At 47.3% G+C, this 138,332-nt stretch overlaps 10 protein-coding genes and 1 long non-coding RNA gene across 19 annotated transcripts; 5 read left to right on the top strand and 6 right to left on the bottom strand.

Moving 5' to 3' along the window:
• Nucleotides 1-1,332: 1,332 nt before the first annotated feature.
• On the bottom strand, nt 1,333-4,951 carry LOC115509748 (antimicrobial peptide NK-lysin-like). Its single transcript, XM_030309048.1, has 5 exons — nt 4,826-4,951; nt 4,216-4,319; nt 3,628-3,711; nt 2,316-2,484; nt 1,333-1,413 (listed from the first exon to the last, which is right to left on the bottom strand). Exons 1-5 carry the CDS (start codon nt 4,875-4,877, stop codon nt 1,406-1,408), a joined length of 417 nt encoding a protein of 138 aa, XP_030164908.1. The 5' UTR covers nt 4,878-4,951; the 3' UTR covers nt 1,333-1,405.
• Nucleotides 4,952-21,587: 16,636 nt separating this feature from the next.
• On the top strand, nt 21,588-30,193 carry SFTPB (surfactant protein B). 4 transcript variants are annotated; one of them, XM_030311024.1, is made up of 11 exons: nt 21,588-21,678; nt 22,004-22,131; nt 22,503-22,574; nt 22,964-23,089; nt 23,671-23,823; nt 24,071-24,160; nt 26,726-26,909; nt 27,067-27,227; nt 28,111-28,191; nt 28,707-28,791; nt 30,132-30,193. In XM_030311024.1, the coding sequence occupies exons 1-10, from the start codon at nt 21,615-21,617 to the stop codon at nt 28,767-28,769; spliced, it is 1,122 nt and encodes a 373-aa protein (XP_030166884.1). In that variant the 5' UTR covers nt 21,588-21,614; the 3' UTR covers nt 28,770-28,791; nt 30,132-30,193. The 4 variants fall into 4 exon arrangements, with proteins under 4 accessions (XP_030166884.1, XP_030166886.1, XP_030166883.1 ...); XM_030311026.1 differs by lacking the exon at nt 30,132-30,193 and adding an exon at nt 28,924-28,990 and having other exon boundaries at nt 26,795-26,909; XM_030311023.1 differs by lacking the exon at nt 30,132-30,193 and adding an exon at nt 28,924-28,990.
• An 8,131-nt stretch (nt 30,194-38,324) lies between these two features.
• USP39 (ubiquitin specific peptidase 39) lies at nt 38,325-72,595 on the bottom strand. Its single transcript, XM_030311021.1, has 13 exons — nt 72,303-72,595; nt 67,694-67,763; nt 65,838-65,932; nt 64,938-65,074; nt 63,554-63,706; nt 56,997-57,222; nt 55,131-55,208; nt 53,851-53,918; nt 52,953-53,141; nt 48,674-48,816; nt 42,420-42,555; nt 39,908-39,994; nt 38,325-38,832 (listed from the first exon to the last, which is right to left on the bottom strand). Exons 1-13 carry the CDS (start codon nt 72,568-72,570, stop codon nt 38,785-38,787), a joined length of 1,698 nt encoding a protein of 565 aa, XP_030166881.1. The 5' UTR covers nt 72,571-72,595; the 3' UTR covers nt 38,325-38,784.
• Nucleotides 72,596-73,625: 1,030 nt separating this feature from the next.
• Nucleotides 73,626-79,226, top strand: CA3H2orf68 (chromosome A3 C2orf68 homolog). The gene is made up of 4 exons (XM_030311022.1): nt 73,626-73,812; nt 73,891-74,009; nt 74,987-75,138; nt 75,504-79,226. Exons 1-4 carry the CDS (start codon nt 73,706-73,708, stop codon nt 75,624-75,626), a joined length of 501 nt encoding a protein of 166 aa, XP_030166882.1. The 5' UTR covers nt 73,626-73,705; the 3' UTR covers nt 75,627-79,226.
• A 2,075-nt stretch (nt 79,227-81,301) lies between these two features.
• On the top strand, nt 81,302-85,478 carry TMEM150A (transmembrane protein 150A). Of its 3 annotated transcripts, XM_030311014.1 has the most exons (9): nt 81,302-81,364; nt 81,864-82,044; nt 82,491-82,538; nt 82,876-82,962; nt 83,173-83,217; nt 83,571-83,638; nt 83,997-84,124; nt 84,309-84,486; nt 84,759-85,478. In XM_030311014.1, exons 2-9 carry the CDS (start codon nt 81,980-81,982, stop codon nt 84,998-85,000), a joined length of 861 nt encoding a protein of 286 aa, XP_030166874.1. In that variant the 5' UTR covers nt 81,302-81,364; nt 81,864-81,979; the 3' UTR covers nt 85,001-85,478. The 3 variants fall into 3 exon arrangements, with proteins under 3 accessions (XP_030166874.1, XP_030166876.1, XP_030166875.1); XM_030311016.1 differs by lacking the exon at nt 82,491-82,538; XM_030311015.1 differs by lacking the exon at nt 83,173-83,217.
• Nucleotides 85,479-85,934: 456 nt separating this feature from the next.
• RNF181 (ring finger protein 181) lies at nt 85,935-88,130 on the bottom strand. Its single transcript, XM_030311017.1, has 5 exons — nt 87,978-88,130; nt 87,224-87,354; nt 86,935-87,044; nt 86,675-86,749; nt 85,935-86,407 (listed from the first exon to the last, which is right to left on the bottom strand). The coding sequence occupies exons 1-5, from the start codon at nt 88,061-88,063 to the stop codon at nt 86,348-86,350; spliced, it is 462 nt and encodes a 153-aa protein (XP_030166877.1). The 5' UTR covers nt 88,064-88,130; the 3' UTR covers nt 85,935-86,347.
• A 1,013-nt stretch (nt 88,131-89,143) lies between these two features.
• On the top strand, nt 89,144-95,102 carry LOC115510791. Its single transcript, XR_003967840.1, has 3 exons — nt 89,144-89,178; nt 89,447-89,518; nt 94,877-95,102. It is a non-coding gene; the product is annotated as an uncharacterized LOC115510791 (long non-coding RNA).
• On the bottom strand, nt 90,293-96,949 carry VAMP5 (vesicle associated membrane protein 5). 2 transcript variants are annotated; one of them, XM_030311018.1, is made up of 3 exons: nt 96,868-96,949; nt 91,221-91,358; nt 90,293-90,754 (listed from the first exon to the last, which is right to left on the bottom strand). In XM_030311018.1, the coding sequence occupies exons 1-3, from the start codon at nt 96,868-96,870 to the stop codon at nt 90,545-90,547; spliced, it is 351 nt and encodes a 116-aa protein (XP_030166878.1). In that variant the 5' UTR covers nt 96,871-96,949; the 3' UTR covers nt 90,293-90,544. The 2 variants fall into 2 exon arrangements, with proteins under 2 accessions (XP_030166878.1, XP_030166879.1); XM_030311019.1 differs by lacking the exon at nt 96,868-96,949 and adding an exon at nt 96,402-96,479.
• A 1,968-nt stretch (nt 96,950-98,917) lies between these two features.
• Nucleotides 98,918-102,275, bottom strand: VAMP8 (vesicle associated membrane protein 8). Its single transcript, XM_030311020.1, has 3 exons — nt 102,119-102,275; nt 100,615-100,773; nt 98,918-99,363 (listed from the first exon to the last, which is right to left on the bottom strand). The coding sequence occupies exons 1-3, from the start codon at nt 102,119-102,121 to the stop codon at nt 99,220-99,222; spliced, it is 306 nt and encodes a 101-aa protein (XP_030166880.1). The 5' UTR covers nt 102,122-102,275; the 3' UTR covers nt 98,918-99,219.
• Nucleotides 102,276-111,936: 9,661 nt separating this feature from the next.
• Nucleotides 111,937-125,920, top strand: GGCX (gamma-glutamyl carboxylase). 3 transcript variants are annotated; one of them, XM_030311010.2, is made up of 15 exons: nt 111,937-112,121; nt 112,509-112,679; nt 113,795-113,953; nt 114,281-114,446; nt 116,086-116,164; nt 116,600-116,706; nt 118,510-118,673; nt 119,025-119,290; nt 119,420-119,551; nt 119,941-120,092; nt 120,555-120,724; nt 120,916-121,046; nt 121,329-121,476; nt 121,643-121,838; nt 122,273-125,920. In XM_030311010.2, exons 1-15 carry the CDS (start codon nt 112,079-112,081, stop codon nt 122,463-122,465), a joined length of 2,277 nt encoding a protein of 758 aa, XP_030166870.1. In that variant the 5' UTR covers nt 111,937-112,078; the 3' UTR covers nt 122,466-125,920. The 3 variants fall into 3 exon arrangements, with proteins under 3 accessions (XP_030166870.1, XP_030166872.1, XP_030166871.1); XM_030311012.1 differs by lacking the exons at nt 111,937-112,121; nt 112,509-112,679; nt 113,795-113,953 and adding an exon at nt 114,698-114,929 and having other exon boundaries at nt 114,339-114,446; XM_030311011.1 differs by lacking the exons at nt 111,937-112,121; nt 112,509-112,679; nt 113,795-113,953; nt 114,281-114,446 and adding an exon at nt 114,458-114,929.
• MAT2A (methionine adenosyltransferase 2A) lies at nt 125,590-132,189 on the bottom strand. Its single transcript, XM_030311013.1, has 9 exons — nt 131,968-132,189; nt 129,951-130,028; nt 129,731-129,853; nt 129,218-129,330; nt 128,987-129,130; nt 128,600-128,818; nt 128,193-128,375; nt 127,908-128,041; nt 125,590-127,222 (listed from the first exon to the last, which is right to left on the bottom strand). The coding sequence occupies exons 1-9, from the start codon at nt 132,056-132,058 to the stop codon at nt 127,120-127,122; spliced, it is 1,188 nt and encodes a 395-aa protein (XP_030166873.1). The 5' UTR covers nt 132,059-132,189; the 3' UTR covers nt 125,590-127,119.
• Between the last annotated feature and the right edge of the window lie 6,143 nt (nt 132,190-138,332).

The following is a 138,332-nucleotide window of genomic DNA, read 5'->3' as shown; positions in this document are numbered from 1 at the left end:
TCTTCAATTCTTTACTGCTAGCCCCTTAATAAAGCTGCCCGTACCTGCTAAGGTCACATATATCAAATCAATATGTGTTTTGTGGGAATAAATTTTGCAACTACGTCTACATGTATTAATTGGCATCTAGAATAAGGTAACATGTCCCCATTTCCCTTATTTGATTATTAATGTCCTATTTATATCTCTATGAATTCATTAATCCTCATTTAATCCATGGGTTATAATCCCATATATTCCTTATGTGTTTTAACACTCAAATGGCTTCAGATTTCACACTGGAAGTTCTGGAACTGCTTTTTGGATTGAGCCCTGCCTGATGCACCTTTGCGTCTAGTGATGTTGGTATCCCTTTCAACTCCCAGCAATGATTTCCCAGATTTTCATGTCCACTTTCACACGAGTGACTGGTTGGCCAGGGGTGTGCCCTGACTCAGCTCACGCTAATCTGAGTGTCCCATGCCCTCGGAACACAGTGATGGGTTCCAGATGACACGTGCCCTATTCGAGCCAATGAGAACACAGGAGATATCTGATGGGGCTTCTAGGAAAGAAGTTTCCATTCTCTTCCAAGGGCAGAGAGGCTACCAAAGAACTGTCTTCTCCTCTTGATGACATACTGGAGAATGTAAAGTTTGGACCAATGTGGCCATGGCTGCAGCCAGAAGGAAGCTGGCTGAGATCAGTCTCACTATACAGCCGTGAAAAGACCTGAGAGAATGGCAGGACTGGACCTCTGGGGACACCACTCATTTCTGGATCATTCTGTGCCTGAAGCTATCTATACACTGTTTAATTACTTGAGCCAATAAATTGACTTTTTTATTTGAACCAGAAAGAACTAAGATTTCTGTAGCTTACACAGAATAAATCCTAAGTAATATATCTCCCAAAACAAAAAGACAGCTCCCTGCAGAGAGAAGCAAAGGGTGGGTTTCTGTGCCCTATGACCAAGAACACTCTTACCTACAACCCTGCTACTCTTCCTCATGGTCTGGGAGCTTCTGGGGGTACATCCACTGTGTACCCCAGGCTCTCAGAGGAGTGTGTGTCTCTCTAGTGACTGTTCATATGTATTTCATGACCATCTTTGTAAGGGCTGCTAACATTGACCAGTTCATCATGAAATCCCTAGCGTCTAGAATAGTGTGGGACAACCAATAAACATTGATTGAACACATGAGTCACCCAAGCATGCCTCTGAGCCCCTCCCCTCAAGTCCACCAAAGGAAAAGAAGCTGTGGCTAAAAGTTTGCATGGCATATATTCTCTTGCAGGGGAAGGCAATGAGAAGTTAGCTGAGAGACACTGGAGGGTCGGCTCTGGATCTGAGAGGGCAGAAGCAGGTGGTGGTTGTGGGAGACTCTGTGCTTCTCCCCAGGGTGGCGTCAGAGACCCCAGAGGCTCAGAGACCTGGAGTGGAGACAAGAGCAGAGAAGTGGACAGGGGTGTGTGTTGTCCGGGGGATATGGGGACTAGAGCCACCTGTCCCTACTGAGCACACCTGGAGTCACATCCCGGAACCCAGTCAGGGGTTTGTGTGGGTTGTGGGGCTTCAGAGATGAAAACCGCAGACTCTAATCGCAGGAAATGGTGGGGACCTCAAAGTATGAGGTGACCCCCGATCTGCCGGCATCAAGTCCCACAGCCTCAGTCAGGGCTACACGAGCTGCCAGAGCCAATCAGGGGCCCCTCCCGGCCCATGTGCTGCAGCCGTGGCCTGATCTGCGCGCACAGCTGAGCAGCCCTGGAGGGAGAGACTGAGAGCCCTCCCTGCCAGCGGGGTTCCTGAGCTCAGCTCTCAGGTCCCTAGTGTCCTGGGCAAAGATGTGACCTGTCTCTCTGATGCCCAGGGATCCCATACTAGGCCGGGGGATGGGAGTTCAATCAGGGCTCTGATGTCTTTGAATATCCCAGTCTGAGGCCGCTTGCTTGGTCTTAACCTCTTTACACGTAATCATTTCATTCAATCCTTGTTGAAAATCAGAAATACGGGTTCCTAAATCTTCACAAGGAAGGAAACTCAAGCTCACAGAGGTTGAGCTACTTGCTCAAGTCCACAGCTGACCGGAGATGGGGACCTGATGGCACCCCAGGATGGCCTGGAGTATTTCTCAACCGGTTCCACCTGCAGCCCACCTACCCATCTTCACCCCACTTTCCACACAGTGGTGGGGGTAACATGTCACTGCAAGGAAGCTTGGTGGGATGTGTATGACAGCTGGATTTCTGTGGGTCGAAACTGTATTGTACATATGTGGGGACATGATGTGAGCCCTCCAGGAATGAGTCCCTGCTGTCACCTCTGCACTCACCTTTTGTAGGTTTGCACATCCTGAGTTTCACACACATTTCCTCAGGGCTTTTCCCATTCATGATACCATGGATGATCTTATCAAGAGATTTAGTGATTAATTCCTTGCAAACACCCTGCAGTGGAAATGTCTGCTTGCACACCAGGGACGCAGCGTGTTTGATGGCTTCCTAGGGTAACAGCACCATAGGAAGACAGAGAATTCAAGTGAGCTCCGCCCAGGACTGCCGCCCCCCTGCAGACCCCAGCAGCTCTAGGCCCTGGGCACCCTGACCAAGGGCATGCTGGGAGGAGGGCCTGGTGCCAGGCGGCCACGGAGCAGAGGCTAGAGAGGCAGGGATCAGAACTCATGCCCAGGCACCAAGGCCCTGGCCCAAGCCTGGCCAGGAGGGGCTCTTGAGAGAAGGACAGTTGACCCTGTAGTGTCCCAGTCCCCCGTACATCATTAACCTGCCCCCCTGCCTTCTGTGTGGAGAACGGCACCCACGGCTCTAGACCCACAGGAAGGGTTCTGCCTGCCAAGCTTCCTGGGTCCCAACCTGACGGGGCTTGTGCACAGGGCTGTGTGACGAAGGTTAGGAAAAGAAAGCACTTGGAGTCTTGGCACATTCTACTTGGACGTATCTTCTCCCACCATCCAATGGAGAAGGATAAAGCTGAGTTCCCAGGGCTGAGGGTGGGCCCTGCAGCACCAGGGAGCTGAGCAGGATCAGGGAAAAAAGCAGAGGGAGGGAGGGAGGCAGGGGGAAGAAGGGCTTCTTGGTAAAACACATCCCTCATTCAGCAGGTGCTCAGGGCCAGGCATGGAGCTAAGCTCGTCCACCCCTCAGCTCCTTTAAAGGGCTTCGATAACTTACAAGGGGCGATTATGATCCATCCCATTAAACAGAAAAGAAAACTGAGGCTCAGAAAGCATTAAGGGCTTGGCCAAGCCATGCTGCTAGGAATTGGGAGATCAGGGGCATATCAGTCTAGCCCAGGCCATCATGGAACCAATGTCACAAAATTCGTCCCTGGACACACGTGGAGGGGCCAAAGGGGAAAGATTCCTACCTGCTCTGGGAACAAATTTCCTTTGACAATGGGACAGAAACCACGCACGCTCCTCTTCCTACTTTCACACTCACAGAGCTTCATGATTTCAAGGGATTCTCTGAAGTCAGTCCCAGATACCAGGGGGCCCACAGATCCCCTGCTGAGAAGCCCTGGCCCAACCAGGGATCAGCCCCTTCCTCAGTGTCACCCCTAGCCCTACAAGCCCCACTCATGCCCTTGACCGCCCTGCAAATGGCTCCCCAAATCACAAGCCTCACCTGTGTGACATTATGTCCCACGGCTTTTCTCAGAGCTTGGATTATCATCTTACAAGTCTTGCATCTAAGAGCTAGCCGGTCACCCTGTCAGAAAACAATGCCTCCTGAGATGGTGTCTCAGACACCCCAACAGCCCTTGGCAGGGACCCAGGAGGAGCTCTCTGGTGTCTCCTAGGCCAGCAGGATCATCTAGATTCTTTCTGTGCTTTCAGGCCTGACGCAGGCTGGCTGGTCCCTGCCCACCTTCCTGCTAGTCTTGGTGGGGCTGACACACCCCAGACCCTGCCCCACACCCGCAGCACCTCACCCAGAGCAGCCCCTGACCCAGTTCTCTACTCTGGTCAGAACCCAGGGGACCCTCCTGGGGAGAGCTCAGCCAGACAGACCCAGGTAGCCCCCCGACCTTTGCCATGGGCACAACGACCTTTGCCACGGGCACAAGGTGCACAAAACCAGCATCTTCAGCCCACAGCCCTGCCTCCCCACCCCTCTGCCCAGTGAGATGTGCAGCCCTGCCTGCTGCTCCCGGGGAGGAGACAGTGCGTGAGGGGGTGGTTATGGGAAGTGAGCAGGGAACCAGCCACCAACCTGGGGGGACTCCAGGACCAAGCTCTCTAAGAGCTGCTTTTCCTGACTCAAGTCAGTGGTCATCAAGTCATTGTCCTCAGGGTTCAAGCCAGAAAAGGTCAGCCCTGGGGAAGAAACACCATCCGCACCCCTTCACAAGTGGAAGGAGACAGATCTCCCGGCTGGTGGGAGCCCAGGAGGTAGCTAGAAAACAGGCCAGGAGCAGGGATCTGTGAGGGGTCCAGGGGGCCTGTCCTCACACTCCGCCCTGGAGCTGCTCTGACCCAGTCTCTGTGCAACAGACATGCTCTCAATTCTTTCTGGAAAACAGGAGAAGATTATCTGCCCCCCACCCCCGCCCCCCCACCAACATCATCCATGAACCTCTTTTCTGTCTTTGTCTCTGTTTTTCTGTTCTCTCTCTCTCTCTCTCTCTCACACACACACACACACACACGGATTTGGAGCTGCTCTAAGAGAACACTACCCTCATCTCCTTTCAGAGGTCGTTCTTTCTCTCTTCCTTCCCCCAGGAGTTCAAATCTGGTGGCCCATCGAACCCAGTCTCCAGACTGTCCCTACCCTCTGCTAAGAAGTAGCTGCCAGGATGTGCATGGGGGAATGTCCTTACCCGGGGTGGCCAGGAGCACTGAGGCAAGGAGCAGGAGGGCCCAGGAGGTCATGGTGGGGCAGATGCTGAAGCACTCTTCACACCCCGCTTTATGTGGCTGGCCGCCTCGCAATCTGACCTTGCCGGGTCCTGCTCCTCTTATAGGCCTTGTCCCCGTGTCACTGGCTTTACCACAAACACAGACACCAGTTTGTGGAGAAGTGGGGGGAGGAGTGCTTCCTCAGAGACTCCACGCTGTCTTCCACCTCCCCCACCACACACACACACACACACACACACACACACATACAAACACACACACTGCTAGAGCTTTCCCAGTGTGGGGGGTGCTGGAGGGCAGCAGCTACCATGATGTCCCCCCACCCCCTGCCCTCAGATGAGTTAGTGGACAGAGCAATCCCTGCACCTGAGGGCTCAGGTAGGCCCTTGGCCCTGGAGCTTCCCACCCCTTCCCCCTTCCCTCCCCTCCTCTCCCAGGGGTCTATGCTGGTGTCCCTCCACCAACCACCTCCTGTATCCCTGCTCTCCCCCAACCATCTCAGCCAATGGAGCACCGCCAGACCCCGCCACATTTAGAGACAGGTCCCTCAGTGTAGATGCAAACAGCTCCTCCCAGTCCCGCTCTCGGGCTTGGTGATCCCCAAGCATGGGCACCACAGACACCCTGGGTCCCCAGCCCCTCACCAGCCTCCTGGCCACCATCATGGAGGCAGGCTTTTCCCTCAGAGCCAGGTTCAGCCCAGCCGTCGCTCACCTGGTCCATAGGGAAAGACAGCCCTTGAGAAGGAAGTGAGCCCCAGACAGGGATCTAGTCCCAACTCCCGGGTCTGACCCCTCATCTGTGCCATGAAGGTCACTGGCCTCATCTGCAATGAAAATACAGGCTGCGGAGGTCACATCCTCTATCAGATAGAAAATAAGTCATTGTTTAGTGTAAGTGTGTCCCAAAGATTGCATGGAATACGCTCACACTGAAATGTGTTTGCTGTTGAGCTGACACTCACATTAAACTGGGCATCCCACCTTTTGTCTGGCAACCTTCCCCCACCTCCTTCGCGGCTCAGAGGAGGAAACTGGGTGCGGAGAACAGGGGCCCTGACCTCAGCCACGGGGCCGGCTGGGGTCCTGCTTGGACTAGAACCTTCCCCCACCTCCAGCTGCTGAGATGGTAGAGGCACGCAGCCAGGACCAGCTGGCATGGCCCCCTCAGCACCTCCCAGCCCCCCGTCCCCCTTCAGTATCTGCTGGGACCACTCCAGGCCTTCCACCTGCCCGGGAATCCCATCATGGGCTAGTGCCGAGCCTCAGCCTGCCCTTTTTCTCTGAAATATTCTACTTCCTGAGCCCGTTCGGAGCCCTGCTCTCCGCTCAGCTTCTGCGTAGAAGGAAAGAGGGTGGAGTCCAGGCAAGCAGGCCTCCGACAAGCTGGGGGCACCGTGAGCTACATACTCCACCTCCTGGAGCCTCAGTTCCCTTACCTGTGAAATGGGTGTAGTGTCACCTGTTCACAGGGCCCCAGTGACGTGTGTGTGTGGGTGAGGAAGCTTTACAGCCTGCGATGTGCCAGGTAGGCTGGGTCAGCATTCCCCAACGTGGCTTCTGTGAGGCCTCCTCCCATGGAAGGTGAGCAGGTGCTGTCGAGGGGAGTAGAGGGGTTCCTGCTCTCAAGAGTGAATGCTAGTCTAGGAAGGTGCAACAGGCTTCCCTCCCAAGGTACTTCTCAGCACCCTTAACACGCCAGCGTCTCTTGTGGATCCCACAATTTCTCCGGGTTTCCTAACATCATTGGCCACAAAACCTTTTGCTCAAGGAGCTTTGGAGGGATTGAGAGGGAGTAGCTGACCTGGTCATCTTCTCAGGGTGTGTGACCAGGCGGATTGCCAACTTAGCAGCCAGTTAGAGCCTGGGGGTCAGCTGTCATGGAGAATAAAAACAGACAGACGGGCCCCTCCGCAGACAGACTGAGGCCCTCCTCATTGTCATTCCTTTTTGCTTCAAGGTGGGCAGAGTGGAGGGTGGGGAAGGCAGGCTTGCTGTACCCCATGATGGATCAGACTGGCTTGAGAAAGTTGGGGCTCCTGATTCCTTTCTGCCTGTTCTCTTTGAGCCCAGGAGGACAAATACACCCACCATCTCACCACACACACGCTCACTCACATCACACTCCTTACACACTCACAGTGACTCACACCCACACACTCTGCAAAGCACCCACACACTAAGTCACAGAGCACACACTCACACACACTCATTGACCCTAGATACACACATTTACATATACGCACACACTGACACTCACACTCTGAAGAACTCATAAGTGCTCACACTGGCGTACTTGTGGGCACTCACGTGCAGGCGTGCACACACACACACACACACACACACACACATACACACAGTGTCTTCATTCCTGTCCTTTGTGGAAGCCACAGAATGCCAGATTAAGGAGCATGGAATTTCCGCATTTTAAGTTCTTTTGTCCACTACTTCTATTTTTATTGAAAAATATTTTAATCAGATAAGAGAAAACAAATACAACCTAGAATTCATCAGGCAGATGTAATGACCCTGTTGAAGATTCACAGGAATATCCATTCACACTTTAAAATGCATATACTTCAGAATGAGTTTATGTTTATAATTATATACCAAAAAGGTTACTTTTAAGCAACCTTTTTAGTTTAACAAAATATCATGAATATGGTTCCACATCAGTCTATGTAGATTTCCTTCCTCATTTCCACAGGTTGCTTACTGTTCTACTTTAAGGATGAGCTATCTGGAGTCCTTTGATTTTGGCCTCGTGTGTCCACCACGATGCTTTCACAATGCTTTCTGGCAGAGCAGAAATTGGGAAAAGCCCTCTGATGGCTGATGCAAGAGTCTATGTGAGTGATACGATGCCTTCTTCGGATAAGGTCTTCAGAGAAGATCTCAAGATGGCTGCATAGGTCCTCCATCCCAGATGGGAAAATAGAAAGAATGAATCAGGAAGGGGTGGTACCTATTTAAGGGAAGCACATCTTTCCCAGAACCCATTAGCCTCCATCTCATGCATGGGTCTCAGAGCTACCCCCAGCTGCAAAGGCCTTTAAGGAAGAAAGCCTTTTGTTGGACTTTCATTGTCACTTCGAACAAAATTGGGATTCTGCCAGGAAGGAGGGCAAGCAACAGGAATCAGTAGGCAGTAGCAGTACGGGCTACAGGAGGACTTCTTGCTAAAAGGCATTTTGAAGGAAGACTTGATAGGATATACAGGAAATAGAGGAGACAGAAGGCCAAAGTCTTACAATATTTCAGGCCTAGGAGGCTGAGGGCTGGTTGGGAAGCAGGAAAAGCAGGAAAAGGAGCTTGTTTGTGAAAAGGTAAGTTTGAAGTGTTGCACTGTGTGCAGCTACAGTGGCCCACGCAAGGGCAGGTTCGCTCCTGCTGACAGCATCCCCCCCACCATGCCTAGGACAGCCCTCAGACCAAATGATCAAATGATGTTAGACTGGTTCACCTCAGGTATGGAAACCAGGACTCAGAGGGCCAATGAATTGCCCCAAGGGCACATAGCCTAACAGGATAAGGCTGGGGATGAGAACCTAGGTCTGGCCAACTCCACAGTCCAAGTTTTCCCCCATCTCACACTGTCCCTATCTAGGTGTCCAGTGTGGAGCTGCTACCCCTCTCACAGCCAGCCCAGGCGTTGCTTCCCGGCTGTCAGCAGGCTTCCTGTTCTCTAACCACATGTACAGACCTCGGTCTAATGTGTGAAGACCACATTAATGAAGGGGAAAAGCCTCTGGAGGGTGGCTCATTTCTATCTCTGTTGTGGGTATTTGGTAAGACCAGATAGTCCAGTAAGTTCTTGCCTGGGGAGTTGAGGGATACAGGATGAGGTTCAGTAGTCACAAGCCTCCACCCAAGTCTCTGGAGTCCCAGTGAAGAGCACCTAGACAGGTCCTATTTTCTTCCTACTCATGGGGTCCCCTGGATCGGCCCATTGCAAGTCAAGCCCAGACCCTTCAGGATTTCCTGTGTGAATGTCATTGCTTTGTGTACCCTCTTTAAGAAATCTTGGCTTTCTCCAAGGCCATGAAGGTATCCTCTTGTTTTCTTCTAGGTTTTATAGTTGTTTCTCTTTTTTTATAAAATATTTTTTAACATTTATTTATTTTTGAGAGACAGAGAGAGGCAGAGCATGAGCAGGGGAGGGGGAGAGAGAGAGAGGGAGACACAGAATCTGAAGCAGGCTCCAGGCTCCGAGTTGTCAGCACAGAGCCCGACGCGGGGCTCAAACCCACAAGCTGTGAGCTCACAGGTCACACCCCCTCTCTGTCCCAACCCCACTACCTCTCTCTCTCTCTCTTGCAAAAGAAAAAAGATGCTCAACATCACAAATCATCAAGGAAATACAAATCAAATGGCTAGAATCAAAAAGACAAGAAATAACAAGTGTTGCTGAGGGTGTGGAGAAAAGGGAGTCTTCACCCACTGTTGGCAGGCTTGTAAATTGGTGCAGCCACTTTGGAAACAGGATGGAGGTTCTTCAAAAAATTACAAATGGAAACACCATATGATCCAGTAATTCTTTTACTTGGTATGTACTCAAAGAAAACAAAAATACTATTCAAAAAGATACATGCACCCCTATGTTTACTGCAGCATTATTTACGATAGCCAAGATATGGAAGCAACCCAAGTGTCCATGGATAGATGAGTGGATGAAGAAGGTGTAGTATATACACACAGTGGAATTTGACTCAGCCAAAAACACAATGAGATCTTGCCATTTGCAACAACGTGGAATAGACCTATGGGTGTCATGCCAAGTGAAGTAAAACAGAGAAAGACAAATACCATATGAGCTCACTTATATGTGGAATCTTAAAAGCAAAACAAATGAAAAAACAAATAAAAGGCAGAACCAGATCTATAAAAACAGGGAACAAACTGATTGTTGCCTGAGGGGAGCATCTTGAGGAGATGGACACAATGGAAAAAGGGGAGTGGGAGATACAGTAATGGACCGAATCAGTCACAGGCACAAAACAGTCACAGGAATATACGTACAGCGTATGGAATATAGTCAATGGTATTGCAATAACATCGCATGGTGATGGCTGGTAGATTCCCCTGTGGTGACATACAGACTGTCAAATCTCTATGTTGTACACCTGAAACTAATGTAATACTGTGTGTCAACTATGTTGTTGTTGGGGGGGGGGGATAATTAATTAATTAAATAATTAATCAATTGAAAAATGAAATTACACTGCAGATATTTTAATTACTCTAATAATTTATATACCAAAAGTATATATAAAGCATACCTTATATACTAAATATATATGAACTACTAAAGACAATACTTAACTTTAGAAATTAAATCAATAAGTAAAATATCACATTGTAATTCTCATTTTAATTTTGTTAGAATGAAACATTGACATGAAGAACGTTTACGCCTTTCTAGTCACTTTTCCAACCATGAGCATAGCATGGCCTTTTGTTCTTCCAAGTCATCTTTTGTGTCTCTCAAAAGTGTCCTGGGAAGAATCTCAGGCACAGGAACCAAGCTCCAGCAGTGCGGCTGCCAAGGTGACCACAGGACCTTTCCTCAGCATCTCCCAGGCGCAGCCACGGGACAGACCTGCCTTCCCAGGAAGGTTGAGCTGCGAGGAATCGTTCCTCCTCCCACACTGTGCCAGGACCCTGAGCTTATTCGTGGGGCATGTGGCCACAACAAAATGAATGCAGGGAACCAGAAGTTCATGAAAGGCAGTAAAAAGGAAATGAAATCAGAAGACCATCACAGAAAGACCCAGCAAAGAAAGCACAGGAGAGAAAACAGGGAAGCAGGGTTTGAGTGTGTGTATTTCAGCAGACCGCCTGAAATTTAACTACACACGACTGCTTTCACTTTACAGAATGGCTCTGTTCACTGGACCGAACCAGCGCCTCCATGTTAACTGTGCTCTACTTGGTTATACTTGGGGAAACAGCACTAAATGTCCTCACAGTTGGAATGAGAATAAAAACGCCCTTCCAAATGTTATGGACTACGTGTACATTTCACTAGCATTCATCCATCTTTGATTTTCAGTGACCACTTCCACTGTGTTCTATTTCAGGGATGTGTAATTTTAGGCCTCAGGCTCTGGAGGCCTCTGTACTCCAATTATTTACATCTGCCTATTTACTCCAATGATTCCCTTTACTGCCAGCTTTTTGCATTATCCAGCTTTCCTGATAGTTTGTGCAGATTAGCACCTGCATTTCTCTAAAATCACCAACTCTCCACTCAGGTGTCAAAACCTATTTTTATTTCTTTACTGTAATTTCATTTTTTCTTTACAATAATTTTAATTTGGATTTTGGTCCTTGCTGATGTTTTGAGAGATCCAGCAACTGATCAAAGCCTGAGGCACAGAAGCTTTCTTCTTTCACGGTGCTCTCTATGTGAGCATTCAGGATTACCGCCGTTATTTTCCACAGTGATGATTCTATGTTTGGTTTCTGGAACCTCTGGTCAGAAGTTATGACCTCAATACAGGCTGCTGGGGTGACTTCCTCTGTGAGCGAGACTATCCTGTATTTTCCCTTTTCATCCCATCCAATTATAATGTGAGCTCTAGAAAATACTCTTCTCCAAACTGATCCTGTGTTCTCTTGGTACCTGCTTACCAACTCTGCTACTTCAAGCAATCATCCTTTTACTTAAAGTACACACTCCAGTGTATTTTGGGAAGACCAATCCCTGGTTGTACTTTGTCAATAGTTTTCTCGTTGCTACAGTTTTAAGAGACATCAAAATACTTGAGGTTGCATTTGTCAACTGGAAATGCTGCTTTGTTCCACTTACAGTTCATGATCAATAATAATATATGAATGATTTGGGGACACTGGGCGGTCCAGTTGGTTAAGCGTCCGACTTCGGCTCAGGTCATGATCTCCTGGTTCGTGGGTTCGAACACCATGTCTGGCTCTGTGCTGACAGTTCAGAGCCTGGAGTCTGTTTCAGATTCCGTGTCTCCCTCTCTTTCTTGCCCCTCCCCACTCTCACTCTGTGTGTGTCTCTCTCTCTCTCAAAAACTAAACATTTAAAAATTTTTAATAATTTGTGAATGACTTAACAAATCAGTTTTACCCTTAACACTGATCAAAACTTACAACTACAATAAGAATCCTTTTTAAAATGGGAAAGAATGATGAGCTGGGACGTATAAAAAAAGAACTGAACTGAAGGTTTCCCCCCTAAATTTTATACTTTTTCATAATGTATCTTTTGGGGATATAATTCTATTTATTACATAATGTTTTCTTTTACAAATAAAATAACTCTAGGAAGTGTGTTTACACTTGTTTGGGAACACTGTATATTACCAATATCACTTTGATTCAATCAGTGAAATGAGTTAACATTTGGCCATACTGATATTTGTGTTACCCGACGAAGTACTCTGTGCAAGCTTTCTGTAAACATGAGATTCACCGTTAACTCTAAATACAAACTTAAGTAAACATTTTTATCAAATAATAAAAAAAAAAAAAAAAAAGGAACTCCAAGCAGTAGCTCACCGCTCAAAATATAAACGAGAGAGAAGAAAGCAAGAACAAAGACCTTTGGGTGGCTACCCAAAGTCTATCTTTGGGTGGTTAGACTCACCCTTCGTGTTTCCCTCCTTCTTGCTGGAGAGGTTGAAAAGTTGCACTCACATTTCTCAGAACTCATTGCACCTTGGGTCTGGAGGAAATCAGGATCTACAGACAGATGCAACCCTGTGGGGTGTGGGAGGCTGACCCCAAGGGCCGCCTCTCCGGCTCTTTCTGACTGTTTTGGCTGGTACGCAATGTCCTGGAAATGTGAGGTTTGGGAGAAGGAGGCCTACCAGTACCCAAAGGCTTCTTAAGTTGGGCTTTGCAATCCCCAGACGGCAGCTTTGGATGTGTGTCCTTGAACTCTGAACTCAGGGGCAACCTCAGAGACACCTATTGCTCTAGGCCTATTCCTTGAGGCCCAATCCAGAACCAGCTCCTTAGTCCTACTTAGAGTTTGTAAGGACGTAATTCCTTCTTTCAAGTCCCTTCCTCTTGAGAGCCCTGGTGTTGTCCTGTTTTCTGCACTGAGCCCTGCCTGAGACAGCTTTCATTATCCCTGTAATCCTCCTGTAAAAGACAGAAGTGGCAGTGGACTAACATACTCTACCAGAGATGAGCATCTCCGTCACTGCACTGTGTCCTCTATATATTCAGGGTACCCTGGGAGTGTGGCGAGCGCTCATGCATGCGCACACATACACACATGCACATGCGTTTGTTCCTTCTGTTAACCCGATGATTGAAACTGCCAGGGCTGTGGTCAGCAGGATGCAGTCGTACCTTTGAAGAGTAGATCATGGTCAAGGTGACTCAGATTATGCTGGGAGGCTGAATGCCAGTCTTTCCCATCACTCCCCATGTCCAAGTGGAGTTGGGTCAATAATGCAGCCCCTTAGGGCAGGGCACCTGGGTGGCTTAGTTGGTTAAGCGTCCAACTTCGGCTCAGGCCATAATCTCACAGTTCGTGAGTTCGAGCCCCGTGTCGGGCTCTGTGCTGACAGCTCAGAGCCTGGAGCCTGTTTCAGATTCTGTGTCTCCCTCTCTCTGCTCCTCCCCTGCTCACACTCTGTCTCTCTCTCTCTCTCAAAAATAAAGACATTAAAAAAAATTTTTTTAAATGCAGCCTCTCAGTGTCCTTTATGAGTTTCTCTCCATTTTGTTTCCAGAAGCCCCTGACCCATACAGTGTTGTCTCCAAGGGCCCCCTCATGCAACATGGTGAGAAATCACTTCAATTGCCCTCGTCAGCCCATGGCTATATCAATTTTCTCTTGTCGCTGTAGCAATTACCATAAACATACTAGCTTAACACAACACCCGTTTAGGGCCTGACCATTCCTTCTTCTGAAATCTGGGTGGACTCAACCTGTTCCTCTGCTCTGGGTCTCCCAAGGCCAAATCAAGGTGTTGGCTGCTCAGGCTCTTATCTGGGAAGAATCTACTTCCAAGGTCATTCAGGTTGTTGGCAGAATTCAGTTTCCTGGGCTTGTAGGACTGAAGTTCCCATTTGCTTACCGTCTGTCAGCTGAGGGTCGTTCTCAGCTCCTAGAGCCTGCTGGCATTCCCTGGCTCATGACCCCCTCTGTCTTCAATGCCAGCAATAGCGGATCAAGTCCCTCTCTGCTTTGCATCTCTGCAAGTACCATCTTTCTGTGTACCACTGAACACACACATACTCACAAATGCCCACAGCCATCCTTCTGGTTCTTTCTTCTACTCTGCTTGGATCCCCATGCTACCACCTGCCACTGGAGAGCTCTTTCTCCCTTCTCTGTTCTACCATCAACGAGTTGCTGATTTAAAATTTTTCACTTCTATTTATGGATAGCATGAGGAAAATCTTTAAATTTTTTAGTTACAAAAAGCACAAGGAAATCAAATATAATCATTCCCCACCACCATACCCCACTATTCCATAGCCTCTTCCTCAGGGGAAACTACTGTTAAAACTTTCTTTTATCTTTCCATACAAGCATAGTACACATACATTGTTCCGTTCTTAATTTTGGAATGGAAAACATATTCAGGAATGTGCACAAAACAAAATGGGCAGCTCAATTGTTTCCTTTGAAGGAAACATCTCTGTAACCACCACTCTGGCCAAGAACCCTGCCAGCACCCCAGAAGTCCCTTCCATCTCTTCCCTTATGGCAATGCTACCCTGACCTTAATGGTACTCATGACCTTGCTTGACTCTGTAGTAATCATCTGAGCACATGCTCTTTAACACTATAGTCCTGTTTTCTCTAGTATTGTAATGTACGTAAATAGAATGAGACATAATGCATTCTCTTGTGTCTGACGTCTGATCAGCATTAATGTGTAAGAGATTCATGCATGCTATTGTGTGCGTGAGGAGTTTGTTCGTTTCTATTGCCAGGCACTATCCCACTGTGTAAATATTCCATAATTTATCTACTGTCCTGTTGATAGATATTTTGAGTTATTATCAATTTTGACCTTCCGGTACATACTAATTACCTTTCTTTTTCCAACTTTGAGATATAGTTAAAGTACACTCACCTGCATACATTTGTTGTATACAACTTTGTCAGTTTTGTTACATCTCTGCACCTATCAATCTGTTGAGACAGTCAAGAAGGTGGACATGTCCATTACTTCCTTGTGTTTTTTTGGATGGATGGATGGATGGATGGATGGATGGATGGATGGATGGAGTTGATCTGGAAGGAAGAAGTGACTGAAGGAAATCTGAATGATACATGGGTTGGATGCATGCATGGATGGATGGATGACTGGAAGGAGCTCCACATGGTATAGGTTCCTCTAATATTTTGGATGCATCTCTCTGGATACCTCTAAACTACATGTTCCAGACATACTTTATGTATCAACTGACTCTAAAAGCCCTTTCCAATGCTTGGGCAGCCTCCTGACCCTGGAAGCCTGACTGTTGGTTAGAAATGACCAGCATACCTGCTTTGTGTTTTGGATAGAAGCTCCTGAATGCACCACTCTGATCAACTAGGCACTGCAGATGGGGAGGGCTGATTCTTGAACCTCTCTGGTGTTCCTGATCAAAACTGAGCTCACACTCCAGACCACATGGTCCCCACCACCTGAGTGATAACTCAGAGTGTGACACAGAGGAGAGATCAAGGGTTTCTCATAGAGTTAGCAAACCTCATCGGAACTGCCCCTGACCAATTTCTCAAGTTCCCAGGCCACAAGAGGGGCCCAGCTTCACCCAGGCCTCTTTTCTCAGATTTTAATTCTTTTATCTCCTTTTCTGCCTCATGTCCATCTTCTATTCATAACTTCACAAACTTCTCATAATCTCCCATCCCAGCATCACCCCTACATGGGCCCCATCCTTTGAGAAGCTCCAAAGTCACTGGCAACTTGCATCTCTGGCTTCTAGGATTGGTGAGACCTTGGCTCCAGAGGCCTTCAAAGTGGGCTTCTTAGACCCCTTCTGAGTCCACCTCTCCCCCCTCACCACCCTCACCTACCAGCTCCATCCCAGAATCACTGACATGACTCTGGCTTCCCCTATGGCCTCACTTGGATATTGGCTTTTGTCAGTATGTACCCTGCTACCTGAATCTTGCCTCGTCCACTGCTCTGTTACAGTGCCTGACCCACTCTTTCCAGGAAAGCAACCTGACAGCAAAGAGCTGTCACAAATGACAGATGCTCAATGGGGACAAGAGGAGGGGAGATGGACTCCAGTGGGGGGAACTCAGAGACCCCCTTGGAGGATATGGAATTTAATCTGCGTAGAAAAGATGGAAAGATTTGGCTGACTTCCTTCTTCTCTTGCTTTCTCCCTTCTTCCTTCTTCCCTTCATTCTGTCTTTGGTTTAGGTTATTTGGGCTGCACACAAGAAATATCTCACTAGAAATTGTATGAGCAGTCAAAAAGCATTCAGAATTACTTAATTCTGACAGGTCAGGACTCCGAACTGTTTCTCTGGGCTTCTCCTGTCTCTCCTTCCTTGGGACAGTATGGTGGCTATCACTCCAACATCACATCTTTGCATGGGCATGTCCACAGGGAGAAAGAAGCATTTTGTTCCCAACTGTCTTTTAACCAGGAAGGACACATTGCTCAGAAATACACCCACGTTTGCAGCCCCCGGAGGACTTCTGCTGGACCAGAACGTGAACACATGTTTACCCCAAAGTAATTACTGGTAAAGGGGATGGGCTTAACCTAATCATGGAGCAGACACTAGGGCAGAGACTCAGCTCTCCTAATACCCAGAAACTGTGTTCTTCCCAAAAGCCTCTATAGAGACCGTTTTTAGGCAAACAGGCTTGAAAGATGGAATGAATGTATAAAGGGCCCACAGTGACCACCTGGCTGAATACAGAGAGGCCCATGGGGCAGCCCACGGGGCAACCCACCTCAAAATATCCATAGGCCCCACTGAACAATGGGCTACTTACAACCAGGCACAGTTACCAAATAACAGAAAATTCCAAATATTGCCATCCCTCCTCACCTTCCCTCTTTATTTATTTTTTTTTTAATTTTTTTTTCAACGTTTATTTATTTTTGGGACAGAGAGAGACAGAGCATGAATGGGGGAGGGGCAGAGAGAGAGGGAGACACAGAATCAGAAGCAGGCTCCAGGCTCTGAGCCATCAGCCCAGAGCCTGACGCGGGGCTCGAACTCATGGACCACGAGATCGTGACCTGGCTGAAGTCGGACGCTTAACCGACTGCGCCACCCAGGCGCCCCTCACCTTCCCTCTTTAAAAACAGCCTCCTTCCACTACCTCCTTGCAGGCAGCCTCTCCTCTGCTGTCCTGCACGCCACTCACATGCAGTACATTCGATAAACTTCTGTCTCCTTTGTTCTGCCTCTGGTGAATTCTTTCACCTCCCTTGCCACCAGCTTGGACTCACTCGTTGCCCCACATTTGGGGGGTGCCCATTCTATAGAGAGACACCCCCTTTAGACACCACAGCCTCTACCTGTATCAGACCCTTTGGTCACAGAAAACAAAAACATGCACAGCAACGCTGACCAGTAACCATGAGGCCCTGTACATGGCAGATGTTAATTCGGATTTGCAAGCGTAGGCAAAGGCTGTTGGTGTAGGAGACGGAGATGGACGGGCTGAGTATGGTGGGCAACTGTGTGCTTTCTGAGAGCTCCCTTGCAAATTACCAAACTGAATGAATTAAAACAAAAGAAATGTATTCCCACATGGGGCAGAGGCTAAAAGGCCAGCCATCACCACACACTGAGCCCCATATTCTGCAGTCACTATTTGCAAGGAGCCTCAGTTGCCTCCTCCATCGAATGAGAACAAAACAAGCCCCATACCAGCCCAGCGTGCTCCCTCCCAGGCCTTTGCAGGAGATGCTCCTTCTGCCCGGAGCGCTTCTCCGATCCCAACACCCATCTGACCAGCCCAACTCCTAGGCTTCCTGAAGTCTCTGCCCAGTGGTCCCGCCACCACCCCCCCCCCCGACCCTGCCAAGAGAGCCTCCCCTCTCTTCCCGGGCCTAGCAGCTGCCCCTACTCTAATCACTGCTCTGTGGCCCCCAAGGCACTTGAGGTCCACAAGGACAGTGACCACTGTGCTTCCAACTCCCAGACCATTAACCAGTATTTGGTCAAATGAATGAATCAGTGAGAATTCTGTTATACACTCCAAGCTTCCCTGCCCTCCCTCCCTCCCCAGGGAAATTCCATCATTGGAAAGAACTTAGAAGAAAGAAGCAATGCTATGAGGCCTCCCAAGGTAGTATTTCCAGGCATTCCCTGGGTTTTACCCCTAAACCATAAACTGCATGGGAATAAATCAAGTCCAGATGGGGATGGGGATGGTGAGGGACAACAGTCTTAAGCCCCTGGTGAGCAGCCCAGAGCCTGTGCTGAGCAGCGATGTCACATGGACGCAGCCCAGAGCCACAGAGGAGTGACAAGGAAGTGGGCTCTTGCCTGCATCTCCACACGGACACCCCAGAGATTTGGTCATAGAACCTGTAACAGCACATACCTGCTGTCCATGTCAGCCCCCAGTTCTCTCTAGCCCAGACTCCTCACGTTTTCCACAGAGAATCAAGCCTGGCAACTACACTGCACTAAAAATGAATTCATTTACTGGGGAGCCTGGGTGGTTCAGTCAGTTGAGCATCCAACTCTTCATTTTGGCTCAGGTCACGATCTCACAGTTCATGGGATCAAGCCCTGCCTCAGGGCCTGCTTGGGATTCTTGCTCTCCCTCTCTCTCTGACCATCCCCTGCTCATGTGCACGCATACTCTCTCTCTCTTTCAAAATAAGTAAACTTAAAAAAAAGAAAATGAAATCATTTACAAAAGAAAAGGAAAGAAAAAAGAAAAACAAACTTTGCTCCACCCCAGCTGGCTTTCTCCCTCTCTGTCTCTCTCTCTCTTCCTCCTATCATCAATTTTTCAGAATTGTTGTAAAATATACATAGATGAAATTTACCATTTTTACCATTTTTAGGTACATCATTCGGTGGCAGTTAAGTGCAGGGACAACTTTGCGAAGAACTGTTTTGCACAGTCTGCTTTTCCAGCAACTGTATCTCTTCACATTCCCGCCAGTAACACACTGGCTTTCCAGTTCTGCACATCCTCACCAACAATTTGTCCTTTCTGGCTTTTTAAGAACAGCCACCCTAGAGGGTGTGAAGGGAGGCTTCATTTGCTGCAGGCCACTGCGCCTTCAGTAGTTGAGTCCCCTCTCTGCAATGCACCATTAATTTGACTCTTTACACCTTTGCTGTCCCACCAGCAGCTGACACAGCTCTGATCTCCCAATTCAAACTCCAGTGGACTCCACGGAGCCTGTGGATTGATTCTCTTTGGGGCAGGTGTCTAGCTGGCTCTGGCCGGGGATGGAGTGAGATGATCCACGGGCCTTCTGCTTCCAGGAGGGTGCCGAAGCCACTTTCTTGCTGGGGGCAGGCAAGAAAAGACTGGTGGGTGCAATGGGGACCCAGACCAGTGTAGACATAGTGAGAGGCAGGAGGCAGGAGTGAAAACAGAGTGATCACCAGGAACTGGCCTTCAGAAATGTCAATTGTCTACATACCAAGAGGGGAGCCATCTCTTATCAAGAAACTCAAGTTCATGAGGGTCCCAGATCCTGGATGGCTAACAGTGTTTGGAGTTTTTTGTTTTTTTGTTTTGTTTTTTTTCCAGAATTTGGGCAGTGGACAGATCTGTGCAGGCTGCATCCACACCCCATGAAAAGCCAAACTTTAATCAGATATGGTGGTGACAGTGGTGTCAGAGCAAGGGGACCCGGATACCATCCTGGGGACCATGAGGCAGGGCACCCGCACTGCTGCCTGCTTCCCCCCGCCACCTCGCCACCTGGGCCAGGGTCTCTGCAATGGTTGGCTTTCTGGGTTTTCTCTAATTTATGCTCTTGGATGACAATTCTCAGCAGTGGGGAGAATCCAACCCCTCTTGGAGGATTCGATGGAAGCCACAGACCTGCTATCTACAAAACACAGTTTTGTATTCACTTGGGTGGATGTGAGACCATGCTGTGTGTCCAATGCCATTCCCCTTTCCCTTGGGCAAACAGGAACAGTGCACCTGCCAGCCTGCCGTGTGGTTAAAAGGAACCTCTGACTGAGTTCTGGACAATGAGCTGACAGCAGAAATGATGGGCACCCCTCCCAGGCCCAGCCCCCACACTGTCCTCATATCTTCCAGTCTTCCTCTCCCTGCCCTGCCGGCCAGAGGTAGAGGATCCCGGGGAGGACTTCCAGCCCTGCAGACAGGAAGACAGACAGAGGGAGGAGCCTGGGCTCCCAAATGACCTTGGGAAGCAGAGCCTCCCCACCCCAGACAACCTGCTCTGCCCAGGGACGTAAGTGAGAAACCACCATGGATGCCACTGGCCTTGAGGGCTCCTTGTTAGAGCTGTGAGACTCCCCTGAGCAGTGTCCCCTGGAGGCAGCCATCCGCAAAGCCCGCTTTGCTGCTCACTCAGTCCTGATTGCATCCGGCTTGGCTCCTTTGTTCCACACCTAGTAAACTACTAGCACATTCCAGTCCCACCTCCCTGGAGTGTACCCACGTCACCCTGTTCCCAATCTTTCATCACCCATTGACACACGCTCCCTGATGGCAACTGTGTTTCTCATATTGGCAGGGGCTTGAGGCCCACAGAAACCACACAAATGGCTGGGGGACCCCCAGCGTGTCACATGACCATCCTGTGCACAGTGGCACTAACTCCCGCCCCACTGGCACCATGAGTATCAGGGCGCTTCTTGGAACACAGGTGCCAAGAGCCTCCACTGCAGAGGGTGCCTCAGTCATCAGATAAACTGATCGCCAAGATGGTGACAAGGAGCTAATGCTCTCTACCCCTGCACTCGCAGTAGTGTCTGCCCCTTGGCAGGTGGTGAGCTTGTCCCCAGGGTGCGCGCCCCCCCCCCCCCCCCCGCCATGGGACCTGACCCTGGAGCCTGTGCCGCTGCAGAGGACACTTTCTTTCTCCTGAACCACCAGCTGTGCCCAGCCCCCACCCTGGAGGGGTCCCTAGGGGACATAGGCAGCATCACTGGACAGGGCTGCTCAGAGACACTCTGGAAATCTCATCCCCACAGCCTTGTCTCAGACTCTTGGGACCTTGGGGGGTTTTGTTTGTTTGTTTCATGTAAATGCTCTCTTGAGTAATGACAATCATGAGTCCCTAGAACCAGAGGAATTTTCTGGGAAAAGAGTAAGGAGAGGGTGGAGGTAGGTGGCCTAGGATGGTCCTGGGTTTGCTCCTTCAGTGCTTGCCCAGGGTCAAGAGCCAGGCAGGAAGCCCTTCAGAGCTTGCTCAAGAGTGGAGGAGGCTTGAGGGACGGGGGAAGAAATGGGAGGGGGCTCATTCTGGTTGCCCTGGCCCTGCCTCAGTCTCCTCCATAGCCCAGAGAGATGGGACCAGATGTGGACACTCAGAAGCCGCCAGTAGTCCAGGCTCATGGGACTCAGGGCAGGAGGACAGAAGAGTGGGAACTGGGCATCAAGCAGGAGTCGGTAGTGGAGAGACGGTGGCTGGCAGGAGTGTCACTGCTCAGAAGAGGCAGGGATCAAAGCACCTGGAGGGCTCTCCAGGGCAAAGGCAAACACTGAGGTCCCTGCTGCTCCCACAGAGCCCTGCCCCCACACCCCTCCCCCGCCACCCCCCCTCCCCGCCTACTATAAGGGCCCCCGCCCAAGCAGGGTATCCAGGCTGTGGAGGTGACATGGCCAAATCACACCTGCTGCCGTGGCTGCTGCTGCTCTCCACACTCTGTGGCCCAGGCGCTGGTGAGTCTCCCCAGCCTCTCCTCGCCTCCCTCTCACCTGGGGCCAGGTGAGACATCCTGGGCATCTCCACGCTTACTGAGCTCTGGCTCTGAAGCAGGCATATCCCTACTTTGTACAATAGCCTCATTTCAAGATGAGCTCGGAGAGGCTCCAGGACTTGTCCAAGGTTCCACAGCTGGTGGGCGCTAGAGCAGGAAAGCAGAGCTATCTGACTTCATCGTGTTTAATGGCCAAATGCTCCCAGTAAATTGGATTTGGAGATTGGGTGAAGTCAGAGTGCCAGATGTGGCCTAAATTCCAAGGTTGCTCTGGCCCCAAACTGCAGCTGACCGGACCGCCTCATCTCTGACTTGTGCCCGGGGCCCTGAGTTCTGGTGCCAAAGCCTGGAGCAAGCCTTGCAGTGTAGAGCGCTGGGGCACTGCCTACAGGAAGTCTGGGGTTACATAAGAGCTGTGAGTACCACCCATGGATGCACCGAGACTGGAAGTCTGGTATAAAGGGTGTTGGGTAACCTCTGGATGGACCTGAGGGGATTCAAGCCCCACTAGGGGAGGGATAGGATGGATGGGATGTGATGTATCAATAGGATGGGATGGGATGGGATAAGATGGGATGGATAGGATGGGATGAATGGGATGGGATGGGATGGGATGGGATGGGATGGGATGGGATGGGATGGGATGGGATGGGATGGAATAAGATGGGAGGCAGTTGCCTGTGCCTTAGAGTGTCCTGTCAGCCTCTACCTGCTCTGTTAGCCTAACACACCTGAGCTAGGGGCATGCCCCCCACTCAAGTGCCCCACCTGGGGCCCCCTCCCCAGGATGACCTGTGCCAGGAATGCGAGGACATCGTCCGCATCCTCACCAAGATGACCAAGGAGGTCATTTTACAGGTGATGAGGCCCAAATCCTGGATGAAGCTTATGGGCCAACAGCTGGGGGACAGAGCAGGGCACAGAGGTTAGCCCCCTATAGGAGCCATTTCCAGGCCAAAAGTGAGGCCCAGGTCTGCCTGGGGACTCCAGGATCCTCCTGGCCAGGAGAGGGCCCCGGGAGTGAGCTCAGCAGCACAGCCAGAAATCGTCTTTCCTAAGGGGGAAGGGCCCTCCCTATATCCAACTACTTAATTCCTTGGCACTCTCTGAACTCTAGAGCCCTGGGAGAGGGTGGCCAGTCCACCTGGTGGTGGTCCTGCATCCAGGGACTTGGGTGGGGACAGATCTCAGAGAGGCCAGCCTGACTGTCCCTTCTCCAACCTTGTTGGCCTCCCACTGCCTCCCAGGACTCAATACGGAAATTCTTGGAGCGTGAGTGTGACGTTCTCCCCTTGAAGCTGCTCGTGCCCCAGTGCCATCACATGCTCGACGCCTACTTCCCAGTGGTCATCGACTATTTCCAGAACCAGATTGTGAGAGCCCAGCAACCTCACCTCCAACCTGCCTCCCTGTACAGCCCCCATGCCCACCCATGCCAAGTTACCCACACATACAACACCCCAGCCCCCCCCCCCACATCCTACCCATGGCCTTTCCAGGAAATGCAGTGGTCCTCAGCCAGGTGCCCCAGATCACAGCCCTACCTGCTCCGCTATACCATACAGAGTGGGCCTGCACGATGGGCTTATAAAGACCCACCACACACCCTCACACCCTTCACACACACTCATACTACACACTCAGTCTCATGTAGAACCCACACCATCACTCATACATACAAACACACTCTCACACCCATGCTTGCACTCATCCATTCTCACAAACATACACCCTCGTGCTCATTCACACACGTTCCCGGACACCTGACCAAACACCCCACACGGTCCCACCTCTGCCTTTGGGCTCCCCCACCCTTGCCACAGAACCCTAAGCCACAGCTCCCAACCAGCCTGCTGGTCTCCACTCCAGGCTCAAAGCCAGTGGTCTTAGTACAAGTCCTTGAGCCAGGCTGGGCGGAAGTGGGCTCCCTCCCTCACCTTGCATTGTGCCCTAGAACCCAAAGGTCATCTGCAAGTACCTGGGCCTGTGCAGACCTGAGCGTCCGGAGCCAGGGCAAGAGCCGGAGCTGTCAGACCCCCTGCTGGACAAGCTGACCCTCCCCGTGCTGCCCAGAGCCCTCCAGGCGAGGCCTGGGCCTCATACACAGGTGAGGGAGGCCCCCTGCACTGCTGGCCCCTCATACCAGACAGATGGGAATCCAGAGAGCTGGGGCCACAGCCAAGGCCCATAAGTGTTTGCTCTGGGAAGGACAGAGCCAGAAAGGGAAAAGAAGCTCTAAGCAGGGCCTAAAGCAGGAAGGGGAAAGGAGGAAGCGGGGGAGGCGGAGCCCGGAGGATGCCTTCTCCTGGTGTCCAGCCCAGCAGGCCTCACCTGGAGGCGATTCTCTCCCCAAGGACCTCATGGAGCAGCGGTTCCCCATCCCCCTCCCCTTCTGCTGGCTCTGCAGGATGCTGATCAAGCGAATCCAAGCCGTGATTCCCAAGGTGAGGCATCCAGGAATACTCGGAGCTGCTCTGCTCTGCAGGCCCTTCCACAGCTCTACCCTCCCCCAACCTTCCTCATACCCATCAAGAGAAGTAGGCAGGGGGGAGACATCGGTGCATTGCCCCCTCACAAGGGACCCCAGAGCTCAGGCTCAGGCTCCGGGAGCTAGGGTTCATTCAACAATTGTAAAGCCCCCCATCTATGCCAGGCATTGTCCCTACTTTGAACAAAAATGAAAAAGACCCAGGTCTTGTCCTCCAGCAGCTCATCATCTGATAGCAAAGAATCCCAGTTGTCTCCGTAGAAAAGGTGCTTTAATTTGGCAAAAGGAGAATTTCTGCAGGTGCATTCCCCATCCTTACCCGTGCCAAACTTGGGAGTATCCCAGACCTGTAGTGACTATCACCCAGGGTCTCCTCGGCCCAGGGCTGCCCTGCCTTGGAATAGGGTACAAGGTAGCGAGGCCCTGCCCCCTGAGCTCTTCCCAGATGGCAGCTTGCAGGCTTCCTGGCACTGAGGGCTCATAGCAGCGGACAAGGTCCCCACTTTCCCAAGTTGGCACTGTGGGGGGAAAGGGTTTTTGCAGTTAGGTTCAGAGCAGAGAATCAAAACCGATGACGAGAGGGGCTGAACTGGTTGGTCAGGGAGAGTTTCTGGGGAGGTGGGGATTAAGAGGACAAGGCCCTGGCAGACGAAGGGTCACGGTCAAGAACAGGCATGGCAAGCCTGAGGAACAGAGAGCCAGTGTGGCCATGGCAGGTGGGCCCCGGCAGAGCAGTCAGAGAAGGGGACAGAGGGGCAGGCACTGCCAGGCCATGCGGAAATATCTAAGCCAAGTTAGGAAACACTGGCTTTTGTTGTGAATGCAATCTGCAGCTCTGGAAGGATTTCAAGCAGGGGGATGCCGTGATCTGATTCGCGCTTTAGAAAGATTGCTCTCCTACAGTTTGAAGAGCAGATTGGGCAGGTGGGAGGCAAGAATGAAAGGAGAACATTAAGGAGATGATTGCAGTCACCACGGTGAGAGAAGGCGGGCTCACTGGGACTGGGTGACGGAAGGGGCCTGGGGAGTGAGGATCTAGGATGGACGACTGGCTTGAGGAACGGGCCCTTTGGTGATGCCACCAGTTGAGATGCATAAACTTGAGAATATACAGGCTTGGCCAGAAAACTAAAACGCTCCTTAGCCATGAAGTCCAAGACGCCTCTGTGCCCTACAAAAGGAGATGTTAAGCAGGTAGCTGAATACCCCCAAGCCTCAGGGGAAAGCTCAGGTCCAGAGACATCCATCTGAGAGTTGCTGGCTGTGGACAAGATTTAAATCTGAGGGAAAGAGTAGGGACATCCAGGGACATGGTGTGGACAGGGTGGAGGAGAAGGCCTGGTTCAGCAAGGGGAAATGCCAGCACCAGAGCATAAGCAACAGCCAGGAAGGAGCGGGAGGGGAGGGGAGGGCACAGCATGGCGTGATGTCACAGAAGCAGAGAGAGAAGGAAGCATTTCAAGAAGGAGGGGCTGAGAGCTGCTGTGAGGTGGAGGCAGGCACGACCAGTGAGATGGGGACAGAGGCCTGAATGGAGTGGGCCCCAGGGAGAAGGGAGGGCAAGAAGTAGAATGGCAAATATCCACAATTCCTTCAAGAAGCTTCTCCGGGAAGGGAGGCAGAGACAAGTGAGTCATGTTTGTGTGCCGATGAGACTGGCCAGCAGGTGGGAGAAGCAGTGAGGTGGGGGGAGAGTGTAACATAGGGGTGAAGTACTTGAGAAGGTAGGGGCAGGTGTCCGGTGTGCCACAGGCTGGCCTTTGATAGAGCAGGACCACTCCTCTGTCACTAAAGTGGGGAGGTTCAGCCAAGTGTGGATTCTGACACAAGCAGGTGAGAGTATTTGGTGAAATGTATCCCTTCGGAAGGTCAGACACCCCAGAGACATGCAGTTCACTGTGTCCTGCTCCCAACTCCACCTTCCCAGCAATGGGGGCAGTGGGGCCGCGAGCAGGGGTAGACCCAAGGCCAGTCTGTGGCATCCAGCTTCTTTACGCGTATTGATTGAATGAATAAAGGATGAGCGAATGAGCCAGAGTGCTCGTCACCTCTGCCTCTCTCCTTGCCCTTCAGCTAGGAGGCTGAGTTCGGGATCCGCGTGGGCTGGGGAAACTCCTTGCTTCCCCCAGGGGCTCCTGAAACCAGGGACATGCTGGCTCCAGAAGCCACAAATGAGAGCTAATCCACCTTCAGGGAAACATAGCAAGCCCTGGGTCTGCAGGGAGAAGATACAGGTCTGATTGCACCTATGCCCCGGGCCACCATATGGCCTTGGTGACGCTCACCCATCTGGGCTGGCCATGATCCTATCAGCAATTCCAGGGCCATTGGACCCAGGGCTGGGTCTGCACCTTGGTCCTGCACTCACTTAGTGACTCTGGCCAAGCCCCTTGGACCCTCCAATGCCCGGCATAATCGTTCTCCCTCCCAGAAGAGAACAGGGCAGAACCACTAGCGCTAGGCACGGAGTAGATCCTGCCAGGGAAGGTCCCACCCTGCCCTCTCTCTGCCCCCACCCCAGGGTGTGCTGGCCATGACCGTGGGCCAGGTGTGTCACATTGTACCCCTGGTGGTGGGGGGCATCTGCCAGTGCCTGGCCGAGCGCTACACCGTCCTCCTGCTGGACGCACTGCTGGGCCGCGTGCTGCCCCAGCTGGTCTGTGGCCTCGTCCTCCGCTGCTCCAACGAGGACGCTGCTGGCCCAGGTGAGCCTGCTGCCTCAGCCCCCTCCCACTGCCCACTCTTCTCTTCCCCTGCCCCTGGCCTTGCACCGCCCTCCCCCTCCCCAGTCCCCCCACACTGCACCAAGCAGGACAGGAACTGAGTACCTCTGTGGAGCAGTCTTCACTGTGTCCTCTCTAGTCCTCACAGCTCTGGAGTCCCTGCCCGGAGAATGGCTACCTGAAGAGTCCACGTGCCACCTCTGCATGTTTGTAACCAGCCAGGCAGGGAACAGCAGTGGGCCGGCCATGCTGCAGGCAATACGCCAGGCCTGCCTCAGCTCCTGGCTAGACAGGCAAAAGGTGCGGGACAGGCACGTGGGGGACTTGGGACCCTGGGCCTGCCCACAGTAGCGGTTGAGCCCAGGAAAGTCTTCCCAGTCAGAGACACACAGAGTGGTCTGACCACTGCCCTTGGGGAACTCAGACAGACAGGCCAGGGACCAAAAAAACACGGAACAATAACTCAGGGCAAAACCTGCTACGGTCACAAGTTGCCTCTGGACGAAGGGCTCGGGCTCCAGAGGACCTGCAGGCCTCCCTCCTGGGCAAAGAATGAGGCCCAGTTATCTATGAGGAGCTGAATAACACCAGGGCCCACTGGAGCAGGAGGGGGCCTGGCCTTCTCTCCAGGGCCCCCGTCCTGTCTTCGCCCCATCCCTCCTCTCAATGTGACTCACTGGGGACAAACCCACCTATGGAGAGGGCTGGGCTTGAAGGTCCTAGAGTCCAGGACTCAGAGTCCATACAGTAAATTCCCTTCACAAAGTAAAACCCTGAGGGAAGCCTAATGACTACCTTCTCAGGAGGCAGGTTTCTGTATGGTACCGCCCTGCTCAATGATGTTTAGGGCTCCCCACTGCCTACCAACATCAGGTTGCCAAGACCAGAAGAGCTTTAAATTGGGGGGGATGGGGAGTTGGTGGCACAGGTCAGCCCCTGTGCCTGAGTTTCAAAGCCCTCATCTCCAGTGTCTCTGGCTTTCCCAACAGAAACCCTCCATTTCAGCCCATGCCGGCTCGTTCACAGCCAGAGCTGCTCAGTGGAGGCCGATGGCTGGATCTCCACTGGGTCAGGAGGGAGCCCTGGGGAGATCCAGATAAGGGGAGAGGCCAGGACGGTTAGGTGGGAGAGTCTTGCAATGGGCCCGGTTCTACCCCACGCCTGTTTCTGTCCCCTTCCTCAGTGTGAACAATTTGTGGAGCAGCACATGCCCCAGCTGCAGACCCTAGTGTCCAGGGGTGGGGATGCCCACACCACCTGCCAGGTATGCTCACCCTCCCAGCTGGTGCTGGGACTTTCCTCAGATCCCAGAGCCCCCACCCTCTCTCGTCCATGATCTTCAGAGGCCCTGCTCCTCTGGGCCCAGGGCAACCCCCGGAGGGTAGGCCCAGGACTGGGAGGTCCCCCCCATGCTGTTTTAACACAGAAAAGATAGTCTCGGATGGGTCAAGAAAAAGCCACAAAACAACAGAAAAGGAGACATATGGGAAGGGCAGCTTTAAGGAGTGTGGTCTGATGCACATTTGGGGACGGGGGTCGTTCACTGAGCAGTGTGTGCTCGGCAGGGGGTGCGAAGTGAGTGTTCTGGGGCAAGCACCCTACCTCTGCAGGCCCTAAACCCAGAAGGCCCATGGCTCAGGAGTGGCTCAAGAGGTCTCACACCAAGAGCACCCACCAGGTGGCTGGTGGCAAGCTGCCCCTTCCAGCTGGAGCTTCCTGTCCCCCTCGGAACTGGGAATGGGGAACAGGCCTCAGGCCCTCATGCTGTCCCTGTGGCAGGTCCTGGGGGCGTGTGGGACTACGTCCAGTCCTCTCCAGTGCATCCACGTTCCTCACTTCTGATGAGAACTCAAAGCCATGCCAGGTGAGTCCAGGCTTTCTAGTTGAGGGGAGGAAGAGGTGGGTGGGTCCTCACCCATCGGGACAGGGAGCCCCCTGCTCCCCAAGCAGGAAGAGGTACCCAGTGCTGCTGGTTGCCCTATGCTCCTCCTCACAGGCCACAGCTCAAGGCTTCTGAGGGTCGCTGACGACACCACTTCAAGAATGGCCTCTCTCACACCCTCTCCTCAGAATCCTTGCTGCTGGTGCCAAGCCCAGCTCCCACCTCCCCTGCCCTGTCCCAGGCCCTCAAGGGGAGCTGCAGCCACCCTCTGCACCCACTGATGCTCTGTATTTGATGTACCAAGCCCAACCTTTCCTGAGGTTCAGGGGAAATCAGACTTTGCCGCACAAAAATGTTGTCTCCTCCGACGCCAGGAGCCCCACCATCATCGGACCCCGCCTTCCGGAGACGCACTTCTCTCTCCCTATCATTGTCCAAGTCAGAGGTAGCACCTTGGAGTGTGAGGGGCGAGTCAGATGCAGCCTCTGTGACCAGGTGCCCCAGGACAGGGAAATGACCCTGAGAGCGACAGACATAGCAACCATGGGCTTGAAGTGTCACTGAGAACAAACCTGGCCCACTTTGCCAATATGCTCAGAGCCAGCCCCTAACATGACAGCCATTTATCCATTTGTTCACTCATTTTTTTTAAAAAAACGTGGGTGCCTTTGGCCAGGCCACATTCTAGGCACAAGGCCTACAGATGGGAATAAAACAATGAACCCCGTGCCCTCCTGGAGCTCAAGCCCCAGGTTCTGACTCTTCCTGCTCCTGAATCACAAGCCCCTGTGGGGGAGGGAGCGTCTGCCCCAACTCAGACCTATCCCACAGGGACCAGATTAATGTCTCCCTCCATCCTAATGACAGCTGGGGGGAACCCTGAGGGCCGGGGAGCTGCCCAGGGGACCAGGGCAGTGTCCTCTCCCCAGCAACCAGGGCTTCCAGGACCAGGAAGAGCTGGGTCTTCCAGCCTGTTGAAACAGGAAAAGCAACGGATTGACACAGAGGACCTGAGCTCTGATCCCAACTCTGCCATCAACTGGCCATGGATCCCCAGCCAAGATATGTTGCCCCCTCCCTGCCTCTCATTCTCCTCAGAGGCAAAGGAGGATCAAATAAGGTGGTCTCTAGGATTCTTGGGTTCTTGCATGTGACAAGGCTCCTCCTCAGGCTCCCTGCCCCCTGCCCACACTGAGAAACACCCTTCACTCCCACAGTCACCTTCCCCACCTCCTTTCCTCAGAAAGACGTTAAGCTGGTGCACCACAAACCTGCAGCTTGTAACCTCAGTCCTGTGTCAGTCTTACCTGTCCTGTCTCTAGCCACAGCCCAAGCCAGTGCGACTTCCATCCTCTCTGGGTGTGAGGTACAGCCAAGGCAGCATCTTCTGAAGGAGGTCTGCAAGAGGGGGCCTCCGGCCTGGGAACTTCCGGCCAGACTTCACACTGCGCTGGAGCCAGTCCAGTTCCTACAACACCCAGGAGCTGGGTCCAGGGGAACCCATCAGCCACACAGTCCCTCCCTGGCTCCCAGACGACAACGGGGTAGAAGCTGGGGCCTGCCTCACTTGATCTCCACGTGGGCAAGATACTGGCTTTTACAATTATTTTGCTAATACTTTCACAAAGTTCAAATTCAGAAAAATAAAAAAAATGGGAACATAAAGTACCATAAAAGATGGATAGATGAAGTCAAACTTTTTTTTAAAAAATCAGGTTGCTGAAGTGTCAAGAATGGACACAGCAGGGCTCAAGCATGGTGTGAAGCTGATTGGGGAAACTTTCATTATTTGAAATGTTCTGCAGCTTAAGAGCTGTCACTTTAAGATGTAAAAAGGGGTTTTCTTTTTATCTTTTTGTAAGTTGAGCTTCCAACTTTTGATTGAAATTCCAGCGTGATTCCATTTCTGCTAGGATTTCTCCCCTCAAAGTTCAGTTGGGGCGCGTGCTAAAAATCGGTTCCTCTGTACTACAATACCTGTAACAATTCTAATAACATCTATTGCTTCATACTAAAAGGAAAAAGACACAGTTGTTTAAGATGCCCACCCCCCCCCGAGGGTACCTAGTCATTCTCCTCCTTCACAGAGTAGATGCCCACAGTGCATCCTGTAATGGCTTCCAGCCTGCCCCCACCCCTTCTCCCAAAGAGTCCACTCACTGTGATGAGATGAGGTGGTTAGGGTACCAAAACTTCAAAATACACACCAAAACAAAAAACTGAATAAACCTTTACCATTAAAGATCTAGGTGCCTGGAAGTGCCTCTTTATTTATAAAAGAACTTTTGTCATGTGTCCTGTTATGAAAGAAATACATGTTTAGTATCGAAAACTCAGAAAGGAGTGGAAATCACCCACAATCCTACCAATCCCAGAAAAGGACTAGAGCGGGATGTATACTTTGACACTGAGCTATAGACAGGACATTTTCAACCCATTTTCCCCACATCTGTGCCATTCAAGCTCCAGGGAAAAGCTTTCTATACAATGTGCTCTTGGGGTAAGGATGTTGTACACAAATCCTTGGCCTTTGAATTTGAACTTTTAAGAGGATTTTTGCAAAACTATAGCAGTCTATTGTCTTGGAAGCCATTATTTCAATTACAAGACTAAGACTCTCTTCTATAAGAGAAGAGAGTTTCAAATTTTTTAAAAACTTGGCTGTGAAGACAGTGAGACAAAGCATGAAGGAGGTGAGGCATTGATAATTTACCACCAAAGGGGCATCTAGGTGGCTCAGTTGATTAAGTGTCCAACTTCGGCTCAGGTCATGATCTCACGGCTCGAGGGTTTGAGCCCCACATCGGGCTTTGTGCTGACAGTGCGGAGCCTGCTTGGGATTCTCTCTCTGCCCCTTCCCCTCTCTCTCTGTCTCTCAAAATAAATAAATAAACAGTTTAAAAAATAAACAAAATAATTTACCACTGAAGCCAGCGTGGGAACGAGCTCCTGATAATGGAAGAGGAGGCTTCATTCAACAGGAGGTCAGGAATCGAGCAGCTGATGGAAGGAGAGAACTGCAGGAAGTGGCTACAGCTGAGACTCAGAGGGTCCCTGAGACACACCCAGTATCCTGCACCCCCAGAGCAGGGTGGGAAAGGAGAAGCCCCAGGAGGTGTGGGGGCCTAAGAGCAGAGAGAACTTTCCAGGGTGCAGCATGAGGAGAACACAAGTCCTTTAGAGAAGGCTGCCTCCAACAGGAGATTAGAAAGAGTACAAAACACAGCCTTACAGAGGGACCTAGGCAGATAGGCCTGAGGACTGCCTCAGAGGGTGCTCCCTGCAGTGACACAGAAGAGCAACTCCACCCCCATAGCCCAAGAGGCCATCCAAATCAGCTCTGGACAAAATGGTGGGCCCACAAGAGCCCGTGACTGGGGACAAAGCACTGACAGATCTTGTGGACCTTGAGAAGAGCAGGCACATGGAGAGGGAGACCTAGAGGACCAGGGAGAGCACCATCACCAATACCTCTCCTCATGACCGGGCAGCTGGTAAATCATTCCCAGAGAAAAGGGAAGGAGGATCCAGTGGTTAGGAACCCAAGAGGAGCTGACTATTAAACAAGGAACTGAGTCACTTTCAAATGGAAATATTACATTTTGGGGGCTTAAGAGCCAAAATGAATTCAGTTATAAAGAAATAAAGACAATTACTTTTATGTCCCCCTGATTAATAACAGATTTAAAATCCACAACACAATCATTATAACATTTTACTATAGGCCATTCCAAACTTTTCTCTGCACATACACAAAAATAGACACAACAGATTTACAACAATGGAAACATCCTACACATGCTGCTTTGTAAACTGAACAACTGCTTTCTTCATTTAAAAATAATCTTTTTGGGGGCACCTGCCTCAGTCAGTGGAGAGTGTGATTCTTGATCTCAGGATTGTGAGTTTGAACCCCACTGGGTGTAGAGATTACTTAAAAATAGAATCTTAAGGAGCACCTGGGTGGCTTAGTCAGTTAAGTGTCCACCTTCAGCTCAGGTCATGATCTCACAGTTCATCAGTTCAAGCCCTCTGCTGGGCTCTGTGCTGACAGCTCAGAGCCTGGAGTCTGCTTCAGTCTCTGTGTCTCCCTCTCTCTCTGCTCCTCCCTCACTTGCACTCTTTCTCTCTCAAAAATAAATTTAAAAACCATTAAAAAAATTTTTTTAATCTTTAAAAGATAATAAAAATAATAAGTAAAATAAAATAAAATAAAATAAAATAAAATAAAATAAAAATCATCTTTCCAGGTCAAAATAGTCATCTGTCATCACTGGTAACTGCCACATGATATATTTTTTTCTGGATATAAACTCTTCCCTTTTTTAAACAACTACTGTCAACAGTGTGGTGGAAAATAAAAATCCTGGCTCTTACATCTTTATTTACTAGTCTATTTTCTTGAAGTCAATCCCAAGACATGAACTTTTGGGGACAAAAACTATGCACATCTTTACTTTTAATATAGGCTGCATTACCGAACTACCCCTCTGCACCAGCTGTACCAATTTCTATCCCAATAGCAAACGCGTACCCCTTCTCCACTCTCAACAAAGCTAAGTAGTAGCAATCTTTCAAATCTTTGTTAATCTAAAATATAAAAATGACCTCCCCGGTTGTTCTACTTTGCATTTCTTCAGTTACTAAGTGAACTTTTTTACATGTTCATTGGCCATTTACATTTTACCTTTTATGAAATGTCTATTTGGGGCTTTTCCCCAATTTTCCATGGAAATACTCTTTTTATTGTCTTGTCAGTAAAAAGATATCAGGTATATTCATTTATTTACTTCATGTTGCAAAATTTACCATCATGGCAGCTCTTTCTGCCCATGGGTCCTGTCCCTGTGCTTTCATAAATTAAACAACTTTTTGTACCCCTCCCCACCAAACTTTACCCTGTCATGTCTTTTATATTTAGGTTGTGTTTTCCACGTGTCTATCTTTTTTTTGTGACTTCTGGCTAAGAAAACATGAACTCCACTTCTTTCTCATGTATGGTTCAGACCAGCCAGAGCCTGAAGGCTCCAAAAGTGGAAGCAAATGTGGAGATCACAGTCATAAAAACATATGACTCTGGTTTAGACAGCAGTGGTGGAAGCCACGTGTCACCCACAAAGGACCTGAAGCTTCTGCACACAGAACATGACAGTCAGCTCTGACAGTGGTCCCCACCCTTTCAGGGAATGGTGTCTATTGTCACCATCTTGGGTGGGTTTAAAGAGAGAAAAATATTTGTGTGAAAGAAGGGTATGGAGAACACAGACTTAGCACTATATAATTTGCTCGATGAACATTAACAACTAACTCAAATACCAAGCATTTTCCTAGGGCTGGGCACAAAAGAAACAGTTCCTATCTGCCCTTTTGGAACTTAGGAGTCTAGCTGGGAAGACAGACACTAATCAAAGAATCACAGGGGGAAAAAAACCGAATACCTCAGGTGTGATACGTGCTATCAATCAGAGATAAACGGTACTGAGGAGGTATGAGAGGTCAGAGAGGTGAAGAAAGAGCAAGTTAAAAGGGAAAGAGCACCCCTAGCAGAGGAAGCAGATGGCATAAAGGCCTGCATTTTGTGGCACATCTGAGCGATGGAACGAATGACAGTGAGCCTGGGATCAAGCACCAGAAGAAACTTCCCAAGTGAGGCTGAGAAACTAAGGACTTCCATCTTTATCCTAAGGGCCAACAAAATGTCTTCAGTGGGAGATCGGGGTATGGGGGAGAAACACTTGGTTAGGTGTGTGCTTTAAAGGACTGGTCTGGCCAAAGTGTGAATGAATTGGGGGGAGGGGACAAGGGAATGGGATGAGACCTGTTAGAGGACCACTGTAAACAGAAACTAGCAAGAGCTTACACTAGAATGACAGGGCCTGTGCAGAAGTCACATGGATCAGATGGGGACTCCAATTGAAGCTATTGTCCCAGATACAGCATCTTTACTGACACAGCACTGCCCCTGGCCCTTGGCATGCTGCTTTGGCTCCTTTCTCTCCATACCAGTTTATAAAGCTCACCAGAAATAGTTGCTTTCACCTGGCAAGCCCAACAGTACACCTTCACAGTGTTGCCTCAGGACAATGTCTATTCTCTTGCTCTACAATAATACCATTCACAGACATCTTGATCACCCTGACTTCCACAAAATATCACACTGGTGTACTATACTATTGACATTATGATGATGTTATCTGAAGAACAGGAAATAACAAGTATTTTTTTTAAGTTTATTTATTTTGGGAGAGACAGACAGTGCGAGTGGGGGAGGGACCAAGAGAGAGGGAAAGAGAGAAAGAATCCCAAGCAGGCTCCGCTCTGCCAGCTGCAGAGCCTGACATGGGGCTCAAACCCACGAGCCATGAGATCATAGCCTAAGCTGAAACCAAGAGTCAGACATTTAAGCAACTGAGACACAGATGCCCCAGGTACTTTAGGTATCTTAGTAAGACATAAGCAAATAAGAGAGTGAGATTTAACCCTAGAACAGTTCAGGGGCCTGCCACCTCAGAGAAGTTTCTGGGGTCTACAGTGTGGTCTAGAGTGTAACAAATTATCCCCTCCTTTGTGAAAGACAGGTTGCTGTACTTCACAGCACCTGTCACCACAACCCTACCACCTGTCCGGGCAGGTCCAAAGAAAAAGGGCCAATGTTTGGTAGGGTTGTTTTTTGGTTTTTTTTTTGCTTCTGGAGACAACATATACCACATTTGTGTGCCAACAGAGGCTTATACGTGGGCTCAACAACACAGACTTCCCCTCCCCCTGACCTGAGCAGTATTTCTGAATATCTAATTTGCCAACAGCAAGAATTAACAGTGAGTATGGCACTATTCCTTGTGGGCATCAGCCAGCTACCTGGTGCAGACTGATTATACCCTCTGTTATGGAGGCAGAGATCTGTCCTCAGAGGAATAGAAACACATTCTGGATACGGATTTGCCTTCCCTGCCCATGTTTCTAGCAGCAACACCATCCCATGGATTCTCAGAATGCCTTATCAACCATCTTGGCATTTCATGCAGCAACTGGTGAAGGAACTATCTTCACAGCAAAGGATGCTCAACAATGGGCTCATGTCCATAGATTTAACTGGACTTAACACATACACCTATCATCTGGAAGGAGCTAGCCTCACTGAAAGGTAGAATGGCTTACTGAAAACTCGGCTACAATACCAGCCGGTGCTCATCTTACAGGATGCAGTACATGCTTTGACTCATTATACGGTGCTCTCTCCCCCATCACCAAAATACATAGATCTAAAAAATGGGTGGATGTTGGTGTGATTCCTCTTTTACACCTAACAACCTTGCAGGATTTTTGCTTCTGTCCCAGCAACTTTAAGCTTTACTTGTTTAGAGATCTTCATTCCCAAGAGAGAAATGCTTCCACCAGAGAAAACAATAATGGTTCCACTCAGAAGAGCAGACTATCACATGGACATTTGGGGCTCCTTATGCTACTAACCCAACTAGGCGGGGGGGGGGGGGGGGGGGGGCAGGGAGGGACAGGTGGAGAGTGTCATCGCCTTGTCAGAGTGACTGATCCTGATTCCCAAGATAAAATTGGGTTGCTCTTACAAAATGCAGGCAAGATGGCCTATGTCCAGTAGTAAAGGTTAACAGAAAACTACAGCAACCCAAAGGGGGTGGGGGGGCAGGATGATTAGTCAGGTCCTTAGGGACTAAAGATCTGGGTCACCCTCCCACGTACACAGCTCCAACCAGCTCAGGCTCGGGCTGAGGGCAGACTAGATTCAGAAGGAGGAATGGAAGAAGTATGCATATCAATTGCAGCCTTTGCCCTGTTATAGAAATACTGACTGTAACTGTATTTTCTACTTGCTTGTTATATACACATGATAATGTGTAGATGGAAACCATTTTTTCTCTCCTTTCCACTTTTTTTTTTTTAACATTTATTTATTTTTGAGACAGAGAGAGACAGAGCATGAATGGGGGAGGGGCAGAGAGAGAGGGAGACACAGAATCGGAAGCAGGCTCCAGGCTCCGAGCCATCAGCCCAGAGCCTGATGCGGGGCTCGAACCCACAGACCGCGAGATCGTGACCTGAGCTGAGATCGGACGCTCAACCAACTGAGCCACCCAGGCGCCCCTCCACTTTCATTTTATAAACCACGTGTTGGAAATTAACTTCACAATTTAGTCTTTAGGTAACAGAATATTCAGTGGGACTATGACTGGATCAGAAGAGTAACCGATATAGCCATCGGTTGATACAGGACTCTTAGGACGTCTCATTTTGGGAAAGGTTGAAAACTTATTCACTTGTAAGAAGGGGAGCAGTTTTTTGTTAGGCAGAAATACAGAATTGTTTTGCTGCTGTTGCATAGGAGTTCAAATGTGCATAAAAGAGTGTAAATGGAAGCTGAGTCATCGAGGGGTGGACTGTACCTATTACCAATTTAGTGCCTCTCAACTCCAAATTCAACCCTTTTCGCCTGCTCTGTGAAGGTGAATTCGAGCCCTTTAGATTTTTCCTTGCCAGCTGCCATCAATGCTTTGTCTAAAGAGGGTGCTGGAGACAGCCTAAAGGAACACAGGGCTCTGTGTCCCAGTTCCAGCGTGCTCACTCGAAAGCAACACGTGCAGCCTTCTCCAGCAGCAGGCTGTCGTGGTGCTCGCAGTCTCTGGTGCCTGGCTCCTACGGTACACACCAGCTTCACCCAGCACTCTTCTCCTCCTCAGGTAGTTTGGAAGAGGAGTGAGACGCCTCCCCATAAACGCACTAGAAAGACCTCTGACAGGTTCCAGCCGTCAGACGTTCAGCAAGATCTGGATCTCAGCCTCAGATACCATGTCAGCCCCAGGTAGCAGCTGTTCCTTATACCTGCTATTCCTACATTCTTCAGAGTTCTCATTACCAGCCAATCCCTCGTTACTTCAATCCCCGGTTACAGTTAATAATTCTTGAAATTAAGCTTTCCCTGATCAAGTTACTGTATGGTTTCTCTCTTCTAACTGGACCTGGACTAAGGTGGCACTAGCTCAGACTAGACAGTGGAAGAGTTGATGAAAGTAGGGAGATTCAAGAGACACAAGATTAAATCGACAGGACTTGGTAATAGATTAGACTAGGAAAATGGGGGCAGGGGGAGGAGGACTCCTGCATAAATGTCCAGTTTATACAACTAAATGAAGGTGAACCTTTCTCCAGACTGTTCCTAATCAATGACTGAACTTGAAGAAAGCCATCTCTGAATCATTCTTCTGACCAGCACTCTTTGCTCTGGGCTCCCCACTGGCCTGGCTGAGGCTTTCTCAGAATTGTACTGCAGTCAGATGCTCTTCCTACCTTCCTTCCTTCCCTCCTCCCTCACACACCCCTGCACTGTAGGCTGAAACCACCCACCTCCAGACATCGAGCTAGGCAAAATAACTCACTGCTTTTAGTCAGCTATTTTGTTACCTAGAGACAAACTGCATCCCAAATGACAAAGCACCCGCAAGCAGATAAATAGCCTAAGGGAAGGATATAAAACAAGAGGCTGGTTTAAAAACAGGAAAACATTTAATCCACTCCAAAAAACACATCAGGAACCACGGGAAAAATACCTATGATGGAAGAAGGATGTTGCTGGCTTCATGCTCTTATTCCTAGAATCCTGAGGCTCTGATGCTTAGAAGATATTATCTGGTCCTTCAGCTACTCCCAGATACCCAGAAATAAATTACACACATCTGTAAAAAGAGTTCTGGCCTGCTGAAGCTAGGGGGAGCTAGACAGAAAGGAGAAAGGAGCATCGATCTATAATCACCTGATGAAAGAGCAGCCGGGTGGCAGCCCAGAGCCATCCCAGGTGGGTGGGCCCCTCTGACGCTCTGATGTGAACCAGAACCCACAAAACGGGTTGGCCCAGGGAATGTGCCAGTCAGCCTACGTTCAGCAATAACTTTGATACTACTACATCTTCAGCCAAAGCCCCAGGGAGCAAAGCCCTAAACTCCTCCTTCAAGCCCCCTGCTGGTTGGTCTCATCATTATCTCGCCTCTTCCAAATCTGTAAGAAATTAATACAACAGACATGTAGCAGCTGGCATTCATCCACACATATCTATCAAGTACCTCTCCTACCCTAAGCAATGGACAACCTGTCCCTCCACTTCCATATCTGTATGTCCCCTGAAACTAACCCGTAATAATCTTTCAGAAAATTCCCTTTTGCTTCTCTCCTCACTTTCCATCCCAAACTCACTTTCTAAAAATGAACTCGTAATTAAGCCTATAACCATAGACAAAGTCATTAAAGAAAGAGTTATCTCTAGGGGCGCCTGGGTGGCTCAGTTGGTTAAGCGTCCGACTTCAGCTCAGGTCACGATCTCACAGTCCATAAGTTCAAGCCCGCGTCAGGCTCTGTGCTGACAGCTCAGAGCCTGGAGCCTGCTTCAGATTCTGTGTCTCCCTCTCTCTCTCTGCCCCTCCCCTGCTCATGCTCTGTCTCTCTGTCTCAAAAATAAATAAAAACATTAAAAACTTAAAAAAAAAAAAAAAAGACTTATTTCTAGAATGAAAAGCGTCTCCCTTCCTTTTTATAAGGCTATTGCTTTTTCTTAGTCTCAGTCTTCCTTCTTTGTTAGGTACCAGAACAGTTATAAGAAGTAGAGATACTCTGCTCCACGAGTTCTCAATCCAATAGAGAAGACAGTTAAAATAAGGTTGGTGTTCTAGTAAAGACATGCAGAAAGCGCATGGGGTCATGAAGAGTGCTAACTTGACTTAGGATGCTGGGGAAAGCTTGAGAGCCGACTCCTAGTTGGGTGTCCTGATGATTCTAAGCTCTTCCTCCTTGAAACCAAATCACATACCTCTGTAAAACTAACCTAGCCACACATATAACCCCCTTGCTCATCCATAAATCTTCTAAGATTCCCTGCCCTTCTCTTTTCTGACAATCACTCCTGGGCTCTCAGGGCCATCTGATCTTGGCCCCACCTCACTCCTCAGTGCATCCCAACAGGTACCCAGTCTAACCAAGGCTTTAACTCAATCCCACTTCCTGCCTTGACTCACATCATTCCTCTCACCGGCCTCACACCCCATCTGTTCAACACTCACCAAGTTCATGCCCAACCCACCTGAATGTAAGCCTCCGACAGCGTGATCATCTGGGGAAGGATGTCAGTCACCTGGAGGTCTTGTAATTCATACCATTTGCCTGTCCCCTGCAAAAAAGTATGAAGAAATGGGTTAGTCTGCTCCTTAAAACCAAAAGGTGTAAAAAGAAAAGACTGCAGCAAAAAGCGAGAAAAATCAGAACAGCCACTAGACTATCACTCAGCAAGAGTCATATTAAGAGGGTGCATGACTTCTGCTGCCATCATTCAATTTAAAGAGTTCTTGGGGTGCTGATCTTGGCAAACTCAATCTCTGCCTTGGATTCCTCGAAGTACAGTGGAGTATCCCAACACTTTTAAGAATTTAGATGGGGAGAGGCGCCTGGGTGGCTCACTCAGTTAAGCTTCTGACTTCGGCTCAGGTCATGATCTCACGGTTTGTGAGTTCGAGCCCCGCGTTGGGCTCTGTGCTGATAGCTCGGAGACTGGAGCCTGCTTCGGATTCTGTGTCTTCCTCTCTCTCTGCCCCTCCCCCACTTGTCCTCTGTCTCTCTCTGTCTCTCAAAAATAAATAAATGTAAAAAAATAAAAAAAAAAAAAAAAGAATTTAGATGGGCAATAAAGAGAAAAAAGAGGAAGCCCTCTACTCCTCACCTAAGATGACTCCTTGTTGCCCATAAATGTTAGATTAGACACAGTTAGCAGGTGCAATGTTAACTACTGGGAAAACTTAAAAGTAGACATCCCCACCCCCAATGCCAGAGAGCACAGCAACAGCCAAGAAAAGCGTCCTTCATGGACACTGTTCACAATACTAACCCATTTCCTTTGGACTATAAAACCCGTGCGGCAAATTCAGCAAAATCTACCTTACTTCATGCTGCCATAAACAAGGGGGAAAAGAAGTTTCTGGATTATGGCAGAGGCACTTCTGGCAGCTCACCTGCCTCATCCATCCAAACTTCAAAGAAATGCCAAAGACAGATACTACAGACTACAGATATTCCAGATAGTCAATAGTTCAGAATATACAAAACCTTGAGCTTTTGTTAAAGCTCAAGATCATGTAATCAAGTCCCCATTCCTGTTTCAAGTAGTGGTTAAGAACATGGTGGAACTAATTATCTGGGTTCAAAGCCCAAATCTATCAACTTCAGACAAATTACTCAAACTCTGAGCCTAGGTTTCCTGGTTTGTAATTTAAAAAAAAAAAAAAAAAAAAAGGTAGGTAGGGTGCCTGGGTGGCTCAGTTGGTAGGACTTCTAACTCTTGGTTTCAGCTCAGGTCATGATCTCACAGTTCGTGGGTTCTAGCCCCGGGTCAGGATCCATGCTGGTAATGCAGAGCCTGCTTGGAATTCTCTCTCTCCCTGTCACTGCCCCTCCCCCTCTAGCACATGCACAGGCTCTCTCTTTCTCAAAATATATAAATAAACATGGGGTGCCTGGGTAGCTCGGTCAGTTAAGCATCTGACTTCAGCTCAGGTCATGATCTCACAGTTCATGGGTTTGAGTCCCACGCCGGGCTCTGTGCTGACAGCTCAGAGCCTTGGAGCCTGCTTTGGATTCTGTGTCTCTTTCTCTCTCTGCCCCACCCCACTCATGCTCTCTCTCAAAAAAATGAATAAACATTAAAAAAAATTTTTCTTAATAAACGCTAAAATAGAAAAGAATGGTACCATTAACACCTGTCTTATAGGTGTATTTTAAAAGTACAAATAAGATGAACATACACTGAGCGCTTGGCACACTTTCTAGTGCACAGTAAAATGCTTGACAAACAGAGCTAGTTATTATTAAACTCATAGTCCCAGACGACTAATCAAATTAAAACAATCTATGCTAATAACCTGTGTGATACCAAATATATCTTAAGTACATGTTTCATCCTTTTCAGTTTGAGACAAATTCAAAAAAGTTTTTTTCAGCTGAAAGGAAGCCTTTAGACCAGAGGGTCTTGTTAAAATGCGAATTCTGATTCAGTTGGTTTGGGTGGAGCCTAAGATTCCACATTTCTAGTGAGTTCTCATATGATGTCAATGCTGCTAGAAAGAGGATTCACTCCACTTCAGGTGGTAAGGCTCTAGTCTAGGACAGTGGTGTTCAACCTTGGCTTCATAATGGAATCTCCTACATAACTTTAAACATCATGATGCCTGGCTCCCACCTCCTGATAATCTAATGCAGTCTCTTAACTCTGACTGACATTTTGAGCCAGATAAATTAATTGTTACGGGGGCTATCTATGCACTGTAGGATATTTAGCAGCATCCCTGACCTCTATTCCAGGTGAAAACCAACAGGCATAAATTCCATTGTTCTAATGTACTTGGCCTGGAGTGGCCCAGGCATCAGGATTTTAAAATCTCCCTAGGTGAGTCCAATGTGCAGCCAAAATTGAGAAGCACTGCCTGAAACTCACTACTGACAGCTCTATTACTTGCAGAGCTCCAAAGTCAAGGTCAAGAGAGGACAGACTGAAGAGAGCTGCCCATTGAAATGCCAAAGGAACAACCGCCATTTTTACCACTCACATGATGAAGCACATGGATCCGGTAGGAGCCCTCAGAGGGCTTGCCATCATGGACGATGTTGGCGATGAGGTCGTACGTGGTATTTTTGTGTACTGCTTGTACTTCTTCAGACAAGTATTCTCTCAGATCCACATTTCTGGTGATGAAGAAAAGAAAGTCAAAAGATCAAAGGATACAGAGGTTAGCTGTCCTACACCAGTGGACCACAGAGTTATTGGACCCTAGTTTAGGACCTGAAACAAGGCAGGCTGGCAGAGCCATGGAAGCCCAGGTTGGGGGAAATTCACATACTTTGCCACAAAAATGAGTTAAACTAGAAAGACTGGCTCTACAGGAAAAGTACATTTTAGAAGCACGTCTAACCACTAAAAAGGCACAGCCTAGAGTCCTTCAGATTAGAAATGGAATGAGGGCTCTGCCCCTTCAGAGCCATGTGTGAGTTTAAGCAGGTTGCACAACCTAAGGCTCTTGTGTGATATGAGAATGAGCGTCACCATCTCCTCTGGGACAGTGAGATGAAAGGAGAGGCCAAGTCTAACACCTTACCCTCTGCCCCGTCCAGGAATCCCGCAGCCACAATGTTTAGGGACACCTGGTCCCTAGCCTCTGGCTGTGAAGGGCCTGCCATTATGATTCTGTGAGTTGCCACTGTGCATGATCATTTTAACTATTTCAATATGGCAAACCAGTAGCTCCAGCACAAAAAGGGGAGTTTACTCAAGGTAATCAGACTAAGTGATGCAGCCAGAACCAAGCCCTGGAGAAGTAGCAAGATCCAAGGGAGCCACTTGCCCTCTTTTCTGCTTCTGACAACAGCTTTGTTCTCCTCCTCCTTTGGTAGCCCAGCTTTCTCTTCTTTATGTGGCCCATCTTGGCTACTCCACAGCGTCCTAATTTACAGTTCTGGTTGCCAAAAGAAACTACTGACTAGGTTCTTTCAATTGGGACTTAGAAATATCAATTTTATTTTTAATATCTCAACATTCACTTTCAAATATAGAGAAGCATTCTTGAATCTGGAATAAAATCTGCCTTCGTGTTTTATTTGTTGGATTCTATCTACTGTCTGAAGCATAAACACCAGTTATCGCAAAGTAAAGTGCTATGATAAATGTTAACTATGAAGATGGAACAAAGACAATTGTGAAGAACTTTCCAACAACAGTTAAACAGGGAGACAGAATGACAGTTAACACAAGTAAGAGAAACTGTATCATGTTTCTATCTCTGTAGAATGGATACGGTGCTGTCTGAGGTACCACCACTCAAAATATGAAATACAATAACATCATCTCTGAAGGATTCACAAGAAATGGTAACCGTGACCACGTATGTGGTCACATAAACTGTGAATATACTACCTGTCCAAAATACAAAAACCGCATCTTTGCTCTACATAGCTTTCTACGTGCTAGTGATAGCTATTTATTTCTACAGGCAACGTACAATACAGATTGCAACATTTATTGTTAAAAGAGAATTTAAGTTTTCCTTTTTAATGTTTATTTATTTTTGAGAGAGAGAGAGAGAGAGAGAGCGAGCACAAGTGGGGGAGGGGCAGAGAGAGGGAAACACAGAACCTGAAGCAGGCTCCAGGCTCTGAGCTGTCAGCACAGAGCCCAACACACGGCCAGTGAACTCACGGGCAGTAAGATCATGACCTGAGCCGAAGTCTGACACTCAACCAACTGAGCCACCCAGGCGCCCCTATCGTTAAAGATAATTTAGATATGAGTCCCAAGAAATCCATGTGAACTCCAGATAGCCAGAACACCTACTGGATGCTAAGGGCTGTCTTCCCATGGTACCTTCTCCTCAGCTTTAACAACAGCTGCCCACGCTTACTTGTCTGAACAAGTCCTAGAGAAATTCTCAGGAGTATCAATACTCATGTTTTCATGACTGAACCAAAACTGTTGGAAGTGGCAAAAATGAATGAATACACGTTAAATCATTTCATTTTAGAAACTAGCCAAAGGAGCATACCACACTCATCTCCCAATTACAACAGTCCAATTTAGAAAACACCTCATTAGCTGGAAGTGCAACCTTAAACCTGTGCTCCCAAAACCCCTATCTCCAAATGAGCAGAAGGCATCTAATCAGTGCAAGTCTGACTGATCTCTGGTAGTAAGAAGATGTGTATGGAATAAAACACAGGAGAAAAATTAGGTATGGAAAGGGTCCTTTTCTCAATCCCTATCAAAATAACACCAGCATTCTTCACAGAGCTAGAACAATCCTAAAATTTGTATGGAACCAGAAAAGACCCCAAAATAGCCAAAGCAGCCCTGAAAAAGAAAACCAAAGCTGGAAACATCGCAATTCCAGACTTCAAGCTGTATTACAAAGCTGTAATCTACAAGACAGTATGGTACTGGCACAAAAGCAGACACTCAGATCAATGGAACAGAATAGAGAACCCAGAAATGAACCCACAAACATATGGCCAACTAATCTTTGACAAAGTAGCAAAGAATATCCAATGGAAAAAAGTCTCTTCAGCAAATGGTTTTGGGAAAACTGGACAGCGACATGCAGAATGAACCTGGACCACTTTCTTACACCATACACAAAAATAAACTCAAAATGGATAAAAGACCTAAATGTAAGACAGGAAGCTATCAAAATCCTAGATGAGAAAACAGGCAACAACTTCTTTGACCTCAGCCACAGCAACTTCTTACTTGACACGTCTCCAGAGACAAGGGAAACAAAAGCAAAACTGAACTACTGGGACATCATCAAGACAAAAAGCTTCTGCACAGCAATGAAAACAATCAGCAGAACTAAAAGGTAACCGATGAAATGGGAGAAGATATTTTGCAAATGACATATCAGATAAAGAGTTAGCATAAAAAGTCTATAAAAAACTTACCAAACTCAACACCTGAAAAACAAAATAATCTAGTGAAGAAATGGGAAGACAGAAATACACACTTTTCCAAAGAAGAAGTCTTATCCAGATGGCAAACACACACATGAAAAAATGCTCAACATCACTCATCATTAGGGAAATACAAATTAAAACCACTATAAGACCTCACACCTGTTAGAATGGCTAAAATTAACAACTCAGGCAACAACAGATGTTGGAGAGGATGTGGAGAAAAAGGAACCCTTTCTCACTGCTGGTGGGACTGCAAACTGGTGCACTCTGGAAAACATGGAGTTTCCTCAAAAAATTAAAAATAAAACTACCCTACGACCCAGCAATTGCACTACTAGGTATTTATCCAAAGGATACAGGAGTGCTGTCTTGAAGGGACACACGCACCCCAATGTTTATCACAGAGCTATCAACAATAGCCAAACTATGGAAAGAGTCCAACGTCCATCCACTGATGAAAGAATAAAGAAAATGTGGTGTGTGTGTGTATACATATATACATGTGGTGTGTGTGTGTACATATGTATGTACACACACATACATGTGTGTATACATGTGTGTATACATACATATGTATATATACATATACATACATATATACACACATACATGTGTGTATACATATATACATGTGGTGTGTGTGTACATATGTATGTACACACACACACACACATACACAATGGAATATTACTCGGTGGTCAAAAAGAATGAAATCTTACCATTTGCAACAATATGGATGGAATGAGAGTGTATTATACTAAGCGAAATAAGTCAAAGACAAGTCATATCACATGACTTCACACATATGTGGAATTTAAGATACAAAACAGATGAACATAATGGAAGGGAAGCAAAAATAATGTAGAAACAGGGAGGGAGACAAACCATAAGAGACTCTTAAATACAGAGAACAAACTGAGGGTTGCTGGAGGTATTTTGGGTGGGGGGATGAGCTAAATGGGCAAGGGCCATTAAGGAAGATAATTGTTGGGATGAGCACTGGGTGTTACATGTAAGTGATGAATCACTAAATTCTGTTCCTGATACAATTATTACACTATATGTTAACTTGGATATAAATTTTAAAAAAGAATGAGAAAAGAAAAGAAAAGAAAAGAAAAGAAAAGAAAAGAAAAGAAAAGAAAAGAAAAGAAAAGGTCCTTTTCAACAAGTGGAAACTCTGGCTAATCTGTAAACCATGTTACTCTACAAGTAATTACAGTGCATGAAGTACTTAAAGTGCAGGTTTCCAGAATTAGTCTCTAAAAGGCTAACTAGTTAAGAAGTTGCCTTTTTCTCAACTTCTCCAAAGTAAGCTTTCCAAAGGACAAACTACTGAAGTCAGTTACCAAAAACCTAAATGCAACTGGTAGCCAAATAAACATACCCCAGGTGCAACATAAAAGAAAGCAATGGGGTAATGATATCTCTGTGGTGACTGAGCAAGAACCATTATCAATACATAGTTCTCCCTCCCCGGGAACTGCCCTGGAGTCAAGAGCATTCCCTGCTACCAGGAACACACTGGTGACTGTGGCAATTCATAAGAGTCCAGTTCTGAAAGAAATCCCCAATACATGGGCCTTCAAAGGAAGGCTCTCTGTGGTCCACTCAAGGTGGCAGAGAGCTGGCTTTCATGGGCCCCAATTTCACTCTATTTATCACATAGACAAGATGCTAGTGAAGAAGAGTGTGGGAAAAGCAAGTAAGAGATTCCCCTGTAATGCTAACTACAAAAGTTACCTCTCTTCAACTCAGATTCTTGGTGATCTCTGAACCAGGAAAAATAAAATGCTATACCTGGAAGGACCTGTAGGATTCATCTAGACCAAGCCTCTCATTTTACCCATGTGAGAATAAATCCAGAAAATATGCAAATGACCTGTCCAAAGTCACAAAGCTAGGATGGTACAGAACTCAGGCCTCTTTAATTTCAGATACTACCCCCTTAAACACTACAAAGAATTAAGAATTAGAACCGTTTTCTTTCTTTCTTTTTTTTTTTTTAAAGATTTTACTTTTTTTTTTTTTTTTACTTTTTTTTTTTTTTTTTACGTTTATTTATTTTTGGGACAGAGAGAGACAGAGCATGAACGGGGGAGGGGCAGAGAGAGAGGGAGACACAGAATCGGAAACAGGCTCCAGGCTCTGAGCCATCAGCCCAGAGCCCGACGCGGGGCTCGAACTCACGGACCGCGAGATCGTGACCTGGCTGAAGTCGGACGCTTAACCGACTGCGCCACCCAGGCGCCCCTAAAGATTTTACTTTTTAAAGTAATCTCTATACCCAACATGAGACTTGAACTCACAATGCCAAGATCAAGAGTCGCATGCTCCACCTACTGAGCCAGCCAGGCACCCCATGGAACCATTTTCAAAAGAGAAAACTGGCAGTCTTGATATGGTTTGGGGAACTGAGAAACGGAGAGGGATGGAGAGAGAAAGAAAAGAAGGGATGAGCATGGATACATTAGAGCTCCCAAACTACTTTGTGAAGGTTTAAAAACAACAACCCTAATGAGCTAAACAACAAGTTAATCCTATCATATATCCACCCAAATCCTTCTCAATAAGACAGTGCCTTAGGGCTCCACTCTTCTTTACCTAAATGCCAGCACACAGAGACCCACACTTCCTCCTGCTAGCCCTTCCACCAGGTCTCTCCGGGTTCTCAGAGAGACCTTCTTCAGAGTATGAAAACCATGTCTCTTGAGAACTGAAAACCAACTGTCTATCTCCAAAAGGATCTTGCAGATTTCTGAGTTAGAAAGTAGCAAATTAAAAGCATCTGGTACAACTCCTCCCAGTTTGCATTAAAATACTCATAAATGTTCATAAAGAGACAACTGCATGATCAACTAAAAATAAGACTATACATCAAAATTTATGTTTCTCACCAATAGAAATTAAACACATTCCAGATTTTACCTGGCAAAAAATAAGACAGAAGGACCCCAAGATGGCAAGACAAATCTGGAACCATCCCCATTGTCCATGCCTAACCACAGTATGCAAGAAGATGCAATGACCAGCAAACAGATGGACAGACTCGGGGTCATCTTCGAAGCCAGGCAGAATCCTACCTGTCCTGCCCTGCTTTCATCCAGTTTTCCCTATATGGAAAGACTACATTTTCCAGCAAGCAACAGGCGAGGAGGAGAGGGAAGGACTGCCTCTAGGGACCTCTATCCCTGAGGTCCCTGAAATATTTGTATCCTTCCAAGAACTCTTAACTTACATAGTGTATGTAGGCTCTATTCCTAGCAATCTCTAAATAAGACAGTCCAAAATTAATAATAGTATAAAAATATAAAAAATTTAGGCTCACTCTCCCTGAGAGTAAGAGAAGCAGGGTAATACTCACGTAATAGGGAAGTTGACAATAGTTGGATTCTTCTCCACAAAGAAATTGTTCTTAGTGAATCTCTTAATACAAAAGATTAGATACGGAGGCAGCTTGGTAAGCTGGAAACGCTTTAGAAAGTTTTCCTTGTAGGTCTTATATTCCTAGAGAGAGAGAGACGGGGGAGAAGAAAATTATCAAATTAGTGTTGGAGTATCTGGACAGGGGCAGGAGGAATATCAGGACAGGGGCAGGAGTTTTGTTTTGGTTTGGATTTTTAAATATAATTCTGCCTTACACTTAAGAATTCAGAAGACACCTGATTGCAGAAGCCATGTTAAGGTCTTAGGAACAGTAACACAACTAAGACTACCTAAAATACAAGTGCAGAACATGTTTAAGCCAGTACATTAACATGCTGCTGAATTCTACCCATAGCAATGTGGGTATCCATTTCTACAAGGAAAACAAAAATGTCAAATGAAAAAGAGGAGTTGTTAAAAGCTGCAGAATTAAAACAAAACCATGAGAGCATCACTTAATTCAAAATAAGGAAGAAGTTGCCGACTATTCAGTAGAGGCATACTGCCATGGAATAAGTACTTCTGAAGCAGTGAGGGCCCCTTCATCAATGAGGATATTCCAGAAAATGGAAGAACTGAAACTACAAAACTCTTAGAAGAAAAAATAAGGGTAAATTTTCATAGCATTTGACAATCTATTCTTGCATATGAAAACAAAATCACACGCTTCAAAAGAACACCTAGATGGTATTTCGTCAAAACTTGAAACTTCTGTGCTTCAAATGATACTATCAAGATGGTGAAAACGCGGGGCGCCTGGGTGGCGCAGTTGGTTAAGCGTCCGACTTCAGCCAGGTCACGATCTCACGGTCTGTGAGTTTGAGCCCCGCATCAGGCTCTGGGCTGATGGCTCGGAGCCTGGAGCCTGTTTCCGGTTCTGTGTCTCCCTCTCTCTCTGCCCCTCCCCCGTTCATGCTCTGTCTCTCTCTGTCCCAGGAATAAATAAAAACGTTGAAAAAAAAAATTAAAAAAAAAAAAAAGATGGTGAAAACGCAATGTATATAAGAGGAGAAAATGCTTGTAAAATCAGACATCTGATAAGGAACAGTATCTAGATTATATAAAGCATTCTTACAACTCAATAATAAAGACAACCCAATTTAAAAATGCACAAAGGACCTGAATAGACATTTCTCCAAAGATGATATACAAATGTCCAACGAGCACGTGAAAAGATGCTTAACAGCATTAGTCATCAGGGAAATACAAAGTGTTGTACTTCACAAGTGTGAGATATATTCACAAGTGTTGTAAATTCACAAGTGTTGGTGAAGATGTAGACAAACTGGAGCACTCATACACTGTTGATGGGAATACAACATCGTGTAGCCACTGTGGAAAAACAGTCTGGCAGTTCCTCAAATGGCTAAACATAAGAGTTACCATATAGCCCAGCAATTCCACTTCTTAATCATCACTCAAGAGAAATGAAAACATGTTCACAGAACAACCTGTAGACTAATACTTATGGCAGCATTATTCACAGTAGCCAAAAGGTAGAAACGATCCCAAATGTCCAGCAACTGATGAATGGATGAACAAAATATGGTCTATTCATACAATGGGATCTAATTTGCCCACAAAAAGGAATGAAATAGTGATACATGCTACACCATGGATGAACCTTGAAAGCATTATGCTAAGTGAAAGAAGCAAATCCCAGAAGAGCACATTACAAGGATTCCATTACAGGACATGTTCAGAATGGGCAAATCCACAGAGACAGAAAGTAGATGAGTAGTTGCCTATGGTTGGGGGAGATGAGGAGGTTGGTAACCAAAGGGTAATGAAAACACTAATGAGGAAAATGTTCTACAACTAATTGTGGTGGTGGTAGCACATGTCTGTGGATACAGTAAAACCCACTGAATTATATAACTTTAAGTGGGTTAAATGTATAGTGTATGAATTATATCTCAATATAGCTATTACTTTTTTAAAAATCAAGTTCCCTTGTCACATGATACATAACCTGAGAGCACTGGAGAAATAAGCTTTCTGTCTCTAGTACACACATCATAGCTATACCTTTCAGGTAAATCTTTGATCATCTAAGGGTATAAGCACTACTGGAAAAAATGTCTTTTTTGTTGGTATCAAGTAACCTCTGTGTGGTTGAAATAAAACACTGTATTAAAAGCAAAACTTTTTTTTAATCAGGTAAATGCTAAGAGATTTCACTGCCCACATCTGAATCTATGATCAAGTTGACATCAAAACCACTCTTTTCAAGAGGGAAGGAAACAAACCACAAGAGACTCTTCATGATAGAGAACAAACTGAGGGGTGACAGGGGGATATGGGTGGAGGATGAGCTAGATGAGTGACAGGTATTAAGGAGGGCACTCATAATGAACACTGAGTATTGCATGTAAGTGATGAATCACTGACACCAATACAGCACTGTATATTAACTAAAACTTAAATTAAATAAATAAATAAGCATTCGTTTTAATCATCTCTCAGACTAGCGAAGGATTTAATACCTAAATGATGTCACGGCCTAACTTAATAAAGGTTTCTCAGGAGTTCCTGAGAAAGCCTGAGGAAAGACTTTCACCATGGACATCAGTACTACATTCAAATAGCAAGGAACGATTTGGCTTTGACTACATATTACATTGTAATAGAACTGTTAATCAATTTTATTGGTCTCAAAGTTTTATTTGTCTACATTGTAAATTTGTTATAATTTCATACTTGCTTACAAGCTGTAGGTGTAAGGAGCTTATACCAACATTTACATGCATACTAAGGTGGTTAACATAGAAGAATAAATTTAATCACACCATATATTAACTAACTTGGATGTAAAAAAATAAGCAGAAAAAAAATAAAATTTGTACATATGCATTAAATACGGTATCACCTTAAAATATAAAGATATAAATGATAAGGACATTGCAAAAAAAAAAAGAATAAATTTAAATCAATACTGAGGGTTCATGGGAATCTTAATATTACTTAAATTTGAACAAACAGTGATAAGAGGGACCAAGTAGCATGGCTGAAAAAGTCAGATGAAAAATCTGAGTCTAGATTCTTGGTTCTGACACTTAAAACCATAAAATAAACAAACTGAGCTACTACAAACCCTAAGGTCTCTCTTTCACCATCCCAAAATGAGTCTCTAAAAGACAGCGTTCGACATCTTACCAATCTCTGAGCATGTGTGTGCACACACGTGTGTGGGTGTGACACGGGCAGGTGCCACTGTACAAGGATATCCAGGGCTTGTTTTGCTTATTAAACTTGCTAACAGTACCTGACAATGGACTTGGATACTGAACGGAAACAGAGATGGAGGTTAGTAAAGGCGTGTTTTAGGCGTGAGCTGCCTAGCTCCCAATTCCGCCTTTTCAAGGAAAGGCCCTGATTCACAGGATCCCTGAACAGAAAGGACACCGGATTCAAGTGGGCCTTTCAACCCACTAGGAATCCTGAAGCAGAGTAGCAGAAGGCTGGGCCTTGGAGCAACTGAAGTAAGGTAATGGCAGCCTGTGCAAGGGACAATCAACAGACCGCCACTTCTGAGAACCCTGTCACCCTAGTTCTGTCCTTCCCAAGTCCTGCTCTGTTCAAGTCTCCCTAAGACCTTCAAGAGATGCCTTCCAATAAAGTTCCTCTTTTAGTTTAGTGAGTTTTCTGTTGCTATTTAATATCTGAAAACAAAAGAAACTTCACTAATGAAGAGAAAGAGCAGAACGGGTTTGGAATGAGACATCAGGTGAAAAAAATTCTCCCAGTAAAGAACAGAAAGGATTAAATTTGTCTAGGATAAAGAAGGGAATTAAACCGAGAAACAGTTAACTCAGTAGATAAGAAGACACTTTTAACTTAATAAAAAGTAATTTGATAGTAAGAACAAATTATTTCAGCTATATTTTAGCTCTATTTTTTTCCACTTGAATACTGACACATTTTTTAAAAGATTTTAAAATTTCTACTATCCTAAATACCCGCTCCTTTCTCCATCCTACCCAGAGGCAGATGGCTGAAAGGAACATATGAGAAGTGTAAGAGAGGGCACTGCCAATCAAGCGAAGAGTTGGGGTGACCAGCTAGAAACAGCGTGGAGTCTGGGAGGCTCAATACACACAATACGTTTTATAATAAATGCATTCCACAAACGTGGCGACTTCCAACTATAAAAAGAAACTGAAAAAAGTCCAGAGAGAGAAAGGAGCATCAGCAGGGCAGCTGTGCAAATGGACTACCTTCTCGGTGATGCCGTTGAATTTGGCCAGGATGTTGAAGAGCGGCACCTGAGGGATAATGAGCTGCTCCTTCTCATCCTTATAGAGGGGAGCGGTAGGGAGATCCAGTGTCAGGTACATGAAGGTGGATTCCACCATTGTCTCCTGGTACTCATCATTATGCAGCAGCTGCTCTTTTTCTTCTGCTGGCTAGAAATGAGGAAGAAGAAAAAGGAGGGAAGGAATGTGAGCAGTATGCATACCAACACACACAGAAAGAAACAATGTTTTTATTCATTTTGTATCGGAGTGAAGACAGCGCCCAAGAGACTGGGCATTTCATGGACAGCATCGCTGCCTGGGTAGAGTAATGCAAACACTGAGGGAGTTCCATCCTCTGAGAGATGGCTTCTTAAAGTTTTTGAGAGAGAGAGAGAGAGAGAGAAAGCATGGGAGACAGAGAGAGAGAAAGAATCTTAAGCAGGCTCCATGCTCAGCGCAGAGCCTGACACAGGGCTCAATCCCATGACCCTGAGACCACGACCTGAGCCAAAATGAAGAGTCAAATGTTCAACTGACTAAGCCACCCAGAAGACCCTAGAGAGATTGTATTTAAATACTAGACTATTTAAAACCCTTTTAGATGATCTAGAAAGCTTATCTGAGCTTTCTGAAAAATCACACCAGCACCACCCAATGGCCAGACCACTTAAACCAGCAAGACTTTTACCCTACCGTAACTACCCAACTTAAGCACACTGGTGCAACAAAAGCCCGAGGAGCTGTCACTTGACAAGCGTTTTTGTAGAACCTCATCTTGAGGCAAGAGGCCTTGATAGACCTCTAAGCCTCTCTGTCAACCCTGAATCCCCTCAGGCAAGATAAATCAGGCCAAGAGTCAGTTTCAACCGCCACTCACCAGATCAGGATGAGGCAGCTTTTTAGTGAAGATCCTCATAGAACCCTGGAAAACATCAGTCACAATGGCTGTACAAACAGAAATCAAAATGCAAATTCTGTCAGGTTGGAAAGCATTTCCAGAATATAGTCCTAACTTCTAAATTTCTGAAATAAACCAGCATTGTCCAGCTAAGACTCAAAGCTCTCAGTAAACACAGAAGTGCCTTTGCAACATATACCACCATGGTACCTTCACCATTATTTGTGTAAATAATTACTTTGTGTCTGCCTTCTCCATAAGATACCCTCTAGCACAGGGCCTGTACCATAGGAGAAAAACTAAGTGCATCTTAATGAATGAATGAAATGAATGATTTATAAACCCTAGAGACTTATGAATCACAAAAAAAATCACAAGCAAAACAAGATACATCCAAAGACTTTCCCATAACCTTATGCTGTGTGCAAAGGAAGATAAAGTCCACCCTGCACTGGACATAAAACAAAAATGCAGACTGAGGGACAGAGCAGAACAGAACCAAAGCACTGAGACAAAGTACAACAGGGTTCTAGAATCCTAATAGGACACAAGTTACAGAACTCAGAGGATGTACACAGGTTGAAGACACCTGGTAGAGGTGGCAGGGCCATCTGGAAGAGCATCAGCCCACAATTCTACATTAATAAACATTAACACCAGCAGAACAGAGAAAAAGGACAAGGAAAAAGCTGCATTAGGTCTCCAAAATTATTTATCTAGCTCAGCACTCTCTAAGCTAACAACTATTTCTGGCATTCATGAAAACTGTCTAACTACTGCTATGCCAACATGGATGTTAAGAGACCATCGGACTTAAAGTCTGAGAATCAATATGGAAGCAAGCCTCATTTCTCCCAAGTATAGGCCCAGGGGAAGGAACTAGCTTTTACTCTGCTTTACCAGTCAACTTACAAGCCAGGCAAACCATGCAGTGAGTCCTCTTCACATTAACTCTTGCACTGCCAGGAGACTAGCAGTCGACAACATGCTGCCCAGCCCCTCAGTTTGGAACTAGGTCAGGATTTTAGAGCATTATTATATCTATTTCCATGTATTAAACATGCCATTGGATATAACCATATCCTAATTTTTAAAAATGGAGAGGAACCTATTCAGAAATAAAATTTAGTCCATGTATACACAGACACTACCCTAACACAAAAAAATAAAAAGTTAAGAAAAGGATGGGAAGTTGCAAAGTGCCTATAAAAGGAAGCAAACAAAAAAAGAGCTCCCTTTTACAAAATAACATGACTTACTCTTCTTTTTCTTCTTTGTGCCCCCCAGAGCTGAGTGTAGAGCATTCAGAAACCAGGACAGAAAGTCAACTCCATCCCCTGGAAAAGAAGGAAGGGTGAGGCATTTTGAAGCTGCAAATTAGTATAGTCCAAACCATGCGCTGGCTGGCATGATGCCACATTCCTGGTTTTCCTTCTTCCTTTCAGGCAACACCATCCTGTCCTCTGGGCGTCCTCCTCTATTTGGACATTAAATGCTGGCACTCCTCAAGGTCAAGCTCTTAGTCTTCTGCTCTTTGCTCTCTCCCTGGGATCTCTGACCCAACCAGGACCTTCCATTATCATCTCTACTTCAAATGTGTATCTCACCACCCATCAAAAGCCAGTATTGAATTTCCCCTCTAAATCACTCCTTGGCCAGAATCTTGTTTATAAAACCTAAGTCTGTGGGGCGCCTGGGTGGCTGGGTCGGTTAAGTGTCCGACTTCAGCTCAGGTCATGATCTCATGGCTCGTGAGTTCCAGCCCCATATCGGGGTCTGTGCTGACAGCTCGGAGCCTGAAGCCTGCTTCGGATTCTGTGTCTCCCTCTCTCTGCTCCTACCCTGCTCACACTCTGTCTCTGTCTCTCTCAAAAATAAACATAAAAAAAAAAATAATAATAATAATAATAAATAAATAAAACCTAAATCTGACATCACATCTTGGCTTAAAAGCCTTCATTGACTCCCCACTGTTGTCAGGATATAACCCATCTCCTTCTAGTGGCACATAAACCCGACAATCCAGTCCCTCTCTCGCACCTCCACTTCAGCTCTCACACTGTCCCCCGGAATCCAAGCACCTGGCTACTGGCAGCCTTGTGTCTGTTCCTGGCATATCCATGCTCCTGTTGGCAGTGTCCTCTTTTACCTGGAATGCCCAGCCCCAACCTATCTCCTCTGTGCCTGGAACTCAGCTAGCTCTTCCTCCACTCTAACTCCATACGACCTCCCATGTGCTCAGCCAGGGTTCCCTGCTCCACGCTCCCTCCCAGAGCATACTTCCCTTCCTCAATCACAGCACTTACCACCCTGTGCTCACCTTTTTACGAAACTATCTTCCCCACTAGAATGGGAGCTCCTGGAAGAAAAAAACTGTTGCTTATCCCTGCAGCCTTAAAACCTACTAGCAACAGGAATGGATGATGAACAAACTGACATGAGGCCAGAGGACACTGTATGAAATCCAGGTAGTAAGAGCTACAGTGTCCACTTTACTCACATGGCAATAACTGTTTGGACTTGGAGGGATGAAAACAGTCAAAACAGGTCATTGGAATATCTAGCCTGCAACATGACAAAATGAGAAACAAATGTGCAAGTGCTTAAGGGTTGGCACCTTTCCCAGCCTCCTGGTTTTCCCCCAGAACCGTACAGTTTAGTTTACTACATATGACAGACTTTCTATCCAGCTGAAATCTCAGGACTCTGAACAGGGCAGGCTGATGAAAGAAGAATCAGGAACATAATCATATGATGAACTGGATACTCACCTGGTTACTACAAGGTTTACAGCAAGTACAAGTAAATTTGCTCATCAAACTAATTTTGTTGCCCTAACATCAGAAAATATGAATGACTGGGGTGCCTGGGTGGCTCAGTCAGTTAAGCATCCGACTTCAACTCAGGTCATGGTCTCATGGTTCATGAGTTCCAGCCCCGCGTTGGGCTCTGTGCTAACAGCTCAGAGCCCAGGGCCTGCTTCGGATCTGTGTCTCCTCCTCTCTCTGCCCCTCCCCCCACTCATGCTCGTACGCTCGCGCGCTCTCTCTCTCTCCTTCAAAATAAACATTTAAAAAAAAAAAGGTTTAAAAAAAAAGAAAAAATACGAATGACTTGTTCCTTACCTTGCTTGGTGATCTGAAAGGTCTTCTTGCTGCAAAGGACAACAGCCTGAAGCATCTCATGGGGAGACACGTGTGCCTTAAAATTTCGGGGGTTCCAGAGCTTTCTCATCAGCTCTCCAAAACGCTGGACCAACAAGAACATGATATCCCCTGGAGGACGCTTGATGTTCTTATAATTGTCTTCTTCCAGGAAGTAGTTCCGGAGAGGAGGAACATTAGACAAAGCCTGGAAGTCAAATACTCCAGCCAATTAATCCAGAGCCCCTGCGAAGGGCCCCCATGCACAACCCTGGGAGCCAAGCTCTTATAGAACCAGGCCTGAGATGGCCTCAAAGAGTCCAAAGGAAATGCTTAGGTGTAAAGTTCACATTTTTATAGAAACATCCTCTGTACTAAGTTTCACATAAAGTCCAGTTGTGCAGATACTTTGTTTTGGATATGAAGTTTTTTATTTATTATTTTTTTATTTTAGAGAATTTTTTTAAGCAATCTGTATATCCAACATGGGGCTCAAACTTAAAACCCTGAGATCAAGAGGCACCCGTTCCACCAAATGAGCCAGCCAGGCAACCCAACCAAGAAGTTTAAAAAAAAAAAAGAAAAAAAGTATTCAGACGCCTAGGTGGCTCAGTTGGATGAGCATCCAACTCCTGATTTCAACTTAGATCATAATCCCAGGGTAATGGGATTGAGCCCCGCATCAGCCTCTGCACTAAGCATGGAGCCTGCTTAAGATTCTCTCCCCTTCTGCCTCCCTCTCTTGTGCACTCTCTCACTCTAAAAATAAATAATTTTTTATAAAAAAGAATTCAAGTCCCTATTCACTGACCAACTTATTTAATAATTTCCTTCATTTATTCTAATCAGGTTTGTGACTATATTTGCATTCATAGGAATTAAAAGCTAGAAATCCAAACATTCCATTTGGCTAGGGCAGAGATAACTATCTGGAGGCCAAACTTCTCCCATCTCTCAAATGCACATTAAAATCTGGGCTCTGTGTCGACAGCTCAGAGCATGGAGTCTGCTTCAGATTCTGTGTCTCCCTCTCTCTCTGTCCCTCCCTCATTAGTACTCTGTCTCTCTCTCTAAAAAACAAATAAAAACATAAAAAAAAAAAAACTTTAAAAAAATGGGGTGCCTGGGTGGCTTAGTCGGTTAAACATCTAACTTCAGTTAGACTCAGGTCATGATCTCGCCATGCACGAGTTTAGGCCCTGTGTTGGGCTCTGTGCTGACAGCTCAGACGCTGGAGTCTGCTTTGGATTCTGTGTCTCTCTCTTTCTCTGTCCCTCCCTTACTAGTACTGTCTCTCTCTCTCTCTCTCAAAAATAAATAAAACCATTAAAAAAATTTTTTTTAAATAACATGAAAGTCATCTTAATAAAGTTTGGTGTTTTTACCAAGTGTGGTATTTATTGAAAGAGTGATAATAAATAAATATAAAATAAAATAACAAAAATTAATATAATTATATATAAAAATGATACAAAATGAACATATATATAAAAGTGATTAATTCTGTTATGATCAAAAATGGCCAGGGGCACCTGGGTGGCGCAGTCGGTTAAGCGTCCGACTTCAGCCAGGTCACGATCTCGAGGTCTGTGAGTTCGAGCCCCGCGTCAGGCTCTGGGCGGATGGCTCGGAGCCTGGAGCCTGTTTCCGATTCTGTGTCTCCCTCTCTCTCTGCCCCTCCCCCGTTCATGCTCTGTCTCTCTCTGTCCCAAAAATAAATAAAAACGTTGAAAAAAAAAATTAAAAAAAAAAAAATGGCCAAAAGGTTTAGGAGAACAAAAATAAATTTTACCAAACAGAACTACTCTGCAATCCAGCAATTGCACCATTAGATATTTATTTACCCAAAGGATACAAAAATACAGATGCAAAAGGGTACATGCACACCAATGTATACAGCAGCAGCATTATCAACAATAGCCAAACTATGGAGAGAGCCCAAATGTCCATCGATTGATGAATGAATAAAGAAGATGTGGTGTATATAAACACAATGAAGTATTTGTTGGCCATCAAAAAGAATGAAATCTTGCCATCTGCAATGACGTGGATGAAGCTGGAATGTATTATGCAAAGCAAAGTAAGTCAATCAGAGAAAGACAAATACCATATGATTTCACTCATATGTGGAACTTAAGAAACAACACAGATGAACATATGGGAATGGGCAGGGCAGGGGGGTGAAGAGAAGGAAACAAACCACAAGAGACTCTTAATGATACAGAACAAGCTATGGGTAATGGAGGGAGGTGGGTGGGAGATGGGTACTAAGGAGGGCACACGCTATGATGAGCACTGAGTGTTGTATGTAACTGATGAATCACTGAATTCTGCTCCTGAAACCAATATTGCACTGTATGTTAACTAAAATTAAAATTAAAATAGTAATAATAATAATAATCATAAATTTTACCTCATTAAAGAAAGATAAAGACTAGCCATGTTGGTTCAGGAAGAAATAAAGCTCATTAGTATGAGCTACAAAACTGGGAGGGAAACCACAGAACAGACCCTAAATAAATGCCATCTCCCTACAGGTCCCTCCTGATGGGTTTGTGAATCCTTAACAGCACTGTGCTTACTATGAGCACAACTTTCTTTGGCAAGGTAATCCGTTTAGAAAGGAGGATAGAGGTTTCTGCTAAATACAATAAACCTAGGCATCTTAGAGGAAGACAACTCAGGACACAGGGAATACTGCAACAGAGGTGATTGGGAAAGCCCCTACAAGCTTAGCTCACCTAAATAAACAAGGACTTCATGCCTAGAGAATAATTACTAAAAAAAAAGGGTTATTATCTAAAGGAAAGAAGTATGGGGGCTGAGTGGCTCAGTCGGTTGAGCGTTGAACTCTTGATTTCGGCTCAGGTCATGATCTCAGTTTGTGAATTCGAGCCCCATGTTGGGTTCTGCACTGACAGGGTGAAGCCTGCTTGGGATTTTCTCTCTCCTTTCCCCTCTCTCGCCCTCCCCTGCACATGTGTGCACACATGCACTCTCTGTCTCTCTCAAAATAAATAAATAAACTTTACAAAAATAAATTAATAAATAAAGAAAGAAGTATGGACAAAGTTCATCCTAGTTCTCACTTATCCAAGCTGTGGAGAGAGGTTGCTCTCTGCTTTCAGCAACAATACAAAAAAGTATGTGTCAGACGGAAATCATTCAGCCTCCAGATGGAATACTTCGTCCATTCAATCCCATTGTAGTGGCAATTATATCACAGAGGATTTGTTCGTCTACTTATTTTAAAAATAAAAACTTCCTATGGGAACTGAAACCCCTCACAAAGCCAAGGCTAACTGTACTGACCATGTTCAAATCCTATCTGTTCAACCTGTAAGTCTTTTTCTCTCTACTTAAGCATTTAACCTTTCCAGGGTCTAGGTATGACATCAGTGGCAGATGCCAAAACTGACAGATACACTTTCATAATTTTTTTATCCAAATTCTTTATGCAAAAATACCATAATCAAAGTTTAAAGGCCAAATAAGAACTAGAAGGAAATCTTTGCAACATATATAACAGAAAAACGCTAATACATATTTTTCAGAGTTCAGCAAAATAAACTACCAACAGAAAAACGAGCACACGGCCCATCAACACTTGAAAAAATACAAGTAATCAACTTTAGAAGTGAATAAACAAAAGGTAGGTTAAATGTATCAAAATGGGAAAAAAATAACAGTGTAACAGACACAATGCAAGATGAAGAACTCTCTTGTGTTGCTGATGGGTTTGTAAATTGCTACAAACAGCCTACAGTCTAGAATCTAGGCCCTAAATGCATTAATACAAGATATGATGGTTAAATAAACTATAATTCATTCACGAATTGAATTAACATGTAATCATTAAAGATGCTGAACAAGAATATGTACAGGCATATTTCGGAGGTATTACAGGTTCGGTTTCAGACCACTACAATAAAGCTAATAATACAATAAAGAGAGTCAAAGGGATTTTTTGGTTTCCCAGTCCATCATAAGGTTATGTTTCTACTATACTATAGTCTATTAAGTGTGCAATAGCCTATGTCTAAAAAAACAACGTGCATACCTTAATTTAAAAATACTTTCAAGTTAAGTAATTTAGGGGCACCTGGGTGGCTCAGTCGGTTAAGCGCCCAACTCTTTTTTTTTTTTTTTCTTCAACGTTTATTTATTTTTGGGACAGAGAGAGACAGAGCATGAACGGGGGAGGGGCAGAGAGACAGGGAGACACAGGATCGGAAACAGGCTCCAGGCTCTGAGCCATCAGCCCAGAGCCCGACGCGGGGCTCGAACTCACGGACCGCGAGATCGTGACCTGGCTGAAGTCGGACGCTTAACCGACTGCACCACCTAGGCACCCCTAAGCGCCCAACTCTTGATTTCGGCTCAGGTCATGATCTCATGGTTCATGGGATCAAACCCCAAGTAGGACTCTGCGCTGACAGTGTGAAGTCTTCTAGGGATTCTCTCTCTCTCACTCTGCCCCTCCCCCACTCTCCAAAATCTATAAACGTTAAAAAAAATTACTTTATTGCTAAAAAAATGCTATCATCTGAGTTTTTTTTTAAGATTTATTTTTTTTTAAGAGAGCGAGCAAATGTGCACCCACAAGGGGGAGGGGCAGAAAGAGAAAGGGAGAGAGAGAGAATCCCCAGAAGGCTCTGTACTGTCAGTGCAGACAGAGTCTGATGCAGGGCCTAATGCAGGGCCTGATCTTAGCAACTGTGAGATCATGATCTGAGCTGAAATCAAGAGTCAGATGCTGAACTGACTGAGCAGCCCAGATGCCCTCCAACATCTGAGCTTTCAGTGAGTCATCTTTATACTGGTGGAGGGTCTTGCCTCCATGCTGATAGCTACTGACTGATCATGTTGCTGAAACCGGGATGACTCCAGCAGTTTATTAAAACAAGACGACAATGAAGTTTGCTGCATCAACAGACTCTTCCTTGCATGAACAATTTCTCCCTGGCATGTGATGCTGTTTGTTAGTATTTTACCCACAGCAGAACTTTCAAAATTGGAGTCAATCCTCTCCAACCTTGTTATTGGCTTTGTCATCCAAGTTTATGTAACATTCCAAATCCTTTGTCATTTCAACAATCCTCACAGCGTCTTCACCAGTAGATTCCATCTCAAGAAACCCCATTCTTTGCTCAGACATAAGAAGCAACTCCTCATCCACTAAAGTTTTACCATGAAATTGCAGCGATTCAAATATAATTAACAGGGGTGCCTGGGTGGCTCAGTTGGTTAAACATCCGACTCTTGACTTTGGCTCGGGTAATGGCCTCATGAGTTTGTGGGTATGAGTCCCACATCAGGCTCTGTGTTAACACTGCAAAGCCTGCTTGGAATTCTCTCTCTTCTCTCTGCCCTGCCCCCCCAATAAATAAGCTACAAAATATACATATACATATATAGTATATGCATATGACCACATATATACACACAGTACATATACATATATATGTATATTTTATATGTATAGTAACAAGCCTAAAACATTGCAAGGATTACCAAAATGTGACATAGTCACGAAGTGAGCAAATGTTGCCAGGAAAATGGTGCTGAAGGAGTTCCTTGACACACGGTTGCCACAAACCTTCAATTTGTAAAAAGCACAATGTCAGTGAGGCACAATAAAGTGAAGCACAATAAAATAAAGTGTGCCTGTATTGATTTCATACATTTTAAGCAGGACAGAGTACTAGAGAAAGGAAAGAATGAAGCCTTCATTCTTTATACTTTCTACATCTTCCACCCATCCCTTAAGTGTTTATGTTTATAAATTTTAATTAATTTTTGTGGTCAACGAAGCAAGATTATTGTTAATGTTCTCAATTGTGCTTACTAACATGTTCTAATTTTTCTACAATGTATACGTAATACTCATATAATTTTTTAATGTTTATTTATTTTTGAGAGAGTGGGGGAGGGACAGAGAGAGAAAGATTCCCAAGCAGGCTCCATACTGCCAGCACAGAGCTCAATGCAAGGCTCAAACCCACGAACTGTGAGATTATGACCTGAGCCGAAATCAAGAGTCGGACCCTTAACCAACTGAGCCACCCAAGCACCCCAGGTCGTTAATTTTTTAGAAAACAAAACTTAATTGCAAACAGGAGAACTTTGGCTTTCTGTATGCCCCACTTTGGAGCTTAAGCGCAGGAGCAGGATCAAGACCTCAGATAGCCAGCACAAGGAACATCTGCGCTATTAAAAAAAGAAAAGATGCATCATCTAACACATGTGTTTCTTATTCGGTACTGCCAGGCCACACACTCATTCTATCCTTCATTCCCTGAAAACTACAGAGGCCATGAGCCCAGAGGCTAGAAAAAGCCTCACCATCGGGCAACAGCCCTTTGAGCAGACATAGGAATGTTATGTTTGGTGCAAATAGTTAAGTAGAATCCTCAGCAAGACTTGGTGTCTCCAGGTACCATTTGACTCTACCAGAAGGCAGTCACTTCTTGGCTGACCTTCACAGTGTTCTCTCAGGTTACCTCCTCTCCCCATCACTGTTCCCATCTTGATCCTACCTGAAGGACAGCGTTGGCATAGTCATTGGCCTTTATGTTATTCAAGCCCACGATACCCGGCAGATAAGTGGTCCCATCATATGCCCGGGACAATTTGGCTTGCTTGTCCAAGTTTGCAATCTGCTGCTTTGTGAAAGTGGGCTTCAACACATACTGCAAAGCAAAAGAAAATTCCAAGATGTTTCAGGACTGTCTACAGAGTTCACAAGAGCTATGTGAAATAGCAATTTCTGTCAAAAACAAAACATACTTTGGTCATGAATGTCTCATCACACAACCAAAGGGCTCCCAACCAAAGAGCTCCCAACAATAGGTATAAAAGCTGAGGTAACATTGAACAGGCCCTCTCCTTACTAATCTAGAAGGGGATCTCTGTGTTTAACCCAAAATCACTGAATCCCCAGGTCTTTCTTCAGACCTCACATCTGGCCAACTCCATGATAAACAATGGTCCAAAACTGGAGGACACACACGTCTCTGCAAGCAGCAGGAGTCTGAGTGTCAGGTGAGACCTCACGCAGGACTGGTACAGACCCAGCGCAGAAGCAGGAATGCCTCCCCACCTCTGTGCAAATCTGAGATCTGATACTCCCTATGGCTGGAGGGGCAGGAGCAGAACCTTCCCCGGTCCTAAACCTATAAGGGTCATCACATAAAGGGCTGCAGAGAGGTCTCTACTAAGTCTCTTGGGGACCTTGTACTTACTTCAGTTCCTCTCTCTAATTACCATCCATAACTACTTTAACCTCAACTATTAACAGGCATATAAAATTTATAAAAGTAGCATAGTGTTTCAAACACTCGACACTAAGCTTTCCTTAAAAATGAACAAAGCATTCAGCATGAATACACAGACCCTTGCTAAAAAAATAAACAATAATCAATAGTTCGAACATGAATCAAACCCAAGAAGACTTTCTATGATCTCTTAAGTACAATGACTCTTGGCACAGATCACACACCAGAGCCCACAGATGGGAGGCACTGGCCTTTTGGGCAGCATCATATCAAAAGTAGTCATGAGCTGGTATGCAGCTTGGTATCCACTATCCTACACCAGGCCTAATTCATATCCTTCCTCCAAAGTGTGGAAGGTAATATACTTCACAAAAATGCTTTCACCCCAATTAGAAAGTAGCTGCATTTCTTTAGTCCTAACCCACAATGTTAGAAGCAGAAACAGCCACTAGATTGCAGACCATAGGCCACAATTATGAATCCAGACCTTCTTACTAAGGTCTCTCTTGTTGCTCCCAAAGGGAAAGGAGCCTCTCCAAGCCCGAGAAATGGAGATTCTTCCCTAACCTCGGGGCGGGCAGATCCCCAGGAGCCCTAGGCTGGTCCCCAAGAGAACTAGTTCCAAACCAGCCTCCTGGATACATACTGTGATATCCTCCAGCGAGGAATCGATGATCTCATAGTTATCTGGAAGGCAGTAAAACTTGAGGGTGTGGAGGTTGAGGAAGACATGGTGGCTAAACTGGACACTGTGAATGTAGGCATGAGACTTCAAACCCCGGCCTGTAAGGAAGAATGAAAGGCAGTGTAGGGCAGATGCCAGAGAGAGACAAATCAGATTTGATTTTCCTTCAGTATTTTGTACTGGAACGTATTAATATTGGCAAAAACAAAGTACTACACCATCTGTGCAATGAATCTCCTACATGAACTTTTCTCACCACAAAAGTTAGCAAGAAAGAATAGCACATTAGTACTTTATTCCTTGGATGGCATTAAGACACTGGTTAGAGAGGGCCGGGTGGGTGGCTTAGTTGGTTAAGCGTCCGACCTCAGCTCAGGTCACGATCTCACGGTTCATGGATTCAAGCCCTACATCAGGCTCTGTGCTGACAACTCAGAGTTTGGAGCCTGCTTCAGATTCTGTGTCTCCCTCCCTCTCTGCCCCTCACCCGCTTGAGCTCTGTCTCTCTCTCTCAAAAATAAACATTAAAAACTGAAGAAAAAAAAAATCTCTCTAGAGGAGACCTGTAGCTGGCGCTGAAAACTTCACAAGTTTAAAATGCACAACACTGGGGAGCCTGGGTGGCTCAGTCAGTTAAGCATCTGACTCTTGGTCTCAGGTCAGCTCATGATCTCACGGTTCATGAAATCGAGCCCCGACATAGGGCTCAACACTGACAACATGGAGCCTGCTTAGGATTCTCTCTCTCCCTCTCTCTCTGCCTCTCCCCAGCTCACGATCCCTCTCTCTCTCTCTCAAAAACAAATAAACATTGTTTAAACATTTAAAACAAATAAAATAAAATGCACAGTGCTTATTTACCCTGAAAGTACTTGCCACACACCAGACAGGCATATGCATTGATATGTGAAAGGGAGATGGAACACAGTTTCTCAAAGTCAAAGTCCAGCACACTCCTAAAATAACCAAACCAAAGAAAAAAACAATTAATAGGGACAGAGGTCTAGGAAAGCGCTCAAGAGAAGCAGCATTGGCTCCACACTGCACAATGTCACATAGCATCCTTCAGAGATAGTTCAACAACCTTCTATAAACTGTGAGAAACATTAACTATTCCTCTCCTCAACATTTACTATAGCAACCTCACCCACCAAGTCCCAAAGCAGTGTCAAAGTATCTGTACTAGACACGCAATGCCAGCGACCATCTTTTTTCTTTTTTTTAAATTTACAACCAGTAGAGAACCTTTCATTGCAGTCGCTTTCTCTGGAGGAAAAGCTACAAGTAGGATTAAAGTGACAGGACCTCAACAGCATTCCAAATTAAAAGGCTGGGGGTGGAAGGATATCAAGAGTGAACAAACCCTTTTATAGAAGAAAAACCTATTTTTGTCCATAAAAGTAAATGGGAAACCTGAATATTAGGAGAATACCTACAAATCGATCTACTTATTCAACTGCAAAGTAATGCTATATGAGTACCAGGCAGGTTAAGGGACAAAAAAACTTTACTTTTATTGAATCCAAAGGTGACAAAGAGATTTCTCCTCAAATGTTAACTCTAATTAATTGTTACTGGTCCCAGTAAAGCTATACTGTCCATTAAAGGAAGCAAGAGCCACAAGTTGATAATGAAATTTCTAAATAATTAAAATTTGGGGCACCTGGGTGGCTCAGTTAGTTAAGCATCTGACTCTTGATTGTGCTCAGGTCATGACCTCATGGTTCATGGGTTCAAGCCTTAGGTCGGGCTCTGCACTGACAGTGTGGAGCCTGCTTGGGATTCTCTCCCTCTCTCTCTGCCCCTCCCCAACTTGTGCACATGCTCTCGTGCTCTCTCTTTCTCTCTCTCTCAAAAATAAACATTTAAAAAAAATAAAATTTGAAACTTGGTTCCTCAAGCCATGTTTCAAGTCATTAGCCATAAATGGCTTGTGCCTGCCACAACAGATAGCCCTTATAAAGAGTAACTCCACAGGGCGCCTGGGTGGCTCAGTCGGTTAAGCTTCCGACTTCAGCTCAGGTCATGATCTCGCGGTTCGTGAATTCAAGCCCCGCGTCGGGCTCTGTGCTGACAGCTCAGAGCCTGGAGCCTATTTCAGATTCTGCATCTCCCTCTCTCTCCCTCTGACCCTCCCCTGTTCATGCTCTGTCTCTCTCTGTCTCAAAAATAAATAAACGTTAAAAAAAAAAAATTAAAAATAAAAAAAAAATAAAGAGTAACTCCACTACCAAGAAAACTTCTATTAGCACTACAACCTTAGAGCATAAGTTGAAAAGCACTGTAAGATGCCACCTGGAATCAAAGAAAAGAAACAGGGATGAGGTAACTACCTCTGTTTTAGGACACACCTGTTTTTCTTTTCTCTGTTGAATTCCAGCCACCTAGAGTAGTACCTAGCACGTAGTGAGTGCTCAAAAAGTATTTAAATTTGCTACCGTCATTTTAAGTACACTATGCACTCTGTTATTCCACCAAACAAATTCAAACTAAGCTAAAAGCTCTTTATGCATGTGCCCACCCTTAAAAAAAAAATGCCCCCTAACACTTTATATTAAAAGACAAAGATTAATAAATACGGCAAGAAGCGCAATCTTCTGGGCAGAAAGCTTTAAAAAGAATAAAATTTGTGATCATTTGACATAGAGTCAAATCTATGCACTTCCTGCATAGAATCCATCATTCTGTGCTGCCCTTGACATCCCTGTCCTACTAACCTGTTAATGGTATCCAGGTACGGGCAATGGCGGCTCCTCCGGTCCTCAGAATCCACGCGGCCATTCTTTGCTGAAAGGAAAATCATCACAGGCTGTGAAAATGGGAAACCAGTACTCAGGGTGAACTACTAGTACAAAGAAACCCAGAAATGAGAAAAACTAAACAGGATGAGCTCCTACACAGGAGGCATGGCAATACACCAAAAAGCCCACTAATGGAACAAGTGCCAAATTGGGAGAATATATGTGAAACTCATAGAACCAAAAAACGATTCATTTGCAGATTACATAAAGAAATTGGTGAAACAATAAAAGACAACCCAACAGAAAATGAGGAAAATATCCTCAACAACCAAGAAAATGCAAATTTCCCTGGACAATAATACACCACTTCATATCTACCATAGAAGGAAAGAAATAAAATCGGAAAATTCCAAGTGTTGGCAAATACATAGAGCAATTGAAATGTTCCTGTAACTGCTGGTGGGAATGTAAACTGTTACAACCTCTTGGAAAATAGTACAGCAAGATCAAAGCTGAAAATATGTAGAACTCTGACCCAGCAATCTCTACTTATAAACCTGAGAGAAACTTTCGCACATGTACGCTGGAAGTGCCTAACTAAAAATATTTATAGCAGCATACCTGAAAGGGCCCAAATTGGAAACAAACCAAATATCCGCCACAAATAAAATAAATAAATGTATTCTGGTATCACCAATAGAACACTATGTAGCCATGAATATCTATTTGAATGAACCTCAAAAATATGGTTAGCAAAAAAAACAAAAACAAAAGGTAAATCAGAAGACCACATACATATGATTCTATTTACATCAAATACAAAATAAAACACAGTACTACTTAGGGATACATATATGAAGTAAAACTAAAAATACAGGGCGCCTGGGTGGCTCAGTCAATTAAGTGTCCAACTTCGGCACAGGTCATGATCTCGCAGTTCACAAGTTTGAGCCCTGCACTGGGCTCTGTGCTGACAGCTCAGAGCCTGCAGCCTGCTTCACATTCTATGTCTCCCTCTCTGTCCCTCCCCTACTTGTGCTGTCTCTCTCTCTCGAAAATTAACACAAAGAAACTTAAAAAATAAATAAAAGTAGAAATGAAAAAAAATCAAAATAGCACATAAGAGTATTCCAATATATAGAATAGCGAATTCCCAAACAAGGAAGGCAAATACAACTAGGAAGGGGCCTAAGGGACCTTCTAAGGTACTGGTTACATACCACTTCTTAAGCTGAATAGCATTAGGAGACAATTCTCCATAGGTCTCTCATGTTTCTGCCCATATTGTGACCAAAGGCACTGTCTGCCTCCAGATTATCTTGTCAAGAATATTTGTATAGCAAACAGCATTAGAAGACAGAGAGTCTCCCTACAGAGCAAAGGGGAGGCAAATTCAGACTATTATGAAAGATTTAAGTTCTGTAAGCCCAGAGTTCCTCTCCAGTAAGGCCACCCACTGTGAGTATGTGTCCTCTTCATATTGCACTGTGGGAAATGACACTATAGGAACTAGTCCCATCTTCATCAGCATCCAAAAACCTGTAGCAGGCTAATTAGGCAGCTTGCAAATAAAATCTCAAACCCTTCACAGTTATTGACAAGTGGTAAATTTAAGGATGTAAATGTTCATTCTTCTTTATTTTTTTAATATATATTTTTAAATTTATTTATTGTTTAATTTATATCCAAGTTAGTTAGCGTATAGTGCAACAATGATTTCAGGAGTAGATTCCTTAATGCCCCTTACCCATTTAGCCCATCCCCCCTCCCGCAACCCCTCCAGCAATCCTCACTTGTTCTCTATATTTAAGAGTCTCTTATGTTTTGTTCCCCTCCCTATTTTTATATTTTTTGCTTCCTTTCCCTTATGTTCATCTGTTTAGTATCTTAAATTCCTCATATGAGTGAAGTCATATATTTGTCTTTCTCTGACTGTAATTTCACTTAGCATAATACCCTCCAGTTCCATCCATGTTGTTGCAAATGTCAAGATTTCATTCTTTTTGAGTGCCAAGTAATACTCCATTGTATGTGTGTGTGTATATATATATATACATACACACACACACACACCACATCTTTATCCATTCATCCATCGATGGACATTTGGGCTCTTTCCATACCTTGGCTATTGTCGATAGTGCTGCTATAAACATGGGGGTGCATGTGTCCCTTTGAAACAGCACACCTGTATCCCTTGGGTAAATACCTAGTAGAGCAATTGCTGACTCATAGGGTAGTTGTAACTTTTTGAGGAACCTCCATACTGTTCTCCAGAGTGGCTGCACCAGTCTGCATTTCCACCAACAATGCAAAAGAGATCCTCTTTCTCCACATCATCGCCAACATCTGTTTTTGCCTGAGTTGTTAACGTTAGCCATTCTGAAAGGTGTGACATGGTATCTCATACTGGTTTTGATTTGTCTTTCCCTGATGATGAGTGATGTTGATTGAGCATTTTTTCATGTGTCTGTTTGCCATCTGGATGTCTTCTTTGAAGAAGTGTCTATTCGTGTCTTTTGCCCATTTCTTCACTAGATTATTTGTTTTTCGAGTGTTGTTTGATAAGTACTTTATCGATTTTGGACACTAACCCTTTATCTGATATGTCATTTGCAAATATTTTCTCCCATTCTGTCAGTTGCCTTTTAGTTTTGCTAATTGTTTTCTTTGCTGTACAGAAGCTTCTTATTTTGATGAGGTCCCAATAGTTCACTTTTGCTTTTGTTTCCCTTGCGTCCGGAGATGTCTTGAGTAAGAAGTTGCTGCGGCTGAGGTCAAAGAGGTTTTTGCCTGCTTTCTTCTCTAGGATTTTGATGGCTTCCTGTCTTACATTTAGGTCTTTCATCCATTTTGAGTTCATTTTTGTGTATGGTGTAAGAAAGTGGTCCAGGTTCATTTTTCTGCATGTCACTGTCCAGTTTTCCCAGCACCATTTGAAAAGACTGTCTTTATTCCATTGGATGTTCTTTCCTGCTTTGTCAAAGATTAGTTGGCCATAAGTTTGTGGGTCCATTTCTGGGTTCTCTATTCTGTTCCATTGATCAGAGTGTCTGCTTTTGTGTCAGTACCATCCTGTCTTGATGATTACAGCTTTGTAATACAGTCTGAAGTCTGAGAGTGTGATGCCTTGAGCTTCGGTTTTCTTTTTCAAGATTGCTTTGGCTATTGGGGGTCTTTTCTGGTTCCATACAAATCTTAGGATTGTTTGTTCTAGCTCTGTGAAGAATGCTGGTGTTATTTTGATAGGGATTGCTCTTTCTTCTTTAAACTATAATTGTGCATTATATTCAATCCATCTTAGTACCTGTGATCTATTTCACCATAAAAATAAAAGGGAGTTGGGGTGGCGGGGGGGAGACAAGCCAGAATAGCAACTGGGATTCTAGCCTGTTCCAAAGAAAATAATCTCCTTTATCACAACTAAGCAAGATACCTAAAAAACAATTTCTCTTCCAAAGAAAGGGAAACCAGAAGCTGATAAGGTATTTAAGAAGGGCAAAGAATGCCCTGAAATTATTAATTACTCAAAAATATTTATCAAGCACTTTCTATGAGTAAGGTGCTATTCTGGACAGGTTTACTTCTGTAATACAAAAATATGTCAAACAGAAGACTGTAAGAACTTCAAGAGTTAATGTTAAAATATAATCATATACAGATAACCAGGACCAGAAGGCAGAATTATAAAGTCTTGGAGAACTAGGAACTCCTCCCATGAATCCCACCCTTAGCATGTAAGTATAGTGATATATTCACCTGCTACTTCAGTAGGCTTTTACTAACTCTCCACAAAACAAGTATATAGGAACAGGTTCAAGTCAGGAGTTTCAAGTTCAGTGAAGGAAATGTAATTGCAGTGAAAAGGGAAAGCTTCACAAGTGGTGGAAATGTACTTAACAACTGGTAGGATATCAACAAATTGGAAAAGGCAGCCCACTAAAAGGAAGCTAAGGACGGGTAAAGAGGTCTCTAGGAATCAGAGAGTGTCAAGCGAAGCAGGAATCCAGAGAAAGCTGGCAAAAGGCTGCAGTCATGGAAGGGAGTTAAGACTCACTAGCAGTTGTTAGAATGGCTCCCAAAGGTCACAGCCTCCAGAACTACCTCCACTAATTTTCATAGGGACAGCCACGTAAAACCCACTTTCCCAAACCACAGTGACTCAGTCCAGGTGAAGAATGGCAAAGCAGTGTGGCGGAGGTGCCCAGGGTTCAGGATCTTGACGCTACATGGTCACATTCCAGATACAACAGAACTCACAAATCAGGTGTTTTGTAAACAGTGAAGGAGATAACATAGTTTAGTAACTGATTTTCCAGTTATGTACAAAAGTAATTAGCACAGCGCCTGGCACACGTTAGGTATTCGATAAAGGGCAGATGCTGTTATTTCTACTGTTGTTAAAACATCAAAGGTGCGGTTTTCACTAAGACTAGTGCTGTCCTCGTTAAAACGCAGTGGAGGCCTGTCGCCGACACGACTGGAGGGTGAATGCCCCACCCCCACCCTCACTCCCAAGGAAAGGGAGTCGAGAGGAAAAGGAGAACCCAAGAGTGGAGCCCGCGCCCGGCCCAGCCCCGCGCACCTCGCACCTCCCGCTCAGGCTCGGAGTCCTCGTCAGCCTCGCGCTCCCGCTTCACTCGCACCGCCGGGACGACCGGCGTCGGGGCCTCGCGCGCGCTCACAGGCTCGACCTCCCGCTTCACACGCACTGGGCTGCCCCGGGAGCTCGGCGCCTCTGTCTCCCGCTCCCGATCTCGCTCCCGCTTGACGCGACCCGAGCTGCCCCTCGACTCGGACTCGCGCTTCCCGCGGGTGGAACCACGAGACTCACGCTTGGACCGGCCGGACATTGCCACTACCGGCCGGGTCGTTCTGCGCAAGCTCAAAGCACGCCAGAGCGCGCGGCAGGCACCCAATCAGGAGCGGCGCTGTTAGCCAGCCCAGGGCTCTCTACGAGTCCGCATTGTGGACATATTTCCCCTGGAGAAACTTCTGGGAAGTGCTGCACTTCTTGTGGTCCCTTTAGGTCTGGGCGGGGGCCTGAGAACACCATGCGGGCCTACTGCCACCTTTCCCAAAATTTGCAGCTGACAGAGGGGGAACCTTTCATTGGTGTAGAAGCTGTTGGGGCGCCTCGGTGGTTCAGTCGGTTAAGCCTCTGACTCTCGATTTTGGCTCAGGTCATGATCCCACAGTGCTGGATGGAGCCCCACGGCGGGTTCTGCATGCTGAGAGCACAGAGCCTACTTGGGATTCTCTCCCTCTGTCTCTGCCCCTCCCACCTCCAACTCCTGTGCTGCTGCTCTCTCTCTCAAAATAAATAAGTAAACATCAAAAAAAAAAAAAAAAAAAGACTAGAAAACCAGTCATGCATATTCTACAAGCGCTGAGTCCTTCTGCAGGGAGAGTTAAGACATGGGTAGGGTGGGCTCAGGAGCTTCGCCGGCTGGAAGGGGTGTCCCGGTCCCCAGCAGTCTTCCTGGGGCTGCCTGGTGGCGGGGTGCTGCTCTGTGCCCTGCCAGGGCACTTACCTCCTCACAACCTCTTTTGAGGTAGATGCTCTCAGTTACCTTGTTCACAAATGAGGAAACTGAGGCACCGGAGCTCAATAGCTGAGGTCACGCAACTGGCGACGGGAGTTTCACAGCATTTTATCACACAAAAAGCAAAGGAAGACTCCACACCGAACGCTGAGTGGAGTCAGCGTCTGTGTTTTTCTGAATTTTCTGATGCATCAGCAGTAAGCCTAAGTCCTGTTTCCTATTGCTAATTTCACAAAGAAAAGCCCCGACGGAGAGTGGAAGCCGCGCATGCCCCATCCCAGCACCCGCGCAGGCAACTCCGCGCGCCGGGCCGCTCGGCCCGGCAGGCTCTTTCGGGGCGGGTCCAGGGCCGGGGGCCGGAAGTCGGGGTGCGAAGCTCGCCAGGCGGGAGGGCGGCCGTTGGGGCCGTTGATTCGCGGCGGCTCCGACCCCAAGGCTCCAGATGGAATCGACGCCGGATCCCGGGCCGGGACTCTGCTGCAAGCCGGGCGGGCGTCTGGACATGAGCCACGGCTTCGTGCACCACATCCGACGGAACCAACTCGCCCGGTACCGCCCCGCCCCGCCGCCGCCACCCCCAGCCTAGCTTGGCCCGGCAGTCTCTGACTCCCGCTCGGCTCCCCGCAGGGACGACTATGACAAGAAGGTGAAACAAGCAGCCAAGGAGAAGGCGAGGAGGCGGCACACGCCGGCGCCGACGCGGCCCCGAAAGCCCGACCTGCAGGTGTACCTGCCGCGACACCGAGGTGAGGCCGCCCACCCCGCCTGCCTCCTCCAGCCCGCGCGCTCTTTCGGCCCCCAGCCCTTTGCCTTTATGCACTCTTTTCTTTAAATGGAAAAAAAACAAAAAACAAAAAACAAAAAAAACACTTTTTATTCCCCAAGGCTCAGTTCATGTCGTCCCTTCCCGGAACCCCCACCTCGATGCTCCCCATTCTCCGCTCCCTGAATCTCCCTGAAAACAGGGAAGGCTCCATGGCCCCCAGTTAAGCATCACTATTACAGGAAATACATGGGAGCCGGCAAGAAGTTGTTTGTCTACTGGTTTGCCCACCTATACTTGAGAGTTCTCACTCCGTGACGGAGAGAAAGCTTGGCACAGCTATACTTGACCAGGACATACGTGTGGAATGAAACTCAAAAGTCAGTATTTAAAATGGTTTTTTCTTTAAAGAAAAACAATAAAAGCCATTTCTCAAGCTTCCCAGATACCTAGAGATAACAGTACCTAACTTGGCACTAGATTTGTTTAGCATTACTAAATTTGTTTAGCGTTAGATCTTGGGTATGTTCATTCGTTTAGTTTTCATGGGATATCGTAAGTCGGAAACTATTATCATTTGTTTCACAGTCAGGAAAGAGGCACAGAGAGATTAAGTAACTTGCCCAAGATCTCAGAGCTAATAAATGGCAGAGCCTGTATTTGAACCCAGGCAGGGCTGTATCCACCTCTCCACTACTTTCTTGCGAAGGTACATTGTATATCTACTATGGGACGTACATTGTATATCTACTGTGTGTGTGACAAGACTGCTGGCCCCAGAGCAAGGATACAAAGGTAAAGGAAACTACTGATTGGCAGCACACTTGATACATGCACACACATACAGGGTCCATAGGAAGATTGGGACTTTCTTTATGGTATGTTTTCATGTTTCATACATGTGGGCAGGGGCTCCAACAGCCCTCCCCTCTTCCCTCTCACTGTGATTCATCCCTCCAGATGGCTCTACCCACCCAAGCAATCCAGACTGTGAGGAATCCGGTGAAAGCAGCAGTAGTGGCAGCTCCGAGCCAGAGCCTTCTGGCCATCAGCTCTTCTGTTTAGAATATGAGGCAGACAGCGGAGAGGTCACCTCAGTTATCGTGTATCAGGTATGCCTCGTGGAAGCAGCTGCAGCCTGAAGGTCCTGGGCCATGCTAGAAATCACTGCCAGAGCCTGAGCCACTGTTTTCCTCAGGGCCAGTGGGAAGTGTCGGCTCCAGTTAGGAGCATAGACTGCTGGGTGATGTTCTGAGCACAACTCACGCCTGTCACACAGTGATTCTCAGCGGGCAACAGGGAGGGCATGTGGCCCCCAGGTGAAAATCACTATTACAGGGGACACCTGGGAAATGACAGGCACTGGCAAGAAGCTGTGAGTCAAATGGAGTTCTGTGAGAGTGTTGTCTAGGGACAGGGCAGGTCGCCTTTCCAGAAGAGGCCAGGCCCTGAGTTTCCCGACTCTTCCTCCACGTAGGACGATGATCCAGGAAGGGTGAGTGAGGAGGTGTCAGCACACACGCCTCTGGACCCACCCCTGCGAGAGGCCCTCAAGTTGCGCATCCAGGAGGAGATTGCAAAGCGCCAGAGCCGACATTGACCAGACTGAAGGCATTCTCACCAGGCTGGATTCACTGCCCAGGGAGCTCACTCCTGGTTTGGGGGTGCCAAGACCAGTTTGAACTGATCTTGAGACACACACACACACACACACACACACACACACACACCGACACACCCCAAGCTGACACATCCATAGGAATAAGGTCTTGCAGGGACAAGCCTGGCCACCTCCTTTGCAGCCATTCTTTCTTGTATCTTGGCCCATTTGACCAGCCTAGTATTCTGGAATTCAAAAATTTTGTTTGGCTAGCTTGGTGTCCTGGAAGCAGAGATTCCAGGGAGAACTGAGGTTTATAATAGCTTGTGCTAACATGCTGCTTTCTTACTGAGGTCAGATGCCATAGGACACCTAGCTGCTGCGCTCCACCCAGCTCACTGAACTGTGTTTGTTGCTTCATGGTTCCTTTGTTCCTAGCTTCTCACTTCCATCCACGTTTTCCTAGGTCTTTTTTTTTTCAGCTGTTTCTTTGTTCTTTCCATTCTCTCCTCTTTTGGTCTCAGAATCCATGAGTTCCACCCTACCTTCCAATATGACTGTGCACCTCCCAACTGCTCAGGACTGTGGAGGTGGGGAGTTCTGCAGGTCTACCTTGTGGACAAGCTCTCCCACTTACTCTGATACCAGTGAAGTGGGAGATTTTCATTTTGCAGATTGCATGGCTTTTGCAGATTCCCCTCACACCCCCCTGCTTTGCACTGTCTAGATAGAGCTAGAAGATGATGGCAGAACTAAACTGCAGGGGTTCCCTGCAGCACAACCTGCCTTGGTTATGGCTACAGGATTCCAGTTTTCAGCCTCCCCAGCTGTGAACAGACCATCCTCTGCTCAGGCTAGAGAGGGATCAGCAAAACAAGCTTGAAACGACTCTCCCAATGTGATATAACAGTCTTGAATGTACATACAAAGGGAAATTCAACATAAGCAATAATTGCCTATTGGGAGCCGTAGTTGCAAAAAAGAAGAAGAAGAAGAAGAAGAAGAGGAGGAGGAGGAGGAGGAAGAAGAAAAGGCCCAAAGGGCAGTAAAATGAGCCTCTTTCCTCTGCCCTTCCCCTGCCTCAGTCTTTTTCCTTTCCTATCTCCCAAGAGTATATAAACTGAGATCCTTAGACTAAAGATCCTAGAAATATCACTGCTTTCACCTCAGTGAACATTCTCCCTAATGCAGGGTTAGGTTGAGATCTGAGAAGTCCACAAGACATCCTGTGCACTTCAGATTTCCAGCAACTGACCTGACCTCAGTGACTTGAAGTATGGGGTTTAAGTGAGCCCATGAACACTAAGACTTCTTGAAACCAAAGTCCCCCTGCCCTGGGGGTTTCTCTACATCAGGGTCTCAAGATTAGTCTGGCCTTTCCATCTCAGCAGCTTTTCTCTTAAAGGACACCTGAGGGCACTGTTGGTTTGTGCCCTACACCCCTGAAAATCTACCGCCTCAGGAATGGGGCAAGGCAGCTACTTAAACTACATCATTAGAATCTAGCAAGCCACAGCTTGCAGTACCGGAGGAATTCTGGGAAGGTGAGTGAGGTGGATAAGTTAGGCCAGGGACCAGAAGGTTCCTGACCCACAGAGCTGGCCTAAGGTTAAATGCCTTAACTTGCCAGTCCTGGGCTCGGTTCTACTTTCAGAGGAGAAAGTCTGCCCTCTACTTAACTCAGCCTGGCTGGAAGTGCCTTTTGACTTCTAATGTTAACTACCCTCCAGAGCCTCCCAGGTCAGGGAGGCTGTGCCATACTCTATCCCCAATCTTCCTGCAGCTCAGAGGACTGGGGGTTTTAGTCTTCCAGCTCTTCAACTGACCTTCCTACTTGGACATAGGATTTCACTGGAACTCTTAGGCTTCCTAGTCTGGAAATACTTTTTGCATCTGTCTTCTCACAACTGGATGGCCTGTTTCACGGATTTATTACAGAATTTAGAAACAAGACCAGAAGAGGTTGGGGGCATGGCACCTGAAATTTTAGCCTCCATTCCTGTTTGTGAGAAGGGAAGTGTGTACCTATTGTGACCTTTTATGTGTTTGTCATGTAATCCTCACACTCTCAGGTAAGAGACTCACAGGAACTTCTTGTTTGTGAGCTTTTTTCTTGAGGCATTTTGCTTACCAAGTGCATATAAAATATTTTCCACCCAAGAAAGCATCCTAACTCTTAGCTAATTTAAGCAGCAGGACTAGAAACCACTAAGCCTGGTACTGAAATGAGAGGTTGTCCTCTAGGGGAGGCCTGTTGGTGATGCTGCTGCCACTGCTCCAGATGTGCCTGAAATGCTTCTCTGGTGATGGCCCTCTACCAGCTGACAGCCTTCTAGCTCAGGCTCTTTGCTTGTTGCCACCCCTCAGCGGGGCTCCATGATGGTACTGGCACCATCTAGTGTATTCACCAGACTTGCCTCCAGACATCTTCCGGCAGTTTTCAAAAATCAGTGCTTCGCCATCAAGGAGCATGTTCCAGAGCATTTCCCACGGGCTCTAGAGATGTCACAGAGAGGTCTGCCATGGCTATTTGGTACAGTGGCAACCATGTCGGACTAACTGGAGCTTTCTGGCAGGCTGCTTCAGAATCAATCCTAATTTGACTAGGTACTTTTTTGGCTGTCTAAAAAAAAAAAGTCTGGGAGCCTCATAGACCTATCTCACGCCCATGAATGTTCTTACCGAGGGTAGGCCTTGGAGTTTAAGGGTTTGTGTTTCCTGGGCCATGATGGCTGATATTATAAATAGAAGGAATCTGGAGTTTTTAGGGGCTTTCGGCTGTATAAGAGTAAACACTAGAGTTTGAGTTCTAGCCAGTTGGCAAGCATAGAAGTCTTTGAAGAATGTAATGCAAGAATGGAAAAGAAGAACGTAAAGCTTTTTGTACTGAGTGTAGGAGTCTGTGGAGCTTGGCCAGCCGGTAGGACCAATGTGGGCAATAACAAACACTTCTCCCTGTGGATGAGACTCTGAAAGGGGCATTCCACCTTCATGATCCACTCTGCAAGACACTGCCAACTAGAGATCAGCCCGTGGGGCTGGAAGAAACCGTGTGGGGTAGTAACTATCCAGCCTGCTGTGCATTTGCCAGGATGCGTGGATAGTAGAGTAGTGGATCCCCAGCCGGTTCCCAAGTGTAACTGAGGCCCTTGCATATAGGAAGAGGAAGGAGGACAATTCTCTTCCTACCTCTGAGCCTTCTGGGAGAATCAGCATGGAATGTTGACAATTATTTGAAACATTTTAAGCCCCCTCATTGAATTCCTGCCCTGTCCCTGAGAAATCAGATGGCCAAGACGCCATAGGCACGTACCCCAAATTTCTCCAGTAGTTAGAGTGACGCTAGAAGTAAAAACCTGAGTAAATGGCTCCTTTGCCTTCTCAGTGCCACCAGATGAGAGGTTGGTTGCTCAACTGGTTGAGTTGTGGTGTTAAATGTGTAACAAGCCATCTGTTCTTCTGTTTCCTCATTTCCAATGTTTCTGCTGTGTGGATGGATTAATGAAGTGAAGTGTGCAAATTATTTGAAAATCCTGGAAGAAAGGTACTTTTCAAAAACAGTATTCTTTTTGAGCAATAAACTTAACTATTTTTACAGCACTGTTTTTGCCAAGAGTTTTGAAATCGCTTGTGTACATAAGAGAAGTACAGATTAAATGCCTGCCCTAAAGTCATTCAGCACCACCAAATCAGCACTTGAAATCTCATCTCTTGCTTTGCCTTGACTATTTTAAGAACTGTCCTGGTTGGAGCATAACAACTAGACTCACGTAGCATTAAAGCTAGAAGGGACTATTAAAGATGTCTGGTCCCACTTGTTTTCTGATAAGTGACTCCTCCCTACCGACTACACACAAAGAGCCCTTCTGTCATAGGGAGTCCTGTCTGGGGGTAATTCTACTTTAGGGATTACTGAGATGGTCATATTAAGCCAAAATCTGTCTGGGTCACAGTTCTAGAGTGCTTGTCTTACCTCTACTTTACATTAGAACAGCCAGTTTAGGACCTAAGTAGCTTCTCAGGTCTTCCCATGATAACGGTTGGACAGCAACTCAAACCCAGCTCAACTGAGTGTAGTTAAGTGTTGACTAAGACTTGCAAAACTTCCAATGAGATAGGAAATGCTGAGGTTTCACAGTACCGTTGGGCAGGTGAAAAGAAGGTGTCTGCTCCAGTGGGAACACACCTGGGCAGGAAGGTGGTTGGTGCTTCTCTGTGAATTAGCAAGAGGCACCTCTGTATTCTGGGGCACAGAACATGGCAGCCAGAAAGTGGACTGTGTTTTATACCCCACTAGTCCATTCAGCCAGTGATTTCATTGTACAGTGATTTCTCTGCACAGCCATACTTATTGGCCCTGCTCTAACTACTTGTCCTGCTGCAATTCAGAAAAGGGCTCTCCCACAGATTTCCTGTTTCTATTTTTACCTTCCACTGGGTCAAAAAAAAGGTTGCTCCTTCAAGCCCTTTCCCAGTATATCTCCATTTTCCCCACAGTACAGGGCCCCTGTTTCTGCACATTACCTTCGACTCACCAGTGCTGCCACACCTAAGCTTCCCCTGTTCCTGGCAGCCTGGGCCTCTGTTCCCTTTGGGTATGTGAAAAAGAAGTATTCCCACTCTTTTTTTTTTATCATGAAAAGAATGTCCAGGAAGGCACCCTTGGCCTGTACATTTTGGTGAAGCCAATGGTAATTTATTCCCACGCTATCCTGTTTCCTCTTCCCAGATTGCTCTGGGTCTCCAGCCTGCCTCTCTTACCAACACCTGGCCATGTGTGACCATAGATATCCACTGATCTCTGTGGCCTTGTTTCGAGTAAGCGCTCATCAGTCGGGAAACATGACACTGACAGTACTTTGTGTACTTGTACCTTGAAAATAAAAAGTATCTGGGGGCGCCTGGATGGGCCAGTCGGTTGGGCGTCCAACTTCAGCTCAGGTCATGATCTCAGCGGTCCCAAGTTCGAGCCCGGCATCGGGCTCTGTGCTGACAGCTCGGAGCCTGCAGCCTGTTTCGGATTCTGTGTCTCCCTCTCTGTCTCTGCCCTTCCCACACTCCTACTCTGTCTCTCTCAAAAATAAACATTAAAAAAAAAAAAAAAGTATCTGATGAAAGTAGCCCTCCTCCAGGGTTTGCTGGGCGGAGGGGAAGCATAAGCCAAATCCAAGGCGCTTGAAACTTAACAGCCAAGGTTTTGTGCTCGCTTCTCCGCGGACCCACCTCGCCCAGAACAGAGAGGCAGGCCCGGCCACATTGAGGGAGGCTCCCGAAAGTCTCACTGCCGGACAGTCCAGGCTGCAAAAATGTGCCCAGCGGCGAAGGGAGGCTTCCACCAGCCTTGTACGCGATGGCAATCACAGCGATGCAGCCCCGGAGCTTCCCGCCTCCCGAAGCTTCCACCGCAGGAACAGGGTACGCGAGACTATCGGCATCTTGGAGTCAGAGCCTCCACCCGAGTCCCACGGCTCAGCCCTCGGCGCTCAGGTCCCCCGAAGTCGGGGCGCCATCCACGTTTGCACCGCAGCGCGGGCGCGGGGGCTCGGGAGTTGTAGTCTCCGGCCCGGCGCGGGGCGGCGCGGACTCCACGTCCCGGCGGGCGGCGCGGCGCTGCCCGGGCGACAGGGGCGGGGCCGCTCGGCCCTTTAAACCTTCCAGGGCTGCTCCGAGGGCCGCAGCCAGAGACCATACCAAGCGTGGCCGAGCAGGGAGCGGAGGCGGCGGCGCGCTCCAGGGAGGTGCGTACTGGGCCCCTGGGGAGGCTCGAGTCCCCGGCTCCCGGGGCGCTTTCCGTGCGCCCACGAGGGCGGGGGCCGAGCCGCGCTTCCTGCGCGAACCCACCTCTCCCCCGGGGCGCCGGCGGTCAGGTGGTTGCCTGCGCGTGGCTGCCGCTCCGCCGGGACCGGCACCCGCTCTCAGGCTCTCCTCGGCGCGGCCCCCTCGACTGCCCTAACCGCACCCTTCCCCCAGCCCGGTCCCGCAGGCGAGGGAGCGCGACTCCCTCCCCGGATGTTACGGCCCCGCCTGAGTGCCTGGGCCCACCGGTGGCTTTCGGGTGGAACGTGGAGGCCCCCGGGGGATGCCAGAAGGTGTCCACGTGTTGGCGTGGGCTCAGCCCAAAATGTAGGCCCTCAGAGCCCCAGCAGAAGCTGTGAATCAGGTGTTGACCACCTTCTGCCCACCACCGGCCTTGGCCAGTCACTGGACCCTGGACTTTGACCTGTCTCTCTCCACCAGGCCTGGGCCGCTGATGGTTTTGGCGAAGTACCCTAAGGTAGCTGGGCCGGCCCCCTCTTTCCCACCTACCTCTTGCCCTTCCCCCCACACCACCACCACCCTGGCTCCCCTCCCTCATGACCGCCTGGATCCTCCTTCCTGTCAGCTTGTCAGCATTCTCTATCACTGGCCTATGGACTGTGTGAGTAAATAGAGGGAAGGGGGAAGACAACGGGGGACAGAATGGGCCCATGCTGAGGAGGATAGGGCCCAGCCAGGACCCAACAGGAGCTTCATGGCACACACAGAGCCCCTTGTCCTGTGCAGGCTCTGGGGTGGTACCCAGGATCACTCTAGCTGTCTCCAAAGCCTGGCCTGGTGCCTGGGCACAGAGCTACTTCGGGCGAGCTGGCACCGCCGCTGTCCAGTATGACGACCCTGACATACTTCTAGCCAGGGACACCCCGAGGTCCTCTAGTTTGAGGCCATGCTATTCTGATGTGGTGTCAGTTCTCAGGCCACCCCAACTTGAGTCCCCAACAAGGACAATGAGGCTGAATGGGGCCAGAATCAAGAGAGAAGAGTCAGTAGGGGGGAAAGCTGGGCTGGGGGGGTCACGGGTGTGAGGTGACAGTTCTGCTCCCGCAGGTATGCCATGGCCGTGATGAACCGCCACGCATGCCCTGTGGAGAACTGGTATGGCGCACTCTGCAGACAGCCTCCCTCTAAAGCTCCCTTCATCTCTGCTCCCTCTTGGGTCGGGGCTGTTGTGAGCAAGCCAGTTGGAGACCCTGGCCCTCACTGCTCTTAGCTGACACTGGCAATGCCTGCCCCTCCCCAGGCATGACTTCAAGCCCATCCACCTATTTCCCACCATCCCTTCACCCCTTTGGCATCTGTCTCAGGCCAGTTCAGGGAGGTGGGCTCTCCTGCCCCTGCCAAGAGAATACTGGGAGGGTAGTCTCTGAGAAGCCGGAGGGTACAGGCTGGGAAAACCCCTTTCCCCCAGTCTACTCTCTGTCCTGCCTGCCAGGTCCTACAACGAGTCCTGCTCTCCTGACCCCGCTGAACAAGGGGGCCCCAAGACTTGCTGCACCCTGGATGATGTCCCCCTCATCAGGTAAGGCCTGGACTCTGGGCAGGTAAGGGAGACCCCAGCCCCTCAAACCCCTATCCCTGGGTCTCAGAAATACTAAGTATATTAAAAGCACTTAATAACAATACTACTTGCCAATCACTGTGTGCCAGGCCCTGTGCTGAATGCTTTACGCGCAGAACACCATTTAATCCTCCTGACATTGAGGCAGCTATCGTTCTCACTGTTTTATAGGCAAGGAAACAGACTGTTATGTCATCCGTCCAGGTCACACAGCTAGTAAGTGGAGGCACCTGGATTTAAGCTGAAGCCCTCTGATTTGCCCAGCCCAGTTCTGGCCCAAGGAAAGCCAGACTGGCCGCAGACCTTGACAGTCTCAGGGAGTCCAAGGAGTCTTGGGCTCTGCCCAGCAATCCTGGGCACTCCCTTACCCACCACACACATGTGCTCTGCTTTGGGGGAGGGCCCAGCCTGCAGCCAGTTGTTTATAGAACACAACTGGCCCTTCTCCTAAATCAGTGGCTTGCTGCTAAGGAACAGGCACGGTTAAAGCAAGAGACAGATGGGCCAGAATGGGGGTGCTAGTGCTCCTGCTCCTCTCTCACTCTGTCCTTGCCCCCCCCCCCCCTCAGCAAGTGTGGCACATATCCCCCAGAGAGCTGCCTCTTCAGCCTCATTGGCAACATGGGTGCTTTCATGGGTGAGTTGTGCCCTCAGCCCCCCCTAGCCAGCCCAGCCCAATCCAACCCACTCCCCCACCCCCCTCCCAGAAGGGCCCAGGAAGCCCTTGCCTAGTGCGGCCCACCCCACCAAGGGCTAAGGCAAGAGGAGTCACGTCTCTCCTGTTCTTGAACAAGGGCCAAAGTGTCTCACACAGCCACCCTGCTGGCTGGAGGCTGAGGACACCCAGTTCACCACCTGCCCTTCTATTCCCTTTTGGCCCTCAGACCAGAGTGGGGGACAGGGGCAGAGGCCGGGGCAGTTGGTGGGCTGGCTGGGCCAGGCTGGGGTGGGAGGAGAGCACCAGTGCTGGCCCCACCTGTGCTGTCTTCCCCCAGTGGCTCTGATCTGCCTGCTGCGCTACGGGCAGCTCCTGGAGCAGAGTCGTCATTCCTGGGTCAACACCACAACACTCATCACAGGCTGCACCAACGCTGCGGGCCTTGTGGTGGTCGGCAACTTCCAGGTGTGCCCGCCTGCCTGCCTCTTGAACTTTCACGAACGGGTGCCCTCAGTCCCCTGAAGGTTGCCCCAAGCTACAGAGACAGCCCTACAAGGCTGAGGGTGGGGATAGGGGGGTCTGAGAGGGAAAGGGGATGGGGGTGGAGGAGGTAGGGCTGCTTCACAGATGGGTGCTCTCTCCGGACCAGGTGGATCATGCTAAGTCTCTGCACTACATCGGAACTGGTGTGGCCTTCTCCGCCGGGCTGCTCTTTGTCTGCCTGCACTGTGCCCTCTGCTACCATGGGGCCACCGCCCCCCAGGACCTGGCTATGGCCTACGTGCGGATTGTGCTGGCAGCCATCGCCTTTGTCACCCTGATCCTCAGTATCCTTCCAGGACAGGGCAGCCAGGAACTAATCCTCTAGCTCAGCCTTTCCCCACCCAAGACCCGGGGTGGGGGGGTGGGGGGCATTGGGGGGTTGGGGGAGAGCTTGGTACACATATATCCAGAAAATACTGCCCAGTGTGGTTTCCTACTTACCCTCCCAGGAGGGGAGACCTGGCTCTTGGCCCCAGCCTAGTTATCTATCTAGGAAGGTAGGAGTGTCAACAGGCTTCCACACATCCTACTGAACATTTCCTTAGCCCCATTCCAGGTGCGGTCTTCTTTATGCACGAGAGCTCTCAGCTGCAGCATGGGGCAGCCCTGTGCGAGTGGGTGTTTGTCATTGATATCCTCATTTTCTACGGCACTTTCAGCTATGAGTTCGGAGCAGTGTCGTCAGAGACGCTGGTGGCTGCGCTGCAGCCTGCCCCTGGCCGGGCCGCCAAGTCCTCTGGGAGCGGTCGCACCTCCACTCACCTCACCTGTGCCCCCGAAAGCATCGCCATGATCTGAGGTCTGGGGAGGGTGGCCGGGCCAACCTCACCAGCTCCCCACCTCATAACTTTGCATTTATTTTGTACCAAAAATGGTTTTGAGAAAGTGTTGTCGGGATATAGGCTTCCTTGCTGCTGGAGCAGTGGCCATCCCACACCCACCCGTGCCACGGAGGAACAGGCCCGGCAGGTGCCTGGGCTGCACACAACCTACTCCCTTACTCTGCACTGTTGTTTTTATGTTCAAAGGTCACATATTCTTATTTCACCCAGCCAGCCCTTCAGGTGCCTTCTACTCCCCAGTGCCGAAGCCAAACCACTGGGGTTTCCTGCTGCAGGAATTGGGGGCTGGGAACAGCAAGAAGGATAGAATTTGGGGTGGAGGGATAGGCACTCCTTAGACTGTGGGAAGGCCCACTTTGGGGCCTACTGAGCTGCACTGGGATTCTTCACTCTGCCCTTTTCTTTCTTTCGGGCAAATAACACAGCAGAACCATGTGGGTATTTTAGTACTTTTATATATATATACATATATATATATATCTATATATATATATATATATCTATTAAAAGAATTCTAATTTGCATGTTTGTAGTCTGTTCTGAAGAGTCCAGAGAGAGACTAACCCAGGATGGCTTTCCCTAGGCAAAGGATGGGCAAAATCCCCTGCCCCCAGAGAGAGTCCTGAGTGGCCACTGCTCTTTGAGAACAGGGCTGCCAAGAATAAAGACTGCCAGGTGCTATCCAAATACCCCTCAAGGGCCTGAAACCCTTTCTAGGACTTTAAACAGTCTAAAGAACTGACCTGATCCTTCTTCTACTCAAGAGTGTGGTTTGAAGTTTGCTTCCTCAGTAGGTAATACTGGGGTGGGGCAGAGGCGGGGGCGGAGGGAATCCACGGAGCAACTTCAAACTGATAGGAGCAGTTTTCACAATGAAGCTAAAGAAAGTCTGTGGGATTCCAAGATTTACTAAAAATTGCAGGGGAGAGAGAGGTAGGCTCTCTTTTTTTTCTTTACCATCTGTAAGTAACTATTGGATGCCAGACCCTGACACATTTTGCTTTCCAACAATGAATGCACAGGCCCAAGCCCTGGCTGATCTAGTAGCCAGGTTTTTGACCTGGGCTCCACTTCTCTCAGGCCAGACTGAGCAGTGTGTACACTTAACAGGAAGGGACACACAGCCTGGTGCTTTCTGTGGTTCAGGACCACCTTCCCCAATACCAGTAGGGACCTCATGGAGGGTACGGAACCCCTGCCCAGGCTTGTGAGCAATGCAGTGCAGGGTGGGTAAAGAAAATTTTAATGAGGATTTGAGGTGCAAGAGAAAGATGTGGAGGACTGGTACTCAGCCCCAGGCACCTCATGTGTACATGGCTCCGTGGAGGTTCTCAAGTCGGTGCTTTTGCTGCTGCTTGCGAGCCTGAAGGAAAGAGAGCACAATGGGCATGAGCCATATGTGAAGGCCTGTGGGTGGAGCAATGGGACAGCTATCATGGAGCTATCACTGTTTTCAGGCTCCTAGCATGTGCATTGCCAAGGCTCTTGCCCCTCACCAGAGTCACCAGGAAGACGACAAGAGCCAAGGACCCTGAGGCCTACCCAGACCTGCTAAGGTAGGAAATGAGAACAAAAGGACAGCGACTGGGGGGCCCCATTACCACCCTCTCCACTTACCACCAGCCCCTACCTTATCTCGTCTATGTTCCTCGTAAGTGTCATCATCAGTGGGCAGCTCATGGCGGCACAAGGGGCAGGAATTTGTCTGAGGAAAGGAGGACAGTGTTCCAGCCCAAGTCTGGTATTCTTAAGTTAATATTCATCCCCTGCTCCCAATACCCACCCCTACTCCTCTCCCTTTTCTGATCCCCTAACAGTTCATAAACAGAACTTGAGAGGCTTGAGAACTGGGCCCAGGGCAAGTGAGGGCTGAGAAAAAGGAAGTAGTACCTTGCTTAGCCAGGGCAGAATGCAGCTGGAATGGAAGAGGTGATGGCAAGGCATCTCAATGGCAGTCTCCTCCTCCTCAAATTCCAAAAGACACACGGGGCACTTGAGCTCTTTAGGAGGGAGTGCTGATCAGGAGAGCCGCTACAGGCCCTACCTCCCAGCTCCCACTCTTCAAGGACATTCTTGCCCCAACCTGACCTGGAAAACTGAAGGGCCAGACCAGTCTAGCTTGGGAGGGAGTGGATCTGACAAACCTGCCCCAAACAGTGGAAAGAATTAGTGTTCTCACCGGCCTGAGAGCCCCTGATGATTCTCCTAGGAAGGTTCTCAACCACAGCTTTGGCAGCAGGTGGAGGCAGGTGATGTTCCCAATCTACTACCAACCCCAAGTCTTCAAAGTCCATCCTATTGAAAAGTGACCTGGGAAGAACGGCGCATGGTCAGAACCACAGAAAACCATACTTTCTCTTTGCCCCAACAGCCCACTAGGCATTATAGCAAATAAATGCCCTGCAGCTAGTACCCTGCAGAAGTGCTCACTAGATAAAAAGCACAGTGGGAAGTGGTTTACAGCTGCTATAAGACAACCCCAAGCATGCAAGCAGTTTAGTCCCATTTTACACATGAGGCAACAGGCTTAGAAGTTACTCAGGCTATGTAGGAATGACCTGGTAAAGCCAGATTCCCAGTGGCAGCGCTGGCTGCCGTGCTTGGTGTTCCTAACTAATGTACCTACTCACACCCACACGGCCCTTCCCTTACCCCCATCACCCATATTCTCCCTCACCTGCTACAACCGGCTGCCTTCCCGCTCCCTACTCCCCCTACCCTCCAGTTACAGTCTTTCCCACAATCTCTTTGCCCGGCCCGTCTATGGATGATCCAAATTATTGATCTCTCTCGAATCTCGTCTCTGGACTAACTCTCCAGATTACTCATCCTTCCTCCTCAGAATGGAGGCCCTATATAATCAGCCTTCTCCAGCCAGCCCCAGCCCAGAAACCTGCTGCCTGCGCCCCCACCTCCCAGCATCGCGTACCCACCTTGCGAGCTCCAGCAGCATATTGGTTCGGGCCTGCTGCTCGGAATCCAACGGCTCGCAGTCGTGTTCATCGAAATAGGACGCCATCGCAGCGGTGCTGTCTCACACAGCCCTCGAACCCCGCTGGACTGCGGCCCCGTGGCTCTGGCCAATAAATTGCCGAGCTGAGAGAGGAAGACCAATCAGAGCACCCGAAAGGCGGGAACAGAGGCTCGTTTGCCTCACTGAAAGCGGAAGTATTAATTCTGCCGCCTCTCGTTGGCTCGAGTAAGTCAGGTGACCAAAGGCTAAAGCCAATGGCAGGATCTGGGGCTGGTCAGGAAACGTCTGTTTTGGACTCCTAACCTGGGGTAGGTACGTGGGAGTGTCGCGTAATTCGCGTCTACAGAGCGGTGAAAAGGGAAGTGTCCAGGCTGTAGGGGGTCCTGAGTCCGCTCTGCGGTTCAGCGGGGTTAGGACGCACAGGTGTTAAAGGCCCTCCGAGAAAGGGAGGCGCTGGCCTAGGGGCTGAGGGTACTGCGAACCTGGAATCACCGCGTTTCCCGCTGCTCTGTCCGGCCCCGCCAGGTACTTCTGCACCTCCTGCACTCTAGTTGGTTCAGGAGTTGGCGCTTGATTCCTCCCATACCCACAAAACAAAAATTTTCTGTTCACTTCTTCTCTATTAGGCCCAATAAAGAGCAAAGCAAAACTTCCCAACCGAAAGAGGAAAGATCCCTGCCGGGAAATCTGGGACTTTACCGGCTCATGGGACTATGTGTGTGACCTTCAGCCCGTTGTTCAACTTCTCCCCTAGCTTCTGTAAAATCTTTGGCTTGAATTCAAAAGGTGGTTTGCATCCCTGGCTACCCATGAATATCCTGGAGGGAGAATGAGGGGTTGCAGCTTTAAGAGAAAATAACCCTGTGACAGATACCCTCAAAGATTCTGACTTAACAGATCTAGGCCCCATAAGGCGGCTGTGTAGGGCAGTGGCTAACGTGTGTGCCCAGGCATCCCACAAACTTGGGTTTAAATCTTAGCTCTGGTACTGATTGAGGCCTAGGGGTGGTGTTTTTAGAAGTTCTACAGAGGATTCTATTTATTTATTTGTTTGTTTGTTTTAAGTAGGCTGCACACCATCATGGGGCTTGAATTCACACAACCATGAGATCAAGAGTCACATGCTCTACTGACTGAGCCAGCCAGCCGCCCCTCTACAGGTGATTCCTACTGTGAGGCTAGGCTGAGGACTACTGCACTAAATGATTTGGATGATAGCTACCATTTATTTGGCATCTAGAACCATTACATTGATGGATGTTTTACACTCAGTATAAACAATCCTCATGATTGTTCTGGGAGTTAAGTATGTCCCTTTTTACATATGTAAAACCCAAGTCCCGGAAGTGGCTTGCCCAAATTCACGTGGCCTCTAAGTGGTTTTGCTGACCAACTGCAGGGCCAAGTGTTTTTCTCCATCTTTCTCAGGAAAAGAAGATGGTAATGAGCCCAGTAGAAGTAACAAGCCCTGTGATGGGTAAAGCTCCACACAACTCTCAGGTTTGTTCTTATTTCTCTGTCAGTAGTCCTCACTCTGCCTAACAAGGAACTGCTTCTGTTACATACTTGACCCTGAATTTTCCTTCCACCCACACTTGAGTTTGAGAGGCAGTCAAGTAGCCAGGCAGAGATTGCCCAGCTTCCTCAGTCTTGGTAGGACCTTCTTTCCTTCTTCCATGGCCTTTACTCTTTCATCGTCTTTCCTGTGACCCTGAAGGCACTGCCTGCTTGGCCCTGTGTGGCCATGGAGCTCTGAAAAGGCCAAATCCTTTCCTACAGGGCAAACCCTAGGCCGTCCCTTGTGACTGCGCACCTTTGAAGCCCTTCCCTTTTTCACTGCTGTCTGCCTCATCTGTAATCAGGTGTCAAGCTTGAGGAAGAACATAGAGAAATTGAGCTGGGGAGGGGGGTGGGGTTCAGAGGGAAAAGCCTATCCAAAGGTGAGAGCCTTGTCATATAAACATCTTTGAAGTACTTTCTTCTCCTGGAGTCCTATACTGAGTATCCTCAAGACATCAGAAAAACAACAGATTTCATTCCTAGGGAAACAGGCTCAGAGGGTGCTGGTTGAAGGGTCAGGTTTGAGAACCACTCTGTCTTTCCACCTGCACTCCAGAAGGATCTGTCTGGGTAGGGCTGAATCAAGTATGGAAGGGAAAGGAGAGGGGCCATCTCCCAGGGATAAAGTCCCTTGGATGGTAGACTTTCTAAGCAACCCCAGGAGTGTAGGCAACCTGGAGATCTTTAGACATACACACACACAGACACTCCAGCTTTTAGCCAAACAGCAGCTTTTAACCAAACAGCAGCTTTTACTGAGCTCCAGGTGGGGCTGGCCTGGCATGGCCAGTGCAGCAGGCTGCCCTCAAGGGCCAGTCTGTGGCGTGATAGGAGATGCAAAGGTGCACACATCAGGGATGCTCTTCAGCACTCAGTTGGGTGGCTCAGGTGGGAGCAAACACCAGGGTTCTCTGGAGACCAGAACCAGCCAGTATGGCCATCGGCCTCTCCTCAGGCCCAGCTGGGTCAGTCCCCAGGCCCTGAGGCAGCACCTGCGTCCTGGGCCTGTGGGGCACTGCTGCCCTCACTGCTCTGTGGGAGAAAGATGGCCAGGAGCACAATCAGGATGACGAGCAGGCCGCCACCCACCACCAGCCCCAAGTAGATCCGGCATCGAATGTTCTCCCAGCTCTTCTTCTGGGCCAGGGTCTTGGTTGTCTTGCTGAAGGCTGAGCTCTGTGGACATCGCCAGACACAGGGTGGGAGTTAGTGGTTCCCCTAGAGATCCAGGGCCACGGTCTCCCAACCTCACCTCCCCGAAAGGGCCTAGTCTCCTTCTGCATCTTCCCAGCCTGTCTGCTCCCCTTCTCCACATAGCCTGCCCTGGAATCCTCCCAGCCTGACTCTTGGTCTCAGACACTGGTGTAGCCCTTGACTCACAGCCCTACAGACTCACCCCCAGTTAACAATACCAGCCCTTTACAAAGCTCCACAGCTCCATACGAAGGACTTCTTACTTCATGAGGCCTACCTGGAGCATATCTAGGCTAAAGGTGCCTCAACAAACTCACAGGACTCACACTGCCCCACAGGCAAGCCTCAGACCCCACCAAGGAGACCCTGAGCACAGCCTGAGAACTTTCTCTCTGAGGACCCCTTCTGGCCTCTCCCTCCCCCATCCCTGCTTCCCCAGGCCTCACACCATGTCCAGGAGTTGGTCAGAACGCTGCTCCAGCTCTGCCAGTTTTCCATCGCGCTCCAGGACCTTGTCGAAGTTGTTGAGCATGATTTCCGTCACCTCGTCCGCCTGCCGCTGGCACCGTTCCAACTCTTTCCCTGCCTGGGCGCCAAGCCCAAGGTCAGAACTGCAGGAGGCCCCCACCTGATCCCGAGACCTAGCGGCCTCCTTGCCCCCACTGTGTGTGGGGTGGGGATGATGTATGGATAGGGTAACAGCATCTTACATGCAAGGGTATGATATGTACAGAGGGAAGGACCAGTCTCCTGAGTGTGTGTGGCTTGCCTCTGCTCTCACAGCTTCTTCTCCTTGCCCATCAAGGCAGGTCCTAGGTCAGCCTTGGCTTTCAGCATCTCAGCATCCTCTAAGATGCCTCAGGATGGAAACCTCCCAGAATCTCACCCTCCCACAAAGCAGGTACTTTGCTCACCCGCTCTAGGATGGCCTCTCCCCAATGTGTGCCTGCCCTGTGGCTTCCCACTGGCCTAAGGAAGCACCAAAGAAGAGGGCACCAAGCTACATGGCTAGAAGGCAGACGGGGAGGAGATCTACCCCCATGGGGCTAGGAAGGTCACTTCAGACCACCACACATCATAGGTTCTGCCTAACCCCACAGACACACACAGAGAAACGAACTGGGAAGATCAACCCTCCCTCTGACTGGTCAGGCCACTTCTGCCTCCTGGGATGACCCTGCTCCCGTATCAGTGCTCAAAACTGATTCCCTGTCTGCCTGGGAACCTCAGCCTCCCTGGCCTTTGGCCTTAGCCTTCCAGCCACCCACTGTCTTCACTAGGGTCCAACTCACAGAGATGAGACCTACTCTTAGACTTCTCAGCTTGGGCAGCAACCACACCAGACAGAAGAACCCAGGTAATTTCAGAGGAAGGCAGATGCAGGGTTCAAGTGGGGAGGTGGCGGGGGGCTGAGGGAACAGGAGAGAGGAAGAGAGCATGCATCACAAGCAAGAAAGGGACTGGGCTTTGGACACACACAACTGAGTGAGATCTAGGGCAGGAGGCCCCAGTAAAAGCTGGAAGTCCAGGAGCAGGTCCAGGGACATGTCAGGGAGATGAATACCAGCAGATTAACAAACCACAGCAACTCCCTTCTCCCAGCCTAGTTCCCCCACAGCCCGTCCCTGTTCTCATCTCCTCCCCACAGAGCACTAGCCAAGCTCCCTTTCCTGCCAGACCATATTGCCCATTGTCTGCAGCAGACATTTTGGCACTTGACTGAATTCCACTTAAAACCAGAGAAAGGGGAGGGATCCGGTGTTCACGGAGAGCCACTCCTACTCAGGCAAGAATCCGCATTCAGGATCCTTGCAGCTGTCTTGCACACAACTTCCAAGCATTCCCAGTACATGAGTCCTATCTTCCCAGCTAGACCACAGGCCCCAGGGGGAAGGGCTACCTCTGTCTGCCCCCCATCCTGGTGGCCTGGGGGGGGGCCAGCACAGTGCTGACCATTGCAAGGACTCATTGAGCGGGTCATCGCATTGTAGCCTATCCAAGAGCAGCTCTTAGTCTCAAGAGATGTTTTCCCAGTGTGTTTATCTAGCCCAGCAGGAGTTTCGTGGGGCAGGCATCTGAAACCCAAGTAGGTCAATATTTACCCATGAGCTTAGAAAAGCAACCTGCTTGGAGAGGGGGCAGGCAAACTATGACAGAGGGGTGCACTCACAGGCTGGGGGAGCAGAAACTGGGGAACAAAGCAATAATGCAGAGAGCAGGGAAGCTGCCCCCATCGCTAACTTTTCCCCAGTAATCATCACCACTCTTATTACTACCACGTTAGTCAATAAGCTCACATAGTTCGCATTCACATGGCCCAAGGCATCCCCCCATTCATAACAGCCCAAGGCAAAAACTTGAGAATGGACAAAGATCCGAAATGACAATCACTGCTAGAGGTTGGTGGGATGCTGAATATGACTGTGTTTCTACTCTGAAAACGCCAGCTATTATTCTCTTATTCTCCAACGTGGGGTGACATTGGGTCACATTCCCCAAGACAGTTGGCTGTGCTTCCTGCTGCAATCTGCAGCCTCCTCCCCCCACTGCGAAGCCAGGCCTGTCCGGAGCCAAGGTGGGACCAGGCCTAAAAGAACACATTCGCTCCAGGGAACACAGAGGCCCCGGGCTCAAGTCCCTGGCCCTCCTGGGTCCTCTCTCAACTAGCAGAAAAAGGACACTGTATGCATAGGTCCCTACTGGCACAGCGAGAAATAACCACAGAATGTGGAAGGAGGTAAGGGACCAGAGGGCAGGGCCACACTACACCTGCCACAGTGAACTCAACATAGTGCCTAGCACACAGTGGACACGCGGAAAAAAATTTCTGAATGAACTGTGCCTGTTCTTAAGAAGCCCACTATAGACTGAGGGAAAGAGACATATAGGACATCATAAGAGAAGAGTGAAGGGCTGTGCTGTGAGATACACATACCCAGTGTTGGAGCCTCCCTCAGAGAGTGGATTCCTGTGAACTGAGACAGACCGGGTGGATGAGCCCTTACAGGATGGGGTGGAGTTGGGGCATTCAGGCAAAGACACACCAGGCAGAGGGTAAGGGCGGAGGGGGGCAGGGTGGGGCCAGAGAACACACGCGGTAAAAGTCAAGAAGGGGACAGTCACTTGGAGGAACAGAACACGACCTAGTGTAGACTTCCGAGCCAAGTGGGGGACACTGGAGAGGGGCTTCAGAATAATTTCTCTATTGGTGGTAGACGGCAGTGAGAAAACTCCCAGGCAGAGAGAACAGCTAGAAGAGGTGGACAAATGCCACCAGCAGGAGTGTGGGGTTGCCAGGTAGTGGGGAGCAAAGAGCATAGAGAGGAAGGATGGGTGGGAGGGGCACTTGCCAGCCCTGCTTGGGGTCTGCAGGGCTGAGGCTGTGCAGTGGAGGGGGAGCATCAGCATGGTTGGTAGACAGGGGGTGGCAGTTACACAGGAAATGTTCTTGATAGACCGTTAGCCCTCTGTACAGAATATCCTGCCTTCAACCCTCAAACGTCTCGGGTTTCTCCAGGCCAAATACCCTAGGTGCCTCTGAAAACAAAGCTTTCCCAAACCTCCCTGTCGTAACTCTCCCGTCTCCTTTCTTTCTTGGCTAGTGCCCAAGAACCCCTATTCCAGCTGTCACCGTTGTTCTAGTCAGAGGACTGGGGCAGCAAAGGGGTGTATCAGCTCCTTTCTACTCAGCACTTACCTGAGCTGAGAGTTAAGAACGAGGGCTCAGCATTGCAGCCCTGGGTTCCTTCAAATCTTGCCTCTGCCACTCATCCACTACATGACCTTTCTGATCCTCCACTGCCTCATCCGTAAAGTGGTGACAAGAATAATATCTACCATAATGTTAGCTAGGGCCCGTGACATGTTACGAACAAAGTGCTTGTCACAATACCTGTCGCATACTAAGTGCTCAATAAACAAGAGCTATTGTCATTAATAGAGCCCAATCTTCCCTCACTGATGTTTTTTTCTTAGCAGTCAGATCTCAAGAACTACACAATATGTGTGATCATTAAAACCTCTTAGATATTTTTACAAAATACACAGCCAAGCAAGTTCTTCCTTATTGCAAACCTGTGTGCTTAATTGTCTCTAACTTTACAGGGGCCTTTGATAACCTGCATCGAGTATTTCCATCAAGCGCTACAGGCTGCTGAGAAGACTGTACATCCTGACAGTAATAACGGCCACCATTCAATGGACACAGAGCTAAGCACTGCCTGCTGTTTGTCCTCCTTATTTAATCCTCACAACCCACTGAAGGCATGCTGTTCTCCCAGTTTTATAAGAAACTGAGGCTCAGAGGGGTTAAACCATCTGTCCAAGGTCACAGAGGCAGTAAGTAGACGATCTGGGAGTTGAACCAATACACTGTAAACTCCAAGAATCACATTCTTAACCACTGTGCTAAAGTGAATGCAAGTACAGGGAGGTCAAATACTTTAGCTGGCTAGTAAAGACTCCCCAGACCTTCTGATGCTGCCAGTTCCACTGGTGCGCACACGAGGGAAGACCATGGTTCAAAACCCACATTCACTGGACAGTGCATACGAGAGGACCATCCAGAAGATGAATGAATTCAAGCTCTTACCCATTCAGTTGTCATCTTTCCCATCACTCTTTGTTCCTGCTCTATCACCTATACCTGCCACCGTGACTGGCACAGAAGAAATGCCCAAGAAATACTTGTTGATTGAATGAATCAGAGGAGGACAAGGAAGAAAGACCAAGGAGGGAAGGGGGTGGAAGAAGGAAGGGAAAGCGCTGGGGGCAGAGAAAGGGGCAAGACTGAAAGAAACAGAGGGATGGGGCTAGGAGACGGGTAGGGGAGAAAGGTCAATGTACCTTCCCTGGGCTCTGATTCACTATTTGCCTCAGATGAGCCTATGAGAATGCCAGAGTTTTCCAGTACCCCTCAGTAAATTATCCTGGCCTCAGCCTTCATTTCAGGAGTTTCCTCTTCTCCCCAAGTGCTAGAGGCCAACTGGAAGCCCACCCCTAGCCCTGGCTGATCCCTTGCCCTGCATGCTAGGAAGTGGGCTCTGAGCTCTGTCCCATTCTTGGAGCCTCCCTCAGTTTCCTGGCGTGGCCTTAGAGCTCAGTGCAACCTTCCTGCCCCACTTCCTCTTCCTGCCTCCAGTTCCCTAGAGATGAGGCCATCCAGGCATCATAACCCCCAGCCAGGCCACATCCATCACACCTCTGCCAGCTTCTCCAGGGCAGAATCTTAAAGCACCGAGCCTGCTTCCTGCCCAGCCCATCTTCCCAGGAGTCCAGGGGACAGAGGAAGCAACTGGCACCACCTGTTCCTGACACCTTTGCCTCATAGCTGGCAAGTGGGGACACAGGCCAGAGTCTGCAGCAGGAGTGGGGGATGACTCACCTCCAGAATGTGTCCCTAGGCAGAGGTTAGGAGTCAGGCCTGTGCCACACTCTGGTAACTTCAGTGGAACTTTCATGGTAAACATCTCCCTTGATCTTTCCCCAGGGGAAGGAGTGTGCCCTCCAACACCCTGCCATGGGGCTGGCAGAGGCTCTGGCAGCCCATCTGCTCAGGTTTCCAACTCCCAGGCCACACTTGGCTCTTCACAGCTCCAGGAAAGGCTGAAGAGGTCATCACATTACCTACCACTTCTCAGGAGAAGGTTCTGAGTGCCAGGCAGGGCTCTGCCATTGGATCTCCCTTAACTTCACAAGGACCGGCAAGGCGGGTATTGCTGACCCCACTTCACAGATGCGGAAAAGGAGGCTCAGGAAGGTTAAGTGACTTGCCCGGGCTCACAGAGCCAGCCGGTAAGCGGCCACGACCAGGATCTCAGCCTGGAGTCTGACTCCGTAACCGCGAGGCTCAGGGAAGGGGGGAGCCCGAGTCGCGCTCACTGCGCCAAGGCGGCCAAACTTTCTCTCCCCAGCCCGCGCGCCCCGAGTGGAGGCTCTGGCCCCCATCCTGCTCCTGGCGGTGTCCACCTCACCGGGGGACCGGCGCGGATCCCGGAGGTCGCCTCCCACCTCGGACTTCAGACTCCCGGCCTCCCACCCACACGTCGCCCATTGCCTCCCTGCGCGGTCGGCTCCGCCCCGCCCGGGGCCCTCACCATCGCTGCTGCCGCCGCTGGGCCGGCTCCCGCTCCTCTGTCGCCGAGCGGCCGCGGTGCCACACACCCGGGAGGAAGCGGAGGGGCGGGGCCGCGGCCGCGGGGGCGGGGGGCGCGCCTGCCCCGAGCCCGCACCCGGGCCAACGAAAAGCGAAAGCTGCAGGCGTCCGGCCCAGCTTCGCCTGGCTCCCCAGCCCCCGGAACCGGGCGCCTGCGCCTGAGCAGCCCGGGGCTCGTTCTGCGCTCGGCACCCCCACACGTCGGGGGGCCCAGTGAAGTGGGCTCTGGAGACAGGCACCGCCCGCAACAAGCAACCGTCCCAGTGCCACGGCGATGGCGCTGTGCTAGAGACGACGCGGACCGCCAGCCAGGCGGGGTCTCTGCCACCTCGGTGAATGCATGCCACCGGCACCCAAAAACCGACTAAGCAAGAAAGTTTTGGAACGAAAGAAAGTTTATTCACAATCAACATTGTGAATGCACTACCTACCATTGAATTGTCTACTTTGAAACGGCACCGCTGTGTGTTACAATTGTACGTACACGTATACACTGTATGTTGTGTGAATGGCGCCTCGCTTAAAAAAGAAAACGGACCCCCATGAAGAAGGTGCTAGTTCTGGCTTTTCTGTATTTCCCTCTTCACCACAAGGGCAGCTGCAGCCCTGTCCTCATATGACCCTGCTCCTCCATCGGAAGATGGGCGAGGCCACCCCTCCAGAGCCTTCCTGACTCTACCCGTTCTCGCCCTCTCCTCTCACTGCTGCAAACAAGTCACAGACACCTGTTCTCCACCCCACCCCCTGCCACCCCCAACACAACTGTGGCTGCTCTTGAGGAAGGAGGTTGAGGGCTTCCCTCCTTGGGTTGAGCCCCTGTGAGCACAGCCCTCATCCCCACCCTGGGCACTCTGGGTCCCAGGGAAGAGGTTTCACCCCAGTTCTGTGGACCTTGAGTCCAGGAGTGGCCTGAGGAGAGAGGATGGCTGTAGTCTGACCTAGGAGGACCTAGGAGGACAAAGACAGCCCAGAGGGCTTTTTTTTTTTTTTTTCTTTTTTTTTTCTTTTTCCTCCCTGGCTTTCAGAGTATGATTTCAGGACTTGCCAGTAGGAGTCCCAGATTCTGTCTCCCAAACCTGTTCCTTCTACACCCCCTCCCCAAAACAGGTTTGTTTGTTTGTTTGTTTTTTTAATACTGGAAAGCCCAGGGGAGAAATAGGGACAGAGATGACAAGAACCCTTTCCCCAAACCAAGAGAGAGGAAAGAGTGGCAATGAGGTGGAACCTGGTGGGGAGGAGGGAAGCCCAAAGACAAAGAGGCCCATTGTACATGGAGGGGAAGGAGGGCCATAGGCCCTGTCCTATGACACTGACTGGGCCCAACCACGAGACATGGGGAGAGATGCTCGCCCCCTCAGCTGAGACCCAGAGGCCCTGCTAAGTCCCAAAGGGGCAGGGGCAGACAAAAGACAAATAGAACTTTGTAGAACCAGGGGCACCCAGCTGGCTCAGTCGGAAGAGCATGAGACTCTTGATCTCAGGGTTGTGAGGATAAGCCCCATGATGGGTTGTAGAGATTACTTAAAAAAAAAAAAAAAAAAAAAAAAAAAAAAGAACTTTGAAGAACCAAAGAGAAGGAAAAGCTCCCGGTTCCTCCAACCCCTCACTCAACTGCAACAGGGCCACAGAAGAGAGATGGCAATGACAGGAGAGGCAGGAGGCCCTCAGGCTGTCTCAGCTAACGCTTCCTGCAGAAAAGTAACAAAGGGACGTGGCAAGACCCAAGATGGACACTTAGGAGTCTTGCACACCACCGTAAAATGATTTTGAATTTTCCATTTGCTGAGACCCTCAGAAAATTCTGGTTCTTGAGACCTGTGGATAATAGAGAAGAATGAGGAGGCTCCATCTTTCTTCTCCAGATATACACTCTCTACCCCTCCAACAACTTGGACCTCAAATACGAGAATCTAGCCAGAAGGCGTGCCCAGGGGGAAAAGAAATAGAAGGGCCAAAGGCAAAATGGAAGGTGAGAAATTACCTCACATGTGTAGGGATACTGAAAGGTCTTTATTGCCCACTGGCCACCATCAGTTTCCCAGCCACATGCTGGGCCTTCTGGGTGTCTCTCCAACCAACTCTGAGAGCCCATGAAATGCAGCCATGGTCCGGCTCTCTCCTTCCAGGGGACCAAGGTGCTCCCTGGGGCAGACAGTATGGCAGCGGGGCCTCAGAATGAGGGGCGGGAGGACAGAGCAGCATTTCCTGCTGAGGATGGGAGAGAGGGCCCTTCTTGGCACCCACTATGGAGGGCTTCCCTGAAGAGGAGGACGGGGGGCAGGGGAGGGGCTCCCTAAGTTGGGATGGCATGGGTGGCAAAGAGCACGATGAGGAGGATGATGATAAAAACAATCACACAGATGAGGACAATCATCTTCACGTTCTTCCACCAGAACTTCCGAGCCACCTTCTGTGACGTGGTCTTGAAGTGCTCCGACTGTTGGGGGATAAGGCAGAGTGAACCAGTGCATCCTCCCACTGGAACAGAGGCCCACACGCCGTACATCTAAATACTTAAGTGATCAGTTGGAATAACAGACTGTTAGACAAAAAATGTTCTGTCCTCCTGCCTTCATGACAGTCTGGTGGGCCACGTTCAAATTTAGAGTTCTTGGACTCCCTTTGGCCCCCTGCTTTCCCCCTTCTCTTCTTACCCTGCACCATCATGCACCTTGAAGCACCTATGCTCACACCCAGGGGTGCGATACTGTCTGCACGATCCACCTTGGGAGGGCACACACTGGGGCCAAGGGGTGCAAGCTCCAGATGGTCACATCTCCCTGGATGCATGACCCCTCACCCCACGGGGACTACTGAGGCTGGAGGGTGGGCCAGGGCAGCATGGAGGTTGGAGGTGACAGAAACTGCTCTTTCTCCTCAACTCAAGTTGCAGAAATTAAGTTTCCCTGGGCCATGCTCCCCTGATTAGGCTATGGAAAGAAACACTAAGTCCCAGGGAGACAGGAGACAAAGGACCTATACCCAAGATTACACACAGGACTCAGAAAGCCACGGCCAGTCTCTCCCTGTGGATGTGGAACCTTAGGCTCCAGCCTTTATTGGAGTTACTTTGTTAGAGTTACTCCCTCTCTGAGCAGCTGGCTTCAGCCCCTGGCTGGAGAGAGAGAGGAATGAGGTCTAGCAAGATGTGTGGGAGATATTATTCTAGCCTTCAGTTAGCAGAGGACCCTTTGATCAAAGAATTTCACTGCTCTTCCCAGCTTCTTTTGAAAGCAGACTCAGCAAAACTCCAGCAGTTTTCTACCCCCTGCCAAATAACTCCCAGAGAAGGCCAAAGGCCCTAGGAGGATTTTCCAGAGCCAATATTTTTGCCCTGGGGAGGTCAGGTCCAAATGATTGTCAAGGGAAGCCTTCAAAGAGAAAAATCAGTTTCATGGGAGAGAAGCCTAAGAATGCAAGGCCTGACCGGGGTCGTCTGTCTCAGAAAATACCTCCAACAGTCAGCCCCATCCACCCTCCCCAGTCGTTGGACCCCTTCCCTGGATCCCAGTCCCAATCAGTGGAATACAGCAGAATCAGAACTGGGGACTCGCTCATCAATTCCCAAAACAAGTGAAAAGGCAGACTTTCCTCCTATTCATTTTGCCCCCAACACCACCAACCCCCAAACCTCAACAATCCTACCCTCTCCTCTCTTCCTCTACCCCCAGTGGGCTCCCCATCTCACTGTGGCTTCCAGATCCTCTGTCTTGTTGCGGAGATGGTCCAGGTTTTCTCCTCGGGCCAGGATCCGCTCCACATTCTGGGTCATGATATTCTTGACTCCTTCCACCTCACTCTGCAGGTTCCGTACACGATCATTTCCTCCACCTCCACTGGCCTCCTCCTGGGCAGCAACACAGGGGTTAATTAGGTCAAGCAGTAGAGGAACTGAGACTCAGCCTCAGAGGCCGGAGGAGGAGAAGGCCTATGATGGACTTTAGCTTTTTTTTGTTTTGTTTTAATGTTTGAACTGTTTACAAAAAGAATGTTTTCATGTATTACTCATGTAATCAAAAAATAAATGCATTTTTAAGTCTCAGAAGTTGAGTGCTGATGCTAGACAGACTGGATCAAATTTCTTTTCAGGTTCTCAGGGCCCCTGGTGAGGAAAAGAAACACAGCACTAAATCCCTCTCCACTGTTTCCTTGCTCCTCTGATTGGGTTAGAGGGAACTGCTGAGCAGGCATCTTACAAAGTAGAAACCCTAAACCATTACTTACCAAAGGGTCCTTGTTACAAATATGTGTGCTGGGCAGCAGAACACCCTCAGCTAGCACACCCCCCCCTTCCCTGCAAGAGAGTAGCTGGAGAGCAGTTCGGGTCCCAGGCTCCAGCCTAACTGCTGTGACCCAGAGCAACAGCAACCAGGCTCTAAGTCCCTCACCAGGCCCCATGAGGGACAGTCATTGCGCCACAAACTTCTGCTTTCCCCACCACACAGCACCATGCGCAGGCACCAAGCCACGACTGCCTGCTTAAGCAGATATTAAATAAAAACAGCAGCCTGGGTGTTGGGGGAAATGGAGGGCCAGTCTGCCCTGGCTGATGATAAGGTTTTTGAACAAGGAGGGAAAACCATTATTAAGCTCCTCCCACCCTGACCCACTAGACCTCTTGAAACAGGCCAGGAGCCGTGGGTCCAAACTAAATGGGTTATCACAGAAATCCAACTTCTGGTTCTTTTACAAACCCTTAGTTCTCTTCCTCACGTTTATGGAGAGGGGGCTGATTCCTCAGACCCGGCAGAGAGACAGATTCCTGGGGTTAGGGCTAAAGTGAAAGGCAGGCGGGAGGCGCGCGGGGGGGGGGGGGGGGCTGTCTGCCGCTGGGCTGGAATCCGCCCTGAGAACTTCAGAGGTGCTGCCCAGGGGTGTCACAACACCCGGCGGCTGGAGGGCTGGAGGAGGAGATGAAAGGCCTCTCAGCAGCTCCTCGCCTGGAATTCGGATCCCCCACCCCCACCGAAACCCTGCTCCAGGCCGGCACAGAGGTCAGGGGAGGGAGTAAAGAAGCAGGAACACCCGCCCAGGCAGCTCCGAACTTTTTGCAGTCAAGTTGTGAAAGGAGAAAGGCCAGTCAGCCCTGGCCCAGCCCTCCGACTTTGCCCCCGCGCTCTCCTGATCCCCAGCCCCCAGCCCACTCCGGCCCGTCTTTGAATCAGCCCCTTCCTGGTTTCCAGCTCGCTCACCATGTCTCCAAGCGGCTCAGGCCTGTCAGCGGCAAACTCGCCTAGTCTGTTTCCTCCCGGGCGGCCCTCGGCTCACTTCCTGCTTGCTCCAACTTTCAGCCTGCCCCCGCCCACCTCGCATCCCGAGCGGTTCCAGCCTCACCTCCGGCAGGTTCCCTCAGGTAGGCGGGCACCCTCCATTGCCCTCCCAGTCTCCTCCCAAACCAGGGCTTAGGCTTAAAGCAACAGGGCTCCCGGGCACCAAAGGTCTTCTAACTCATCAGGAACAAGAAAAGAAAGATCAAGCAGCCCTCCTAGGTTTCCTGACGCTGGACCTCCCGATATAGAAAGGGAAGCTGTGTCTCTCTCTCTCTCTCTTTTTTTAATGTCCTGAATATCTGACCCCAAAACTTACAGACTGAAATCAACCCTAAGCACCCTGCCAGGGCTAATTAACATAGAAACAGAACACAGATATGAAAATTTCTTGCCGGCAACCCTTGTTCCCGTGTTTATGGGTGGTCAGAAAGTATTAAAACCTCCAAAGTCTGGAATGCTGTGATCTTTGGCTGTGGTGTCAGAAAGCTCTGGGTTATTAGCTGTGTGACCCTGAATGAACCTCTTCACCTCTCTGGGTTTTGCAGGTGCTAATGATGATGTCAGAGGATGGTGGGGAGGTATAAAAGGATAGCACATGCAGCGTGCCTGGCAAAGTGTCCAGAACAAAGACCTATCCACTGTTATAACCAGGAAATGATGGCTAACCAACCCCTTCTTTCCTCCCAGAGTTCAACAATCCCTTCAGGAGCCACCATGAGGGGTTGGTGAGCTGAGTCGGAAATGGTCAGATGCCTGCCCTATGGACCAGAGAAGGGCCCCAGGGCAAAGGATTTTTCCACCACCTGGCTCCAGGCCAGAGAAAATCCAGTCTTCCTGGATGGTATTTATGAAGACAGAACAATAACAGGGTCACATAAAAGGGAACAAACATTCCTGTCCCATCCCAGAAGTATCAGTTCTAAGAGGGAAATGTCAGCTTCTCTAACACATGCTTTTTCAAAGGATTTAACAAATTTTGGACCTCAGTTTTGAGACACTTTATTCTACTTTATAATGAAATCTTATCCCAATTTAGATATTATTATATTTTGCAAACCAGAATTTCGATGGACAGTACCAGCCTGCTTTCACCATCCTTAGAAAAGCTGTAAAGTAGAGGCGCCTGGGTGTCTCAGTAGGTTCAGCATCCGACTTCAGCTCAGGTCATGATCTCACCGTTAGTGAGTTCAAGCCCCGCGTGGGGCTCTGTGCTGACAGCTCGGAGCCTGGAGCCTGCTTCAGATTCTGTGTCTCCCTCTCTCTCTGCCCCTCCCCCGTTCATGCTCTGTCTGTCTCAAAAATAAATAACATAAAAAAAAAATCTATAAAGTGGTCAAGTGGAGGTGGGTCAGAATCCTTGATCTGTACTTGTGCTGTCCAGTACAGTAGACACTGACCTCATGTGCACATAGTACTATGTACTGTATACTGTGAACATAGTACTTGAACTATGGCTAATCTGAACTGAGAAGTGAGGGGCCCCTGGGAGGCTCAGTGGTTGACTTTGGCTCAGATCATGATCTCATGGCTCTTGTATTCAAGCCCCACATCCTCAGGCAAAGCCCTGATAGTGCGGAGTCTGTTTCAGATTCTCTGTCTCTGTCTCTCTCTCTCTCTCTGCCCCTCCCCTACTCTCTCTCTCAAAAAAAAATTTAAACATATTAGAATGAACTGAGAAGTGATGTAAGAGTAAATAAAGTACACTCTGTATTTCGAAGAGTTGTTATGCAAAAAAGAATGTAAATATCTCACTAGTCATTTTACATACTGATGACATGTTGAAATAATGTTGTAGTATATTGAATTAAATTTTAAAAATTGATAAAATTAATTTCACCTGTTTCTTTTCTTTTACTATTAGACATGCTGATCCATACCTTAATATTTGTGTGACCTTAGATAGACTTATGTGACATCTCTAAGCCTCAGTTACCTCACTGTCTGTGCCTGGCACTGAAAAAACCCTCAGTAAATGGTGGCTATTGTGATTACTATTATTAAGAATGCCAGGGAGCCTGGATGGCTCAGTCGCTTAAGCATCTGACTTAGGCTCAGGTCAGGATCTCATGGTTCATCAGTTCTAGTCCCACCTCAGATGAGCACGAGCTTCACTTCGGGTGAGCTGGAGCCCTGCTTTGGGTCAGTCCCCCTTCTCTGTGTCTCTCTTCCTCTCTCTTTGCCCCTCACAGGATTCTCTCTGTGTGTCCCTAGCTCACTGGCGCCCTCTCTCTCTCTCAAAAAAAAAAAAAAGAAAAAAAAAGTCCAAATGCTAAGGCAATGGTGGATAGGGGAACATGAAAGGTGCCAAGAAACAAAGGGCCAGAGTAGAATGTCTGAGAAGAGCAGAAAGAAATGAAGGAGGATTTCCAGGGTGGAAATCAAGGTGACAGTAGTTGAGGAGTTACTGGGGTCTAGCATGCCACTGCCAGCCTTGGATATACATCGATGTCCCCGAGGGAGCTGACCCTTGGCCTAGATCCAGCAGCCATTAGGGAGATTCTCTAGGGCCCAGAGTTGGGACTGCAACCTGTTCCACCTTGTCTTCACCGTGCAGAATCCCTGCAGGCTTGGCCTCACCTCACTGTGCAAACATCACAATGCTACCCTTGGGCAGAAGACCACTTGCTAATGCCCTCACAAGATGAGACACTCAGTAAGGCACCAAACAATGCACAATGAGCAGAAATGGTACTATGCGGATGGGGGTGCCTGGCTGGCTCAGTCAGAAGAGCATGTGCCTCTTGATCTTGAGGTCATGAGTTAAAGCCCCACATTGGGCCTAGAGCTTACTTGAGAAGAAAAGAAAAAGAAAGGAAAAAGAAATGATAATATGGGCAGGGTGCAAGAAGAAAAACAAGTCATTGATTCCCTTACAGTTAAGGAAGGCTCTATCCCAGGAGAGATGGAATATCAGTCACTCTGAAAAGAAAAATGCTAGGTGGTAGGAGTGGCAGTCAAAGAAGCAATCACGGTGTGATGAAGAATATTCTCAGTCCCTATGTGATCACAAGATTTGGGTATCAGCTCTCCTACTCCTTGGCTGTAGAGTCTTGGGCAAGCCACTTCCCTCTGGGAGCTTCAGTTTCTTCATCTGCAAAATGGGAAGAAGAATGAAGGTGCTTTGCAGGGTTATTATTTGGATTAAATGGTATGGATATATATTTCTATATTTCTACTAAACCACTTTATGAATGAAAAAAGAAACTAATGGAGAAAGTAGAATGAGAAAATAGTGGAAGAGGAATAGTTAACAGTCTGCAAAGCAACCAGGCAAACTTTGGGGGTACACTGACATCTGTCCCAGTCTTCTTACTTATGGCCCAAGTGGGCAGTTTACTCCCTCTCTGGGGAAAGGCTAGAAAGTAAGGAAAGGCACATTCAGGAGGCACAACTGGAATTGCTTCCTGAGGGATCATAAAGCTCTCACCACTGCCAAGGCCTCTTTTGTCTCCAAATCCTTTTGTCGACTGTTACACTGGCTGGCCACCCCATCTGTGACACAGTCACCTCCCCCCATTGCTTCTAATGTGCCTTCTTCCTTTCTTACTGTGACCTTAGAAGCAGAAGGTTCTGCCCTTGGCCATCTTCACTTCCGACTCTGCACTCTCCTGGAGTAATAGTCCTCTATGAGGTTGATTTTGCCCTCCAAGGGACATTTGACAACATCTGGAGACATTTTGGGTTGTTGCAACTGAGGGGATGTCTACTGGCATCCAGCGGGTAGAGGCCAAGGGTGCCAAATTTCCTACAGCTCTCTCACAACAATTACATAGACCAAAATGTCAATAGTTCTAAGGCTGAAACCCTGGTCTCTCTAGGGAAGTGCAACGCTTTATGGTTGTAATAGCCATTTCTGGATGATCCCCAAATCTGTATCTCCAGCCCTGACCTTGCTTTCAATTGCTACTACCGCGTCTCCAATGCCCTCTCCACAGACACCTCTGACAGTCAAAGCAAGCCCTTTATCTTTTCCCCGTATTCCTCCTGCTGGGTAGTAGTACTCCCATTCTTGGGAAACTCCCAGTTTCCCAAGCTAGGGATCCCTAAACCATCCTACATCCACAATGGGACATCACTAAGTCTTGATTCTATCTTGGTCACATCTCTCTATCCACTCTCTCCTTTCCACACCAGTTCCTGCTTCCTAGGTAACACCAGTATTATCTCCTCTCTGGACAATTCCATCCACCTCCAAACTGACCCTTCTTTTCCCATCCATTCCTCATAGGGCTGCTTGTTATCTTCCCAAACACAGATTTGAGTATGCTCCACCTGGTCCCCAGAGTAAAGCCCAAAGTTCCCGGTTTGGCATCCCAAGATTCTTTTTAACCTGGTTTTCAAAGCTTATCTCCCATGAGACTCACCTCCCACTCCCTTCAATCATACCAAATTATATGTGCTTCCTCAAACACACCATCCCCCCCCTTTTTTAAACGTTTTTTTTATTTATTTTTGAGAGAGACAGAGACAGAGTGCAAGTGGGGAAGGGGCAGAGAGAGAGGGAGACACAGAATCTGAAGCAGGCTCTAGTCTCTCAGCTGTCAGCACAGAGCCTGACATGGGGCTCGAACCCACAAACTGTGAGATCATGATCTAAGCAGAAAGTCGGACGCCCAACTGACTGAGCCACCCAGGAGCCCCCACACCATCCCCTTTTATATCTTTGTTCAAGCAGACTTTTCTTATGATGAGCAAATATCCTGCTTCACTCATCACTAAGTCTATTCATATTTAAGACATTGCTTGCGTGAAGCCTTCAAGATTTCCCCATTGAAGTTAATTTCTTCCTCTTCTGATCTCCATTACATTTTATCTTTTATAGAATCTATAATACGCTTTGCCATTAGCTGCATATACATTTGACTCCTCCAAGACTCTAACTTCTATGAAGATAGGGGCTATGTCTTCACTTTGGTACCCTTGTAGAAAATAATATATGCCATAACCATAGTAGGCACTCATTTAATGTTTGGGGTACTGAATCAAGAGATCTGAAAGAGGGCTTCTTCGTCTCCAGTGCATATAAAAAGATAATTTTTATGGGGCGCCTGGGTGGCGCAGTCGGTTAAGCGTCCGACTTCAGCCAGGTCACGATCTCGCGGTCCGTGAGTTCGAGCCCCGCGTCAGGCTCTGGGCTGATGGCTCGGAGCCTGGAGCCTGCTTCGGATTCTGTGTCTCCCTCTCTCTCTGCCCCTCCCCCGTTCATGCTCTGTCTTTCTCTGTCCCAAAAATAATTTAAAAAAAAAAAAAAGATAATTTTTATTAGAAAAGATCCATGAAGAAATCTCTTTCCTGGATTTTGGGCCATTTTATGGATAAACGAATGCTAACTGGCATGAGTCTTTGTATACTTGTCCTGAAAGGATAAACTGGAAATCAACCCCTTCAACAAAAACAAGTTAAAATCATGGGGTGGAGAGGTACTGAGTTACCACAGCTCATTTATTAGCTGTACTTCTCTTACCCAGAATGCTCTTCGTTCACCCAAGACTACTAACAACTTTTCTCTTTTCTCTCAAAATTATACTCATCCTTCAAAGTCCAGCTCACGTTTTCAGAAAACTTTCCTGAGTTCTCCAGTCATAATTCATTTCCTCCTCAATGCTCCCACAGTACTTTAAACCCCACTTAATACTTAGGACTTTATAGGGGTGCCTGGGTGGCTCAGTATGTTACGCATCTGACTTATGATTTTGGCTCATGTCATGATCTCACAGTTCATGGGATCAAGCCCGCATTAGGCTCTGTGCTGACAGCATGGAGTCTGCTTGGTATTCTCTCTCCCTCTCTCTGCCCCCTCCCCCCCACATGTGCACATACTCTCTCAAAATAAATAAACTTTAAAAAATACACAGAATTTTATATATTCTGTTATTATCCTATTATTTCTATATTCTTTTATTATTATGTTTCCTTGTCCTTCAAGGAAGAGGACAGAGGCCACAGCTTACTAATTTGTTTCTTTCTTTGTAACCTGTACAGTTCTTGTCACATAACAGATCATAATTGCTGAATTTAATGGAACCATCTAATTTGAGTGGTCTTAGAAGAGCTAGCCCAAACTTTCCAACCCACACCAAATTCATTTGGACTGGGGCTGACAGCAGATTAAGTGATTCCCCCCTATAAATAGATCAATGGCTTCCAAAGTGACTTGGCCTACCCTGTCTGTTAGGATAACCTAGAAGTGGGCCAGACCCTCAGCCGCAGGAACAGTTAGCCCAGTGATTCTACCTGCCAAATACATCTGTCCCTAGTAATCCCTACTTTTACATCTATTCCTGACATTCCTTCCCTTTAGGATAATTGTTCTCAACACATGGTCCACAAAACCCTGGGGTCTTCAAGGACAAAACTACCTTTGTAATAATATGGATCCATTATTTGTCCTTTTAATTATGTTGCCATTTGCACTGATACGAAAGCAATTTGCACTGATGATACAAAAGCAACCATGGGTAATAAAATTGTTGGCAACTTAGCAGGAATGAGACACCAAATTGTAGTAGTCATTGTATTCCTCCCTGCTGTGCACTTGCATTTTCAAATAATGCCATTTTCAATTAAGGACATCCCTAGTGAAGCAGTACACATTTTTTTTAAAATTTATTTTGAGAGAGAATGCACACACAAGCAGGGGAAGGGCAGACAGAGAGGGAGAGAAGATAATCCCAAGCAGGCTTCACACTGTCAGCGCAGAGCCTGACGTGGTGGGGTTGAACCCATGAACCATGAGATCATGACCTGAGCCTAAATCAAGAGTTGGATGCTTAACCAACTAAGTCACCCAGGCACCCTGAAGCAGTATAAATTATTAATTTTATTAATGCTTGACACTGGGGTACACATCCTTTACTATTTTGGGTGAAGAAATGGGAAATACGCACACAGCGCCTTGCATACCCAAGGATGATGGCCGTCTCACAGTTGTTCTAAGAAAAACCACTTGTGTAGTTAAAATGTGACAACTCCCATACACCTCTTAGCCCTCTCCCATTTTTCTCCCATTATTAACATCTTGCATTAGTGTGGTATATTTGTTACAATTGATGAGCTAATATCAATACACTATTATTAACAAAGCCCACAGTTTAACTAGGGTTCACATTCTATGGGTTTTGCCAAATGTATAATGACATGTATGTACCGTGATACCATTAAAGTATCATACAGAATAGTTTCACTTCTCTAGAAACCCCATGTGCTCCACCTAGTCATCTCTCCCTCCCTTCCCCCAGTTCCTGGCAACCACAGATCTTTTGCCTTAAAACCAGTTTTCTCTTTTCCAGGGTTATCAGTTTGGGTCATTCCGTATATAGCCTTTTCAGATTGGTTTCTTTCACCTAGGGATAGGCATTTAAGGTTCCCCAGGTCCTTTTGTGGCTTGGTAGCTCATTTCATTGTATCACTGAATATTCCATTGTATGGATGTGTCAGTTTGTTTATCCACTCACCTATTGAAGGACATCTCAGTTGCTTCCAAGTTTGGGCAGTAATGAATAATGCTGCGTTACATTTGGGCACAGCTTTTGTGTGGGCATAACTTTTCATTTGGGTAAATGCCAAGGAGCACAACTGCTGGATCACATGGTAAAACCATGTTTAGTTTTGTTAAGAAACTTCTAAACTGTTTTTCCAAAGGGGCTATATACCATTTTGCATTCCTATCAGCAATGAAGTAGACTTCCTGTTGTTCCACATCTTCGCCAGCATTAGTTGGTGGTGGTGCTTTGGATTTCAACCATTCTGATAATTCTCTCGTTGTTTTAATTTGCAATTCCCTAATAAAATAAGATGTTGGGTATCTTTGGGGTTTTTTTTTCTTTAAGACTTTTTTTTCATGCTTATTTATTTATTTTCAGAGAGAGAGGAAGCATGTACGGGGCAGGGGCAGAGAGGGAGGGAGAGAATCTCAAGCAGGCTCCACACTGTCAGCACAGAGCCCAGTGTGGGACTCAATCTCACGAATCAGGAGATCATGACCTGAGTTGAGAGTAGAGTGGGACGCTTAACCGACTGAGTCACCCAGGCACCCCTTTTCTTTCTTTTTTAAAAAATGAAACATCATTTTACTTGAGGATATTGGACAGACTATGGTTATTCCAACTGGCACATTTGGCAGATAGTTTTTGAAAAAAGAAAGGAGTGTGACTGTTCCTTAAAGGAAAACAATAGATAGCATTTGTTGCCAATGATAAAATTTGAGCTTTCAAGTGAAAATTAAAGTTTTGGAAAACTTGTATCTGCCACTGTGAGCTTGGCAGCTTCCCAACATTTAAAAGACTCTGAATTTGGAAGAGCAGCATAACTCAGTGAAACAATGTTTTCCAAATGACTAAATGCATGATTTTGTAAAAGGTCCATTCAAAGTATGACATATACCGTGATTTAATGTAACAAAGCATAAAAGTTCATTGATCTGGTTTCAGAGTCCACATCCAACTAACCTTTAAAAAACTACCAGTTTTAAGTTTAGGTGAGGTATCAAAGATGGAGACCCACAATTATCTAAAAAAGTTATTAAAATGTTTTTTTTCCTTTTACAACTGAGTATCTATGAGGCCAGAATTCCTTCATATACTTCATTCAACACCAGATCAAATCCAGAAGCAGATAGGAGAATCTAGCTGTTTCCAATTAAGGAACACATTAAAGAGATTTGCATGTAAAACAATACAGTACTACTGTAGTAGTAGTGTTACTTGTGTAACTTTTTGTGGGAAATATACTTTTTGCATAAAAACGTTATTTCTATAGGGGCACCTTTGTGGCTCAGTCTGCTCAGCATCTGACTTCGGCTCAGGTCATGATCTCACAGTTCATGAATTCCAGCGCCCACATGGGGCTCTCTGCTGTCAGCGGGGAGCCTGCTTTAGATCTTCTCTACCCTCCCCTTCCCAGCTGTCTCTTTCAAACATAAACATTTTTAAAAATGTTATTTATGTAAATGTATAATGGGTTTATTTCTGTCTTTTTAAGCGAATCAATACATATTTTAAGCATTTCTCAGTGTACATTTCTAATATGGTAAACGTGGAAAAAGAAAACCCACGTAAATAAAAGCTCTTTAGGGTTCTCAATAATGTGCAGCTGGGTCAAAGTGTCCTGAGACCAAAACAGTGTGAGAACCGCTGTTCTAGGATGCCGTCCAGTGATGCAGTTGGCCAATCCCAGCGCAGTAAATAGATATTACAGTGCTGGTCAAGCCTCACCTCTCTAGGAATCCTCCCTGATCGACCACACTTTATCTACACACTGCCCATATTCTACATCCCCTCTGCAGTTGTGCGCTTCCCCAGCTGATTTCAAACCCCTGGTCCTTGGCAGGTACCGGAAGAGAGAATAAAGTAACTCGCACCCTCTCCCTATGCCGGGATAGCCCTTCGAGGTGTGTCCTCAACTCAGAGGTCAACCTTTCTGGGGAACAGTCTAACATTTGCGCCCGCATCGCTCATGTCTGGGAGCACCGCAGGGACACCATAACCTGGAGACGCCTAATGGGGGCGGGAGGAGCCCAGGGAAGTTGCCAGAATTCCGAGATATCTTAAGGCTGAAGGCATAGAGGAGCTTCGGAACGCTTCGGGGGAGAGACAGGTCTGGCGGCTGAAACGAGGCGGGTCTAGGGCATCCTCACCCCTCTGTCATAAAGCAAGGCGACGCCCGCTGAGGCGCTGGCTCGCTTGCACTAAGGCTCTTCGCTCCTCCCTTTGCCGCCAAGCAGGGAGCCGGCGCAGCTGGCCAAAGCCCTCCACGACAGTCCCGGCGCTTTGCGGCCAGCCGCGCGCGTGCTGATGTGTCGGGGAGGCGGGGCTCAGGGAAGTGATCCGTCGGACGCACCTTGCTCCCGCGCCGCGTCTGTGGCGGTGTTACCTCCTTGGAGCCATGGCGGTGTCTGCCCGGTCCGCGCGGGCCCCGTCGGACTCACGTAGGCTCAGAGTCCTCCCCTGCGGCACAGAGAGAGAGAGAGAGAGAGGGACGCTGGTGTCAGAGGGGCGGGGGCGGGGGCGGTAGCACTGCCCTGTGGGTCCCCGGGAAGGGGGCCTCTGTTCGGAAGGAGCTTGTAGAGAGAGATTGCAGTCCGAGGATTTGGGCTGATGATGACACTCAGGGCGCGAGAGGTTCTGGGGCATTGGAGGATCCAGAGGAGGGGTTGCACTGCAAGGGTGTTAAAGTACTTAGGAATCTGTGGGATGACCTGGTAGGCAGAAACCTTGGGGCTGTTGGGGCTGTGATTTCTGTGATTTGGGGAGAAGTCGATTTTAAAGCACTTCCATCCCCACACCTGCACACACGCTTTCTCTGTTGTTTGCAGATAAAGTACAGAAAGACAAGGCTGGACAGACTTCAGGGCCCTGTCAGGGCAGCGGAATGGCGAAACTCTTGGGTTTTGAGTGGACAGATGTTTCCAGCTGGGGGAGGCTGGTGACCCTGCTGAACCGACCAACGGATCCTGCCAGCCTGGCCGTCTTCCGTTTTCTCTTTGGTAAGTCCGGTTTCTGGGAGGGGCCAGTGTGGTGCTGGGTGAGAGAATAACAATCCTCCTTTGTGCATTTCTTGGTTACTTAGTGATTTGCCTCCCTTTTCCTCAGAGCTGAAGATACTGATATCCTGGAAGAGATCTTTGTGGAGTTTAGGATCAAATCCAGCTTTGTCTCCTCTGATTAGGGTTTGGAGTCCAGAAATCCTTTGATCTGAGGTCATAGGGAATATAGAGGCAGAGGAACAGAGACCCATTTTGCTTGTGGCATGAAGTTGCCCAGTAACTATACTGAGGACTAGACCTCAGAGAAATGGCTAGGTGACAGGGCAGACATTTTGGCTGTGAATCCTGAATCCAGAGTTTCCTAACTCATAGGCACACAAGGATGCTTGGAACGGGTTACAGATGTGCTGAGATATCCATCCCCTTAGCTCAGTGGTTCTCAACTGGTGGCAGTTTTGCTGTCCAGGAGACATTTTTATTTGTCACAACTTGGGGGAAGAGGAAGTAGTTGGCCACGGACCCGTGTGTACTTAGGAGCCAGGGATGCTGTGACCTAATGGTGCACAGGAGAGCCCCTCCCAGCAAATAATTAACCAGACTAAAATGTGATTGTCCCGAGGTTGAGAAACCCTGCCTAAACTGGAACTGTCCTCCTGACCTGAGTAGCTGCTTTTGTTTGCTCTAGTGTGTAAGCCAAGTACTATATTCTGGGCGTGCTAGGAAGTGAAAAAGTTTGAGAAGCACCACCCTAGAACACTTTCTATGCCTCGTAGGACAGACTTTAAGTTATCAAAACCTAAACAGTATTTATAGCGTTTTGTACACTTTTCTCATTTAATCTTGTTTGTAACCCTGTAAAAGATGAGCCCCTTTCTCAAATAGGGAATGAAGAATTAGCTCAGTGAGGTGCGGTGGCCGTCTGAGATCACATAACCGGCATAATGCCTAGCACAGAGTAGGCGCTCAGTAATTATTGTTGAGGGAATGAGTGAGTGGCAGAGCCAGGGTTAGGTAAGAAGTCTGACCCTGGAGCTGGGTGCATTCCACTGTATTCCAGTGTATTCCACCTCTTCCTTTGCTGAAGCCTAACGGCCCCTCCTTGACTACCTTCTCAGGGCTGATGATGGTGTTGGACATTCCCCAGGAACGGGGGCTCAGCTCCCTAGACCGAAGATACCTGGATGGGCTGGAGGTGTGCCGCTTCCCCTTGCTGGATGCCCTGCAGCCACTACCACTTGACTGGATGTATCTTGTCTATACCATCATGTTTCTGGGTGAGGGAAAGTGTGGGAGAGATGGGAGTATTACCTGGCCTACCTAAAACAAAGAAATACAAAGCATGCTGGTGAATGAGCAAAGTCTTGGGTTCATTATTTCACTTCTGCTGTGATTCATAATTTCATCTTGCTGACCTGTGTGTCATCTGAGCTGTGATCCCATAAGTCTTTTTAAAATATTAGAGTAACATTTAATTTTCATTTAGTTTTATCCGATGATAAAATGTCCTATGACTTTTCTTGATCCCACCCACAGCCTGTCCCAGGGGAGCTGGGCCTGTGGTGACCCTTTGACCTCTTAATCCTCTCCCCCACAAATCCCAGGGGCACTGGGCATGATGCTGGGCCTGTGCTACCGGATAAGCTGTGTGTTATTCCTGCTGCCATACTGGTATGTGTTTCTCCTGGACAAGACGTCATGGAACAACCACTCCTATCTGTATGGTTTGTTGGCCTTTCAGCTGACATTCATGGATGCGAACCACTACTGGTATGAGTCTAGGGGAAAGGGGGAAGGGTTGGCTGGGTCAGGATGGTTACTGGTGATAGGGGCCCAGTGAGGTCCTAGAATTTGCCCCAGCAAGCATATTTTCAACCATGCTTTGCAAAGTGTGGTTACAGGGTCACATTTTGATTCGGATGAATTCGGGAGGGGGAAGGATCAGTGAGTTGGGGCACTTGGGATGACAAAAAGGAAAATGGCTCCATTCCCAACCCTCCACTCTTTCCGTATCTCCCCAGGTGCCTTGATCTATCCACTTCCTGTAATCCTCTTAGAAGAAGAGAAGACTAAAGCCAGACATAGATGTTTTCAGATACCTCAAGGGTGGTCATGTGGAAGAGGGAGCAGACTTTCTCTGTGTGAGCCCAGGGGGGCAGAGTTAGAGCCAAGAGTAGCGGTTGCTGTGAGGCAGAGTCATATCAGAAGGAGAGGGCCCATCAGGGCCGCTCAGCAGTGCTGTCCTGGGAGGAGGTAACCCTCCCCCACCTCCGGCTTAGGCGACCATCTTTCATGGGAGGTGGTGAAGGGATTTGGAGACAGGGTGGCAGGGCAGATGATCTCTAGGGATCCTCCCCATTAAGTGAAAGCAAATATGCAAATATGAAATGTCAGTAAGATGGGTATAGGGAAAAAAATCTCAAATGTTGAGTGTGTTACTGATTTATCAGTCATTAATTAACTTTCATTTGTTAATATAACATACAGATACCCCTTTGGTAAATCTTTAAATTCATTCAAAATAGCCAGCTCTGATCATATAAAATTAAGAGAGTTTTGACAGAATACTCCTGAAAAGATTCATTTTTATAATTTTTACACAATTTGAAAAAATACCTATCCTTTACTGAAGGCTTTGCACATGGCCAGACACTATACTAAATACTTTAAATTTTTCCTCATTACAATGCCATGAGGTCTATAGTGCTGTTCTATTTATAAATGAGGAAACTAAGGCATAGGGAAGGATTGGCCTAAGGTCACCCACCAGGCTAAGAGGCACAAGTGAGAATCCAGGTCTCCTTAACTACAGACTGCAGTGCTCTTGACCACAAGTGTAAACTGCCCCTTCCCCAACTTCTCTGCTCATTCATTGTGTTCTTGAAAACCTGTTTTGCTGCTGCCTCCCTAGAATACATCTAGTCTTAGTGTCTTGGGTATCTCTCCCAAGGTAGCTGTTAGCAGGTACCCTCCAGCACTACATCCTGGCATCTAGGTCTATGAAATGTCAGTTTGTCTTGGATTTTGGAATTTTTTTTTTTAATGCAGTATATGTTTACATATACCTTTAGCTTTTCAACCATTCTTCTCAAATTCATTCTTTTTCAAATTCAGTCATATTCTAGCACTATGGTCCCTTCCCTGATTTGTTCCATTAGGACAAACTAATTTACTAACTAATGGTAAACACTGAACTCTTTGTCATTATCACTCACTAGTAACATTTCTGTCATGACCTAGTCACTGTTAAATTTGCTCATGTAATTCTAAAAGACCTTTAGAATAGCCCGGAGAACCTAAGAGGATATGGGAAGACTTCCTGGGATAGAGAGGTTATTACATTTAAAAAGAAAGGTGGAAATGTGCTGGACTAAGAAGCTCTCCTTACTGCTTGCTTCTCTTCGTGTAGGTCTGTGGACGGCCTGCTGAATGCCCGTAAGCGGAATGCCCACGTGCCCCTTTGGAACTATGCTGTGCTGCGGGGCCAGGTACAGGATTTGAGGAAAGAGGGAGGTGATCTTTGATACCCACTGTCAGTGTGGCCATCCTGCTGCCAGACCCCACTGTTCTCTGCCTCCTTGGATTCCTTTTGCTGGAAAGCTAGGCCGCCTCTTCTGTTGTTCCCAGTCCCCTAGTCTCTGGGTTCTCTTACCTTGTCATGGAAAGAATAGAGCTTTATCCCTGCTAGATTGACATCCTTATGAGAGATATATGCTTCGTGACTTTCTTTGGTACCTAATACTGTGCCTGGCGTTGGTAGAATGTCAATAAATACTTGTTGGATGAGTGACTATCCCAGTTGAGTGAATCTAATCTTCCTTAGGCCCTGAACTCCGATCAGAACTTGTGTTATTGCCAGTAGTCTGTAGAAAACGGGGTTCTTTTTTTTGTTTGAATGTTCGTTTTGCATTTTGTGTTTGCAGATCTTCATTGTGTACTTCATTGCGGGTGTGAAAAAGCTGGACGCAGACTGGGTTGAAGGCTATTCCATGGAGTACCTGTCCCGGCACTGGCTCTTCAGTCCCTTCAAGTGAGTGGCAGTCAGGGCAGAGTTTTCGTTGAGGCACAGGTACACAGCAGGTGACTCACCTCCCCCAGGCTTATGGTAACAACTGCCCTCCCTGCTTTGCCTGAATTTGCCACATGCTTTCCTCTGGCCACTCATCTTCCTATTCAGCAGAAGGCAGAGTCAGTGATACCGAAAGATCTAGGCCTACCTGTCCCTGGGCAAGAACAAAGGGAACAAACTAAAAGACGAAAGTCAGAATGAAGTGAGTTGGTGAATGAGTCTGTGCTCCCTGCAGCCGCCATAGGTGGTACCTTGTGTTGCCGCCCCGGCCTCTCGCCGGGACTCCTCAGCCAGTGTACATAGATGGACAGTCAGCGGCCCTGCCCTGACAAATCATTGTTGCAAGCTCTTTAGAAAACGGAGGTTTGCCTCTCTTGAATTCTCCTTTCCTTCTGTTTTTCCTTGCCTCTTTTACTTTATTCTTTCTTTTTCCCTGTTCTTTCCCAGTTCCAAAAGTTTGACTTTATTATGTTAGGCATTCACTTTTTATTTTTTTATTTTTTAAGTATGTTTATTTATTTTGAGAAAGAGTGAGCGCTTGCACAGGAAGGGCAGAGAGAGAAGGAGAGAGAGAAAAATCCCAAACAGGCTCTGCACGTTCAGTGTGGAACCTGACGCAGGGCTCGAACTCATGAACCGTGGGATCGTGACCTGAGATGAAATCAAGAGTCGGATGCTTTAATCCACTGAGCCACCCAGGTGCCCCTGTCAGGCATTCACCTTTTAAAATTCCTCCCTTCCTTCCTTCCTTCCCTCCTTCCTTCCTCCCTCCCTCCCTTCCTCCCTTCCTTCCTTCCTTCCTTCCTTCCTTCCTTCCTTTCTTCCTTCTTAAATGTTTATTTTCTGACAGAGAGAATGATCTGGGGAGGAGGGGCAGAGAGAGGGAGACAGAATCAGAAGCAGGCTCTGCACTCAGCCCCATGTAGGGCTGGAACCCATGAACCACGAGATCATGACCTGAGCCCAAGTCGGACTCTTAACCAGCTGAGCCACCCAGGTACCCCAGTTTCTTCTCATTTATAAACTCCATGAGGAATCTACTCCCGGGGCTCCTGGGTGGTTCAGTCAGTTAAGATTCAGACTTTGGCTCAAGTCATGATCTCACGGTTTGTAGGTTCGAGCCCTGTATCAGGCTCTGTGCTGACAGCTTACCCTACTTTGGATTCTGTCTCCCTCTCTGCTCCTTCCCCGCTCATACTGTGTGTGTATGTGTGTGTGTGTGTGTCTCAAAAATAAACATTAGGGGCATCTGGGTGGCTCAGTCGGTTAAGCATCTGACTTCAGCTCAGGTCATGATCTCAGTCTGTGAGTTCGAGCCCTGCATCAAGCTCTGTGCTGACAGCTCAGAGCCTGGAGCCAGCCTGGGATTCTGTGTCTGCCTCTCTCTCTGCCCCTCCCCTACTCATGCTCTGTCTCTCTCCACCTCTCAGAAATGAATAAATGTTAAAAAAAAATTTCTTTTTTAAAAATAATAAAAATAAACGTTAAAAAAAAACACCTACTCCCCAAAGTACACTCACTTCTCAATCAAATTTGCTCTGTGGAATCTGCCCTTACTTATTACATAGGGCATGTGGAAAAAAATTGAACCGCTAAAGTGCGTGGAAATGAAAAGGGGTTGGAAACTCCCATAGGGTGTCTTTGTGCAGAGTTCTACCCACCTGCTATGGTACATCCTTTGGCGAGGACAGGGTGGTGGAGTTTGCTGTGAATGCTGGGTTCTCCGGTGGGCTGGTGCCTGACCTTTGTTCCTGGTCTCTACAGACTGGTATTGTCCGAGGAGATGACTAGTCTGCTAGTGGTGCACTGGTGTGGACTGCTGCTCGACCTCTCAGCCGGTTTCCTGCTCTTCTTTGATGCCTCGAGGTCCATTGGCCTCCTCTTCGTGTCCTACTTCCACTGCATGAATTCCCAGCTTTTCAGCATCGGTCAGTACCTGTGGTCTGGTAGGAGATGGGAAGCCACAGGTTTGCGGGGAGGGACTGGCCGGAGACATTGTCTGGGAGTGGGAGATGGTGACGGAAACTGGAGTTAAACTGAGCCAGATGTAGTCACTGGAAAATGGCAGTAAACAGGAAGAGAGGACTGGGGCCTCTGGGCTCAACTAGCGTGTTGTGTAGGAAGGAATCTCGGGGAAGTAAGAATCCTCTAGTTAAGAACTTCTTTCGTCACAAGTAGAATACCTGGGAGAGGCTTCCTGAAGTAGGGGAGTGGAGGGGATTACCCATGTTCCCTGCAACCAAACTCCTGAAACGCTTATTTTCTCCCTGCCTTCCTAGGTATGTTCCCCTACGTCATGCTCGCCAGCAGCCCTCTCTTCTGCTCCCCTGAGTGGCCCCGGAAGCTAGTATCTCACTTCCCTGAAAGGCTGCAAGAACTGCTGCCCCTCAAGGCTGCCCCTCAGCCCAGTGTGTCCTGCGTGTATAAGAAGAGCCGAGCCAAAGGTGGCCAGAAGCCAGGGCTGCGCCATCAGCTCGGTGCCACCTTCACCCTGCTCTACCTCCTGGAGCAGCTCTTCCTGCCCTATTCTCATTTCCTCACCCAGGTATGTGTGGGCTGGGGGTTAGGTTGGGAAGTGGCAGAGGTCACAACGTTAGGGAAGTATGGGGCCGTGTCGGTTGAGAATGGGGTTAGGAGAACTGTTGGGCTGATTGCCTCTGTCCTGCTTTTTCAGGGCTATAACAACTGGACAAATGGGCTGTATGGCTATTCCTGGGACATGATGGTACACTCGCGCTCCCACCAGCACGTGAAGATCACCTACCGTGACGGCCGCACTGGCGAGCTGGGCTACCTTAACCCTGGGGTGAGATGTCTGATGCTGACAACTTACTGTTCTTCAGAGCTCCCTTGAGCATTGGGGTCTGATTTGGTCCTAAATATAATTATAAAATAGAACAAATTTGGGTCCACTCTGCCCACTCTGTCCTCTCAGGAGCCAGGTTGACTCTTCTTTTGTGTGAGTTCAAATAGGGCAGTGTCATTCACTTCCTTTGAATTGAAATTAGATTTAGGAAAGGTAAGTATATCAAGCCCAGCAATAAACAATTCTTCCCCAGAGACGAGTTCAGGGTTTTTTTTTTTCCCTGGTCAAAATAGGCACCAGACAGGACTCTCTTAGTGCCATTGACAGTGCATGACCCATCTGGGAGGTTGATAATGATGAGGTGGGACTAATGTGGGGGTTTGGGGCAGGTATTCACACAGAGCCGACGATGGAAGGATCATGCAGACATGCTGAAGCAATATGCTACTTGCCTGAGCCAACTGCTTCCCAAGTACAATGTCACTGAGCCCCAGATCTACTTTGATATTTGGGTCTCCATCAATGACCGCTTCCAGCAGAGGTGGGCACAGGGAACAGAGAAGGGGAAAAATGAAGTCCCACTCCTTTTGCCAAGATGAACAGCCCATGCTCCCCAGTGTTGTCTTGCTTGAAAGGCTGTCTGTCCTCTGGTGCATGTCCCTGTTGACTTGGTTGTGGGCATAGCTGATTGTTTCCAGCAGGGGGCACCATCAACCAGCAGAAAAGGTAACTGACTTTTTTTTTTTTTTTTTTTTTTTTTCCCTAAGATGCTGTTAACACAATTCTCCTCAGGTGGCCACTAACCCCCATTCTTCCCAATGCTCCAGAATCTCTTTCTCCTTCTCTCTCTGCCCCAGACTGGCAATAATATGCTGACATAAGCCATTTCTTCTATTTGGAAACCCTGTTCCCTCTATCTGGGAGCAGTGATGAAGGGAACAGAACCAGAAATTCTGGTGGGTAGGTGCTGTGGTCTCTTTAGAACATGGTTTTCTTTCCTAAGGATTTTTGATCCTCGTGTGGACATCGTGCAGGCCGCCTGGTCCCCATTCCAGCGTACATCTTGGCTGCAGCCACTGTTGATGGACCTGTCTCCCTGGAGGACCAAGTTACAGGAAATCAAGAGCAGCCTGGACAACCACACTGAGGTGGTTTTCATTGCAGATTTCCCTGGTATGGAGGAAAGCAAAGAACCTTTGCTGTTTTTCCCTGTGGTTTCCTTGGCCAGCGACATTGCCTGTGATGGAGAGGGGAGGGGCATTCCTGATGGGAGGAATGTTCTTGCGACCTGAAGGGTGGTAGTGGTAAAGGGAATTATTTCATATTCCATGGGGTAAGCTGGGGAACTTTGTTGCTCCTGGCAGGGCTGCACCTGGAGAATTTTGTGAGTGAAGACCTGGGCAACACTAGCATTCAGCTGCTGCAGGGGGAGGTGATTGTGGAGCTGGTGGCAGAACAAAAGAATCAGACTCTTCAGGAGGGAGAAAAAATGCAGGTATTTTGCTGGAATTAACAATGGCAGAAAAGTTTAGATGAGTGGTGTTGATTTACTATAGACTCCAAAGTGGGAGCTCAAAAATCAAGGGTCCCCAGGGCTGTGAACAGCCTCATCCAGGATTCTAGAAGTCAGTTCCTTCGGACTCCAAAATACAATGAAAAGAAAGACGTCTAGGTAGGGGGGAAGGGGGGGTGGGTTGGGGCGGGGAATGTAGGAAGCCCATAGGCTGCCTGGGAAAGGTTAGAGAGTGAAGTATGTCCATTTCTTTTCCCTTGTCAGTTGCCTGCTGGTGAGTACCATAAGGTATATACGATGTCACCCAGTCCTTCCTGCTACATGTACATCTATGTCAACACTACGGAGCTTGCACTGGAGCAAGACCTGGCATATCTGCAAGAATTAAAGGAGAAGGTGGAGAATGGAACTGGTGAGTATATGAAGAGTTGGGCTAAGAAAGCACCTGGTTATAAGTCAGGGTTGTGAATGAGGATCTAGCCACTAAAGAATGAACTTGAAGTTTCTGGCTGATGAAAGGAGAGTTCTAAAAGAGAGAATGACCTCAGTGATTCCTCTTTTTGCCATCTTCTGGGCAGAAATGGGGCCTCTACCTCCAGAACTGCAACCTCTGCTGGAAGGGGAAGTAAAAGGGGGCCCTGAGCCAACACCTCTGGTTCAGACTTTTCTTAGACGCCAGCGACGGCTCCAAGAGCTTGAACGCCGGAGAAATACCCCTTTCCACGAGCGGCTCTTCCGCTTCTTGCTACGGAAGCTCTATATCTTTCGCCGCAGGTGAGTTATACTGACAGCAGTACTGGTCATTGCCGTCAGATGTTTGCAAGTTGGGTAACTTTTCTCTGGTGAAGGTAACGGGAGGGACAATCCCAAGAAAGGACAGTCTAGTGCTAAATACTTTTTCCTCTCCATTCTTTTCCCCCTGATGTAATGGAAGACTAAATGATCTGTGTCTCATGGCCTCCTGTCTTGTTCTGCCTCAGCTCACCGCCAGCCTCCCTGTGGGTTATTCCTACCTCACTCTAGAATCCTTTACTGGACCATATAAGGAGTGGTGTGCCCTTCCAGCTGGGATGGGTGGGTCACCGGGGGGAGATTTTCATTTATGCCTGAGTGAAAGAAGGTAGGACCAAGTGGCCATGAGGGGTTCAGCAGGAATCCCTATGTAGAAACAGGAGTTTGGACTGGCTGGCCTTTTTCTTCTTTTTCAGCTTCCTGATGACTTGTATCTCACTTCGAAATCTGGTATTAGGCCGCCCTTCCCTGGAGCAGCTGGCCCAAGAGGTGACTTATGCAAACTTGCGACCCTTTGAGCCAGTTGGAGAGTCAAGTCATTCAAACACAGATTCTTCGAATTCTGATCCCCCTGAGCCAAATTCTGACCCTGTGCACTCAGAGTTCTGAGGGGGGGCAGATGTTGGGTACAGATGTGGGAGCAGCCAGTCATAGGACCATCAACCTATGCATTGGAAATGTGAAGAAATTGATATTTTATATATTTTTCTTCTTTATTCATAGTTCTTTTAAATTCAGAGAGGATATCTTAGAGGAGCCAAGAAAGTAAAGCAAGGATAAAATTTATCAATTCAAGTTTGAGGGGCTAGGACAGCCATTCTAGGATAAAGGGCTAAGAGTCAGGTTTAAAGTGACCAGCTCCTTGGGGAAAGAGATTTATGTGCCATGATAACAATAATGCCAAACTATTCTCAAGTACTTGTTATATGCCTTCATTATTTCATTTAACCCTTAGTGGCCATTAGTCCCCTATTTTACAGTTGGAGAAAGTAAGGCTCAGAGATCATATAATTTCAAAGACAACCCTCATAAGAGATGTACCCTGCCTCTTGTAATTTGCAGACTCACGGACAAGAATCATGAAATAGTGTTAGCCTAAAACTTGTCTTGTTAATTACAGGTAAGATTAGGATGGTGGTCAAGTTCTAAACGCACAGTAATTTTCTCTTCCCTACTGTTGTGGTTCCTTTATTGTTCCTATTATAGCCAGTGAGTTTTTCAGTAGCAGCTATGAGAATAGGTAGAACCAAGTTAAATAAGGAAATTTAGATGATTGGTACTAGCTCTCTCAAAATAAGCTTTAGCATTCTCTCAAAATTAAATTTTAGCATCCTTCTACCCTTTCGTGAGCACAAAGTGATGTAAAGAGAATTAACCAAACTTGGTGAGGGATTAAGGCATGTTTGCCGTTATTTTGTAGGCTTCGATGTACAGGGGGACTCAGGAGGCACCTCAATTCCTTGAAAACTCAAAAGCCTGGCATTGGGCTAGAAAGTAAGAATGCATAGAGAAAAAGGAAGAAAAAAGGCCCCTGCTCTGGGTGCTCATGGTCTTGCAGTAAAGACGGTCATGGCAGTATATTGGCAGTCCCAGTAACTTTGATAAAGGATTACATCTGTGTTTTCAGGCTTCGCTTCCCATGCCTCACCCCACCCCACCCTACCCTACTTCCTTGGACAGTGGTCTCAGGAGGTCTTTCCTAGGCAGCTGCCTTCTCACTGTACATACTTGGGATGATGATGTCCTCTCCAGTGGTTTCCAGTGATGCTGCTTAAATTTCCCTCCTGCGCCCTAGACCTATGTATCTAACTAGCTCCATCTGGATATCCCACAAAGCTTTCAAACTCTAACAACTTCTATTCATCCCCAACTCAGGCCTCCTTCTCATTAGTGAATGGCATTTTTTGACCAAGCCACCTGAGTCCTCAGCCTTGATTCTTCCTTTTTTCTCACATTTCTTAAATTTCAAGTTGCATGAGTTCTAGCTCTTGAATCTATTCATTTCTACTACCTCTGCGTTCTAGTTGGAGACAGACCTGAGCAGATACAGTTGTGCAAGTTGGGCCTGAATAAGGGCATCCCACTGAAGTCAAGTGGGACCTCATTCTTACAAGGCATTTGTGTGGGTTAGCTAGCAATAACAGTGCCACGAGGTATCTTGGTCACTTGATAAGTGTGGGGGAAACACTGGTTTTCAAGTTTTGCAGATCTGTGACACAATACACCTCGGCACCATGTCCTTTTAAGTTCAGCCATCTCTTCCCCTGCAGTCCCCCCACGCCCTGCCCATTACATGACTGGTATTTGGGGAAGGGACTCCGTGGTAGTTGTAATATAGGCAAGGATGCTACTGTCCCAAACCTGTTAGTGCATCACCTCTTCTTCCCAATGAAAATGTTGGGATGGGATGGAGAGGACAGGTGGTCATCTTAATACTGTTTAAGAAAAGCTATTCAACAGTAAATCTGGATTCAGATTTCACTAGAAATCAGGTCTTGTGCAGCTGTTATGGAAATGGACTATCAATGTCCTTTTTGCTAGGCCTTAGTGTTCTGTTTCTCCTCTCAGCATTTGTCCCGGACCAAGTTGTTCCTTTAAACTGTATAAAGTCCAGTACAGATTTCCTTTTAACCTGCACATTGAGCTTTCCTCCCATACCATATTCATGCTTTGATCTTCAACCATTTATAATCACCATCACTCCATTTTACCTTTGCTTCTACTCTTCTCCCTGGGCTGGTCAGTATTTCTTCACCTTCACTTTTTAAATAATTTTTTCCCCTGTTAGGCAGAAGCAAATACTGAACCTAACCTTAATTTCTCTAGTACTATCCGACTGCCTATAGGCATCCAGTGCATCCCTATCCCCCTTAATTTGGCCAGCAGTGCACTGGCATCTAAGAGCTTTTTGAAACTTTAAACGATACCAGGACTTAACCTTGCCCCCCTGCCAATATAGTTATATTTAAGCCTCTAGATAGGTGTAATCAAGCATTCTTTTGGGTTTCACATTTTCAGATCAACAGTAAAGATGAACCACATGATTGCTTACATGCTGGTGTAAACCTGTGCCAAGTGGCTCTGGTCTCTACTTTTAGCTCCTGGTTAAAAAGGGATGGTTCAAGCTCTGTTGTGAACCCCTACAAACTGCCACAAATTTAGAAGAAGGGTTTTAGAAACTTGTAGTAACATCATCACTGTAATTGTGCTCAATTTTTCACTGTAGCTCACTTATTCTAGCTCGTAAAATGATTAGAAGCTGGCCCCTCACCACTGCTCAAATTTTGCTGTGTCATGTACTGAACATGTAACTTGCAGCCTTTAACACCTGTTTATAATAAAGGGATTAACACTTCAGGCATAATAAACCTTTTCCCCCTACATTGGAAAGATGAAAAGAGGTTTAAATTTTCAAGACTAAACATTACTGTCCCTTTTACGTCCTTAATCTTGGACAGTTTTTAAATGTTACTGGCAGTTGAGTAGCTGCTACATAGTAAGGACATATAGATTTTATCCACTGCGTCGACCAAAAAAAGCAATGCTAGACAGGTAAGATCTTGGGAGGTTTTTCTCAGTGCTAGGAATAGGATATACAAACCTATTGAAATGCCTGCAGTCCTGGATGAAGGGGTTTGAGGTGATTTCCCTGAACCATGGGAAGGATTACAATTATTCAGGGATAAGGAGTATGTTCTCAGGTCATATTCAAACCAAAGAATAATGGACACAATTAAGGTAGAACCTAGCATTTTATTTAGATCTTCATTAAACTGTTGGAATTGAGAACCAGACATACGTAATAAACCTCCAAAAATAGATCCTGAAAGGCACTTTCTGCTTAGGGCAAGCAGTCATGGAATAAGCATGTAAACAAGCTGGCTTCTCTGTACCACACCAGCCAAGTCAGCTTTCTCCATGGCCAGCTGCACCAGCTCTGCCCTCCCTTCTATTAACACCAGCCAGACCCCCTGTAGGTCTAACCCAAGGTTTTTCTGTAGGACACCTTGGCCTACCTGGGAATGCTGGAAACATGTTGTTAAAGGAATCATGGTGTTGAGGAAGAAAAAAAAAAAAAAAAAAAAAAATCTTTTAAAAGCTGCCATCTGAGGTGATGGCTTCTCTGTACTTACGCCATACCCCAGAATACAATAAATAAGCAATTAGAAAATGTTCAAGTATGAAGGGATTTCCTCCTCCCCGCCAAAAGCACTGCTCTCTGAAGGAAGCTGGTTTCTCTGTAGCTACACCAGCTGTTCAGAAAGCTCATTGGACCTGGTTTTGAAAATAAAACAAAGTTAAAACCCTGGGAGGAATTATTGTGCAGTGTGGAGTACTCAGTCTTTCTTATAAAGAAAAAAAAAAGTTATCTGGTACCAAAGTGTGCAACCTACAGACCCTCAGGTACTGCCCTGTGACTTCTCTGTATGACATCACAAGGGTGCCAAGTGCCTGTTTTTCTAGAGCTAGGAGTTGGTGGTTTGGCTAGTGCTGAAACCATGCATAGGATTGGTTTACTAAATAAAAACCTTATTACGTACGTCCTCCAAAAGACAGCTGAAAAGTGGAGAGATTTTGATTTGGTGCTATTTAAGAGATGGCAATTAAGAGCATAAGCACCAGGGAGATGGTTTAATGGTAACTGCCTTTTTTTTTTTTTAACGTCAGGCTAGAGCTCCAACTGGAACTTGCGTTACATGCAAGAATGACTGGATAGGGAACACTCCCTGACAAAGAGCTACATAATTAGAAATGGATCAAGTTATAAGGAAGATAAGGGAAGGCTTCACATTCTGAATAGAGCTCAAGACATTACAAATTCATGCTGACAGGGCTATGGCATTGCCAGACAGGCTATAATGGAACTACAAATACTTTACGTGCACATTACAGGACATTTTCAGCATTTGGTGGGAAAGTCAATGCAATTAGGATTTTAGAAGGTTGGGTGATAGGGCACAAAGGTTCAATTTCAAAGCATTATTTACTACAGTGTTGTTGGTTTGTTTCTAGGCAGTTACATGGATCACCTATGCTCACTAAATTCATTATAATGGTGAACAAAACACCTAGGGACAGAATAGCAAGCCCAACTTACAGTCCCCCACACAAGCTAAAATTCATGTCATTGACTAGAGTGACTGCAACTGATCAGGAGCTGAAAGAGGACAGGAAAATTTAGGAAGAAGGGCCCTTTCCCTCAGAGCTTGAAGGCTTCTCTGTAGCCTACGCCAACAAGTCTGGGGAAAAAAGGCTAACACTTTCAATATTTAAGCTTTTTGGGCACTTCCCATGGGAAGCTGTCCCTACCAAAGTGGCCATAGGCTGCAGTCCTCTGATAAATTGGCTTCTTCAGATCCAGATCCCTGGAATATACAAGTCCGTAACTTAATATGTAGCATTCAATTAAAATAAAGCAAAACAATCAGCAAGACTCATTTTCAAGAGTTCTGGCAAATGAGTTCAGTTCTCTGGGGTTTGCTAGGAAAAAAGTTTGTGGCAGAAGTGTTTGTTACTTCCCTGGTGTCCAAACTCCTCGCACAGTCCTTATTAGTAACTACAGTTCTTGTTTTTCCATCCTTGGCTCAACAAATATGAAAATTTGTCATTATTCTGAGAAATTCCAAGTGTCAAAAAGCTCATCTGAGATCATGGCATACTTACCAAGGTCCCATGCCCAAACCCTGTTTATTTTCTTTATAGCGGCCTTGAATAAATATCCCCACTTATCTGTACTAATTTAAGTAAAATAAACATCCCTAGATAACATGAGCACAAAGCCCAATATCAAACGTGAAAGACTTTTTCTAGGGTGGTTAATCTAAGCAATGGAACACTGTAATTTTAGATTTTTCTTAATATAAGCCTTTACTAAAGGCAACTTAGATAACATCAACCGTTCTAGGAATTAAAAGGTTTCCCCACTTGAGGAGTCTTCACACCCACCTTCACCTTCTCCGATTTGAACAGATCTCAAACACAAACACACACACACACACACACACACACACACCCTCATTTTTCACTAACAATAGGCTTTACCATCTTTACCTGACAATGACCCCAGGGCGGAGGTCAAAATTCTTCTTCACAATCTCTAATAGCTCTCTCTCACTCTTCTGAGAGGTGCCATAATGGAAAATGGAGATAGACAATGGATGAGAAACTCCAATAGCATAAGAGACCTAAAAGGATTCAAATGTCATAAAAGTCAGTGATTAAGAGACCCACCCATTTGTACAATACGCTGGTATTTAAAAAACAGAAGTAACTACACTAAAAGCCCTCCCACTAGCATGCCTTCTAATCATTCCAATTATGTAAGAAAGTATATACCTGCACAAGAACCCTTCTGCACAGACCTCCTTTAACAAGGGATTTTGCCACCCAACGAGCAGCATAAGCAGCTGAACGGTCCACCTTGGTATAATCCTTTCCTGAAAAGGCACCTCCTCCATGAGCTCCCCAACCACCATAAGTGTCCACAATGATCTTCCGGCCAGTCAAACCAGCATCACCCTGAAATTAAAGAATTCAAGTCACTTTATGCCTAATCCTTTCCAATAAAGGGTTCTAGATCAAGCTTCCTAAATACCTATTTCTGTATCACTCAACAAACATCCTCAGAAAATTCACATGCAGGCTTAACAAATCTAGAAAAAAAGGTGGTAGCAGCCAAATTTGCAAGTAACCATTACAGAAAATCCAAAAAAGTAAATGGAATTGATACTGCAAGGCCTTACCTGAGGCCCACCAATAACAAATCTGCCACTTGGCTGTAGATGATAGATTGTGTCCTCATCAAGGTATTTTGCAGGTACAACAGCTTTGATGACTTTCTCCTTTAGGGCATCCCTCATCTCATCAAGACAAACTTCTTCATCATGCTGAACAGATATAACAATTGTGTGGACTCTGATGGGAAGCACAGCACCTCGATCCTGCATGTACTGCACAGTCACCTTGAAGGCAAAGCAAATGATCAGAACATCAGTTTACTAGATAGGATAGAGAACCAAGGCAAAGCTAAGTGACAATACAATAAGATAAATACTAGTCTTTAGTAAAAACATTACTGGTGTTCTGTGCCAAAGCAGTATGTGTAATCTATCTTTATGATCATCACTTACTTGAGTTTTAGAATCTGGGCGTAACCAAGGCAAAGTGCCATTGCGGCGTAGTTCAGCCAGTTTGGCATTGAGCTTGTGTGCTAAGACAATAGTTAAAGGCATACATTCCTCCGTTTCATCAGTGGCATAACCAAACATCAAACCCTAAAAAAGGAAAAAGTCACCAATGTGATCAATCCAAGCTTCACAATTTCACATTAGAAGAGATGCAAATAGAGTCTACCAAGCTACCTGGTCTCCTGCACCAATGTCTTCCTCATTCCGGTCGAGATGAACACCTTGAGCAATATCTGGTGACTGTTGCTCCAACGCTACCAGCACATTACAAGTCTTGTAGTCAAACCCTACAAACAAAACAATATCTTGTTTAAGAAGAAGGAGAAAAAAAAAAAAACCATAGCAATACCCATGCCTTCTATTTACAAGTTATTTGAAATTTCAAATACTGCTATAGAAATCAAATACAGGTATCCCCCCACGTTTTGAAAGTTATGGTTTCATCACTTCACTTTTAGGAAAGACCTGCATTAGTACTTGTTTTCGCTAACAGATCTCATGTGGGATCAAGCCCCACGTCAGACTCTGCACTGACAGGTCAAGGAGCCTGTCTGGGATTTTCGCTCCTCCTCCTGTTGGCATGCACTCAGACTCTCTCTCTCAAAATAAATAAACTTTAAAAGAGCTAGAGAGTGTTGAAAATATTCGGAAAAATGAGCTTAGAAAAGCCAATTCATTAAAACACACCTTTGGAAGAATCATCGTATCCAATGTGTTTAATGGTTTCACGAACCACTTTCTGGTAATCAACAGCAGCTCTGGACGTAATTTCCCCAGCAAGAAGGATCATTCCAGTTTTAGCAACAGTTTCTAATAAAAGAGAAATGCACAATCAAATGCCACTCTTACAAAGTAATTTCCATGAGATTACCTTTTCATCAGTTGGTAAGCAATGTTTAGAACCTACCACAAGCCACTTTGGCATCAGGGTCCTGCTGAAGGTGGGCATCCAGGACAGCATCGCTGATCTGGTCACAAATCTTATCTGGGGAAAAAATTTGTCTCAATTTGTCTCATTGTCAATAGACAATCTGTCATGCCCTTATAAACACAGCTGTAAAGATCTTTGGGAAAGCTTTCTTTCAAAAATCGTGGTGAAACCTACAGAACACAAATATACGAACTTAACCATTTTCAAGCATACAATTCAGCAATTCAAAGTATGGAGATCTTAACTGCTAAATAGAGCACTGCTTTACCAGAAACCTTTTGACTGAAGAATAAATGCTGGATATAATACTGCATGTTACTTGAAAACTTGATACCATAGTCTTAATATAGCTGCACCACAAGCTCACCAATTCAGATTAGCCAGAATACCCAGCACGTTTAACATATTTAAATTCATTGTGATATATGCACTTTACACCTTAGGAGGACTCTATTCCATCTCTTAAGTATTTCAGACATTTTGAAAAATTAAGTTCCCAGGCAGAACAATTTCCACTGTTATGCAGAACAGCCATATAACTCAAGTTAATCAAATTGAAGTGTTTATCCTCAAACCCAAAAGCAAAGCAGGGAAACATTTTTGATTTGCCAAAGGAGTAGTCCAGGAATATGAGCTGAATAGACTGGGAAATGTCCCATGTATTCTGAATCCTTGTTTCCTCCCCCACTGTATCACCATTTATTAAAAACAGGGAGAACAGAAATCCCTCTCCCAGAGAGATCACTTTCCTGAATTTTCTACAATCATCCGGAACAATTAAAGCAAAATGTACATTGCAGTCAAATCAGAAGTTCAAGACTTAATCTACAAACTGGTATAAACGCCTGACTTAAAGTATTAAATTAATAAAAGGTGGGCCAAATAACCTGTCAAATTCTCAAAACTGAGGGAAGGTGGGTAACCCACACCACAACACCTGACCTTCACTCATCAGGATCTTGGGGTTTGTCCTCTCCTAGATCACTAGGCTGCTTGTGGGATTTCATCATAGGCACAGGAGACTTACTAGAGAAATGCATCTTTGAAGCCATTAGACTAGATTACCAGATCACTGTGGTCATCCTAAGAAAAGGTAGAACCAGTAGAGCAAAAGACTCATCTTTACTAGACTGAGATTCAAAGTTCCTTGAAATAGCTTTACTCGTTCACGTGTAAATTGATCTCCATAATGGCGGACTAGTGGACAAAGCCCAGAGAAGGAGATGTTCGGTAAAACCCTGCCCAACGGTAAAGCACCAAAGACTTTAAAGGGAAATCCAACCCAATGGCAGCTTACACTTAATTCATGCTTCCAATCCTTTTCAAACATGGTCCAAATAAGGCAGGCCTTCCCCAACCCGCGCTATATTTAGTTGGAGGCTGTCACCTTGACGGCAAGGCCATATACTGCCGAAGGACACATCCGTATTCTCCTGGGTACCGTAATGGCCCAAGGCAAGAATTAACGGACTCGGCAGACGTCCCGAGGCACGGGCCCCCCACTCCGCACACCCGAGCGCTCCGGTAGCCCGACGGCTCCCCCTCGCCCGGATGCCACATGCGGCAAACACGTGGTTGCGGCTGCAATGCGGGGCGCGCGCTCCCGAGGGCCGGCCGCGAGCACTCGGGGCCGGTCGCCCACTCGAGGGCTTTCAGACGGCAGGGCGGAGATGAGGAAATAGTGCCCTCCCTGGGTAGAGCACAGCTGTCCCGGCCCCCGCCCTTCTCGTTTTCTAGAATCTTCCGCATGCCGAGGCGCGCGGCCGGATGGGAAGGGAGGGGAGGAGAGGGCAGGGGAGGAAGGGGGAGGGGAGCGGCGGCCACGCGCTCGGCACCGGCGGCGCCACGAGGAAGGCGCGCGGCCGCCGCTCTTCCCACCGCCCGGCGGGTGAAGGCAACTAGCACGGGCACCGTCGCCGGCCGGACTCGGCCGGCCGGGCCCGGCCCTGCCCACGCCCCGCCTCTCACTTCCCTCCAGGGCCCGTCACCTCACCTGGGTGGCCTTCCCCTACAGACTCTGAGGTGAAGAGGAACGTGCCCTCCTCGATGAACGCCTCGTGAAAACCGTTGAGCTGCCCGTTCATGTTGGGGTTCGTAGCGGTGAGTATTAAGCGGCGTTGAGGAAAAAGGGAGCGGCGAGGCGACGGCTGCGAAGTGCACAAGAGGACAGCGCTCTAATCTGCTCGGGCGGGCGGCGCGGAGCGAACGAGGCGGCGGGCGGTGCGGCCCAGTATTTATACACAGCGCCAGCGCGCGCCCGGCCCGGGCCCCGCCCCTCGGCGCCGCGCGCCACTGCGCCACTCGCGCGGAGGCAGGCAGAAGGGGCGGTGCGCGGACGCGGGAGCTCGGGCTGAACCACTCTGCGAGGCAGGGGGAGGAAGCGGATTCGCCCCTCCTGCGAATATTTAGTTATCTTAAGCACTTATAACAAGGGATAAAGTGGACATGCGAGTATACCGCATCCTCGTGCCCTTCCGTGTTCGGAGTGGGAGGAAATGCGACGTGGACTTTATGGGCCTGTTCCCCTTGCTGTGACATGGCACCTCCCTTCCGACCGTTGACCGGGCTATCTGGCCGCGAGGTCGCGTCCCCCAGCGGTGACTGCGAGAATCGGCGGAGGTTTTGTCCTCAAGCTATGCCTGAGGGTCTTTCCGGCCGCCCCGCCTTAAGATGCCCTGGTGACAGGGAGCCAGTGGCCCTCAGCCATGTGAAAGTGGCCATTTTGGCTGACCAGCGCACGATTCTTCTTACGGCCTTATTCATCCGCGCCCCGCGCGCTGCTGCCGACTTGGAATTCTGAGGCTTGCTAGTAATTTATTGGTTAATGCCTCGGTGTTGAAAATGGCCGAAAAGGAGAATAACGAGAGTTCTGTCATCGATTCAAACGATTGCCATCCTACTTGCACCCCAGCGCTAAAGTTTCTGAAAGAGGCCCTTACCCTTTGTTGCTCTTGCAGTGGAGGCCGCGCTCCTGCCCCTTCAGCTCTGGCCTTCTCTCTGTCCAAGAAAGGAGGCCTCTCACAAGGCTGACCTTGCACTTGCGGACTTTCCTATGTCTTTGAGGGAAAAATAATCGATGTTTAGAGTGTCCTTTTGATATTTTTCTTGGGGGAGAAGCCCTTTTTAGCCCTTGTATGTGATTAACCAGATCTCTTGATAAGGGGAAATGGACCTTGATAAGGTCCGTTTCATGAAGCTTTCACTTTAAAATATCCACCTGTGTTTGTCCCAGCTTTGCCCATGAAGGGAATTCTAGGGAGAGAAGAAAAAAGAACAAAACAAAACTTGAGCCAACAAGGAGTAGGGAGTCAGAAACGGATTTCATGGAGTCCCCGTTTGGAATGAGCCCACAAGTGGAAAGGAGGGCAAGTGTCAACTTCCTCTGGTTCAGGGGCTGTGACTCAGTGCAGGTCTGACAAGGGCTGCTGTCCCGGTGGCCCCGAGTGCATCAACATGGGGTCTAATGATGTTACTCGGGAACTGCCCGCTCCTAGGATTAGATGCACGTTACCCTGGGGAGATGAATGAGACCCCTTGGAGCAGCCTCCAGCTGCTTAACTCTCGGAGAATTAGCTAAATTCTGAGGAACAATCCTGTCAGCGCGGGAGGGAAGGTGGGAGTTTGCCACTGGGAAACAATGGAAGCACTTGGGCTATGCTAGAGGCTTTGACAAAGAAGGTTAAGAAAGGGCTCATCATCTCTAGACTTCCTGACCACATCCATGGTGACTCAAAGCAGGCAGCAAGTTTGAATCACAAAAGAGACAACATGTTATTTTTATTTTAATTTTTAAACTACTGAAAAGCAACTGTATAAGACTTTCATAATTTGTTTTAGTGTATTTCATCTTTTTTTATTTTTAAGCAGAATGCCAATTTATTAACTCACAATGAGTAATAAAATTGCCCACTGGAACAAATTGCATGTGTAGGCTGGTCAGTGTATTATCTCCCAGCAGAAAAATCTATATGGGAAGCCAGAATATAATTAGAAGGTTATTTGATTAATATGGAGGCAGAACAAGGGGATTAGTTAAATTTAATGATTAGCTCATTAAACCCTGATACCCCTATGCTACCAACTCCACAGTGGGGTTGTTCCTGCCAAGGAGATTAGAATCAGCTGTTCATACTTGCTTACCTACTTTTCTTTGTAGCTCATAGCGTGTGTAATATAGTGGTTAAGAATGAGGAATTTTGGAGTCAAGCCTCTGCCACTTAGTAACATTGCAGTGCAAACAACCGCTATATTTCAGTGTCCTCAGTCTGTAAAATTGGCTTACTAATAGTACTATCATAGGATTGCTTCAAGGATTAAATAAAATCATGCAAGTTAAGTCTTCAGCTCAGTATCTAGAACACAATAGGTACTTTTTTTAAACATCAGCTGTAAATCAGCCACCTGGGTGGCTCAGTCGAGCGGCTGACTTCGGCTCAGGTCATGATCTCATGGTTGGTGAGTTCGAGCCCCACGTCGGACTCTGTGCTGACAGCCTGGAGCCTGCTTCGGGTTCTGTGTCTCCCTCACTCTCTGCCCCTCCCCTGCTCACGCTGTACGTGTCTCTCTCTCTGAAAAATAAAAATATAAATAAACATCATCTGTAAAAAATAACCCTTAAGTGGCTTCTAATTGCTGTTAGGTTAGAAACTACAATCCCTATATATCCTGAATGTGATTTGGCTGCTCATCTTATGCCACTTTCTCCTCCTTTCTGCTTTTTACTTTGGATTTCTTTTAATTAGTAACAGTTACATTCATTAATTGATTAGTTTTGAATCAAGGCAGAGACATTTTCATTGATTTTATATTTTTCACATTGTCCCTTACTCCCACAAATATTTATGAGCCCTTCTGGCAGGCAGACCCAGGGACTGGTACTATGACATTCCTGGTCCCTGCCCACCCCGAGCTCTAAATGGGAGGAGATGCCTGGCTAACTCCTCCTCATCCTTCCTCCCCAGCTCAGCTACTACTTCCTGGATGAAGCCTTCACCTACACTAATTTCTCACAGGGTCCTGTGTTTCCTACTAGTGCCACTTGAAATTACAGCACTTCTTGCTGTAATTTGTAAGCTCCATGACACTGGGAAGGTGGTCTGTTTTGCTCAAGCTTTGTTACTATCTGACCCACAGAAGGTGATTAGGAATGTTTGAGGAGAGGGAACGAGAAGAGCTGGAGAGAGGAAAGGAGACATTAAAAAAGAATAAATAAATATAAGGGATGGCAGAAGGAAATAGGGAAATAGGAAATCCTGGGGCTCATGTAAAATCAATGAAAAGAGCTACAGTTTTATCTTAGTTGCAAGCATTATAATAAAATCGAGGGCTTTTTACTAACGGGGAAGTTCTTTGCCATCCTGCTCTGAGAAGGGATTTCTGATTCCATACATTAGCGCCCTTAAGGGTAAAATAAACCCGAGAAGTTATTGGTTTATTTCATAGTTAATATTAATGAGATTTGTTGAATGTGAAATGTTGTAAAGCACAAGAAAAAACGTAATCACTGGCTAAAGGCTCCAGATTTCTCAAAGAATATTAATGTGGCAGTAGTCTTTGAAAGAGGCAAGGTTGGGATTGGATAAACTAACGTTTGTGACTCACATAGCAACTATAACAACTCCAGGTCTTATCAGTTTCCCAGTGAAGAAGAGAGTTCCAATAACTAAGAGAAAGCATTTGTAGTGCAAGGAGTGTTTGGGCAGGAGAAAAGAGGAAAATGACACTAGGTATATCAAAGAGCAATAGAGGAGGTGTGGAGATATTGAGAAGAAAGCTGTGAGGCTATGAATCTTGAGTACCTTCTATGTGATGACAGGCCAAGAAGAAAGAAATCTAGACCAGATGTCTCTGTAACTGTTCCAGTCCTATAGGGCCAAAGCTCAGACATCTCAGATGGCCTCAGACACAAGCTAGCTGTAGAGGGATCTGAAACAAATACAGCGTGAATCCCCTCATTTTTAGGCTTCTTGGAATTTGCTTTTGTTTCTCGTTTTCTCTCCTAGTTCTTAATCACATCTTTGACAATCCCAATTAAAGTCATGAGGGATGAAGAACGCATAGGGTATAATGAAGACACTAAAAAAGACAATTATATAATGATGACATTATATATAATTTATATCTAATTGTGGTGGTCACTGTTCTAATATCTATGCCTCATGACAGTACTAAGGAAGAAGTTACTGTTTCTCTTCCTGTTCTACAAATGAAGGTGCTAGCACTTAAGTAACCCAGGTCACATATCAAGTCATTAGTGAAGCTGGGACTTGAGAGCCTAGGTCTAAGCTCTAAATTCACGCTCTTTGTTACAAGTCAAACAATAAATACTTCACACTCCCTGAGATAATTAATGGTAAAATTTAGTTTGTATCCTTTCATACCTTTTTCTATTAACAGGCACACATGCACACACTGGGGAACTGAATGAGACCCTCTTGGAACAGCCTCCAGCTGCTTAACGCTCAGAAGATTAGCCAAATTCTGAAGAACCATCCTGTCACTTATGTGAAAGTAATGTGAAACATGGATTTTTCTCTTAAAAATTTTCATGGCCACTTTTCCAGAAACTGTGGAGATAAATCATTCTATTTTTTTCTTTTTTTTATTGTAGTAAAATAAACATATTTATAATTTTAACCATTTTTAAATGTACAGTTTTGTGGCATTAAGTACACTCACATTGTTCTGCAAATTCATTTTTCTAATAACAGTGAAATATAGATAGTATGACTGCCATTCAGTTCATTCAGCTGTTACCTTTACTGGTTGATATTCAAATTGTTTCTCATTTTTGCCCTTTGCACAATGCCGATGAACCTAACATATTTGTACATATACTTTTGTGAACCAATGTTTTTATTTTTGTGGAAAAGATGTCCCAAAGTGGAATTGCTGAGACAAAGGAAATGTGCATTTTTACATATCATTAGTTACAGCCAGATTACTTTCCAAATGGCTGTCACAACTCACATTCCTACCAGGAGGGTATGACAATATCATTTCCCAACTCTCTTGCCAGAGCTGAGTGTTACCATTTAAAAAAAATTTTGTCAGTATGGGACCTCATCAAGATAAAAAACTTCTGCTCTGCGAAGGAAACAATCAACAAAACTAAAAGGCAACCGATGGAATGGGAGAAGATATCTGCAAATGATGTATCAGATAAAGAGTTAGCATAAAAAATCTATTAAAAAACTTACCAAACTCAACACCTGAAAAACAAACAATCCGATAAAGAAATGGGCAGAAGACATGAATAGATACTTTTCCAAAGAAGACATCCAGATGGCCAACAGACACATGAAAAGATGCTCAACATCGCTCATCATCAAGGAAATACAAATCAAAACCATATTGAGATACCACTTTACACCTGTCAGAGTGGTTAGAATTAACAACTCAGGAAACAACAGATGTTGGCGAGGATGTAGAGAAACGAAACCCTCTTGCACTGTTGGTAGGAATGCAAACTGGTGCAGCCACTCTGGAAAACAGTGTAGAGGTTCCTCAAAAAATTGAAAATAAAACTACCCTGGGACCCAGCAATAGCACTACTAGGAATTTATCCAAAGGATACAGGAGAGCTGATTCATCAGGGCACATGTACCCCTATGTTTATAGCAGCACTTTCAACAATAGCCAAATTATGGAAGGAGCCCCAATGTCCGTTAACTGATGAATGGATAAAGATGTGGTTTATATACACAATGGAATACTACTCAGCAATGAGAAAGAATGAAATCTTGCCATTTGCAACAACGTGGATGGAACTGGAGGGTGTTATGATAAGTGAAATACGACAGGCAGAGAAAGACAGATATCATGTGTTTTCCACTCATATGTGGAATTTGAGAAACTTAACAGAAGACCATGGGGGAAGGGAAGGGGAAAACAATAGTTTCAAACAGAGAGGAAGGCAAATGGTAAGAGACTCTTAGATACAGAGAACAAACTAAAGGTTGATTGGGGGGAGGGGCAAGGGAGAGGGGAAAACGGGTGATGGGCATTGAGGAGAACACTTGTTGAGATGAGCACTGGGTGTTGTATGTAAGAAATGAATCATGCTTCTGAAGCCAAGAGCACACTGTACACACTGTGGGTTAACTAACTTGACAATAAATTATATTTAAAAAAAATTTTGTCAGTATGACAAATGAAAAAGGTTAAGAGAATATTTTTTACCCTTGGGAGAATTTTTTTAAAGAGAATATCCAGAAGCCACAAAGGAAAACACTGATAAACTTAACTACATTAAAATGAAAAATTACTATATAAGTAAAATCCGAGGTGCCTGGGTGCCTTAGTCGGTTGAGTGTCCAACTTCGGCACAGGTCATGATCTCACGGTTTGTGAGTTCGA

This window comes from Lynx canadensis, chromosome A3 (assembly GCF_007474595.2).
Source record: "Lynx canadensis isolate LIC74 chromosome A3, mLynCan4.pri.v2, whole genome shotgun sequence".
Classification (NCBI taxonomy): Eukaryota; Metazoa; Chordata; class Mammalia; order Carnivora; family Felidae; genus Lynx; species Lynx canadensis.
The sequence above is the reverse complement of the archived record's forward strand: the minus strand, read 5'-3'. Positions and strand labels throughout refer to the sequence as shown.

Bases quoted from the DNA above. Each gene is read 5' to 3' on its own strand.
- LOC115509748 (XM_030309048.1), bottom strand. From the start codon at position 4,877: ATGACCTCCTGGGCCCTCCTGCTCCTTGCCTCAGTGCTCCTGGCCACC. The intron at 4,320-4,825 runs GTAAGGACATTC...TTTCTTCCCCAG, and splicing joins AGTGCTCCTGGCCACCCCGG to GGCTGACCTTTTCTGGCTTG. The intron at 3,712-4,215 runs GTTGGTGGCTGG...GTTTTCTGACAG, and splicing joins TGGTCCTGGAGTCCCCCCAG to GGTGACCGGCTAGCTCTTAG.
- SFTPB (XM_030311024.1), top strand. From the start codon at position 21,615: ATGGCCAAATCACACCTGCTGCCGTGGCTGCTGCTGCTCTCCACACTC. The intron at 21,679-22,003 runs GTGAGTCTCCCC...CCCAAACTGCAG, and splicing joins ACTCTGTGGCCCAGGCGCTG to CTGACCGGACCGCCTCATCT. The intron at 22,132-22,502 runs GTGAGTACCACC...CCCCCTCCCCAG, and splicing joins TCTGGGGTTACATAAGAGCT to GATGACCTGTGCCAGGAATG.
- USP39 (XM_030311021.1), bottom strand. From the start codon at position 72,570: ATGTCCGGCCGGTCCAAGCGTGAGTCTCGTGGTTCCACCCGCGGGAAG. The intron at 67,764-72,302 runs GTGCGCGGGGCT...TTTTCCTTTCAG, and splicing joins GCCTGAGCGGGAGGTGCGAG to CAAAGAATGGCCGCGTGGAT. The intron at 48,817-52,952 runs GTAGTCCATTTG...CTCTCTCTCTAG, and splicing joins TCAACGGCATCACCGAGAAG to GAATATAAGACCTACAAGGA.
- CA3H2orf68 (XM_030311022.1), top strand. From the start codon at position 73,706: ATGGAATCGACGCCGGATCCCGGGCCGGGACTCTGCTGCAAGCCGGGC. The intron at 74,010-74,986 runs GTGAGGCCGCCC...TCATCCCTCCAG, and splicing joins GTACCTGCCGCGACACCGAG to ATGGCTCTACCCACCCAAGC. The intron at 75,139-75,503 runs GTATGCCTCGTG...TCCTCCACGTAG, and splicing joins CCTCAGTTATCGTGTATCAG to GACGATGATCCAGGAAGGGT.
- TMEM150A (XM_030311014.1), top strand. From the start codon at position 81,980: ATGACCGCCTGGATCCTCCTTCCTGTCAGCTTGTCAGCATTCTCTATC. The intron at 82,963-83,172 runs GTAAGGCCTGGA...ACTGTTTTATAG, and splicing joins GATGATGTCCCCCTCATCAG to GCAAGGAAACAGACTGTTAT. The intron at 84,487-84,758 runs GTATCCTTCCAG...GCCCCATTCCAG, and splicing joins CTTTGTCACCCTGATCCTCA to GTGCGGTCTTCTTTATGCAC.
- RNF181 (XM_030311017.1), bottom strand. From the start codon at position 88,063: ATGGCGTCCTATTTCGATGAACACGACTGCGAGCCGTTGGATTCCGAG. The intron at 87,045-87,223 runs GTGAGAACACTA...TCCCTCCTAAAG, and splicing joins CATCAGGGGCTCTCAGGCCG to AGCTCAAGTGCCCCGTGTGT. The intron at 86,408-86,674 runs GTAGGGGCTGGT...TCTTTCCTTCAG, and splicing joins AGGAACATAGACGAGATAAG to GCTCGCAAGCAGCAGCAAAA.
- VAMP5 (XM_030311018.1), bottom strand. The intron at 90,755-91,220 runs GTGTGAGGCCTG...CGATGTCCACAG, and splicing joins CTGACCAACTCCTGGACATG to AGCTCAGCCTTCAGCAAGAC.
- VAMP8 (XM_030311020.1), bottom strand. The intron at 99,364-100,614 runs GTGAGATGGGGA...ATCCCCCAACAG, and splicing joins CAGAGGATCTGGAAGCCACA to TCGGAGCACTTCAAGACCAC.
- GGCX (XM_030311010.2), top strand. From the start codon at position 112,079: ATGGCGGTGTCTGCCCGGTCCGCGCGGGCCCCGTCGGACTCAC. The intron at 120,093-120,554 runs GTGGGCACAGGG...TTCTTTCCTAAG, and splicing joins AATGACCGCTTCCAGCAGAG to GATTTTTGATCCTCGTGTGG. The intron at 120,725-120,915 runs GTATGGAGGAAA...TGCTCCTGGCAG, and splicing joins TTTCATTGCAGATTTCCCTG to GGCTGCACCTGGAGAATTTT.
- MAT2A (XM_030311013.1), bottom strand. From the start codon at position 132,058: ATGAACGGGCAGCTCAACGGTTTTCACGAGGCGTTCATCGAGGAGGGC. The intron at 130,029-131,967 runs GTGAGGTGACGG...TTTTTTCCCCAG, and splicing joins TGTAGGGGAAGGCCACCCAG to ATAAGATTTGTGACCAGATC. The intron at 129,854-129,950 runs GTAGGTTCTAAA...CTCTTTTATTAG, and splicing joins TGATGCCAAAGTGGCTTGTG to AAACTGTTGCTAAAACTGGA.